Source organism: Antechinus flavipes, chromosome 5 (genome assembly GCF_016432865.1).
Source record: "Antechinus flavipes isolate AdamAnt ecotype Samford, QLD, Australia chromosome 5, AdamAnt_v2, whole genome shotgun sequence".
NCBI classification, from domain to species: domain Eukaryota; kingdom Metazoa; phylum Chordata; class Mammalia; order Dasyuromorphia; family Dasyuridae; genus Antechinus; species Antechinus flavipes.
In genome coordinates, this window is record NC_067402.1 from 80,909,658 (window position 1) to 81,027,615 (window position 117,958).

The following is a 117,958-nucleotide window of genomic DNA, read 5'->3' on the forward strand; positions in this document are numbered from 1 at the left end:
GCTGAGTGATTTGCTGAATGTCACAGAGCCAATATATATCAGAAGGTTTTGAATCTAGGACTTCTCTAAGAGTTACTTTAAGGCCAGTTTCCGCTCCACTATGCAAGCTGCCTTTCATTTGTCTTGCGAACAAATATGGATTTGGGAAAGGTTTTTGAGTAGAGAACTCACAACTGATATCATAAGATATATTAGTCTGCTTTTGAAAGGAAGTCAAGAGAAAATGTTGAAACTAAGTTTTAAGGAACAGAAGAGGGGAACTGAGGGAATTCATTGCTCAATTTTAGTCATTTAGGAGATCATGTTATCTGATATGGGTGTGGCTCAGGGTGGCTTAGTTGATACTGAAAAAAAGAAAAGGTTTAACTGTCACTAAAGGAATGAGATAAAGAGTTGATAACGGCAGGATTCATTGGAAAAGACCCTGATGGTGGGAAATGTTGAAGGCAAAAGAAGAAAGGAATGGTAAAAGATGAGATGGTGTCATAAAAGCAACAAACATGAGTTTGAGAGACTTTGGGAGATGATGGGGAAATAAAAGGACTTGGTATGCTATGGTCCATGGAGTTCATGAAGAATTGAATACAATTGAGCAACAACAACAAAAAAAAAAGACTTGGAAGTGGGGAAAGAGTAAAGGAGCAAGAAGAAGAAAGGAAGATGAGAGAGGGGATTGTTTTTATTTATTTATTTATTTTTAGTAAATCCTAGGAGAGTCAAGAGACTATGCTAACCACAACTGGAGGAGAGAAGTTAATTTCAGCAAGGATTACTTAGCACAGTGCCTTAAACATATTTGGGTTGAAAGAGAGATTTCTTACTTCTTAAGACCAAAAGGAAAAAAACAAAACAAAAACAAAACAAAACCCACACAGTCTAATCCAAGAGCGCTTTAGGAACTCTGCACCAGATGTGTCAAAAATGTGGCATGCTGCTTACAACATTACTGAATAGTACCAGAACCATGGTTAAAATGTTGTTCCTATCTGATTTTAAAGTGCTGATATATTTAAAAACAAAAATAAACCTATATGATTTTCTAAAGTAACATGTAAGCCAGGGAGAATCTTAGGTGGCTTTCTATATGAATTTGACATCATTTTAGTAATTCAGATAACAATCAGTCTAACACTTAGATTTGGGAAATTACTTGAGTTACTTAAGAGATTAAATGACTTGTCTATAGTCACCAACTAATAAGTTTCAGAGGCAGAATTAAACCCATCTTCCTAATTCACTGCCCCTCATTGCTTCCATATTTCTTTATGCTTTAGGAAAAAGGGTAAATACCCCTTTACTTTTGACAAGTATAGTGTAAGTATTAGCTTCAGTTTGAAAAAACTGCTGATCTTAAACAAAAGCTGGTGGTTTGTGAACATTAAGTATGCTTTCATGGGCAGAAGCCAAATGGGAAGGAGCTTAAAGTGTATTCCATCGAGTTTTTCAACTTTTTTCCCCCCAAGGAACTAGAGTCTATATAATTTCAAGCTGAGACAAATGAGGAGCTGTAAAAACAGGAAGATGAAAGCCAATTGTTTCTTTTTTCTATGTTTTGGTACAGTCAAAGACAATATACTCTATATGGAAAAGTCTTTGGACTCATATAAAAGGCCTGGGTTTTGGGCTCTATTATTTATTGACTTTATGATCTTAGGTCAGCTCTACAATAACCCAGAACCTGAGTCTCTTCAGTATTAAAAGAGACAAAAATATCTGCTCTAGATATTTTAAATGATCAAATAATAACAATAATATGTAGCATGTGTGTAACATTTTAAAGTTTGCAAAATGCTTTAGAATTATTAACTTATCTCACTCACAACTCTGGGAGGTAGATGCTATTATTATCTCCATTTACAAATGAGGAAATGGAGGCAGACAGAGTTTAAGTGAGTTGCCTAGGGTCACACTGTTCGTATCTGAGGCTACATTTTAATTTAGGTTTTCCAGATTCCAAGCCCCGCACATATTTTATCATTATATCAATTACCTGTTCCTACAACACATGCTTTCTATAAAGTACTATTTTTATATAGTCATAAAATCTATATGCATGAGTCATTCATATAATAAATACACATAGAAAGGCAGTAGTGGTTTTTATTATTGGCAATTTATTCAGGTGTAGATAAAAGAAATGCTAATAAATGACTAATTGTAGCCCTTTCTACATTGTAAAGAACTCTATCTTTTAGTTACAGGCTATAGCTACTATTTGTGGAATATTCAATTCAGTTGAAGAAATAAAAAATAAGTGTCTATTATATTTAAAACATTTTGTCAGATGCCAGGGATGAGGGGATGAGATTAGATGAGTGATTTATGTAGCAGTTGCCTATGGATATCATTCAGATTCCAGGATCTCTATCCAAAAAGCTGATGAGGTCCTGGGTATCCAGGTGGGTGTTAGCAGAGAAACTCTGAATCATCTCAGCCTTAAGTGGGCCTTTTATTCAAGTGGACTTTTGATTACAGATCCATTCCAATTAGAGGTCTGTGGAAAATCCAATTATGATGTCAAACCTTCAGGTTATATTTCCCCAATAAAAGGACTTATCTGTGCTTCACCAACTTGTTAACTCCTTTTTGGGGGCTAACCTGCCAGTCAATGGTGTACTCCTGCCTGACACCTTGTACTTGTTATAGCTATAGCCTTGATTTGGAGGATGTCTAAGCCTACAGATTTTGGGGGGACAACTTGCAACACCGGCCCATAAACCCTCAATACTTTTGGGGTCCAACACTCCCAAACCTCAATATCACCACGTTTTTTTTTTTAGATACTAGAGGATAAAAAGGGCAGTCTCTGCCCTCAGAGTTTAAATTCCACTGGGGAATATGTTACTTAGATATAAGGTAAAGAATGATGGAGGGAAAAACAAATATAGACAAAATATTTTAGGAATAATTGAGCAGGGGAATACACTTTCTGTGGTGAGGGTCAGAGAAGGCTATATGGAAAATGTGATTACTGAATTTCCTTGAAAGAAGATAAACTTCTGAAAAGTTGAGCTGAGGTAAGAAAGCAGTTTAGATAATGTTTTTAGCTTGAATAAGACAATAGTTTACTTAGGAAAAATGTTGAATAATCTAGTTAACTGAGGGTATAAAATTCATGATGGGGAGTTGTGTGATAAATATGGCTTTCTGCCTCTTCCATCACCCAGTTTTTTGCCCCCAAAAGGACTTTCCATCTCTTCTTCCTTTATAGAAAATTGATCTGATTTTGTTTTACAAAGATGTGAAAACTTTGATAGAATTTCTTCAATCTATATTAAATTGTCATATTGTTTTAGGCTGCTGCATAATAGTTACTACTCATGTCTGCCTTAATAATGAAATCCAATGTTAATAAAGTGTGGCAGAGTTTGCAAATGTCAACTTCTCCTCCCCTCTCCCTTGTCCCCCTCCCCCCCAGAGTTTGGTCTAAGAAAGACAAAACAGGTTGTATCTATGGTTTATTCCTCCTAAGTAGGTGGACATGTATAAATGGGAGCACAATTAGAACCACCCTCAAGGTAGGCATAGGCAGCAGGGGCTATAAAGACAAAGGAAAGGGGAATGGGTATAATTACATAATGGTATTATCAGGTTATCTCTGTGATGGTCTGTTTTTTAGAACTGGAGTTAACATGAATCAGTCTAGTTGGTTATCTAGTTGGCATAATAGGGAGAGTTCTGGGTTCACTATGCCAATACTACAAGGAACTTCTGATATGCCTAGTTTGAGGAATGCTCAGTTTTATTTCTTACTGGGCTGGTTCTAATTTCCATGCCATTCTGGCCTTTTGGATAGTAATGGAGCTTAAGGAAATCAAGGTGATTAAAATAAAAGTTATTAACCATTTCATTTTCACACAAGGCTTCTTAATGTTTTGTGAGGAAAGTAGACAGGACAAGGCTAGTGTTATGCCCATTTTAAATTAGCCATATGATAATCTGAAGGCATGCTGCAAGAAGTTATATCAGAGTGGTGAATTTTTTAGTGGCAAAAATTTCCCTCCCCCTTTCTCTTTATGATTTTATTGATATGCTTTATTTTTATATCATTTGCATTTTCCAGCGGAACCTATCCTTTCCACCTCCTAGACAGCCAACCCGAATGACAAAAAAATTAAAAGGGGGGAAAAGAGTTCAATAAAATTAACAATGGATCAGTCAAATGTAATATACAAAATAATTCCATAACCAGAGTGCCCCACAAAAGTGGGAGGAAGATATATTCTTGTGTCTCTTTTCCAAAACACATTAGGTCATTATAATTTAAAGGCAGTAAGTTTCATTTATTTTCTGCTACTGTCTTCACATATATTGTTGCAGCCATCACACACATACACACACACACACACACACACACACACACACACACACACAGAAAAAATATGAGAAAAAAGATTTCTCTCATAATAACAATCAATTATTGAATTTATACTAAGGTTTTTCCTGTTCTATATTCTCATTTAGAAATCATTCCCTTGAAGTTTATTCAGCCAGCACCTAAAGGGCATCGGCTGATGAGATTGGATTAACTTTCTCTCAATTTTGTTAAAATGCCCATCAAAGAGGGGAAGTCCTTTATCCTCAACTCAGGCTTGGGTGGTTGGGTGGGTGTTTTTCTTTTGTCTAGACCCTCAGAGGTGGGGGTGGTCTGGGAGTAAGAGTGATATAATCAAGAGCATGTCCTCTGGGTTTTCATTAAAACAGGTTAACCTCTTTTTATAAGATTCATTCATCTCATTAATTAACTAATCGGAATTATTTCCAGGTGACAAGAATACCTACTTTTCCAAAGGCATATAATGTCAGTAGGTTGATCAATGATTGTCTCTAACTTATCCTTTTATTATTTGCTAGCCCTAATTAGTAAAATGATTAATTACCCAGAAATTATCTCTCAATTGCTCTCTCTCCATGCACACACACACATATACACACACACACGTATGTATATTTTAACTTGGTCCTGTTTGCATTATTGTGAGTTCTCATGCTTTCCTGTATTCATCAGATTGCTTGTTCTTTATAACATAATAATATTCCATTAATACATTTATGAACCATGATTTGTTTAGCCAGTCCTTAAGTGATAGATATCTAATTGGTTTTCAGTTCATTACTACTACAAAATACCAGATTATAAATGTTTTATTTTTTTATCAACTACTTTTTTGGGGTTTATGCCTAGCATGGAGATTGTTGGGTCAAAGGGTATAGATGTTTAATTCATTTTCTTAGCTAGTTCCAAATTGCTTCCTGGAGTGGTTGGAATAATTCACAATTCCACCAATGTGATGTGCAACAATTCTTAAAAAGAATGTATAGGAGCAGCTAGATAGTACTATGAACAGTTCAGGACTCTGTACCACACATTGTCTTTGGCACTCTCACAACCTGTCTCTTCTTCTTACAATCAGATTATCTATTAAATGCCATTGTTTGCTGCGAGGATGCATCCATGAAGTTTTATTGAATTTTTATTGAATTTAGGTAAACAGAAGACAGTGTTAGTGATGAGGTGGTCATAAGTCTTCAATAGTAAGAGACCATTGCTGTTGCAGTTTCCAACTCCATTCTTCCCAAGGATTCCCTGCCATATCTGGTAGTCTGAGCCTATACTAGCATTAAAGTCACACAGAATTATAAGTTTGTCCTCTTCTGGCGTGTTGATCATAAAGGTTTTTGTTTGCAGATGATTGTGAACTTAATGCACTCTCCAGAGCTGAGATGCAACAAAGTATGGATCAATTCTGTGCTAATTTTGGCCTAACAATGATCACCAAGAGAACACATGTACTTCATCAGCCAGCACCACACCATCCATATGTGGAACCATTGGTTACAGCAAATGGAGAAGATTTGAATGCTGTGTATAAGTTCACTTACCTTGGGAGTATACTTTTCAGAGATGTACATACTGATAGTGAAGTTGACACACACAGAGCTAGAGCTAGCTCTGTGTTTGGGAAGCTCTGAAGGAAAGTGTGAGAGAGAAGAGATATTAGGCTATCAAACTATTTAAAGACAGCAACCTCCAGGCTAAATATGCTCTCTCCTTATTTCATAGCCTCAAAATCCATCAGAATCCTACCTGTCCTCCTCTGGACACTCCTCATTTTCTGGGGATATTATTTGAACTTTTGTTCTGGATTTAAGTTGTGTTGATTGATGTGAGTACAAACTCATCCAGGCTACTACGTTCAATCAAATGAGACCATGATTTCCCATCCCGTTTATTCTCTCTTTTGGCCAGAAACCCTGATTGTCTTCCCCTCCCAGACTGATTTTTAAAAAAATTTTTTGCAAAGGCAAACTAGGCGTGTCTTTTGCCTTATTTCTTACTTTAAATCGCTTTATGGGTATTGCTTCGGAAAATTGAAACTTGAAAAAGACTTTAGCTTTAAAGCCAAGAACTCCTACTGTATTTGGAGTCAAAATCAATCATCCTGATCTGTGTCTTGTCACTGGACTCAGATGACTCGGGAGGAGAAAGATTAGTGAGATACAGCCCTGCCTCACTTAAATCCAATTCCCTTTCCAGTCAAGGCATCACCATTGTGAAGTTACTGGTCCTCTTCCAGAACAAAGGACTAACAACAAACAACAACATTGATAAAAATCACCTATCTTTGCCATTGGTCCTGCCTATAACTTGACACCTTTAAGGTGTAAGGCACATATTGTTTTGGGCATATTAATCAAATAAATATTATTGTTTGGGAAAGATGTGCATCAATAGGTTTGTTTTATAAATGAATGCATCATTCCTGAGACTCTCCAAACTAAAACTCCTTGCTTGGCCACTCTCTTTTTTACATTTTGTCTTCCAAATATTAAAATGTAGATTCCTCTAAGGGTAAAGTCTACCTTTTGTACTTTTGTCCACAGAATTTAGTAGAGTCTTGTATGTAGTAAGTGCTTGATATATATATTTTAAAAATCATTCAAAAGTTCACAGAAATCAAAGAGATAGACATTCATCCAACTTTTCATTTCTGAGATAAGGAAACTGAAGTGTTCAGGAAGGAACAAGCTGTCCAAAGCCACACATCCAATTAGCAAATTAATAGAACCTGGATTTGAACCCAGATTCTAAATTCAGTATTCTTTCCATGGTAGTAAGTTATTTTTTTCCTTATGTGTGATTTAGCTGATAAAATATGAGGTCAGATGCTGATCAGTGATGTGGGACTCTTCATGAACTCATCTGGAGTTTTCTTGGCAAAGAATTCTGGAATAGTTTGCCATTTCCTTCTGCAGCTCACTGGACAGATAAGGAAATAAAAAGACAAACAGGGCTAAGTGACTTACCCGGAGTTACCCAACTCTGAATCTGAGAACAGATTTGAATTTAGACGTCTCTAATTTCTTTAACCATTACTACCTAGTTGTCTCAGGATTTGCAAAAGCATTTTATAAATATTTCATTTCATGCTCTCACAACCACCCTGTGGATTTAAACATCATCATTATCCTCATTTTACAGCTGAGAAAATTAAGTGATATATAAAGTGATTAACCCAGGTTCACACTGATAATAAATGTTCAAAGAAGACTAGATCCCCCTAACTCTAAGCCCAGGGTACTATTCACATGAAAAGGGAATTACCTAAAACCTATTTTTTGTTAAATTTTCATAGTGCTTCACCTAGTAATCAAGAATCTCATAAAATAGGAAGAATTCATTGATATGATATAGTTTGAAATGACACGAAGTAGTTAAGACACTCATGTCTTAAAAGTCGATAGAAAGAATTCTTTTCATATAGAAAGAATTGTTTAACATCAAACAGAAGGCTATCCAAACGTCTAGTTCAGTTTTAAGCTATTAAAGCTTAAAGACTCTTGAGGACACTGAATTGAAGTCTGAACATTTAACTGCTAATGCTTTTGGTTTTAACCTGGGTAAAACAGAAAATATTGATTGAATTTACTGTAAATCTTGAAAACTCCCGAGAGTCATTTCAGCAATGCATTAGAGTTCCAAACTCTTTCTGAAATCTCACACACACACAGTCCCGCAATAGAAACGACTCCAATAAGCGAGGAACCAGAAAGTTTAACTTCAAACCCACAGAAAAACTTGATTTAACTCCGCAACACTAGCATCTTTACGCTCTCATGTAACATTCGGACTTCTTTCTCAACTCTCAATGCATAGCATTTCCGGGGGCTTTAGGAGAGTAGGAAGAGGCCTTGGGAGAGGACGTGCGAGGGCAAAACGCCAGGAAACTTCCCCACTTCAAGTTCTCGGTCACAGGGAAGATTAGGAACACTAGCGTTGTTCCAGGGGTGTCCCTAGGGCTGAAACCTAGACTATCCGTCTCCCTTCATTTTTCCCTTTCCCTCTTCCAGCTCAGCACCTAAGAGTCCAGCGTCAAATCAATATCGTGCACGCCTCCAGGGCGGAGACAACCCACAGAGGGTGCAGATAGGCAACCCCGCGCGGCAGGGCGCAGCCGCAGCAGCTGCAGCCGCACTCCGCAGGTGGCCCACGCCCTCCCCCGGGGCAGCCCCTGGGGGAGGGGCCACCTCCCCCTGGAGCCACAGCCTACGCCCCGGCCTCCAGCTCTGGCCATCAGTCTCCGCCCGCCAGCCAGACCGCAGCGGCGTGCTGGCGTCACGCGCCGTCTGGAAGGCGGAAGCGCGAGCGCGGGTGCGGCTGCGGTGGCGGCGCGAGCTGCGGCAGGATCCGTTCCCTCCCAGTGAGAGGCGCTTGGGGCACGGAGCAGGATGCGCCCGGCCCCAGCCCCAGCCCCAGCGCCAGCGCCAGCGCCGGGCTTCTAGCGCAGCCCGCTCCGCCTCGCCTCGCCTATCCTAGCCGGGGGCGGGGTGCCGGAGTGGGAGAGGGGGGCGGTCGTGGTGTCGATTCTCCCGCCGCTGCTGTCGCCTCCTCTGCCGCTGTCCTCGGTGAATCTTGGCGGGGCAAGATGAGCGGCGCCGGGGACAGGATTCCGGGAGGAGATGCCGTCCCTCAGGCCGCTGGGGACCCCGGGGCCACCGCCGCCAAGGGTCCCGGCGCGGAGCCCCCGCCCGCGATGTTGAGCGTGGACGTGCCGGGACTGTGCGCGCAGTTCGCCCGCAGCTTCGTATTGCTCTTCCCGGTATATGTGCTGGGCTACCTGGGACTGAGCTTCCTGTGGATCCTGCTGGGGCTGTTACTGCTCTTCTGGTGCCGGAGGAACAAGGGCCACAAGACCTCCCGTTTCTACCGGGCACTGGCCTTCCTGGAGAACGAGGAGCAGGCGGTGCGGCTCAGCATCTGCACCTCGGACCTGCCCGCCTGGGTGAGCCTTGTCCGCCTCCCGCGCCCCCAGACCCGCTTATGTAAGGGCTGGCCCCCGCCCTCCCTCAGCCCTGGAGCCGCTGCCCACCTTAGCAGCTGACCCAGCGCTGTCATCGAGTCCCATCCCTTATCAGGCGTTATCCAGGGTCAATTTCTCTGGAAAAAAGCGCCCTGTATTCTGAATTTGGGCTCCCTTTTCTTGAAAGAAAGAGCGCGCATATAGACAGAAGTGTTGGAGACCCAGATTACAGCGTGCATTAGTGTAGCCTGCCCCATCCCGAAGTGCCCCGCCGGAAAATCTTTTACATGATCCATAGCTTATCGGGCTCTGGTAGAAATGACCGCTCTTTGCTGTTTTCCCGAAAAGATGAGGAGTTTGCTTGTCGCCTTCTGAGCCAGACAGGATGCCCCTTTCTGTTTCATGTGAACCTTTCACACACAAGGCCTGGGGAATGATCATAGAACTGGAATGACTTCAACCTTCCTCCTCTTCTCTTTCTCTTTCTGTCTCTCTCCTCTCTCCTCTCTCTCTCTGTCTCTGTGTCTCTATCTCTGTCTGTCTGTCTGTCTCTCTCTCTTCCCCTCTTCCTCCCCCTCCCTCCCTCTCCATCCTTCTCCCTTTCTCCCTTTCTCCCTCTCTCCCTTTCACCTTCCTACCCCCTCCCCCCGATAATGTATTTCTTTTTGATCAGATACTGCCCTGTGAATTTTTTCTCTATCCTGCCCTGAGACGAATCTGATTCCACTGAATTCTAAAGCTAGTGTTGCCTGCAAGATCTGAGGGCAGAGTGACTGAAGTTTATACTTCAGCCCTTCATGAGTAACATTGTGACGCTTTGGTTTGTAAAATCTGCAATAGAATTTCCAACTTAGTTTAAACTTGAACCTAATGGGAAGTTTTTCAAAACGTGTGGGTGAATGAGGTAAAATTAATGTTGACTGGATTAATTTTTATTTTCAGCGGTTCCTTTCTGTGTTTATCTGATAGTTTTCACTTGTGCCTCCATGTAGGTCTTTCTCAAATACATAAAAGCAATAAAATTTTAAACTATGAATACAGTACAATTTTATTATAACATAAATATGTAAATTTGGATTTAAGTGGAAGATAATTTTTTTACAAAATGCCTAAAATTCAGTGAATTTTAGAAAGATCATTTGCCATTTGAGAAAAAAAAGGGAGTAGGATCATAAGGAGCTTTGTGAAGTAGGACAAGAAAGGAAGCAGTAGCAGAAAAATTTTGGGAAGATATTTGTGTATTTATTAGAGTATTTAATATGTAAATATAAAAAGATAGAAGTATGGATAAAGTGTTTTAAAAACGTTTTGATGTTAAAAAAAAAAAGTTTGATGACTAGGATTTGAATTGTGGAAAAGTTGGTGCCACAGTCACTGAAGAAGGAATGATATTTTGGAGATTCAGGAAAACTAATTTGTTTATATATCTGAAACAGGTAAGATTAGGAAAAAATAGAGAACAGGAAATTGGAATTATTAAGTTGGGAAGCAGCAGGAACACATGTACACTCAAAGTACAAAAAAAAAAATGAATTGTAAAAACTGAATCACGCTCAGGTTATGCCAAGCGAAATGATCAGAAAGAAGGGAAACTATAAACTCTTGTCTTGTACTTGTATACAAGTAATGGTAAGATTGGCAATGACTTCACATAGAGATATTAATTTAATAGTTTTTGAGTAACTAGCCAGCAGTAAAGATTTGGTTGCTATCTTGACTTAATGAGAATGTTTATATATAATTGTTTGAGTGTATTGCTGAGTTGAATGGCTAAAATGAAGCAAAACCAGGGAATTATGAAGTAAAGAGATCTTAGAGATCATCTAATTCAACCAGATACACTCTTATCCTGTAGAACAATTTCATATTCTCTTCAGAAATGTTCAGTTTTACTTGAAGTACTGGATATTGAATGATCCTTAGCTTCAAGTGTGTTATGTCGCTTGGTTTTGCATTACAATATACAGGAGACATTCTTGGGTATGTATTGTAGCTGTGGAGTCATAATGGAAGATTTGAACAAAAGGTTATTTAAAAGTTAAAACAAAATTGGATTGTTTCTTGCATATCAACATTTACTTAATAAAGCATTCTTAATATGCCTTTGGATCAAGAGATTTTCATAGCTTATCACTGCTTATAATTATGGGTATAAGGCTGAGGCATGGAAAACATGAGCTGTATTTCCTGACCATGAACTTTGGATTTGTAGACAGTGCTGGGAAATTTATCCTGTCCAAGCTATAATATGGAAGCTAATATCAAGAAATGGAAATAGACCAATTGTATAAGATGAATTATTTTGTAAACATATAAACTAATCTTTAAATGCTTAAAAAATGATAGACTCTCACTTAATGTGACAATGTTTAAATTTTTTACATATTTTGGTTTTTTAATGAAATTTAAAAAATATTTTTAAACCTGTTTTTTTTGGGATAGAGTAGTGGTGTCAAACTCAAATAGAAGTAGGCTACTAAATTATACTTAATGCCTAGAGGGCCTCTTATTGACTTAGAAAACCACTTATTAACGTTATGCAAGTTCTCTTTGTATCTTTATTTTGTAAAATATTTCCCAATTAGCTTTTCATCTGGTTTGGGTTGCAGTCCTGATTGTTGCCTGGCACAGTATACTTGACACCTCTGGCAAAAAGAACTCTTAAGTAAGGAAATTTCCTCTATCAATGCAAATAGGCAGGGACTTGTTCAGCAACATAAGATTCTTTGCAAGTTACCTGAAGCATTGAGAAATGGTGACATAAACCAGATTCTCTGCCAAGATAGGTCATTTACAGGATTTGAACCTAACTGTCCCGACTTCCTCTGTCTTTAGTGATTGAGACTTGGTGTAGGGTGGATATGATTTTGATGTTTTTTGGAATTTAATGCCATTATAACCTTGGAAAATTAAGGTACTTTGTTCAGTGGGTTCGGGAAGATAGAATTTTAAATAAGACAGCATTCAGGGTCTTTAATGATATTTAGAATTTAGTAAAGAGGGTACTTTATACAGAAAAATGAAACTGAAGTTTTTTGGAGTAGTGGATTTTGTATTACTAACACCTTTATCTATAGTTAAGATTCAGTTTTGTGGTTTTCATAGCTGAGAGGAACAATCCAGCCTATTCACCTCATTTTAAAAGCTATATAAAGGCTGAATCTAGCTTCCACAGTTTTTTCAGTCAGCAGTTTCTTAAATCATTTTGAGGTGGTAAATGTAATTCTCTGATACTTTAGATATGTTTTTTTAAATAGCTACAGCTTAGCAAGTATATTATTATTTTATACCATCTTGTTTATTAAATCCTTTTAATTTTCTTTTACAAAGAATTTGTGTTTTTTTATTTTAAACCTGAATATTAAGATCTATAGTACTAGCTGTGACTGCATATGGAGTCTTTGAAACTAAATGAACAAAAGTAAGAAGCAGTTACACTTTGGCCACATGTAAAAGGAAGAGTAAACATTTTTTTTTCCCCAGTGTGTGACTCATTGAGTTATACTTGACTAATCAGTTTTGGGAAGACACTATTAAGCCCAAAACAAAACAAAAAGCCGCACAAAAACAAAACAAAACAAAAAACAACAAAAAACAGCTAAAGTTCTAGTACTGTCCAGCTGTAATTGTAACTAATAATCAAATTTCTAGGTTAATGACTTTTTTGAATCTAAATTAACTCTGTATTAAAATTTCATTAATAGTTGAACACTTAAAATCCAGTTTACTATGTGCTTTAGGTAAAATAGTAACTGAATACCCATCATTTCTTAAACAAGGAAACCTTTATTATATGATTATAAATATACTACTGCTTTAAGTTGAAGAGTAATTAAATCACAATGGTGTGGTGTCTAAATACAGTTAGGTTAGCATAATACTATGTTATTTAGATTTATCAGGTCTCATATGTGACAGATTCCCAAATACTGGTCTATTTCAGTAAACATCATCCTCACTTGACTGCTTGAAGTATGTAGGACAGGGAGAGGTGACTGGAAAACTATAATATTTTCCACATAATAGTTCTGCCTTCATAGACTCCCAGATTTAAATCTGGAAGGGACTTCAAAGGCCAACCAGTTCAGTCCCCTCAGAAATTGAGGCTGAGAGAGATTAAGTGTCCTTGACTTTCTCACAAATACTTATTCCCAAATACACAATACCTTTCACTGGATCAAAACTGAGTTAGTAGGTACGTGGGGAGAGGGGAATTTGCAGAAACTTGCACTAATATTTCAATATTTCATTACTTAAAGGGACTGTAATCTTGTTGGTATAGGTGCTCCTGCCACTAAAGTATGTTACAGTTCTTGTAGATGGTTAGTCTTTGAGAATTGCTATGTCCCCCCCCAAAAAAAAAATCACCAGAAAGCAAACAGTTCTTGATTGTTCACATTTAGTCTGGTGTGAGCTCTTAATTTTCAGATCATTGTTAATTTTTGTCTCTTGAAACACTGATGATAGTATAATCATTAAATTCTAAAATCAGGTTATTCAAATATGAGCAGTTATTTGGGTGCTTTTAGGGTTCTAGTTAAAAGTTTTTAATACTGTTACTTGTAAATTCAATTTAAGTTTGCAGACAATTGCTTTATTAAAGATATTTTTGACAGATGATTAAGATGGAAAACTAATTGGATATGGATTGATACCTAAAGTTTTAATAAAACATTCCAGATGTTTTGAGAAATAGAAACTATAGAGACTGGAGTTGTGATTTATATTGGACAGGGAACTCTGAAGTAAGGAAACTACCACTACGGCATTGGCAGGTAAACCCCTTTCTAGAGTTTAGTCTTAGAGAATTGCCTAGGACATTGTAAAAAGTTAATTTGCCCAGAATCACACAGTTGGCATATATTAGAGATTGGGCTATTAACACCAAGCATATTGTGGTAAAGAATATACTTTGCACATCTGAACATTCTCTGACCTAGTTACAAATGTACAGACTTTCAGCAGAACCAGTGACACAAATATTGCATATTAAATCTTACTACTCACAACAGTGCATGCTATCTGTTTTCTAAGTCTTAGGATTATAGGAACCTTGAAAGAGATTTGGATTGTGAATTTTTGTATTTGTGTTCTATAAGGAGATATCAGTAACCAGGTGTTGTAGAAAATCAGGTTCAGGTCTTAAAAGCTGTTTGGATCTTTGATTACATAAAATACAAAGTAAAATAAATCTTTATTGAGGTATTAAGTCTCTGAACTAACATATCTAAAAGCATTATAGTATTTTGAATAACTCTGTATTTGCTAAGAAAACAGTACCCACTTTTTGATCTCTGTCCAGGAAAGTACTAAAATGAAATTGCACAGTCGTTTTTGAAATTACTAAGAATTAGAATCCCGAGGTATAAACAAATATATTTCTTTTATTCTTTGGAACAACTTCTTGACCTCAATGGCCCATTAAGAGGTTCAAGGGAAACCTTATATGATTGGATCAATAACATTATTTTTATCCAAGAACAATGTTATTTTTAAACTGAAAATAAGTTTTGTAATGGGAGCTGTTTGAATATACATATATATACACACACACAATTATATAATTACATATAAAATATAGAGACAGCTTGTACAGTGAATAGAGTGCTGAACCTGTAGTCAGGAAGAATTATCTTTTTGAATTCAAATATGGCCTTGGACACTTAGTAGCTCTGTGATCCTGGACAAGTCACTTCATTCTATTGCCCTAAGAAGAAGATGGCAAAGGACTCCAGTATTTTTCCCAAGAAAACACCAAATGGGATCATGAAGAGTTGGACATGATTGAAATGACTCAACAGCAAAAATATAAAATATAAATAAAATAATGTGTAAGTTATACATATATGTAATTGCATTATTAGACATGCATAATGTGTATAAAATGCAACAGCTCCTTTTATAAAACTAATTTCCAGTTTAAAAAGAACCACTGTGTATAATACTTTACTAGAATGGTTTCCATTATAACATTGCATGTTTTAATTTATAAAATCACATTTATACTATAAATATCATGTTTTGTCTTTAATTTCCTTTCTCTTTTTCACTTTTTTTTTAATAATTGAAGTTGCATTTTTCCCTTTCTCAGATTTGTTGCTATTTTGTCAGATGTAAAAATAAAAATGTTTGTTGGAAATTGAAAGATTTGTGAGGATCTCTGGCTTTGCTGCTTTCCTCCCAGGGTGACCTTGGACATATCTCTTAAGCTGTCTTGGCTTCAGTTTCTTTAGCTGTAAAATGAAGGGTCCAGACCAGATGACCTTTCAGCTTTGAAATCCTCTGATCTTGGATGTGATAAAATGAGTTGAACATAGATAGATTTAAGAAGTCTTATGACAGCATCTCAAACCATAATTTTAGCTCTCTCATTTCCTGGGGTTCTCAAGTTATTATAAAACTCTTATCAAAACTTATTAGCTGTTTGGAACATTTAGCTAAGTGGTGGAACAATTGTAAAAGCTAGCTAAGAGTAGTGTTTATTTTTAAATCATTAAAATACACAATATGTGTAGCCAGATCCCCTCTTATGTAAATAACCTTTGGAAGAATGGCATTCCCCTGTGCTGAGTCAGTCATTCCAACTTTTTCCCTCACCTTGTCATGCAAGATAGGAAACTTTTGTGCATTTCAGTTAATTTAAAAGCAGAGTAGAGATTTCTTGTCCAAATCAATAAACATTTATTAAACACCTATGTGCCAGGTATTTTTACAGATATCAAAATTAATTTGAGAAATAAGACTAAATTATAATTTTACATTAACTGAAAATAACTGGTCATATGACTAACATCAATATCATTTGGCTGTCCTTTCTCACAGCAATATGGTTTCCATAAAACATTGCTTTCAACAGAGATTTAACTTGGCCACTGCTTTTAAAAATGAATAAACACACTTAAATATTCTAAGTCTTTAAAAATTTGGAATCAGCATATGTATCTTAAAAGATATCTTAGGTCATTTGGGCATGGTGGGCAGCACCTGCAATTGAAAACCTGTCTCAGATACATAGTAGTTTGTAATCATTAGCAAGTCACATAACTTGGGAGAGCCTCCATTTTCTCATTGTTAAAAAATGATAATTCATGAGTTTCCTACATTGCTGGGTCATTTTGAGGGAAAATTTAAAGTTCATGTCTAAATGAATGAGTCCTAGTAGAGATGGTGACTTACCTTAAAAATAGCTGAGCTCTCTTTTCTTCAAGATGTACTCCTTACATCTTACTTACTTCAAGATGTTCTTTATTCCCACAGTTCTCAGGTTGTCATGCATTTCAAACTGTTCTCAAAATCATAATTTTAAATTGTTTGAGTTAGATGAACAAATATTTGGAGAAACTTGGAGGTTACAAACATTTAACAAATTATTCTTGTTCTTAAATCATAGATTTATGTCCCTTAAAAGTTAGCCCCCTCACTTTTCAGATCAGGAAACAAAGATGTGAAAGGATATGAAATTAAAGAATAGTAAGTGGCAGAACTTGGAATTTTCTACAGACTTATCTCTGATCCAGAATTATCTCCAATTCCATAAGTAGTGCTTTTTCCATTATAACATGCTGTTTTATTAGATAAGTTAAAATAAGGAGACAGGCATGGGACTTAAAGAATTATTTGAGAATTAAATAATACTGTGCAGTGTTCAACAGAATATGATTGTCATAACTATACACACATGTACATATATGTGTGTGTGTTGTGTGTATATATATATATTTAAAATAATAGTATTATGTGCTAGAAAAAACTAGGACAGTAGAGAAACTTTGTTTTAGGTATGTCTTACAAAAAACTCCAAATTTTAAACTTTAATTCATATTCTGTTTACACCTCTCAATTATTTTCATTATTTACATCTCAGGCATATCTCCGGCTAGTCTAGTTCTGCAAGAGCAAGGACCTTACCTAAATTTTCTACCCCAACTGGTTTCTAGCTTAACAGCTCTCTGCAATACAGTAAGTAGGTGTTTAGTGGTTGATTGAATTGTATTATATGAGAGCCATTCATTGATTACTTTAATAAAAGTAATTAGAATAATATTAATTACTTTTGTTATATTATAGGGTAAAAATTTAATTAAAAAATCATGGCTCTCCTTTTTAGATAATGTTAAATGAGTAAAGGAAAAGATTGAAAATTAATATATCTTCACTTGTAGATTTAGTTTAACTTATCTGAAACTATGTCATATTGGGTATATATGCCTGTATTTCTATCTGAATATTTTGAAATATTGGAGTTCCTTAGATATGGGGAATAATATAGTGACACATTCAGTAGTTAAAATTGACCCAGCTTATGTTTCATGCTGTTACACTTAAGTACCTCTAACATATTTGCTGTCTCTTGGTTGGATCAGCTCTTGTTACAGAGCATGTGTCAAATTGCCTGAACTGCTTACTTCTAATAGTACTAATTAGTTTCAACTTTTCTTCACTAGTCCTCTTTGGACATAATGTAGAAATTACATTATTAATTATATAAAGAGCTCTTTTCTAAGCCTTTTCTCATTTTTCCTCACCACCAGAAAGAATCCCAAAATGTTCTGCCTTTTAAATTTCGTGGGTTGTAAGTTTGTTTTACAGAATCCTCTTTCTTCATATTAATTCAATGAAGTAAGAAGGGAAAGTATTATTCCCTTTTTACAGACAAAGCAATAAGTATTTATTGTGTCTGCTTTATGCCATGTATTGTGCCAAGCACTGGAAATTCAAACAAAAATGAAATAACTTTTTTCAAAGAGTTTACATTTAATTACATATTTGGAAACTGAGGCAGGAAGAGGACTAAGAGATTCGCCCAGAATTAATGTGTTAGATCTGGGAGTGGAACCCACGTTTCAGTCATCCATTTGGTGCTCTCTCTACTGTAGCATATTCTCTCCCCTTAGATCAAAGTTTCTTAAACTATGTATGTGGAAGTCATGAAGTTATGATTTATTATCAGTAAATGTTTGATTTGTATTCCTATTTTATATATCTGTATACTCTGTGGTTGGGTAAAAAAGTGGCAAATGGAAAAAGTTTAAGAAGCCCTGCCCTAGGTAACTAGAGATTACAATGAAGTGTGAAAAGTTGCCTTTGATTTATATAAAGTGTATTTTGAATCTTAAAAACAAAAGACTGCCTGAATATTAACTTAGGGAATCTATTTGGATTCTGTTTTGTTTCTTGTTTGGATAGCTTGGCTAAAATTCTGTCTTCTTTGAGATTAATTTTAACTTGTTTAAATGCCAGGTTGAAAAATATTTTGGGGATTCAAATTTTGTTGCAAAGGAAACCTTAAGGGAAAAGGGTGTGGTTAGCATCATGTGGTAAAGGTTATTTTTTTTCCTATCCTCTTTGTGTTAGACTTAATTTTTCAAGGAGGGAAAATCCAATAGCAGTATATTTTACTGTTAGCATTTCTTTTACCCCATCTTAGCCAGTCTAATATATGATGACTCTAAATAAGTGTATATGTGGGGATTCAGGCTAGCTCTAGAGATGTTTTTAACCTGTCTTTAACACCAAGACTAACTGATAGCCAGATACTGTGGGAGTTACAAAAGCTCTTGAAAAGTTGTCTTGAATATGCAATCAGTTAGAACACCTAGAAACTAGCTGCTTTAATGTGCAATTCATTCTCTTCCTCCTATGGAGTTTTCAGATCCCAATAATTAGCAATACGTTTGCCTTGCTCATATTATCTGTATCTATGTGTAAATGTCTTCACCTTATAAAATAACAAGTTTTTCCTCAGTGGGGCTTCTTTTACTTTTTATTCCTGTCATCTAGTGCAATGTCTTGCAAAGTAAATGTTTTGTTTAATGAATGCACAAATTCCAGAGAAATACTAGGAACTGTATAGCCAAATGCTAGGTTGTTTGATATTATCTGAAAAATAACATTAAGAGTTACTCATAATGTCATATGATATCAGGTATGCCTAAATCATTGTAACCTGGAATAGCTGAAAAGACATGGGTCTTAAACTGTCTTGAAAACTTAAGATTTGGCATGAAAGAAAGGAGGAGTCTATCAGAATATTTTAAATGGAAGAATAGCTTAAAGTTAAAATGTTCATAATCAGCTTTGAGGGTCCCCAGTTGTCTCTGTCGAATAGGTAAGCCTAGGTAATTGAGAAAAGTCTTTTGGGGATGGGTGGAGAAGAGTTTGTTTTGTGGTAGTGAAGATGATGGATTCATATTAGGGAATATGTAGGAGATATTTTATGGGGGAAGAGTCAGACAATAGAAAAGTTTAATTTTCAGTCTAAAGAAATTTGGGCTTGATCTATTAGATCAAGTTTTCTTTAATAGAGGAGTAACCGGGGGCAGCTAGATGGTACAGTGAATAGAGCACCAGCCCTGAAGTCATGAAGACCTGAGTTCAAATGTGGCCTCAGACACTTAACGGTTTCTAGCTGTGTGACCCTGGGCAAGTCACTTAACCTCAATGGCCTCAGCCAAAAAAAAGGGGGGGGGGAAGGGAGTAATTGAATGAAAATTTTGTTTTTAGAAAGATGCTGGGCAGCAGTTTTCAGAATGGATTTAGATAGCATAGAGACAAATGTTAAGAAAATCAGATGAAAGAGTTTTAACTTGCAGTAGTAAGGGCCTGCATAAGAATTACAGGAATGGGAAGGGAGAGAAATGAACCAATTTAACAGATTTTACAAAGGAGCCGCTAATAGTTTTTTTTGTTAGAAATTATATGTAGAAAGTATGGGAGCCAAGCTAGAGAAAAGACAATTTAAGTGGAGAAGAGTTCAGACTCAAAGAATAATTCATGGATTGGATAGCTAATAATTATCATAATCAGTCATAATAGTGATAATAATTACAAATAGAGATGATTCTTGTTTAGTGCTTTAAGTGTAAAACATTTTGTAGATATGTAATTTGATCCACTCAATAACTTCTGACTAGTCCATACTATAATATTTTACATATGAGACTTTGAGAAGTTTGCCTAAGGACATACAATTAGTGAGTTTTTATAGAGCTTTAAATATCAGGCACAGAGTTTGTATTCTAGAGGCTCTAGGGAGCCACTGAAGATTTTTGAATAGGGAGGGAGTAACTTTCACCTCTTCTTTGGAAGATTATCTTATCAGTTTTGTGGATGATTATCAGCACCAATTTTTCCTCTGCTTTCCTTTTGGTTTGTAGCCTTTTCAAGTTAAATTATTGGTGGTAGCTGATTTTTGACCACATTGTAAAAGAACATTAAGCTAAAAAACATGAGAATAAGCATATAGCCCTGTTTCACTCCACTGATGACTAGGAAAGCTTGAAAGCATTGTCCTCCATCCAGAACCTGTGCAAGGATGCCATTATGAAATTGCTCTGTAATACGGATGAAATTCTCAGGTCAACCACATTTTCCAGGGTTTTCTACAAGCCTTCTTGACCAATAATATTATAGGCTTTGGTCATGTCAACAAATGTTGTACATATTTCCATTCTACTGTTGACATTTCTCCTTGTTGGACAGCAAATGGTATGTTTACTGTTTTTGCCCTTTGTGAAACAACATTGGCTCTGGGATAGACCATTTTCCAGGTGAAGGATCATTTTATTAAAGAGGATTCTGGCAAGAATCTTATCAGCAATGATTAAAAAAGAGACTATCTGTGATTGTCTCAGGACAACCCATTTCCTTTTCTTTTGCTGAGATGTAAAGGCATCCTTGATCTCCTGAGAGAGAATCTCTTGCCATCTGGAAGATTTCAGTCAGCTTCTGGGCCATATAGATCTATGTTGGGATGGAATCAGGATCAGATATTTTGCCACACAAGAAGAATATGATAGCATTCAGTTCTTCAGTTAAAACCTTACTCCCTCATCACCTATTTTTGTGACACAGTGACACTGACTGACCTTCCTGCTTTTCCTCCCACACTATGTATACTCCATCTCTCAATTCTGAGCATTTTCATTGACTGTGCTACATGCCTAGATTACTTTTTTCCCTCATATCTGCCTTCTAACTTTCTTAGCTTCCTTTAAGACTTGGCTAAATTTTCACTTTCTGAATGAAGCTGTCTTCCTTAATCTCCTTGATTAAGTGCAGTCTCCCTGAGAGTACTGCCTAATTTATCCTGTATGTACCTTGTTTTACATAGTTGTTGCATGTTACAGTCTCTGCATGTTACAGTCTCTCCCATTAGACTACAAACTCCTTGAGAGCATAGATTATTTTTTTGCCTTTTTTTGGGGGGGGGTATCTTTAGTGTTTTAGTGCCTCACACATAGTAGGTTCTTAATAAATGCTAATTGACTGCTAGAGGTAGAAATCTGGGTGACTGGAAGAGTAATAGTATTCTTGGCAGAAATAGGGATTTTTGAATGAAGTGTCATTTAATGGGGAAGAATGAGTTCTACTTTAGATTACAAAAATTGTATTTGTAGTGGGTAGGAATATGTAAAATACTACCTCTCTTTTAAGAAAGATTGTGAAGTTTAAGCACTAACTCCAATTTGGCTGAAGGAAGTAGGGTCTACGCAGAGTAGAATAACAGGTAATTGTTTTAATTTTTAAACAGAACAAAAATCGTTTATCAAATGTAGGAAAGTTTGTGGAATTTCCTTTCAAAATAATAGTGTTTATGGTGAAGCCTTGAAGGAAGTAAAAGAGACGATAATGGCTAAAATGGAGGAAGAGCAGACAAGCAGCAGCTAGTCTGTTTATGGAGAGAGTGGCACCCAAGATATTTAAGTGGTAAAAGTCCTTGAACAAAGAACTAGAAGGAAGGAAGATGGGGATGAACATTTGGGGAAGGAAGAATGAACAGAAATGAGAGTTCCAGAGCATTGGTGTTAGGGATAGACTGGAAGGAGAATAGATAAGAAAAAAGGGAACCTTTGAAGGATCTGTATTACAAGCTGAAGCTGAGAGAAGCAAAATGCGAAATAAAAACAAGAGTCCCCTACACAGAATGATTGTAAACCAAATGTTGAGACCTGAATTAAAGGCTGGTAGACTAAAGATTTTCAACAGGCACTTAACTTCATACATTTAGTACTTTAAAATCTGAGTCTGGCAGCAGAAAGTGTCTTAGATAAGTTCCCTGAACAAAATGAAAGTAACTTGTGAGAGCTTCATCCTACACAGTTTGCACCTTAAAATTTTCATTATAATACATTTCTTACCTTCTTTTTAGGTGGTTCTGCCACTGGACCACATTTTATGCATCAAAGTATTGATGAATATCTTGAGTATGTCATTTTATGACAATTGTTCCTACTAACTAGTTATGCCCCCACTCGAAGGGGGAATTCTTGTAATGTGAAACAAAACAAAACTGACCAGACCAAGATGCAGACAATATCTTAAGATGTTGTTTAAGTACATTGTCAGCATGTTGTTGAACACTATAATGGATGTTGGGAATGTTTATTGGTGGAAACCAATGAGAAGTACATTTTTTGCAGTTGTTTGATATGTGAGTAACCAGGTCAAGTGCTTATAGTGCTGTTTCTTAGAAAGGATGCTTTTACTTGCTTTTGATGCTAACCACTTCCTGAAAGTTTCTTATTTTAATATTCTTCCTCAGAAGTGAAATTATGTACTATGAATCAGTCACCCTGAAGAAGTTTAAAGGTTCATTCTTTCTTTTCCCTTCATTTTTTTCCTTCCTCATACTTAGGTTATATAATATAATTTAACCTAAATTATACTACACAAATACAAAGGATTGGTCCCACACAACCTTTTTAGATTGAGAATAGTTGAAAATATTATTGTTTCTTGTAAAAAGAAGATATTGTTATCGACACAGGAAGGGAGGTGTCTTGACAGTTTTAGTTAACATGGTCTGGTCCTAGAATTAGTTATCCTAGAATTCCAGTAATTGTTTCACTAATGATGTAACTTTTTAACATGTCAGTTTAGTTTTACAGATAGTTTATTAACTTATGGTGAATAAAATCATCCTCTGAATAAGTAGTATGGAAAGAAATAAGCTCTTATTAAGCTTTTAGCATTTACTAGGCATTCTGCTTAATTATTTACAAATGTTGTCTCATTTGATATTATGCAAATAATAACAATAGTTACAACTACATTTATGTAGTTCTTATTATAGGCCAGTCACTATGTTGAGTGCTTTGCAATCATTATCTCACTTCATTGCATAAGAACCTGGGAGATAGGTAAAAAAATTATTATCCCTATTTTACAGATGAGGCAAACAGAGATTAAGTGACTTTCCTAGTTACATAGCTAGTGTTTGAGGCTGAATTTGAACTTGGGTATTACCGACTTCAGACTCACTGTTCTATCTTCTGGGCCACTTAGTAGCCTCTACTATTGGACTGAATTATTTTTAATTATGAATTCCTTACCTGGGATGTCAGGTTGAGAAAAAAATTTCAATATCATGTTAATTTTATTTTACAGAAAAAGAATTAAAGGTAGAAAAATGGATTTAAAAGTTAAATCCCTATACCAAAAGCATTTGGTGCTTAGCCTTATAAAAGGTATGTAGGTTATCATTCCTTTAGATCTTGACACTAAATGTAAGAGAAAAAATAGCAAGAGATTATTGACCAATTTTTCTCAGAAATTTTCCACTGTGTCTGAGAATGGGAAGTAGAATTCAGTCTTCCTTTCTCCTTTTTTCTTACTTGCTTTTTAGAGTACTATCAACAATTGATTTATTTGTACTAGCATGTGTTGCTTTATTACAATCATCAGAATTATTTCACTAAGCAGTATGCTGCTGGTATCTGGGTGATGTAGGTAACCTCATTTTCCCATTGGCTTCAGGATATGATTTGTAACACATTTTAATTTACTTAATAATGGAAATGAGATTTTTTCCCATCTTGATGAAGTATTGATGTTTTATTATAATGTACTTAAAAGATCAAATGTTCTAGTTTAACTAAATTTGGTATACTAATAAAGATGTTGAGGTATACTTTAAATTTGGTTTCCTTTTAAAACAAAAAGCTGACTGAATTTTCAGTTTATATTTTCTATTTGTAAATTCTCAATGAAATGCATCATAAGGAATGAATAACTTATTTCCCTTTCTAGCTGAAAACTAAAAGGACATATTACTTATCAATATTTTGTTAAATTCGAATTGTTTATTAAGTATCTATGATATACAAAACGGGCACCTTGGTGGCCTTCTGTTCCTAGGCATCATATATAGGTGTTTTACTTTCTTTGGACAATGATGGTCTTAGCTCAAGAAATTTTCACGCTTTAACCTCTCTTGCAGCAGGGACTAAAGGTGTGCAACACCATTCCTGCAAAATCTTTTCCTTAACCCACCTTCCTCTCTCCCCCCCCCCCCCCAATATGTCAAGATAAAAAGAATTCTGAATTTGAAATCAAAAGACTTATGTTCAAAGCCTGGAGTCAATATTTGTCACTTGTGCGGCTTTTAAAAATTACTTTTCCTCTTTGGGTCTCAATTTCCCTGTCTGTAAAATGAAATGGTTGGCTTAGATGATTTCTAAAGACTTTTCTAGTTTAAATTTATGATTCTATGATCCTGATCCATAATGGCATAAGCAGTGAAGAAAATATTTATATGGCATTTTTAAAGTTGCAAAATGTTTTACTTATATTATCTCATTTGATAATAAGAATTGATTGTATGTAGAGTATTACATTTTTAAAGTTTTTTTTAACCAAATTAACATTTTTTAGTTATTTTACCTGACTTAAGTATAGAACTCATACTTTCTTAAGTGTATCAGCCATATAGTAATTTAATATTTTATTGGAAAGAAATAAGGAATAATAATAAATCACTTAGCCTAAGATCTTAGACAAAGAATTAGTAAATAAAAGGCATTACTATCATTAAAATCACTAGAACAAAGCTTTTCTCTCTTGGATTTTTAAATTACATAAAACTATTCTTGCCAGCAACATGCTTTTTTTTCCTCAAAAACTTATTCCCAAACTTATTTGTATATACATTAAGCTTGTCAGAATGGTAGGAATGCTATACAGAAACTGAGTCCAAATTACCCTTTTGGTGTAGAATTCACATGGTTTTCTTTTTTATCTTTTTAGAAATTTTTTCTAGTTTTTTAAATGGAGAGGAGATGGTGTAGAAAGGTGAGAATACTTACTGTTCTTGGTCTTAAGCCTAAGATCTTTGGAGACATTAAGAAGAAATGAAAAGTTGTCTACAGAGGAGCTTTCTTTTTGCCTTGTCCCAGCCCTTCAAAAAAGCAGGGGAAAGAAGCTGCATGACCCTTGTTTCTAAAAGTCTTTCCATCAGGATTCTTGATCTGTACAGAATATGAGAGATTGAACTGTTGAAGAAAATTTCTGTATCGTGTCCCTCCCTTCTTTCCTCTCTTCCTCCCTCCCTCTCTCCCTTTTTCCCTTCCTTCCTTCCTTCCTTCCTTCTGCTCAGTAGCTTAAAAATGGTATTAATAAGGTCAAGATAAGCCATTTTCTTTTCTTTTTATGGCAGTGATTTATAAGATGAACCCTGTCTTTCTCCTGTGTAGCATTGAAGTGTCACACATGGCAACATAATTCTTTTACTATTCTTAGAAAAACAACTAAAAGCATGTATCTTCTCTGACAAATTAGCTATCATTTTACACTAGTAATAATACAGTAAAAGACTGAACTTGTCTCCAGTTTTTTATTCATAGTTGTGACCATTCTTATGTCTTATTACATTTATGCAGCAGCTTTTTAGATGGCCTCACTCTGACTTTTCCCTTTCATTATGTCTCATATAACAATTGCTAGGTAAATCTTCCTAAAATGGCCTTTTTGTCCTATTTTAACTTCTGCTTTAGGTCTGTCCTGGTGCATATTTGGCCTCTCATATCAAGTCCAAGTTCCTTGGCATAATCTTTTTCTACTGATCTTTTCTCCCTTGAACTAATCGTCTTCATCATCTAGGACATAGGTGCTTTTACTTTTCTATTTGAAGCTATATAACAGGGGGATTGGGGATGGTAAGCATGGAGTCACTGGAAGAAATTTATTTTCTCCTAGTGCCAAGGCAGTGAAGGAAACAGAAGGGATAGGGATGCATAGTGATTAAAAACTATTTTAAGACATAGATTTTAGGGCCTCATGAAGACATCTAAGTCAAATATATAAGAATATACGTCATTCCACAATTCATAAATGGTCAACATTTGTCAACAAACAATTTTTCAGATGAAGAAATTAAAGCCATCTATTGTCATATGAAAATGTTTTGATTCATTATCAGAGAAACACAAATTAAAACAACTCTGAGGCACCATTTCCCATCTAAGTTAATTGGCTAAGATGACAGGAAAAAATAATCATGAATGTTAAAGAGAATGTGTGAAAATTGGATCACTAATGCATTGTGAGAATCATGAATGGATCTATTCATTCTGTAAAGCAATTTAGAATTGTGCTCAAAGGGCTATAACACTGCATATATTTTGATCCAGTAGTGTCATTAAGGTCTGTATCCCAAAGAGATCATAAAAGAGGAGGAAGGACTCACAAGTATAAAATGTTTACGGCAGCCCTTTTTGTAATGGCAAGTAATTGGAAATGGAGTGGAAGCCCATCAATTGGGGAATGGCTGAGTAAGTTATGGTATGTGAATGCAATGGAATATTGTTCTATAAAAAATCCAAGCTTATTTGAGTAGAGCTGCAGGGACAGCTAGATTGTGCAGTGGATAGAGCCTAAGTCCTGAAGTCAGAAGGACCCGAGCTCAAATATGGCATCAACACTTAACAATTCTTAGCTATGTGATCCGAGCAGATCACTTAACTTCAATTGACCCGTCAAAAAAATTTAAAAAAAAAGAAAAAAAGAAAGAAAGAAAAACTAGAAAGACTTGAATGAACTCATGCTGAGTAAAATGAGCAGAACTAGGAAAACCTTGTACACAGTAACAGCAAGATTATGTGATGATCAACATGATAGACTTTAGCTCTCTTCAGAATACATTAATCTAAAATAATTCCAATGGAAATGGGATAGAAAATGCTATCTGCATAAAGAGAACTATGAAGACTCATTGAGGATAGAAACATATTATTTTCTTTTTGTTTGCTTTTCCTTTTTCGTGGTTTTTCCCTTTTGTTCTGATTTTTCTTTCACAACATAATTAATATGGAAATATGTTTAAAATAATTGTATATATGTAACCCATATAAGATTTCTTGCCATGGGAAAGGAGGAGGTCAGGACGGGAGGAAGAAAAATCTTTTGAACTCAATCTTACAAAAATGAAAGCTGAAAAAAATTGTAATTGGAAAAATAAAGTATTATTGGGGAAAAGGCTTTAGGCTTAGTGGAAATTAGACACAAATAAAAGACAATGGAATGCATTGCAATTAGAAATGTGAAGAAAACTTTAATTACTACTCTGTACTGTTGTGATACATGAATCCCAGAATTTGGAACCCTTCATAGAATGATCATTTTCATTGCTGGTGGCTTAACTTTTAAAGGTTATAAGAATGTGACTTTGCCCAGGAACCCTGGGCTTTAGTTAGGCAGGTCTCTACTGTTTCCAATATTCAATTATTCCTTGTTTGAATTGCCTCTCAATTGATATTGTGAACTGTCTGAGAACAAGGACTATATATAGCGCATTCATTTATTCAGCAGACTCTATGCTAATCTTGGTAATGATGTAGTTTAGGTATTTTTCTTTGAGCTTATAATTTAATGATATAATTATTTTGAGTCAGATGGGCACTTATATTTTCAAAAGGTACAATTTTGATTCAGTGATAAGTGAATGGATTTATATTAGCCTTCTAGGATCCCATAGTTACTTAGAAATGCTTTGTTTAAAACAGTAAAGTGTTGAAGCCAACTATTGTTTAAGGATTGGGAATGTTCATTCTTCTTGTCGGGAGAGCTGTGTAATTTCTCTCTTTTTCCCCCTAAGGCAATTGGGGTTAAGTGACTTGCCTGGGGTCACACAGCTAGAAAGTGTTAAGTGTCTGAGGTCAAATTTGAACTCAGGTGCTCCTAACTTCAGGGCTGATTCTTTATTCCACTGCACCACCTAGCTGCTCCAGTATAATTTCTTTAAATACAGAATTAGTTTTTTTTGGTTTGTTTTTTTGCTACTGAGAAATACAGGACTACTATTTGAGTAACAGCTCATTTTTCAATAAGATATGTTCACTGTGTTAATTGTCAGAATTATTCATATCTTATAAAACCAAACACAATCCATATTCTGTATGTATAAATTTGCTAAAACTTTTCCAAGTCTTTGACTTTCAAAATTTTATTTTTATATTGACATCACTTAAAGTATGATGCCTATGATCCTGACTAAGTAAGAAACTATATAAAAGAATTTTTGTTCTTTTTCTTGTACAGCATTTCCTAGGAGCAGTCTCTGAGGCTGCCATCCATTGCATCTACTTGAAACAGTCACTTGAAGAGTTGATTCTGGTTACTGCTTTGCCTTTCAATTTGCATTTCAATGATTTTTTGGTCCTATATTAAAGATTCTGGATAACAGACCAGAGAGGGCATGCAAATTTAGTAATGGGTTTGTAATGTGCCATTTGTCTGCTTGTGTTAGAAGAGTGCTATATATTAACTGGATATAAGTCCAAAAGTGAGAATATGAATTTATATTATCTTTATATAAATTGAATATTATTATAGTTAGTAAGTTGTGATCCTTTCATAACCAAAGGGTATAGTCATGCATTTTATACAGATTGGCTGGTTAATTTGTAGCAACGATAGACTAGTGTCTTTACAGAAGCTCTACTTAACTAAAAAATTAAGAAAACAAATTGAATCTAAAAATTTTACTTTTTCATTTTAATGTCTAAAGGATTTTGCAGGGTTTTGGTAATGTTTGTTATACAGAAAGACAGCCATTTCTTTATAAACACTGATAGCAAAGTTGTTTAGATTTCAAGATCTTTTTTTAAAATATATTTTTATTTTCAAAATACATGCAAAGATTGTTTTCAACATTCACCTTGCAAAACCTTGTGTTCTAAATTTTTCTCCTCCTCACCTCCCTCCCTTAGACAGCAAACAATCCAATATAGGTTGCACATGTGCAGTTCTTCCTAACATTTCCACATTTGTGATGCTGTACAAGAAAAATCAAGATCAAAAAGGAAAAAACAATGAGAAAGGGGGGGAAAAAAGCAAGCAAACAACAACAAAAAAGATGAAAATACTATGTTGTGATCCATATTCAGTCCCCACAGTCCTCTATCTGGGTGCAGATGGTTCTTTCCATCACAAATCTATTGGAATTGACCTGTGGTGTTACTCAAAGTTGAACGAACAGTGTATTAGTGAGTCTTGCTCAATAAGGTTCCTATTTAAAAGCATCTGTATTATTGGCTAGTTTCTATTACACTAATGATTTCTAACATTATCATTTGGCCCATTCATAAAAGTAAAAGGATTATTCTTAATTGTGCATAATATCACCAGATCTTTTGTCTAAAATTCTGAAGAGGTGATAGAAGTGATAGGATTTAATTGAGTGGTTTCCTCTTACCTGAGGGAAGCAGCATGATGCAGTAAAAAGTGTTTCCTTTGGAGTGGCTTGTGGCTTTACTCTTTTTTTTTTAATATTTTATTTTATTTTATTTTATAATAACTTTATATTGACAGAATCCATGCCAGGGTAATTTTTTTTTTTACAACATTATCCCTTGCACTTGCTTCTGTTCCGATTTTTCCCCTCCCACCCTCCACCCCCTCCCCTAGATGGCAAGCAGTCCTATATATGTTAGATATATATTGCAGTATATCCTAGATACAATATATGTTTGCAGAACCGAACAGTTCTCTTGTTGCACAGGGAGAATTGGATTCAGAAGGTAAAAATAACCCGGGAAGAAAAACAAAAATGCAAATAGTTCACATTCGTTTCCCAGTGTTCTTTCTTTGGGGTAGCTGCTTCTGTCCATCTTTGATCAATTAAAGCTCTCTTTATCGAAGAGATCCACTTCCATCAGAATACATCCTCAAACAGTATTGTTATTAAGGTATATAGTGATCTCCTGGTTCTGCTCATTTCACTTAGCATCAGTTCATGTAAGTCTCACCAGTCTTCTCTGTATTCATCCTGCTGGTCATTCCTTACAGAACAATAATATTCCATAACATTCATATACCACAATTTACCCAGCCATTCTCCAATTGATGGGCATCCATTCAATTTCCAGTTTCTAGCCACTACAAACAGGGCTGCCACAAACATTTTGGCACATACAGGTCCTTTTCCCTTCTTTAGTATTTCTTTGGGATATAAGCTCAGCAATAGCACTGTTGGATCAAAGGGTATGCACAGTTTGATAACTTTTTGGGTAGCTTTACTCTTGAGCACCTGTGTGACCTTGAGCAAGTTGCTTAATTTCTTGGAGCCTCAGATTACTAAATGTCAAAAAATACCGATGTGATACTAGATGATGGTTATAGCCTTTCCAGCTGTAAGTTTATGGGGGGGGGGGAAAACTTTTTTTATTCTTCTTCACCTCCCTTATGTTTCATGGCACTGTCTTGTTTGTAGTTGGTACTTAAAACAAGAATATTAGAATAAATATAAGTGAATGAATGAACCTAAAGATTATTCAATGGAGTTTTTGTTGTCTTTTGGTATTCTGCTCTAATATCAGGTATAATCTGTGAATTTTACTTTTTTTACTGATAGGAAATTTTCAACTTGTGTTAAAGATTACAATTTGAAGGGATGTCATGGTATTTTACTCTAGTTCAGAATGGAGCACTATTTTTTTAGGTTTGTTTTTTGAAAGAATTTGACGGTGAAGGACAAACCTGGAATCTGGTGTTATGTTAATAAAGAGATTGGCACATTTCTCCTATAGCTTAAGCATTAAGTCTTTCACTAGGGATAATTATTATTATTCTTTTTTAAAAATCATAGTACTCAAATATTGGGAGGCAAATAAGAATCTTTTAGGCAATATTTCCACAAGTAATCAGCCTCTCCTTAAAGAACTTCAAAAATGAGGAAGAACTCATGAGGTGCTCCCCAGGAAGCCTTTTGGAAAGCTCTAATTGGTGGAAAAATTGTGCTGAAATCTGTTTCTTTTTGATTTCCACTCATTGTTCCTGATTCTGCCTTCTGGGGCCAAATAAAATAAGTATAGTCCCTCTTGTACGTGATAGCCCTTCAAACAGATGGAGACAAAGATGTCATGTTCCTTATGCCTAAAGTGTTTTCCAAGTTAAACATTCCTAACTCTTTGAACTGATCTCTGTATGACATGGTTTCAGTTCCTCTGATCTTCCTCTCCTATGTGTCCACCATCTTGTTCATTGCCCATCCTAAAATTGGATACTTGGAACTAGACATGTTACTTGAGATGAGGGCAGTGTAACACCTTCTTTACTCTGTGTTCTTAATTATTTGGCTTTTAAGTTCTCACTGAGATACAACATAGTGTATTAGATAGTAGGGCTGGACTTGGTGTCATGAACATCTTGCTTCTATACAAAATGGGGACTAAATAAGCCATCTATCCTCTCAGTGCCCATGGCAACTCTCTAAGACAGTTAAGTCACAAAGTTGCTGAAATGCATTGGCATTAATAAGTTTTCATAAAGTTTCCCATACCAAAGAAATGATATTTCTTTTAAAAAATGTTTTTGGGGATACTGTGTCATGCATGTTAACTCCAATGTTAACATGTTGAATTTGCAGTTTACCAAATATTCTAGATCCTTTTCATATGAATTTTTGTTTCATTGTATGGATCCTGTCTTTTGTATAATTGACTTATGAACTCAAGGATAGGATCTTATATTTATCCCTACTATATTTCATCTGATTTAGTTTTGATTCATCATTCTAACCTGTCCAGACTTTTTAGGATCTGAGTTCTATTGTCCATGTGTTGTGCCCTCCTAAATTAATAATATTTGTAAAGATGATAAAAATGTAACTGGTTTTCTTCCAGAGCAGGACCAAGGGGGCAGACACTACTTTGGAGACTTTCCTCTTATGTCAAAATAATCACTACTCTTCGGTTTTGATCTTTAACCAGTTATGAATCTATGAATTTTTATTCTTGTATATACTTTTGTACATTTCTCCATTTTATTTAAAAGCCTGAAAAATTAAATTAAATGCCTTGCTGAAATCTAGATATACAGTTTACATAGCTTCTACTTTGCCTACTAATCTAATTTGGTGTCAGAAAAAGAAATGAAGCAAACTATGATTAGTTTTTGATCCATCACCAGTTTATCTTTTAAGTGCTTATAAAACACCTTTTTGATAACTTGTTGGAGAACTTTATAAATAAATCAATGTCAATTCTACTGATATGTATATACATCCTTCCTCTTTTTGAAAATCAGTACTTCATCTGCCAGTCTCTTGTTAAGTAGCTTCTCTCCTAATTCTCTCCTAACTCTCCTATAATTTTTTTTACTGACTCTTAATGGTGACTTAGGATACACATGCAAAAAAAGTTCTGTAATTATCTTAGAATATAGTTCTCTTGGACCTGATATTTTGAATTCATTGAAGGCAGCAGTTTCTTAATTTCACATTAAGTTTCAAACCTTGTTAGCCATTTCTGTTTTTTGATTCCCAGGCTAAAGATCTTCTTGGTAGAGGAAACTCCACAAAGTAGAAGGTGAGTAGTTTAACTCCCCTCCTGGTATTGGTAACATTGTCCTGTTCACCCCAAACTGGGCTTGTTCTTGCCTTGATTTAACTCTTCTAGTCAATATATGGGCTTGTCCTCCTCTATTTAATATATATACGTCCCCTTTATCTACCTCCCCTCCCCCCAAAATTTTATTTTTTATTGCCTTGAATAAAAATCATTATAAGCCTTTATTTGCTTTAAACTTTAGAAATGTGCCTTAGCTGTTGAATTTTTCCTTTGTTCTCTGTTCTCGTTTCCATCTCTGTACATGGCTCTTTAAAAACTTAGTCAATAAACTAGATTTCTTTAACGACAGAGATCTCTTTAGATTCATCTGCCCATTTTCTTCCCAAATAGTTTAGATTAGGATTAGCATCAATTAGAATTCATGGTGACATCTCACCTCTTGAACTGATTTCCCTGCATAAATATTCAAGTTAAGGTCTTAATCATCGTCATACAGATTGATTTTTTTGAAATTTGATTTTTCAAATTTTAAGGTATATAACAAATCATGCCTGTTATACCCTTCTCATCTTTTATGATCTGCAAGGTGCCGTGGTTTTAAGGATACCATATTTTTCTATGGACGTTGATCATTCTACTCTTTTTATATCTAGTTATTCCTATCAAATCTCGGATTGCTGTCAATAAAATCAGCCCCTCATTAGAGTCCTGCAAGGGATTGTTGATTATAATTTGGATCATTATCATCAAACTACTTCTCATGTTTTTTCTATCCCCACCTTTCTTTTGTCCTTTGCTTATTACCCACTTTGATTTGCCTTTTATACTTAGTACAGCATGTCTTCTTTAGGTAGTAGCTCTGTACTTGCCCTAGACCATACCTCTACTCTCTGCCCATTGCATTAGCTAACCAAATTCTTTCTTAACTAATTGGAATTTGAAAGTGATAGCAAGTGGGCTTTGGTAATTTCTGTAAGGAATGTTTCCAAGGACTTGTCTACTAATCTATTTTATTTAATCCTTTCAATCATCAAGTGTTTATTAAGCAGCTACCATGTTCCAGACACTGTGCTAGGTGATATGGATATGAAAATGTAAAAGGGAACTGTATCCTTTTTTTTTTAATGATGATGATTTATTTTTATTTTTAAATTTTTTTTCCATAGCAAAAAATTTTAATAGGCATATGTTAAAAATTAAGATAATACAAAATTGTTAATAGGCACACATTAAAATTAATATATAACATATAACACAAAGATTGTTAATAGGCACATATTAAAATTAATACATAATATATAACACAAAAGTGTTAATAGGCACATATTAAAATAAACATATAACACAAAGGTTGTTAATAGGCATATTAATAAGAGCATTTTGGGTGGCACAGTAGCTAGAAGGCTGGGCCTGGCATCAGGAAAACTTCTCTCTGGTTGTTGCTCAATTGTGACAGCCATGTCCAGCCCTTGTTGTCCCCATTTGGCCTTTTCTTGGCAGAGATCTTCCCTAGTGGATCCAGTGGATCCATTTTGTCAGATAGTCGGAGGTAAAATGACTTGTCCAGGGCTAGGCAGGATGTAAGGCTAGATTTGAATTCAGTTCTTCTTGACTCCAGGTCCTGTGCTCCATCTCTCTCTCTCTCTCTCTCTTTTTTGTGAGTGGGTTGGGAAGGAGACATTTATTTGGTCACTCCAGATACAGGATTTGGAGGCATAGGAGTCAAGGGCATGTTACAGTGTGCCTGACCATGGGAAGCACAATGGCAAGTGAAAAGAATATCGACTCTGAAGATAGAGGACTTGAATGAAACACTTGAGTCTTGCAGTGTATCCTTCAATTTCTCATCTTTGTTGAAGTATTTGTAGAAGGAGTTGGGTTGAACTGTATTCTCTTACTTTACTATGTTGTCTAGTTTCTCCTTTTTCTACTTCTCTTGATTCCTGTTGCTGGAGATCAAATTTTTTGTTTAAGTCTGGTTTTTTCCTTAGAAACAGATGGAATTCCTCTATTTCATTAAATGTCCATCTTCTTCCGTGGAAAAATATACTCAGCTTAGCTGGGTAGTTTATTCTTGGCTGCATTCCAAGTTCTTTTGCCTTTCGGAATATCTGATTCTAGGCCCTTCGATCCTTTAATGTTGAGGCAGCCAGGTCTTGGGTGACCCTTATTGTTGCATCTCGGTATTTGAACTGTTTTTTCCTGGCTGCTTGTAAAATTTTTTCTTTAGTCTGAAAATTCTGAAGTTTGGCCACAATATTCCTCGGAGTCTTTATTTTAGGGTCTTTTTCAGAAGGTGTTCAATGAATTCTTTCAATGCCTATTTCCCCTTCTGGTTCTATTACTTCTGGGCAGTTCTCTTTGATGATTTCCTGTAAAATAGTATCTAGGCTCTTTTTTTCATCATAATTTTCTGGGAGTCCGATGATCCTCAGGTTATCTCTCCTAGATCTATTTTCCAGGTCTGTTGTTTTTCCAAGTAAATATTTGACATTTTTTTCCAATCTTTTTTTTGGTTTTGCTGGACTAATTCTTGATGTCTCAATGAATCAGCCATTTCTATTTGTTCAGTTCTGATTTTTAGTGAGTTATTTTCTTCATTAGCTTTTTTTTTTTTACTTCTTTTTGTATATGTCCAATTGAGTTGTTTTGCTCTATGGAAGTTTTTTCCATTTCACTAATTTTTTTTTTTTTTTAGTGAGTTATTTTCTTTTTCCAATTTGCAAATTCTGTTTCCCTGCACTTCTTGGGAGTTTATTATCTTTTCCAATTCACATTTTAGGAAGTTGTTGCTCTCTTGCATAGCTTCTCTTTCCTTAAGGTTTTTAATAGTCTCTTCTAGGAGAGCCTTTTGTATTGGAGACCAACAATTGTCTGGAGAGTGTCTGCTATTAGTTTCTTCAGGGTTGAAAAGCTGTTCTTTTTCTGTATAGAAACTATCAATCGTTCTTTTGATTTTTTTACTCATTTTGTTAAAGCCTGTAAGGTCTGCCTTCAGGGCCAGGAGGTTACCAACTTCCTCTGCAGAAGAGTGAAAGGTGTATGGATGGGTAGCTGTCCTGCCAGCCGGCTACAAAAAGCAGCGAGGTACTGGAGTGCTCTGGGAAAGAGTTCCCCACCTGAAAGTAACTCAGGCCGGCAGGGCCGGGCTGGGAAAGTGCCCTGCTAAGAACCCTCGCAGTGTGAGATAATGACTGCCCTGGGGCTAGACACTTAGCAGTGAGAGTTTCACTTCCCAAGCCAAAGCCTGCCCTGGGGCTGTGGGTGTTAGCAGTTGAGCAGTGAGTGGATTTGCTAGGATCGGAAGTGTCTGCCCCTAAGCACAGTCAGCAGGGGAGGTTCTATTGCCCCAGGCTGAGCCCCCCACTTTGCCGATTAGAGGCTGCCCAGGCTGTGCCGCAGTGCTGGGCAGATTAGTAACTGCCCCCGCACAAGCCCGTGGCCACAGGGCTGTGGTAAAGTCTGCCTGAGTCACTTCCGGGTTTGAGGGGTTACAGCCAAATCTCATTAGGTTCTGGTGTTTTTTAGAGTACCCTCTGTTTTAGGCTTTAACTTCTCTGCCAGTTTACTGCTTTGTAGTCAAAGCAGAGCAGTTAGCCTATAGCAGAGTGGTCCCTATAACTTCTCTAGCCACAGAGATCACCCCCGCCCCTGGTCTGTTCAGGACGCTAGCCTCTTGCTGCCTGTGCTAGTCTGTTTCTGGCCCCTCAGGACAAACCTTTCCTGGCGAGCTTCCGGATCAGCTGGTAAGTTGTAGTGCTTCTTATCTTCATGAATTTAAGCAGTGAAGAGCTATTTTTGAGGCTGGATTAAATAGTTGGTTATGAGGGGGGTGAGAGGAGCTTAGAGAGTCGTGTGTGCCTGCTCCGCCATCTTGGCTCCGCCCCCCCAAGGGAACTGTATCCTTAAAAAAATTATATTCTATCCACATTTCTATATCCAAGTTTCTGTTTCCATTTGTTACAAAGTTATTCTTTTCTTTTTGGTAATCTCTAGCTTTGCAATACTTTTTGATACTGGTTATTTTCTTTGTTTTGTTTGTGTCTCCACCTTTTGTTCTTGAATTGGAGCTTGGTGTCAGAGACACCATCCCCCCAGTGGACTTTTGGGTATAGTAACTGGCCTTATTTGGTCCCTCCCAGAGTCCTCTGGGTTTTTGCTTCCCTGTCATCCCCAGTATTTGAAGTTCAGAGCCCTGAATATTCAGGTACCTTGAATAAGAGGAACCCTGAGTTTATGGATGCCTGTACTGGCTTAGGGTGAACACTGCTATTCCTTTCTGGTTACTACTTCTTGGGTTTCAAAGATTTTTCCTAGAAGATTCTGACTTTGCAGAGACTCTGTCTAACCACTTTGAGGTTTTTTTCAAATGGGACACCAATCTTTGGACTTTTTCTTTAAGGTTGTGTGTAGTTTTGGCTGTGTCTGGTTGAGTTTGGGAGGCTATAGACTTATGTGCTTGTGCTGGTACTGACTTTGCTTCTATCCTTTGCTTTTGCCCTTGGGCTTCTGACTGATTTGTGCAGTTTTGGAGTGGAAGAAGTCTCTTTATTGTAGTTTCTCAATGAATTTCTTGATTTTTCTGTCTGCCACAAATTTTAGTTTTTTGATGGAGTTAGGTATGTGGGAACTAGGTGATCTGTTTCCATTCAGATAATATCTTAGCTGGAAGTTAAATTTTTTAATTTCAGATTTGTTTGTTTAGGACTCCCTTGTCCTTTATAGGAAGTTCTGTGTTTTTTAGATGAAGGATGAAGCATCGATGATATTAAAACATAGTTATTTGTGTTTGGTTTACTACTGTCAGCTTTCCTTGGCAGTCTTTGGGCTATTAGAGGCGTTTTCATACTGAGAGTGGTAAATTGAAATCTTTAACATACTGGCAGTTAGTTGGAAATTTACTTAGTCTCTAAAAGAGGAACAATGATTAACTCTGAGTATTCAGATATAGTATGTATGTTTTTTATAAACCATCAATGTATAATTTTAACGAAAACATAAAATCCATTGTATTCGTTCACCATTCAGAATGAAGTCAGAAAAACTAAAATGTAGCTTCAGTTTAAATTACATTAGCAAACATTTATTAAGCATTGCTATGTGTGTTGTATTGTACTAAGCACAAGGGATACAAATAAAGGCAGACAGAATCCTTACTCTAGAAGCTTCTAAGGAGATAGCATGCAAATAACTATGTCCAAACAAGATACTTACATGATAAATTAGGAAACATTTTCCTCCTAGAAAATTCACTAGCTAGTGGGGGAACAATAAGGCTTCTTTTTTTTTTTTTAATTTCAGTAGTATTTTATTTTTCCAATTACATGTAAAGATAGTTTTCAAGATTTATTTTTGTAAGTTTTTGAGCTCCCATTTTTTTCCCCTACCTAAGACAAAAAGCATTCTGATGTAGTTTATATATGTACAATTATTTCAAATGTATTTCCATATTAGTCATGTTGGGAAAGAAAATCAAAACAAAAGGGAAAACCACAAGAAAATAAAAGCAAACCAAAAAGGGTAAAAATAGCATGTTTTGATCTGTAGTCTCCATAGTTCTCACCTTGGATGTGGATGGCACTTAAAAAAGGCTTCTTGCAGAAAGGAAGAATTAGTTGAAACTCAAAGGAGTTAAGTTATGAGAAGGGAAGAAAATTCTGGGCATGGGAAACAGTCAATGAAAATGCCCAGACATAGTGAAATGTACTGCGTGAGCCGGAGCAAAAGTGCCAGAGTCATTGGATTGAAGATCATGTGGAAGAAACACACCAATCTTAACAGTCAATCCTCAACATTCCTGCCTCTAAATTCTGTGACTTCAAATATCCCTGAGGTTTTATTAATAACCTCATTATCACTTTCATGTTGACAACTATGCAAATTCATGGCTATACACAATTGAGAAGAAAATGAACAGCATGGTATGTGCAAATTTATGTCCTCAAAAGAAAAGGAAAGTACAGACTGCTCTTGCCTTATGTAATTGTTTTATGCAGATTTGACTTGATGTAAAGAATTCTGAAAAAAATCCCCATTCTACCAAAAAGCCTATGTTAACTTTACTGTATAGTACTCTGCTCACTTGCTCTCTCCTCTTGACTTTGACTCAGTTCTGGTAGCATCTCATTCCCCACTAAAAAACAAAACATAAAAACCCTCCAAGGGAAAGCAGAAAAGAAATGCCCTTAGCTCCATTCCATTCTATTCACCTGCTCCTTTATCCACCCCTCCACCCCCCCCCCCCCATTTCTATCTGTGCTTGGTTGTGTTGCCTGTCTTCTCATGTGGCTGTTTGACCCCCACATACCTGGCCTAACCCCCTTTTATTTTTTGGTTTCAGCTGGACCCCCACATTTTTGATTCTGGCCCCTTTTCCTGATCTTGCTTCTCTGTCCTGAGCCCCATTTATCCTTGAACCATGTGCTGATTGTCTTTATCCTTTGCATTATCCCTTGCACTCACTTCTGTTCCGATTTTTCCCCTTCCTCCCTCCACCCCCTCCCCCAGATGGCAAGCAGTCCTTTACATGTTAAGTAGGTTACAGTATATCCTAGATACGATATATGTGTGTAGAGCCGAACAGTTCTCTTGTTGCACAGGGAGAATTGGATTCAGAAGGTATAAATAACCCGGGAAGAAAAACAAAAATGGAAGCAATTTATATTCATTTCCCAGTGTTCTTTCTTTGGGTGTAGCTGGTTCTGTCCATCCTTGATCAATTGAAACTGAATTAGCTCTCTTTATCGAAGAGATCCACTTCCATCAGACTACATCCTCAAACAATATCGTTGTTGAGGTATATAATGATCTCCTGGATCTGCTCATTTCACTTAGCATCAGTTCGTGTGAGTCTCGCCAGTCCTCTCTGTATTCATCCTGCTGGTCATTTTTTACAGAACAATAATATTCCATAACATTCATATACCACAATTTACTCAACCATTCTCCAGTTGATGGACATCCATTCATTTTCCAGCTTCTAGCCACTACAAACAGGGCTGCCACAAACATTTTGCCACAAACATTCTTGCACATACAGGTCTCTTTCCCTTCTTTAGTATCTCTTTGGGGTATAAGCCCAGTAGAAACACTGCTGGATCAAAAGGTATGCACAGTTTGATAACTTTTTGAGCATAGTTCCAAATTGCTCTCCAGAATGGCTGGATGTGTTCACAATTCCACCAACAATGTATCAGTGTCCCTCTTTTCCCACATCCCCTCCAACATATTCTGCATTATCTTTTCCTGTCATTCTAGCCAATCTGACAGGTGTGTAGTGGTATCTCAGAGTTGTCTTAATTTGTATTTCTCTGATTATAATGATTTGGAGCATATTTTCATATGGCTATAAATGGTTTTAATTTCTCCATTTTAGAATTGTCTGTTCATATCCTTTGATGACTCTCTTTTTTCAATTAACATGACCCCCTTCATCCTTCCTTTTCCCATGTCCCCTATTTACATAGATGTCTGCAGATTGATCAACTTACGTATCAGTATTTCCAAGAGAGTTTGAATGTGCTCCAGAAATTGCTCCAGAAATTAAATCTTGTTCTAGAAACAGGCTTTCAAGTGCCTGATGAAAGAACTGAAAAAAAGGGGAAAATGGCTAAGTTTGTGGATGGTCTTGCATGAACCTTTCTCCCTGCCCTACTGCAGGAAGAACAAGGAGAAGAGCCTGGCTAGGCTGGACAGAAGTTCCCAACTTGGACTGGTGGACAGGGACTCACCTCAGGAGGATTTTTCATCAGGGAGTGGAGCAGAAGTTTAGAGATGGCAGGTTGCCTCTTGCTTTGTTTTACCTGGGGTTTTTCAGACATTGCTGCCTCTGCCATTCCCAGTACTGTTCTCTTCTCTTGAATTTTACAGGTTATTTTATAGTTTATGAATTAGGAATAGTGTGTTATAAGATTAATGTTTTGTTATAAAGAAATTTTTGCAGAAAAGTGTTTTCAGGAATCATTAGTAAAAGATTACAATTTTTAGTGGTCATTGGAACTTAATTCCCTATTTCCCATAGATTCAATGTATCAACATTCAACATTCATATATATATATTTTTTACTTTCTCCTGTTTTCCAGGAACATTATCCCTACAAAAGTTGAGGATTATCTGTATGTAGTCATTCTTGAAATAATCAGAAATGTGTGCTGGTTGTTGCAAGTATATAAAAAATGACATTGACTAAATAAGATGGCTGCTTAGAAAATCTCTTTCAAGGAAAAAGATTCAGAAAGGAGTGAAGGGTTGAAAGAAAATAATAAAAGGAAAAATGAGATTGGGATAGGATCTTGCATTTTTGTATCACTCTACAAAGCCCAACATACTATCCTACACTTGGCAAAAAAAAGTTTGGTTACATTTAATTCACATTTCTGTCCATCTGATTAGCTGATATTTGAAATGTTATATTGTCATATGTTATTTATTTTTTAATTCAACTGTTTTTGATGATTTTGTTGTTAGACTCTATTCTCAACTCTTTCCAGTCCAAAGCGAGCCATCATAATTACACAGTTTCTACTTTAGCTGTGGCCTTTGTTGCTCTCTCCTATCCTTATAGTCTAACACAGGCCTTGTAGACTTTTTTCACTTGTGACCCCCTTTCGCCTGAGAAATTTTTGCTTGACTTCATCTCAAATCTGAGCTGAGGTGTTTCTAGCAGCGTTTATGCACACACAATGCAAAGTGTTCATGTTGTGTGTTCAGATCCAAGACTGCAGTGAAATTGTTTGATGCAACACGGGTAAGCACTAACAGAAATGCTTAGGATTCTTTGCACATTTGATTTTGAATTAATTTTTGGTCATGGTATTCAGAAACCTTTTACTGTTGCAAAATCTTTCATGACCTCCCACATTCAGTTATGTGAACCCTATATGGGGTCATGATCCACACAGATTAAGAAGCTTTGGGCTAGCATGTTAAAGGTGCTTTTTGTGTTTGAAATAAGCTGTATTCAAATAGAATGTAACCCTAGCAAGTGTTGTAAAATAGGATGGAATAAATTTGAATTCTGCAACTAGTTAGTGTAGTGTAGTGTATAACTAGTGTATTGTATAGTTTATATTCTCATTTTCCATGTAAAATAGAGCACTGTGGTCTCCTTATAAACTTGGAATTCGAGTTAAAGTATGTGAAACAATGCAGATCTTTTTTTGTTTATCCCTTAAGGCATGCTTTTCATTCTTTACCACTTCAAGTAGGTGTTATCATTATGAATACTGCTTTCACTTCAGAGGCAATCTTTGTGAATTGTGCTGTGCTTATAATCACCCTGTAGTCAGATTGAATGTTTGTTCTTTGTGTTTTTTAATAACTCTTCCCAAATGTAGTAGCCACCAGATCAATGATATTTATAGAAAAATCAGAACTATTTCTATTTTTATTTCAGATAGCATTTGAAAAGACTGCCAGCTCACTGTGGCAGTAGTAAAATACTCTGTAATAATATAGTTACTTTTCCTAGAATGTTAGAGGATTATTTAAAAAAAAAAAAAAAACCTAAACTTTTAAAAAGCGTTTTAGATATTAAGTTTTTTTGTACATTTACTACAGATTTTAACATGTATGATTTGTAAATGTCCTTATTTTTTTTGGGGGGGGGGCGTGGATATTACAGCCTTTGCGTTTTCATTTTTTCCTCTAAATTCCTCATTATAGAATCCAGGCATGTGGCCTATGAATATACATTTTTCTCAAACAGGTTTTTGATTTAAAGAAATGAATTTTAAAACTTGATGGCAGATTTCTTTCATTTAAATTTTGCATATGTTCTACTTTTTTTTGTATAGGGAGAACTTTATAATTCTTTGTTTCTGTCATTTATAATTGTCATTGTGTAGCTTACGAAACTGGAGTAGGAGTTCTATACACTTTACCTGGGTCTATGGATGCCCAGGAATTCCATTTAGAGATTTTAGGGGGTCTATGAACTGGGTCCATGAACTTATATAGAAAAGTCACACCTGCATTTTCATTAACATTTAATTGAAATTTAGCATCTCTTTCAATTATGAATTTCAAAAGATTATATATTTATAAAAATTAGCACTCTTTCCTTTTAAATGTTGAATTTTAAATTGTCTTCCTGCCACTTCTGCCCTGCCTCTTGACTAGACAAGCAAAATTATATCAATTATACATGTGAAATCATAAAAAACACATTTCTTTAATAGCCATATTACAAGAAAGCAAGGAAAACAAAGAAAGGAAGGAAATTATATTGCTCTCTTTTTGAAGGTATATAACATTTTTTCATCTGATTTCTTTGGAATTGGCTTGGATTACTATATTGACCACAGATACTGATCATAGTTGTTATTACAACATTATTGTTACAGTGCACAATGTATTTCTGGTTCTTCTCACTTCAGTTTGCCTCACTTCATATATATATCTTGCAAAAGACCACAGCTAAACAAAAAATGTGACATCCCATTTCCTAATTCATAAACGATCAGAGAATATGAATAGGGAATTTGGATAAAGGAATCAAAGCTATCTATATTAAAATGAAAAAATGTTCTACATCACTATTAGTGTTAGAGAAACAACTCTGAGATACCACTCTCAGACCCATTACACTGGTGCTATGACATAAAAGAAAAATGATAAATTTTGGAGGGGATGTGGGAAAATAAGGAAACTAGTTCATTATTGGTGGAGTTGTAAACTAATCAATCATTGTGGAGAGCAATTTGGAATTTTACTAGATTACTGTGTAAGTTTTCATTTTCAAGAGGTGATTAGTTTATTCTTTCAATTTCTATTTTACCCATTGAGTCTAAGATATCAGGCCAATGTTTCTTTGATAATTTCCTAAAATATGATGTGTAGGCTCTTTTTTTTAAAAAAGCATATCTTTCAGGTACTCCAAGAAGTCTTAAAAATTATCTCTCCTCAATTGGTTGTTTTTCTAATGAGATTTCACATTTGCTTCTCTCTCTCTCTCTTTCTCTTTCTTTCTCTCTCTCTCTCTCTCTCTCTCTCTCTCTCTCTCTCTCTCTCTTTTTGCTGAGGCAATTGGGGTTAACTGATTTGCCCAGGGTCACACAGCCAAGAAAAGTTAAGTGTATGAGATCAGAGTTGAACTTGGATCCTCCTGACTTCAGGGCTGGTGCTCTATCCACTGAACCACCTAGCTGCCCCTTCTTTTTTCATTCTTTTTGACTTTTCATTCTTATAATTTCTTGAAGTGTCATAGAATCATTAGCTTCCACTTCCGCAAATCTAATTTTTAAGGAATTATTTTCTTTACCGAGCTTTTTGTATTTCTTTTTCCACTTAGCTAATTCTGCCTTTTAACTTCTTTTCCTCAGTGATTTTTGTGCCTTTTTTTTTTTTTAACCATTAGACCAATTCTTTTTTTTTTTAATGTTATTTTCTTAACTATTTTTATGCCTTAAAACCCCACCCTAAGCTGTTGAGAATCAAATTAATTAATTAATTAGAAAGAATTTTTTTCATAACTTTTTGTTATCACTCTCATTTCTTTTTTCCAATTTTTCCTCTACTGCTCTTTCACTCTTTCACTCTTCCAGGAATTCTTGCGTGAGTCCAACTAGCATTTTTCTTTGAGGTTTTGTTTATGTTTGTTTTCACTTTATTGTTTTCTAAGTTTATGTCTTTCTCTTCCTTACTCTCATTGTAGCGCTTTATGGTAAAGTTCTTTTTTTATCTGTTGTTGATTTTCCTATACTTCTTGACTTTGAACTTTATGTTAAAATTGGACTCTGTTCACCCTCAGAGAATTGGTAGGAGATTCAGCCTATTTTCTTCTGTAATTTTCAGTTAGTTCTGGAGTCTGCAAGTTTTCAATTCTTCCAAGATAGTGTGATTCCTGCTGTCCTGCTCTATCCTCCAGTCTTCATCTAAGAAGGACTTCTTCCCTGCAGCTACAAGTATAGAGCTTCTCTTTGTCTTGGAACGATGGCCAGGTCCCCAGTTCCCCTGTACTGCTAGTGTTGTTCTTGGTCCTAGAACTAAGATCAAAGCCTTACTGCTTTGTGACTAGCTACCAGCATTCCTTTTTTGCTGTGGAACTGCAACCCAGAATTGTTTATGGACAATAGAATTGCCAGTTAGTATTAGCTGTACACAGTGCTAGCAAAGATTCTCCTGTACTTTTATTGTCTCTGGCTTCAGACTCTCAAAATTGTTGCTGCTTTTTTACCTTCTAGGCCTCCTCCTGGTCTTCTCTGGACTCTGGACCTGTACCTATTGCCATGTTATAGACCTTTACTGAGGACCTTCTAAGTTGTCTTAAACTGGGGGGAAGAAATCTCCCTCTGAACTTCTGTTGCCCCTGCCACTCCAAAATTAGATTGAAGTATTATTTTAAAGTTATTTGGAGAAGAATGTTGGAAGAATTCTTATGGATCTTGACTTATTCTCTATCCTCTTTGCTCCCCTATGAATATTTTCATCTAAAAAATTCTTAACTTAGCTGAATGATAATTTCATCCTTCAAAAAGAGGAGGATTATCTTCAGAATCTGATTCACCAATAAGGAAGAAGTGGTAACTGCTCTACAAATGTTGGAAATCTTGAATCATAAAGGATAAATGTTACTACAGGTCAGAAAGACTGTATAGGTCCCTCTGGGAAGGGAGTGGGAGAATTATTTTTTGACTATGCATTTTAAAAATTCTTGAATAAATAAAACCTTTTCTTTGTTTAATGCTTGTTTAGCTTGAGTGCTCATAGGAGAGGTAAGGCCCCTTTTGTATAACTCAAATGAGTCAGATACTCAAATTTCCAGGGATGGAATTTAATCCAAAGAAACATTGTGGTGCGAATCTCAAAAAAGAAACTGTGTCCTTGTGTCAGGAAGTCCAGAATTACAAATCCATGCTTCCTGTTCCTCATCAATGTCAGATTATTCTGTTAGTTCCATCTACTCATACTCCTAACATTCTATATACATTTCTAATTGGGCTTTGATTACTCCATTTTCTTTTCTTGGAATACTTTTTTTTTTCCTCCCTGCCTATACAAATATTTCTCGTCTATTTTTCAGTTTCAAGTCTGCTTTCTCTATATCTTTTTTTTTTTATTAAACAATAATGATCTCTCTCTCTCTCTCGATATCACAGTACTTAATTGGATAGTGTATATGTATGATTCTTTTGTGCCTAACTAGGTTTTACATTCTTTCAGGGTTAGGACTTTTTAAATGTGTTTTTATACCTTCCAGAGTGTAAAATATAGTAGATGTTTCATTTACTAGATGAATGAGAGAAGTAGTGTGTATATGTGACTAAAAGAAGCAACATTTAGACTTAGACATATGTTTAGTTATTTCTAAATAAATAAAAATTGTTTACCAAACTTTTAAAAGCATTTTTTTCCTTTAAAAATAATTTGTTGAAATTAGTCATTATGTGGTATACATATGTCAAGTATACATGAAAAGTAGAGGTAAATAAAGATTATTCATGAATGTCTTGGTCCAAATTCTAAGTATTATGAATAATAATAAAGGATGTTCATGAGTGTCTGCCCTAATCCAAAGTGCTTTAGATAAGAATTTTTACTTTAAAAGCTCAACTTATTTTTCTAAACTATAAATCAAAATAATTTTAATATTTTCTTTTAATTCAAAGAATTTCTTTAATACTCATTTTTAAAATACATACTTTTTATCACTACTTTTTTGAATATTTACTCCAAATATGAAATATTTTCATTGTAAATACAAAAACACCCAGATACTATAGTACGAACTTGTGGAACGTAACAATTATTAACTCATTGTGAGAAATGGCAAGATGGCCATTATGTTTGACAGGAGTATGCAGGACTTGCATGACTTAGAGGACATAGAGGAAGCCAGAAATTTTGATGTTTTAAATTTCACGTAGAGGAGTTTATATTTAATTTTGTGTTTTTGTTTGGACTCATAGGGGATTTGGTTGTAATAACAGTGATCCAAATATAGAAATTTGTATATGTGTGTGCACATATAAACAGGTCTACACACGCATATACGTGCATACATATGTGTTGATATGCCATGCACACATGAATGACATTAATACAAATAAGTGATGGGGCAGTCCTATGTTGTGCAAGTGAGCAAGCTTTGTCCCTCCCATTTACTTACTCCTACTCTCCTACTGTTGGATAGATTACTTTTCCCCAGCCTACTCCTTCAGTCTTTTTCCTCTGGAAGAGTAGTTGTCCTTTCTACATACAGAGAAATGTCCAAAGCTTTATCTTCCAAAGCCAGCCATCTTGTCACAGCTTCCCTCAGTCAAACTGTTACCTCATTGGTATAGAAAGGTCTGTGTCCCAGTACTACAAAGTTGTAAAAGTGAATCAGCAATTCTTTTTCTATACCTCAAGGCCCCCAAACAGAAGAAAATTGCCCTAACAAATCCATCCTAAAATACCTTTTGCATTATTCACCTGTAGTTTTATTCCTGAAATCTGACACTGATGATCTCATGGCTAATGCTGAGTTCTGTAGCTTTCCAGTCCTGTGACGCTACCTCTAATTTTTCCTCATGCTCACTGTGCAATGAAAAAGAGAAAATGATGATTGAAAGTCTGCTCTATTTGACCATGAGAGGGTAACATCAGGGGGACATATAGAGAGATTGCACTAGAAGAAAGGGTCACCGATTCTGCAGCTAGAGTAAAAAAGGGAGATGTAATGTTCTTAGTTCGTTTTCTAGGGGTCTTTGGGTCAGCCTTCTTTTCAGCAGATTAATCACCACAAGAATAACCAGGTGTTAAAGTCCAAAAGTCTTTATTGTCTCCTTAGCCTGGTGCTCAGCTAACATTCTCATGGTCTTCAGATGTGATTTGGTTTCAGTAGAGAAAATGCAGGAGGCCTGCCACCACAGGGTGTGAGATGGGATGAATGAATCTGAGTCCAAGGGCTTGTGCTTCAGGCTCCAGTCTGCTTGACTTCCCTAGCTCTGAATGAATCTGGCTGAGGCTTCTAGTTTATATGCTCTACACTGAGTATAAACCAATCATTATATCACTAGGAAACCATTATTTGTTGTAAGATTAAATCAATCATACTGAACCATGCTAAACTAGACAACCATTGTTTTTATCAATTCCATTGACTTAGCACCTTGTAAGAATCCTTATTTCAAGCTCAGAGTTCTGGCCCATAACAGGGAGAGCAAAAGATAATGTGAAGGTATTCAGGAGAAGTGGGAGAGAGCAAATATTCATTCCCTCCTCCCCCCTACCCCTTTCAACAAAGCATATGACAAGGTCTTCAAGAAGTGTTGGAAGGAAAGGATCATATGGTAACTTTGAGGGAAAGATCTGTAGTGAGTGGAATAGAAAGTCAGTTAGGGCAGGATAAAAGGATTGTGACTTTTCTTCATGTCACTTTACATAGGCAGCTAAGTTGTACAGTAGATTGAATTATGGACCTGTAATCAGGAAGTAGCAAGACATGGGTTCAAATCAGCCTCAGATAGTTACTAGATGTGTGACCTTGTACAAGTCATCTTTGCCTCAATTTCCTCTTCTGTAAAATGGGATAACAATAACACTTACCTTGCAGCCTTGTTGTGAGGGTCCTATGAGATAATGTCTATAAAGTGCTTAGCACAGTGGACAAGAAATGCTTGTTCCTTTCCCTTTCCCTAAATGGTAAACTTAATAGCCTCTAGGATCAAATACAAATGTCTCTGTTTAACTTTTAAAGCCCTTCATGATCTGGCTCCAATCTATCTATCTAGCCTCAGTAGATGTTATTTTTTCCTATGCGGCCTTCCCCCTCTGCAATAAAACCAAACTGGTTTTCTCCCTGGTTTTTGATGCTTCATCTCTTATCAGTACACCTTTGCACCAGAATTGCCCCATGCTTGAAATATATTTCTTCTTTGCCTTTGACTTAAAAAATCTACTCTTCTACACACATTTCTACTTGAAGGTTTTCCTGACTCTTGCAACTGCTAATGCCCTCACTCCTTTCCAAATCAGTTTATATTTACTTTGTATTTATTTGTATTTGCATGTATTATTGTATCTTCCATTAGAAAGTAACTTCCTTTAGAATGGGGATCATTATCACCAGCACTCAACACAGTCTGGAACAAAGCTTCTTAAACTGTGGGTCATGATCCTATTTATCTGAATGTGGGAGTTAAGAAAATTTTGGCAATAGTAAAAGATTTCTGAATATGCAGTGGAAAATCAAATGTGTAATGAATCCAAGGTGTTTCTGGCAGTGCTTGCCTATGCTGCATCACTTGACTTCATTGCAGCCTTGATTCTGAACACCCAGCATGTGCACGTTGTACTATACTTGAACAAATACTGCTAGAAACAATTCCTCTCATATTCAAGATGGGGTTGTATGAAAATTTCTCAGGCAAAAATGGGTTGCAAATGGAAAAAGTTTAAGAAGTCTTGGTCTGGGGCATAATAGATGACTGATAAGTGCTTATTGATTGATTAATTACTATGGTGAGGGTCTAGTTCATAACAAATCATATAAATTTGCCTGTACCTAGTGGGCTCTTTTGTGTGATTTCCTCCAACTCTGGTCACCAGCATGTTAGTAGGAGAAGGGTTGACGAACTAGGTGAACACATAAGAGAGACAACAGAGGGAAAATGAAGACTAGCTGAGGCATAAAGAGAAGTGATTATGCTCACTTGTAGGTACTTCAGATTTTTTTAAAAAGTACTAAATAGATAAGAATTTTCTTTTTTTCACAGTTGTGACAAATAGCTTTCCTTTTTAACTTTAGGTGTTTTTTTTTTTTTAATCTTTATTTTTCAAAACATGTGCATGGATCCTTTTTCAACATTGACCCTTGCAAAAACCTTGTGCTCCAAATTTTCCTTCCCCCCATCCCTGCCCCTAGATGGCAAGCAATCTGATATTTGTTAAACGTGTAAAAAATATATGTTAAATCCAATATATGTTTACATATTTATACAGTTATCTTACTGCACAAGAAAAATCAGATCAAAAGGGAAAAAATGAAAAAGAAAACAAAATGCAAACCAACAACAACAAAAAGAGTGAAAATGCTGTGTTGTTATCCAGACTGGTTTTGGATGGCTCTCTTCATCACAAGATAATTGGAACTGGTCTCAATCATCTTTAGCGTTGAAAAGAGCCACTTCCATCAGAACTGATCATTGTATAATGTCATTATTGCTGTGTATAATGATCTCCTGGTTCTGCTCATTTCACTTAGTTCAAGTCTCTCCAGGCCTCTCTGAAATTATCTTGCTGATCGTTTCTTATAGAGCAATAATATTCCATAGCATTCATATACCATAACTTATTCAGTCATTCTCCAACTGATGGGCATCAACTCAGTTTCTAGTTGCTTGCCATTACAAAAAGGGCTGCCACAAACATTTTTGCACATGTGAGTCCTTTTCCCTCCTTTATTAACTTTAGGTGTTTTAACATTCATTGCTGTAGGTAGAATTTATTGTATGACACTATATAAAGTTGATCTAATATTATTTTTTCCCTGTGCTACACAGTTTTCCAATAGCTTTTCACTGAATAATGATTATTTTCCCATTTTTAAAAAACTCTTCTCAGTATTTCTTTCTAGAGTCTCAGGACTGAAGACTAGATAAGAGCACTATTTTATGTGTTCTTGGAAAAAAGTTCCAGGACAATTCCTGTGCATTGTAGGAAACTCCATCTATGGGTCTTTCTCTACCACCAATTCCTAACTCTGTGTGTGTGTGTGTGTGTGTGTGTGTGTGTGTGTGTGTGTTTTGATTACTACATAATCAGATCTGGAATAAGAAATTATGAAGAATGTGTTTACCTATCTCCTTTTTGTATGTATGTAGCATGACAGTGTAAGATATATTTCATTTGGTTGATAAAGGACAATTCACTACAGAATTATGAATGAAGGCTCTCATAAGTTAGAGGAGGTTTAAAATAAGAGGAAGTTTGGTCAATTTCTCCTGACCATTTCATTTCCTATTTGCTAATAAAGAGCAGAAGTAAGATTTGAATTTGTTTTCTTACTCTGTCTGCTGCTCTTTAAAAATATACATATAATATGTGTGTGTATGTATGTTTGTGAAGTCATGCAAAACCTATTTCTACATTACCCACATTCTCCCTACTCTCCTCCCCCCAAAAAAAACAACAACAACAACAACAACAACAACAAGAAAAATTAAGGAAAAAATATGCTTCAGTTTGCACTGAGTCTATCAGTTATGTAACTGGATGTGGAGAGACTTTTAACATCCAAAGAGTCCTTTGGAATTTTATGGATTACTGTATTGATCAGATTTACTAAGTCTTTCATTATTGATTATCTTTGAAGTAATAAAATTTTTACTGTGTAAATTGTGTTCTTCACTTTTCCATTAGTTCATACAAATCTCCCTGGGTTTTCTTGAACTCATCGTTCTCTTCATTTCTTACAGTGAAGTATTCTATTACATTCATATACCATAGCTTTTTTTTTTTTTTTTTTTAGCTATTCCTTAATTGATTGGCAACCTGTCCTTTCTAATACTTTTTATCTCTATAAAAAGAATATTTTTTGTATTTTTGGATCTTTTTCCTTTTTCTTTGATCTCCACTTAGCTCCACCAACAGTGCATCAGAGTTCCTATTTTCTCACATCTTTTCCAGCATTGCCATTTTCTTTTTCTGTCATCTTAGTCAATCTGATAACTGTTGATAATTGGTACTTCATTTCTTTTACTTTTACATTTACTTTGCATTTCTCTAATCAATAGTGATTTTTGTATGACTATTGATAACTTTGATTTCTCCCTTTGAAAACTGCCTGTTCATATCCGTCAATTGGGGAATGACTTTTATTTTTGTAAATTTGGCTCAATGAGTTTGGATGATTTGCTTAATTTGACTGGCTACATTTAGAGAGGCTTATAGCTAGAAAGTTGGTGGTGAAGTTTTTTTAAATTAAATTAAAGTTTTTTAATTAAAGTTTTTTATTTTTCAAAATATATGCATGGACAATTCTTCCAACATTAGCCCTTGCAAAATCTTGTGTTCCAGTTTTCCCCCTTCCCACCATACCCTCCCCTAGATGGCAAATAGTCCAATATATGTTAAACATGGTAGAAATAAATCCAAAATATTTATACATATTTATACAATTATTGTGCTGCACAAGGAAACTAAAATCAAGCCAGTTAAAAAAAAAAAGCAAAATAAAATGCAAGCAAACAACAAAAAGAATGAAAATGCTATGTTGTGAACCACACTTGGTTCCCACAGTCTTCTCTCTGTCTGTAGATGGCTCTCTTCATCATTGAACAGTTGAAACTGGTTTGAATCATCTTATTGTTGAAGAGAGCCATGTCCATCAGAATTGATCAGGTGATAAAGTTTTTTGAATCTATCTTCATGAAGCTGTTCACTAAGATGGGTAGAACATTTTGGATCTTTGGTAATTTAGGGTGAATACCTCCTACAGTGCAGTCATAGATCCTTTCAGGTATCAAATAAGGACATCTTAAAGCTGGTTTTATCTTTTTTTCTTATTAAAATTGCTTATGTCCTTTGATTCCTTTACTCTTTTAAAAAATTAAAGCTATTGGATGCAAGGTGATATATTACCATAGATGCAAAGATTAAAAAAAAAACTGCAAAGTCCTTGTGCTATAGAAACTTTGGTAACCATCTTTCTTTTGCTGATACTCGAGTGCCTTCTCATCAGCAGCTTAATTTCATACCTACCTTCAAAACTGTAAATTGTAGTAGTCCCAAGGGTTATCTTCTTGTAATTGTATTTTTTCCACTCCAAGTCAAACAAGCCCTGAAAGGTATAGGTGCCCCATAAGGTGCCAAGTGTAATAATAGATTTGTTGTTTCAATAATAATGTAGTTCTCAAGACTATATTCATATGGTATACCCCATCTAATGTTTTATACAAAAATTTTAGCTATCATTTAATAAGTACTTCAAATAGATTTAAATTTAGATGATCTTTCTATGATAATAGTAATAAGAACTATTTATTTATAGCTCTTATATATCTTTAAGATTTGGAAATCACATTGCATTTGCTCTCATTCTCATAACAAATCTGGGAGAGAATAAGTAATATCTCATTTGACAGAAGGGGAAACTGAGGCAAAAAAGTGATTTGCCCATGATTATGACTTCTAAGTATTTGAGTCTGTTTGAACTTAGGTCTTTTGGACTGACCATAGCTCCAGTGTTTTATATGCTGTGTCTCCTACTGCCTATATAAAAAGGTTAACATGAATAAGTTGAATTAGGACAATGAAATGTATTTTATGTTTAGCAAAAAAATTATTGATCACTGAGTACATATACAATGTTTTATGTGCTCTTAGAAGGATAAACACAGATAAAGTCTTTGGGTATGATTTTGTAATCTTCTTGATTACATAAAACAATATTAATCATCCTGCCAGAAAGTATAAAGTAGAAACTTAGAGCAGAAATACAGAGAGGATTTTAAAAAATTTTTAATAGCTTTTTATTTTAAAAATACATGCAGAGATGGTTTTCAACATTCACCTTTGCTAAATCTTGTGTTTCAAAATTTTCTCTATCTTTTCTCCACCCTTTTTCCCTAGACAGCAAGTAATCCAATGTAGGTTAAACATGTGCAGTTCTTCAAAACATATTTCCATATTTATCATATTGTACAAGAAAAATCAGATCAAAAAGGGAAAAATGAGAAAGGGCTAAAAAGCAAGCAAACAACAATGAAAAAGGTGAAAATAGTATATAGTGATTCACATTCAGTCCTTACTTTTCCCTCTCTGGATGCAGATGACTCTCTCTATCACAAATCTATTGAAATTGACCTGAATCACCTTATTGTTGAGAAGAGTTGATCATGTTGTTGCTGTTTACAAGGTTCTCTTGATTCTACTGAGGGGAATTTTTAAGGAATGGTCAGATTTGGGGAGCTGGTTTCTTAATAGATGAGTTGAATATCTAACATATATAGGACTGCTTGCCATCTAGGGGAGGGGGTGAAAGGAGGGAGGGGAAAAATCGGAACAGAAGTTAGTGCAAGGGATAAAAAATTACCCTGGCATGGATTCTGTCAATATAAAGTTATTATAAAATAAAATAAAATATTAAAAAAAGAGAGAGAGATGAGTTGAGCTGAATTTTGAATATTAGACATGGACATGTGTAGTCTGAATGACCACTTGCTGAACATACTGTTGTGTTTAGGTTGGATTAGGTGGTTCTGAAGTCCTTTCTAGCTCTTAGATTCTTTAATATGTAAGGAAACCTGTATGAATATTAATTTTGTATAAAGAGATAAGCAGATGAATTTGCCTACATAAGATTTTAAAAAGTAGAGAAATTTTTTAAAAAAATGTAGTTGATGGGACACTGATACATTGTTGGTGGAATTCTGAATGCATCCAACCATTCTGGATAGCAATTTGGAACTATGCCCAAAGAGCCATCAAACTGCCATACCCTTTGATCCAGCAGTGTATCCCAAAGAGATCTTAAAGAAGGAAAAGGGACCCGTATGTACAAAAATGTTATGGCCGCCCTTTTTGTAGTGGCAAGAAACTGGAAATTGAATGGATGTCCATCAGTTGGAGAATATCTGGATAAATTGTAGTATGTGGATTTTTATTATGGAATATTATTGTTCTGTAAGAAATGACCCACAGAATAATTTCAGAAAGGCCTGGAGAGACTTACATGGATTGATGCTGAGTGAACTGAGCAGGACCAGGAGATCATTATATACTTCAACAATAATACTGTATGATGATCAATTCTGATGGATGTGGCTTTCTTCAACAATGAGATGAACTAAATCAGTTCCAGTTGTTCAATAGTGAAGAGAACCACCTACACCCAGGGAAAGAACTATGGGAAATGAGTGTGAATCACAACATAGCATTTCTACTCCTTCTGTTTTTGTCTGCTTGCCTTTTTGTTTTCCTTCTCAGGTTATTTTTGAACTATCCAATTTTTCTTGTGCAGCAGTATAACTGTATAAATATGTATACATATATTGCATTTAATGTATACTTAAACATATTTAACATGTATTAGTCTACCTGCCATGTAGGGGAGGAGGTGGGGGAAAAGAAGGGGAAAGTTGGAACAGAAGATTTTGCAAGAGTCAATGCTGAAAAATTACCCATGCATATGTCTTGTAAATAAAAAGTTATAATAAAAAAAAGAGAAAAAATGTAGTTGATTAGATAGATTAGTGATAAGGAAGGCTAGTAGTTTCAAATGAATACTAAGTTGAAAAGTTGGGATTTGATACCACATACATTAAGGAACTCCTAATGTTTCTTGAGCAGGAAATGGTATTTCAAGGAAGATGAAGTTGGAGCAGAACAGATATATCTCCCATCTATGCTTAAAATAGCTTGATATTTTACGGGAGGAAAACTGAATTTTAATTGCTCAATGATTGCTCAAAAGCATTATTGTTTTATTAACAAGTTATGTTTATTTTTATAAGAAAAATAAAGTAGATTTACAACAGATATAATTTTGCTGCTATAGGACGTATAGAAATAATAGGTTTTCTAAAGCAATATTATATTATCAAGTATTTATAGATATGCCAAACCTGAGTCTTTTTTTCCCCTATTAATGCTCAAATTAATCTGTTGTATCTATATATTTTTTGTCTTAGGTCCATTTTCCTGACACTGAAAGAGCAGAATGGCTAAATAAGGTAAGACTCAAGTCTTCTTGTCTTCCATAAGAATTAGAAAATGAGATGAGATGCTACTCTTTCCTGTTTGGAATTTTAGTTTATGGTATTTAAAATTGTGTAGTAGAATCAGTATTTTGTTTTTTTCTTTGTTGTAGATAGAACTCAATTGTGTTGGGTTACTTGTTATATTGTGAGAGGTGTCCTTTAATTGTGAGTGTAAAAAAGCCTAAAGGAATGTTACCAGCATATTTTCTGTGATCTCCTGCTTATTTTATTAAGGTTTTTATTTTAACATTAATTATACTAATTGAAACAATAATTTTCATGTATGTGTTTATGTATATATGTGTGTAATGTTTGTGTGTGCCCACATACACACATGATAAAACAGAAAAAAATGATAGTACACAAAATTTTGGATTTTTGTTACATGTCAATTTCTTCTCTTTTTAAATACAGAGTAAAATTCATCATCACTTTTAGAGATATTAAAAATATCTATTGTTTTCTTCTGTGGGTTTTAAAAAATGTTTGAATGACCCTCTTTCTTTTTTTGGTGCGGTTAATCCTATCTTTATTCCCACATTTCTATTGTACTTTATTCCGTGAAAAAAACAAAAAACAAAAATAAGAGTTTTGCCCAGTAACTCTTTCTACCTTCGAGTCTGTAATCTCTCTGGAAGACAGTATAGGTCACATGCAGTGTCAATATCGATTATCTGTAATTGTGGTAGGTCATTGAATTGATCATATTTCTTTGATGTTTCAAAATTACTATTTTTACCTTGTTATTGTTTAAATTGTTCTCCTAGTTCTTCACAGTGTATAAGTTCATATAATTGTCAGATTTCTTCGAGACTTTTATCTTTTATTTTTTACTATAGAATAGTATATACCATTACACTCATATACTATAACTTGTTTAGCCATTCTCTTGTACACCTGTAGTTTTCAGTTCTTTATTAATACCAAAAGTGTATTATGTATATTTTTGTGGGTCTGTTTTCTTTTTATTTGATTTCTTTGTTATAACCCTCGTATGTGGTATTGCTGGATCAAAGAATACACACATTTCAGTAAATCTTAGTGCATTGTTCCAAATTGTTTTTTAGAATGGCTGAGCTAGTTCAGAGCAAATATTCTGCATTTTGACCATATAGTACTGATTTTTCACAGTAATGGCCATTCTAAAGCATAGTAATCCCTGAAACTTTTTTCTTTTTGGTTTATATGAAGCAATAGTCAAAAAAGGTAAAACAAAAGCATGTCTCAGGTACTATGCCTATAATTTATATCTCCTAAACCTTCTACATCTCTAGTAGTTTAGAGTGAAAATAAATTTTAAATGATTACCTTAAGGCATATTAAATGTTCCTTAGTCATAAAAAATAGTTATGTTTGCTTTATAAGGAAGGAAAGTAGATTAAAATGAAAAAAATTAGCAAAAAAGACTAATCTTTAGTTAAATTTAATTCAAATATTAAATATTCTATGAATGTGAGAGAACCTGAAAACTCAGTTATCTAGAATACTTTCTGCTTAGAACATTCTGGTTTATCATAGTTGTAATGAATAGTAATTAGAATCCTTTCATTTTCTACCTCCTCACACTCCCTTCTTCTCAATCATCTGAAGTACAGTAAGCTCCCAGGATATAAAATGTAAAGCAGCATCTAAAAAATAAATCTGGTTGAAGGTACAGTGTTCTCCACTTAAACAGATTGTGTTTTTGTAACCTTTTTTTTTTTATAAACAGCTTCTTTCTTTTTTTTTCTAGACTGTAAAGCATATGTGGCCTTTTATTTGCCAGTTTATAGAGAAATTGTTTCGAGAAACAATAGAACCAGCTGTGCGGGGAGCAAATGCTCACCTTAGTACCTTCAGTTTCACAAAGATTGATATGGGTCATCAGGTCAGTGTCTTTTGAATTATTCTTTTCTATCTGATAGGCACATAGAAGAAGACTCATGTGACATAGTAAAATTGCTATTGAACTACTGAACAGAGGGGAACTTAATTATATAGAACCCTTTTAAGGTTTGAAAAATTGCTTTCCATGCATGCTTTGTTTTCTTCATCACAACTATTCTCTGAATTAAGTACTATAAATATTATTATTCCCATTTTGCATATGAGAAAATTGATATTTGTTTATTCTGTGCTTTACTCTTCTACTTTATCATTTTGTCTTTCCATTTTTACTATATATCCATTAGAATGAGCTCCTGACAAAACTGTTCACAGTTTTGTGAAGTACAGTAAGCTTGTCTTTAATTGAAAGATGAAAATTTCAGGGCAGCTAGGTAATGCAGTGAATAGAGCACCAGCCCTGAGTCAAGACCTGAATTCAAATCTGGTCTCAGACACTTCTTAGCTGTGTGATCCTGTGCAAGTCACTTAACCTCAATTGCCTCAGCAAAGTTTTAAAAAAAAAAAAAGATGAAAATTTTCTTTTTAATCATTCCTCCGTCATGTCATAGTTATTTCCCCTTTACTTGCTTGCTTTCCTCTTTCCTTGATTTTACTCTCTTGCTCCCCAGGACTTAACATTTTAGCATTCTACATTGCTTTTTTTTCTTCCAGTTATGTCTTTGTTAAAAAAATTCTCAACCTTCCATACCTTATCTTTTTCATATTACTTGCCACTCTTTTCTTACTTTTGCTATGACTCTTAAAAAAAAAATACCTGTTGGATAAATTGGAATATGTCCAATTAGAAATACTGGAATCCTGATATAAAAGGAATTAAATTGTTGAAAATCAGCTTTATGCAGTATTTATTGGGGAGGGTATTTATATTTTAACAAAAAATTTATTAAAAACCTATCCCAAGGGATGGCTGTTTCTGATGGTAGTATTTCAAGCAATAACAGTAAGTAGGATGAAGAAACTATTACACAGTATATTCTTAAAACCAATATATTATAAAAAACAACCACTTATTCCAGCTGTATATCATGGCGACACAGAGAGCTATTTTAAAAATATTCCTTCTAAGCAGTATTTTGATCCAGCTTTACATAATTTTCAATTAGATGATCTTTTGTATATTAAATTTTAGCATTTCTAGCTTGTATGTTTGCATGTAAATACTATATTATACATAGTTATAATTTTCATCATTTTAATAGTAATCAATTGATATTTTTTACAAAATGAAAATTACAAAGTATACATTAGAATTTTATTTTTGATCGTTCCATAGAATGAGGTTTATAGGTTCATTGAGCTATGAGGAAACTTTAAAGGCATATACATATACATATATATATTTATATATCATTTTGTATATGAGAAAATTCTGTTCCCAATAAATTGAAGACAAAGATCAGGCAGCCAGGATTTTCCAGAGGATCTTATCCTGACTTCAAGGTCTGTTGTGTTCTCTTTTCATTCTGTCACAGAGGCTTTAAAATTTGTTAAAAAAAAAAAAATTACACACAGTTGTGTGTGGTTAGTATGTTGTTTGGCTACAAATAATCTTTTTTAAAAAACATCTTAAAAATAAAAGCTGTAGGAAATAGTTGGAAAGAAAATATAATCATGATAGCAGCAGCTAACATTTATATAGCACTTTGTATATGCCAGCATTTTTTACTACTATTAATATCATTTGATTTTCACAACCATCCTGAGAGGCAACTGCTAATTTATTATCCCCATTTTACTGATGAGGAAACTGAGGCAGACAGTGAGCAAGTAATTTGTCTAGGGTCACACAGCTAGTAAGTATTTAAATTTGTATTTGGTCTTCCTAACTGCAATCCAAGCACTCTGACCACTGTGTCACTTTGCTGCCCCTTGATAACTGCTATTTTCCAACTAGTTTGCTACTTTCCTTTAGAACCTAAATCTGATTCCAATGTGGAAGTGACTCTATATTCTTGACACCATGCTATTAGTCCACAAGTTCTTACAGAGACTTGGAAGTATAAGCTCATGGATGGTGTGCGAGTTTGTGTCTGTAATCTGTGACCCATCCTAGCAGAATTCACAGAGGCACTTTGCCCATAGGTTGGCCATTAGCTGATTCGTTTTGTTTTGCCTGCTAAGGTATGACAGGATTGAAATCAGCATCTCTGGCAGAGAGAGTAGCCATATTGATGAATTCATATTTCCTCAAAATTTTGAAATGTTGTCAAGGCATGGAAGAACAGGGATACATTTGAATGGGAGAAAAGAAATCTTAAGATACTGTCAGTGTGCCTTCTGCTTCTCATTTTAAGTAATGGACACATACTAAATTTGATGATCTTAAAACATTGATTACAGAGTAATTTTCTGTAGATCCAGACCAAAAGGAATTGAAGTTAGATGACCCCTTCTGTTCACAAAATGCTAATAATCATTTAAACATGAAGTTCTCTTTTGTCATGGTAGTGTTCCTTTATGAAAGGAAAATTACAGAATTGCATATTGCATGGAATCCTTCTCCTTCTGCTATCTTATTTTTTTTTTTTAAATCTAGCTTAAATGAGAACATCTGTGAAAGATAGTGGGTACAGAGAGGAAAAGCTAAAAATATAATAAAGTACAATGGGTTGATCTCTGAGAAATTCTGAAATCTTACTTGTTTCAGCCCCTGAGGATTAATGGTGTTAAAGTATACACAGAAAACGTGGATAAACGACAGATTATTTTGGACCTTCAGATCAGGTAATTATTGTTCTGTCTTGTCACTAACTTAGGAGTTAGCCTGACCAGAAAAGGGAAGATGCACAGACCCAGATTCTTACCCAATGGCCAATATAATGCTACCACTCGAACTTTACTTCCCTGGTTTTGTGACCTTGTGGGTTTAGGTTTTTTTTCCTGTAGGTACAGATCAGAATCCAGCCATGCTTCATCACTTCGTACAATTCTTGCCTATGGTCTCATATCAGTTTTCCCAGAAGGATCAAATCAATATAGTATAGTCTTTCCTCCCGACCTTTAAAAAAAGTATACCATGTAGACTGTCTGTTAGCTTAATGTATGACTGGCTGACATCATACTTTTCCTGAATGGTATTATTTATACAACGTTTTACAACTATGTTATCATCTGAAATATGCTGCAGTCTACTTATACACACCATGTATCTCTCTGTTCCCTTTTGGGTATCTAAAACTTTGATTTTCCAAGTCTGTAGTATTCCAAGATATTCAGTTATGCGGAATCTTTGAAAGAGTATTTGGGTTATAAAGATAGGGTTTTGTGCCACAGAGCCACTTGGGATCATTAACAGTGTTACGTAGTCAGTCAGATGTGATCTAGCTTATTCTCTTTCTTCTATTCAGATATTGGTCTAATTTACTGTTCAACTCTTGTTACCCTATTTTAAACTTTCTGGATGATATCTATTCATAAAATGATTGCAGCTATATTTTATTTTAACTATTTTATCTGTGACCTGATTTCTTTGGCCTGGTATAGTTTCATTTGAGCCCTAGACTTAAGAATATATAATAATCTAGTTACAGTAGGTTATTGTTAATTGCTCTTATTTAAAATTATCTATTTTCCTCTCGTAGTTTTGTGGGAAATTGTGAGATTGATTTGGAGATCAAAAGATACTTCTGTAGAGCTGGAGTGAAAAGTATACAGGTAAAGTTCTTGTTTAAAAATCTAAATGTTCAATTTGTAGTCAATATATAGTACATCAAAAATAGAACATAGTTTTTTACACACGACATAATTTCTTTGATAGGTTTTTTTTGTTTACAAGTTGCAGATGGTAACACAACCTAGTATGTATCATGTTGGAAAAATCTGAAATCATTAGTGTTATTCATTTAGACTGAGTTTTTAAATTATAATACTTTTTTTGTCTTATATATTTTGTGCTTTATTTAGGCTTCTGTATAAAGATGTATAATAACTTTTTTCTTTGTTTTAGATTCATGGTACAATGAGAGTTATCTTAGAGCCATTGATTGGGGACATGCCTTTAGTTGGAGCTCTGTCCATTTTCTTCCTCAGAAAACCTGTAAGTTCACATTACTATTTTTTAATTTCATAACTGATAAAGTACAGAGGAACAGATGTAGAGAAAAAGTATTCTGTATTTACCCTTCTTTTTTTATGCCCAAAAATGGATACTAGGATCACTTCTACTTCTTTTTCTAAAGAATCTCTTCTGGGGGCAGCTAGGTGTCACAGTGGATAGAGTCAAGAGGACCTGAGTTCAAATCTGGTCTCAGGCACTAACACTTCCTAGCTCTGTGACCCTGGGCAAGTCACTTAACCCCAGTTGCCTCAGTCAAAAAAAAAAAAAAAAAGAATCTTCTTCTTTTTTTTTTTTTTTAAATAACTTTTTATTGATAGAACACATGCCAGGGTAATTTTTTACAGCATTATCCCTTGCATTCACTTCTGTTCCGATTTTTCCCCTCCCTCCCTCCACCCCCGTCCCCAGATGGCAAGTAGTCCTTTACATGTTGAATAGGTTACAGTATATCCTAGGTAGAATATATGTGTGCAGAACCGAACAGTTTTCTTGTTGCACAGGGAGAATTGAATTCAGAAGGTAGAAATAACCCGGGAAGAAAAACAAAAATGCAAAGCAGTTTATATTGATTTCCCAATGTTCTTTCTTTGGGTGTAGTTGCTTCTGTCCATCTTTGATCAATTAAAGCTCTCTTTATCGAAGAAATCCATTTCCATCAGAATACATCCTCAAACAGTATTGTTATTAAGGTATATAGTGATCTCCTGGTTCTGCTCATTTCACTTAGCATCAGTTCATGTAAGTCTCACCAGTCTTCTCTGTATTCATCCTGCTGGTCATTCCTTACAGAACAATAATATTCCATAACATTCATATACCACAATTTACTCAACTATTCTCCAATTGATGGGCATCCTTTCATTTTCCAGCTTCTAGCCACTACAAACAGGGTTGCCACAAACATTTTGGCACATACAGGTCCCTTTCCCTTCTTTAGTATCTCTTTGGGATATAAACCCAGTAGAGACACTGCTGGATCAAAGCATACGCACAGTTTGATAACTTTTTGAGCATAGTTCCAAATTGCTCTCCAGAATGGCTGGATGTGTTCACAATTCCACCAACAATGTATCAGTGTCCCTGTTTTCCCACATCCCCTTCAACATTCCACATTATCTTTTCCTGTCATTCTAGCCAATCTGACAGGTGTGTAGTGGTATCTCAGAGTTGTCTTAATTTGCATTTCTTTGATTAATAATGATTTGGAGCATATTTTCATATGTCTATAAATAGTTTCAATTTCTTCTTCTGAGAATTGTCTGTTCATATCCTTTGACCATTTATTAATTGGAGAATGGTTTGATTTCTTATAGATTAGAGTCAATTCTCTATATATTTTGGAAATGAGGCCTAAAAAAGAATCTTCTAAAGAAATCATTTTTAAACTCTTGTAAAGTTTGTTAAGATAAAGTTGTTTAAATAGGGTCAACATTTCCTACATATTAATAATAAATAAACATATGTGCGTGTGTGTATATACATAAGTATATATACAGATATATAAATGAAAAATGATTTTGCTTAGAGAATCAGTTTTTGCATGTTAGATGTAATTTGCATATATTTATTGTACTCATCTGAATATTCAATCTGGCTCATATAAAAGCTGAACAGCCTGTAATTTTACTTTTATTGCTGCAGATAAAGCTTAAAACCTAGCTGGTTTCTCAGGCTATTGTAATAGTTTCCTCACAGGGCTCTATCCAGGATGAATGGTTCTCTGTCCTCTAGCTGCTGGCATGGCAAGATGGCAAGATAAGAAAGGATCACATAGAGATGGACTTAGAGCTACAAGAGGACTCGCTACCTACTTTATTCAACTGCCTCATTTCACAGATGAGAACTGAAACCCAGACAAATGAAGGGACTTGCTCCAGGCCACCTATTGTAGAACAAGAAATAAGAGTTGCATTTTGAAGCCAGTTTTTCAAGTTCCAAATCTTTCTATGCCAGGTTGCCTTTCCATTGACAGGAATCAGCTACCTACATCCCTTAAAAGATATTGTCAAGTTCATCAGTTTCTTTTTGACCACATATCAGTGAGACAATTAAGCAGTCTTGTGGCTGTGTAGGAAAGGACCTCCGCAAGTTTTAATGTTACTAAGATATTATACTTCCTTTTGTTTAGCGTTCCATTATTGACAGAGACATGATGCTGGGCCAGTACCTGCAACTGCAGACGTAGCTTCATGGCATACAATTTGTCAGAATGGAACAGTGGTCCTGAGTGGGGAAGGAAGCCTACAGAGAACTATTAAGTTTCCAAGCTTTGAACTGATCCAGAGTTGCTGTAGGGTGGAGTGAGGGAAGACAGGAGGGAGAACAAGAGAGGGTGATTCATCTTTTGGGCTCTTCAGCTAGGAAAAATTTAACTTACCATAGTTTTTGGCAATTACAAATTTCCACACTTTTCCTGGTTTCTTTGTTTTTTTAGCTTGTAATGATGTCATAATTTTTGTGTGGAAAAAACTAACAGACTTAAAAAATGAGGTCTGAGTTAATCAAGTCTGTGACCTTAAATAAATATTTTAATAAATATATTACAATAGAGCTGATTTCCTTGGTAAATCTATGTATTTTATGCATTTAAAAACATTTCAATAGAGGGTTCAAATTTCATCAGACTGCCAAAGTAGTGCATTTACACACACAAAAAAGTAAAAAGTTCCAGGTTAGATAACCCACAACACAACAATGTGACTGTAACACCATATACTGAATTATTTTAATGGATAAATAAGGCCACTTTTGGCTTTTAGCTCAATTGTTACATAATCATATTATGTAATTTATCTGTTTTAATATTTAACAGAAGAAGTGATCTCACTTTTGTAGTGCTGTCTCTATAGTCAAACCATTACATTAATGCTTCACACAGTCATTTATGGTACTCCTTTACAATATACGATTGTATTGATAATTTAATCATTCTGTTTTGAGGGCCAGTTTTGATTCTATTAGAAGCAAGAAATATTTAAAAGCTAGTACATTGCTTTTATCATCTTACACACAGTAATTTTTCTTTTAAAGAAGTCCATAATTAGTTTCAAAACTATGCTTCATGAGTACAAACCGTTATGCATATTCTAAATAGTTCTTAGGTAAATGAAAGTTAAATAAGTTATCCAGTATTTAAGTTTATGCTTTACTTTTTTGGCCTGAAATTTAATAAACTTAACTGATAAGCAAAATTTAGTGCTTTGCTCTCTACTTTTTACTCAAAAAATCATATTATTCTTATTTAAATTTGGCATATAAATTTTTTTTCAAAAAAGTTTATTTATATATTATTATGATCTTGCAAAAAAAAAAAAAACAAAAACTAAAATGGTTATTTTAAAAAAGCTGGAGCCAAAGATTTAGAAATCATTAAATTAGACAGCTAAGCCATATATGGGCAATAAAGTTATCCAGCAGATGCTACAGACTGAAGGGAATTTTTGTCAGTTACTTTAAGCTGGAAAATATGAGAATGCTTCTGGTTGCCAAGTAATTCTTCCTCTTTAATAAAAAATACAAACTTTAAAGCTTTTTTGGCTATCTTTGTTCAGAAAGTTGGTGCTAATATTAGTGTTTAATCTCTGTAAACTTTGAGCTTTTCAACATTTTCCCCCAAAGCTTTTTTTCTTTTCATTACCTCTTCCTTTCTTTGCCTAGTTAAAAGTTAAAAGAGGAATGGAAAGAAGATCAAACTCTTCAGATACATAAGCATAGTAAAGCAAAAAAAAATTTTTTTTTTCTTTTTGCATTGGCTCTGTCTAAAACTGTCTTAAGTCCATAACCTCTCTGTCAGGAGACTTGGTAGGATGTTCCTCTGGAATTGTGGTAGCTCACCATACTGATCAGAGTTCTTATGTCTTTCAAGGTTATTTGCCTTTATGGTGTGATAGTTTTAGTATAAGTTGTTCTCGGTCGTAGTTCAATCTGCGTCATGATTTCTAACAAAACAGTACTTATTCCATTATGTTAATATATCATCATTTGGTCAGCCATTTCCCAACTTATTGGCATCCTTGTTCTTTGTACCAAAAGAGCATCTGTTAATATTTTCATACATATAAGTCTTTTTCTTTAATTCTTTCAAGGTATAGGTATAGTAATGGTATATGTCAAAGGATATACTCAAATACAGTGTTCTGTAAACTTTTGATTTTGGAAAGGAAAAGAAAATCCTTTGCCAGTTTACTGATTTTCTGAATGTCTCATTAATAAGATTAGAGGATAATTTATTACATTATTATTTATTGTATTGGTTGTTTTTTTTTTTTTTTTTGCTGAGGCAATTGGGGTTAAGTGAGTTGCTCAGGGTCACATAGCTAGAAAGTTTTAAATGCCTGAGGTGAGATTTGAACTCAGGGCTAATGGTCTATCCACTGTGCCATCTAGCTATCCCGTATTATCTCTTGTTAAAGACCTAGAAATAGAGCTGATTCTGGCGTGAATGAGAGACTAATCCTCTTTAGTAGAATATTAGCTCTTTTGGCAGTGTTGTCATTGGACCTAAGGAATAGCTAACCATTTAAATGCTTTATAGCCCCATTATAGTCTAACTGAATCATATTCCTGGGGTACATGACTCTTTTCTATGTTCCAAAGACTTCCACATGCAAGTAGAGACAGCGAAGGGTGCATCTAGACAGTCCTTTTCAGAAGTATACCAAGAATTTTCTGTGACTTGGGGACAGTTGCAAATATGAGGATAATAATACTGGATTCCACTCATATGGCTGCTAAATCTCAGAGATATCCTCATGGGATTTACTTAATCTATCTTTTTCTCAACTATTGATAATATGGAGCTCCAACACGGTCTCCATTCTCCCATCTTAGTTTATGATTCACATATAGAGCTATGATTTTTTGAAGAACAAGCCTTGGAGAAAGAAGAAAGTATTATCTAAATGAAAGATTGGCAATCTTTGGAGAAGCAAAGAAAAAGTTTTCTGTGGGTTTTAAAGTATGCCTCAAAACTACAAGAACTATTATGTCATGGGACATTTGGCCATAATTTTATTCAATTAGTAAACATTTATTAAGTGTCTTTTATGTCCCAGGAACTGTGCTAAATAAACACTGGGAATAGAAAAAAAGATACTTGATAGTCTCCGTCCACAAGTAGGTCACAATTTACTGGAAGAGACAACATGAAAACGAATATATACTAATAAACTATACACACGATATAGAGGAAATAAACAACATAGATAAGGCACTGGAATTACGAAGATTTGGGAAAAGTTTCTGTAGAAGGTGACATTCAAGCCCATTTGACTTGAGGAATTTGAAGGAAGCTAACAAAGTCAGGATAGACTCCAATTATTTCTCTGGGTGTGGATAGCATTTTTCATCGTGAATCTTTTCTTTGGAATTGTCTGGTATCATTGCTAAATCATTCCCAGTTGTTCTGTAAAATTTTAAGGAGACACTGATGGATGATGAAGATGAGCAGTGTTTTCTCATAAAATGAATAGAAGCAATGAAGACAAAACTAGTCTACAGAAAGCTTGACTTATAGATAAGCATGATCATCCCAAGGGCATTTGTAAAACAGTCACCAGAAAAATAACTGCAGTTTGTGTTCCATTATCTTTTGCAGAAGATGAGGAAACATCTTCAAATTTCTATTCCAGCAAGGTATTGTCCTTGTATATGAAATAGCATGAGAATGAGGGCAGAGATGTTATGTAGCCACTCACACCACCCAAACGACTACCTCCCCTCAGACTCCACTAGAAAGAAATGCACCTAACAACTGTAGGAATAGGAGAGACCAATACCACTTCTAGCCAGACCTTTAAGGCCTTTTGTAAAGATGGAAACTACCTGTTCAGTTGCTGCACCTAAGTTTTCCTCAGCAGCCACAACTGATGTAGCCCCAGGAGACAATTCTCACCACCAAAAGTGTTGACACTTAAAAAAAGTTTAATGGGTGTGATTTTTCACAATGAAAATGACATTTTGTTGTTATTGTTGTTGAATTTTTTTAAGTCTTCATGACCCCTTTTTGGATTTTCTTGGTAAAGATATTGGAGTAGTTTGCCACTTCATTTTCCAAATCAGGAAATTGAGGCAAACAGGATTAAGTGACTTGCCCAAGGTCACACAGCTAGTAAATGTCAAAGGTCTAATTTGAATACAGGAAGAACAACTTTAGGCTTAGTACCGTCCACTGCATCATCTAGCTGCCCCTAAAAAATGCCATTAAGGAAAATGAATTACTCTTTGCTTTATTGTGGCATACTTATGACCATTGTACCTTTCCATGGGTCTGGAAATTAAATTATTCTCTATGCATTGTCTTCCTTTATCAGGATTTGAGATCTTAGAGCTAGTGTTATTTCTTCTCATCTTTCTAATTATAAGATTCCAGAACCAAGCTATTAAAATTTAGCATTCTTTCTATTTTATCATGCTTTCTCATTTTAGATATTTTACGTTATTAATCCTATATATGTATGTGTTATATAGTATGTCTTTATTGCTATTTGGAAAACTTTATAGTTTCGAGATGACTGAATTCAATGTCTTTAATTATGGGAATCACAGTGTGACACATTTTAAAGTGCATGGTAATTAAGAAAGTACCTTTAAGGAATTGTCAGTCATCAAAGAACTTCATTTAGATTTTTGGAAGCATGTAATTAATCAGATAAACATTATAGTAGAGTAGAAAAGAAAAAATCTCAGTGGAATGCTCCATAGTCTAGATTCCAGCTTGTTTCATTACAGCTCTGGAAATGTTTGCAATGACAAACCCAACATTTTGCCTCATAAGATGTGGCTTTTCCAAGCGAAGCGTAACAGTTTTTGTGGAATGAGTTCATGGCTTTCAGAAATGCAAGTCTCACTGGCTCTACAGCTTCCTGAAATAGAAGTCTTACTCATGCAGTTGCATTGGCTTCAGTTGCTCTGGGGCTTGTTCTTTGTCGTGGGAATAGGCATCCTAATTTTAGTTGCCTTTCCTGAGCTTTTCCCTAAAACAGATTTTATCATGTCCCTCCACTATTCTTACCTTGATTGATGCCTTTTGTATAACCTGTTCTCTCAGCTGAGTGTATCTTCCCTTTAAATGTCAAAATGCCGTCTGTCCCCTGGCTCACATTTCACTCTGCCTTTTCAGCCTACTACTACTCCAGCCCATACTGATCTCCCCTTTCTTTGACTGTAGTCTGACCCACTCCACACAGCACTTGATTATATTCTTTATTTTTAACTCTTGTACATATGTACGACCTCAAGTGCAATAATATATAATTCTTACAGTAATGCTTTCTGTTTCTTTCCAAATATCCCCGGAGCCATGCTGAAAATGTCTTATTAAATAGATGCTGCCAAAAGTATTTGGGTAGATAGGTATATCTCTGGAATTGTTTTTATCACAAATATTATTACATGGGCTTTTTGAAAAGTCCATCCACTTTTGTAATTCTTTATGTGATATCAACCTTTTAGCTTCATCTTCCTGTGCCTATTTCATTTGAAATCTGAACTGGATATATCTTTAGAAATAAAGGTGCATATTTTATCATGCCTGGAGCCATAAGTTATGAATAACTGCTATTTCATGGGGACAATAACGATGATTTCTCTAAATCATTTATTGGATTATAAATATATTTATCATCTTTTTTGGACTTCTTTTGTCAGCTGGAACACAGTACAACCCCTTGCACTCATTTGCAAGGTGGCATAGTGAAATAATGGAACCAAAATCCTGCAATTCAAATCCTGTGCTTATGCTGTAACCCATGAGCAAGTCATTTCACCTCTGTTAGCATCACTTTTCTTGGAAATCACAGGATCATATTCTTGGAGTTGGAAAGAGCCTTGGTGATCTTCTAGGCCAGTTCTCTCATTTTACAGGTCAGAAAATGGGTTGCCCAGAGGTTACAACATGCCTAAGGTAACCCAATGTTGTAGTAAAGCCAGGATTTGAAACTTGGTTTTCTGATTTCCACAGTTTCCCTGTATTATATCACCCCTCACTATCTAAAAAATTGAAATAATACTTTCATCACTGATGTTACACTGTTCTGGAAACATGAGTTGTCAACAGAGGTGAATACAAAAGTATTCTTAAAAGTATTAATTACTAACACTTAAAGAAAACTCTTAAACTGTCTTAAGTTTTTTCTTTATATTTTTTAGGGTTGAGTAATATTAATATTCTAAAAAAGAGGGAATAAAGTTTAATGTAGAGAATCTTGTGTTTAGGAATAGGAGACTAGGACTTAAATATGGCTTGTAACATTTACTTCTAGATGTAACCGTTAGGTTAATTTATATAATTTTAAAAATGTTTTCTTGTTGTTAAATAATATATGTAATACTTAATGCTAATAAGGTTATGGCATTATTATTGAGGAGCATGCTTCACAAACATTAACTGCAACTTCTGTCTGTAATTTTGTCATTTGAATAAACCTTCAATTGATGTAAATCTCTACTCTTTTAAACTGCCTTTGATTATTGTTGAGACTGAACAATTCATTACCTCACAGCTCTCCTAGTGATGAACCCCTTTGAACCAACTTAGGCTAGTACTCAGACTAGAAGCATATATTTTCAAGATATTCTTAAAATATTTACCAGTTTGATGTAGATAATACATGTTAAATATGTTAAAATATATGTTAAATCCAATATATGTATATATACTTATACAGTTATCTTGCTGCACAAGAAAAATCGGATCTAGAAAGAAAAAAAACCTGAGAAGAAAAACAAAATGTAAACAAACATCAACAAAAAGCATGAAAATACTGTTTTGTCATCCACATTCAGTTCCCACAGTCCTCTTTCTGTGTGTGGATGGTTGTCTTGGAATTGGTTTAAATTATCTCATTGTTGAAGAGAGCCATGTCCATCAGAATTGATCATCATATAGTCTTGTTGGCATGTAATGATCTCCTGGTTCTGCTCATTTCATTTAGCATCAGTTCATGTAAGTCTCTCCAGGCCTCTCCGAAATCATCCTTCTGGTCGTTTCTTTCCTTTTTTTCTTTTTTCTTTTTTTTTGCTGAGGCAATTGGTCTTAAGTGACTTGCTCTCAGGGTCACACAGCTAGAAAGTGTTAATGTGTCTGAGATAAGATTTAAACTCAGATCCTCCTGATTTCAGGGCTGGTGCTCTATTCACTGCGCTGCCTAGCTGCCCCCATATTGGTCCTTTCTTACAGAACAATAATATCATTACATTCGTATCACGCAATTTGTTCAGCCATTCTCCAATTGATGGGCATCCATTCAGTTTTCAGTTTCTAGCCAATACAAAAAGGGCTGCCACAAACATTTTTGCACATGTGGGTCTCTTTCCTTTAAGATCTCTTTGGGATGTAAGCCCAGTAGAAATGCTGCTGGGTCAAAAGATATGCACAGTCTGATAACTTTTTGAGCATAGTTCCAAATTGTTTTCCAGAATAGTTGGATCCATTTACAGTTCCACCAACAAGGTTTCAGTGTCCCAGTTTTCCCGCATCCCCTCCAACATTTCTCATTATCTTTTCCTGTCATCTTAAGCCAATTTCACAGGTGTGTAGTAATATCTCACTGTTGTCTAAATTTGCATTTCTCTGATCAATAGTGATTTAGAGCACCTTTTCATATGACTAGAAATAGTTTCAATTTCTTCATCTGAAAATTGTCTGTTCATATCATTTGACCATTTTATCAATTGGAGAATGGCTTGAATTCTTATAAATTTGAGCAAATTCTCTATATATTTTAGAAACAAAGCCTTTATCAGTACTTTTGAATGAAAAAATGTTTTCCCAGTTTATTGTTTCTCTTCTAATCTTGTCTGCATTAGTTTTGTTTGTACAAAAACTTTTTAACTTAATATAATCAAAATGATCTATTTTGTGATCAATAATGATCTCTAGTTCTCTGGTCACAAATTCCTTCATCCTTCACAGATCTGAGAGGTAAACTGTCCTCTGCTATTCTAATTTGTTTATATCATTCTTTATGTCTAGATCTTGAACCCATTTTGTCCTTATCTTGGTATACAGTGTTAGATATGGGTCAATGCCTAGTTTCTTCCAACTAATTGGAACGTTTCCCAGCAGTTTTTGTCAAATAGTGAGTTCTTATCCCAAAAGCTGGGGTCTTTGGGTTTGTCAAATACTAGATTGCTATAGTCCTGTGAAGCTAACCTATTCTACTAATCAACTTCTCTGTTTCTTAGCCAGTATCAAATAGTTTTGATGACCACTGCTTTATAATATAATTTTAGATCTGGTACAGCTAAGCCACCTTCATTTGCTTTTTTTTTTTCATAATTCCTTTGAAATTTTGACCTTTTGTTCTTCCAGATGAATTTTGTTATTTTTTTCTAGGTCAGTAAAATAGTTTTTTTGGAGTTTGTTTGGTATAGCACTAAATACATAGATTAGTTTAGGTATTGGTGTCATCTTTATTACAGTCGCTCGATCTATCCAAGAGCACTTGATATTTTTCCAATTGTTTAGATCAGACTTTGTTTGTGTGAAAAGTGTTTTGCAATTTTGTTTATATCGTTCCTGACTTTACCTTGGCAGTTAGAACCCAAATATTTTATATTATCGACAGTGATTTTAAATGGAATTTCTCTTTGTATCTCTTGCTTTTGGATCTTGTTAGTGATGCATAAAAATGCTAATAATTTATGTGGATTTATTTTGTATCCTGTAACTTTGTGGATTATTATTATTATTTTTTTATTATAACTTTTTATTGACAGAATCCATGCCTGGGTAATTTTTTTTTTATAACATTATCCCTTGCACTCACTTCTGTTCCCACTTTTCCCTTCCTTCCCTTCATCCCCTCCCCCAGATGTCAAGCAGTCCTATACATGTTGAATATGTCACCATATATCCTAGATACAATATATGTGTGCAGAAGCGAAGTTCTCTTGTTGCACAGGAGGAATTGGATTCAGAAGGTAAAAAATAATGTGGGAAGAAAAACAAAAATGCAAGCAGTTCACATTCATTTCCCAGTGTTCTTTCTTTGGATGGAATGTCCATCCTTGATCAATTGAAACCGAGTGAGATCTCTTTGTCAAAAAAATCCATTTCCATCAGAATATATCCTCATACAATATTGTTGTTGAGGTATATAATGATCTCCTGGTTCTGCTCATTTCTCTTAGCATCAGTTCATGTAAATCTCTCCAAGCCTTTCTGTATTCATCCTGCTGGTCATTTCTTACAGAAAAATAATATTCTATAACATTCATATACCACAATTTTACCTAACCATTCTCCAATTGATAGACATCCAGTCATTTTCCAGTTTCTAGCCACTACAAACAGGGCTACCACAAACATTTTGGCACATAGAGGTCCCTTTCCCTTCTGTAGTATCTCTTTGGGGTATAAGCCCAATAGAAACACTGCTGGATCTGGTCATCCTTTGGTATGCACAGTTTGATAACTTTTTGAGCATAGTTCCAAATTGCTCTCCAGAATGGTTGGATATATTCACAGTTCCACCAACAATGTATTAGTGTCCCTGTTTTTTAATTGATTCTCTAGGATTTTCTAAGTATATCATATCATCTGCAAAGAGTGATAATTTGGTTTCCTCATTACCTATTCTAATTCCTTTAATCTCTTTTTTCTTTTCTTATTGCCAAAGCTAGCATTTCTAATACAATATTGAATAGTAATGGTGATAGTGGGCAACTTTGTTTCACTCCTGATCTTATTGGGAATGGATCTAGTTTATCACTATTATATGCTTGCTGATGGTTTTAAATAGATGCTACTGACTATTTTAAGGAAAAGTCCATTTATTCCTATACTCATTAGTGTTTTTAATAGGAATAGATGTTGGATTTTATCAAATGCTTTTTCTGCATCTATTGAAATGAACATGTTTTTGGTTAATTTGGTTATTGATATAGTCAATTATGCTATTAGTTTTCCTGATATTGAACCCCAGCCCTGCATTCCTGCTATAACTCCTGCTTAGTTATGATGTATTATCCTGGGGATGGTTTTCTGTAATCTCTTTAATGATATTTTATTTAAGATTTTTGCATCAATATTCATTAGGGAGCTTGGTCTATAATTTTCTTTCTCTGTTTTTGTCCTACCTGGTTTAAGTATCAGTACCATGTCTGTGTCATGAAAGGAATTTGGTAGGAGTCCTTCATTCCCTATTTTTTCAAATAGTTTATAGAATATTGGAGTTAATTGTTCTTTAAATGTTTAGTAGAATTCACATGTAAATCCATCTGGTCCTGGGGATTTTTTCTTAAGGAGTTGATTAATAGCTTGTTCTATTTCTTTTCCTAAAATGGGACTATTTAAGTAATATATTTCTTTTTCTGTTAATCTGGGGAATCTGTATTTTTGTAAGTATTCTTCTGTTTCACTTAGGTTATCAAATTTTTTGGCATAAAGTTGGGCAAAGTAACTCCTAATTATTGCTCTAATTTCCTCTTCATTAGTGGAAAGTTCTCCCTTTTCATTTTTGAAACTAACAATTTGATTTTCCTCTTTCCTTTTTCTAATCAAATTAACTAAAGGTTTATTTTGTTGTTTTTTTTATAAAACCAACACTAGTTTTATTTATTAATTCAATAGCTATTTTTTAACTTTCATTTTTATTAATTTCTCCTTTTATTTTTAGAATTTCAAGTTTGGTATTTGAGGGTTTTAATTTGTTCTTTTATAGCTTTTTTAGCTGCAAGACCAATTCATTGATCTTTTCTTTCTCTGTTTTATGCAAGTAAGTCTCTAAAGATATAAAATTTCCCCTTATTACCGCTTTAGCTGCATCCCACAAATTTTGGTACGTTGTCTCATTGTCATTCTCTTGGATGAAATTATTAATTGTATCTATGATTTGCTATTTCACCCATTCATTCTTTAGGATGAGATTATTTAGTTTTCAATTACTTTTTGGTCTATATTCTCCTGGCCTTATATTGCATGTGATTTTTTTATTGCATCATGCTCTGAAAAAATACATTTACTATTTTTGTCTTTTTGCATTTGATTTTGAGGTTTTATGCTCTAACACATGGTCAATTTTTGTATAAGTTTTCATGAACTACTGAGAAAAAGGTAAATTCCTTTCTGTCTCCATTTAATTTTCTCCAAAGATCTATCATATCTAACTTTTCTAACATTTTATTTACTTCCTTAATGTCTTATTTATTTTCTGGTTTGATGTACGTAGTTCTGAGAGAGTAAGATTTAGAGGCTTAATCTGCTGTTGGTTTCAGAGAAAGTTAGAGGAAATTACAGAGTCATGTCTGCCCTCCGCTATTTTGGCTCTGCCCCTGTAAGTCCAAATATTCTAATAGAGGGAGACAATAGATATGGAAGAAGTGTGTCCTGTTCTGGTTTGGAAGTATTTCACATTGTGAATAAAATTAAGAGAATTAGGCTGAAATACCCTTTCCAGGAACAGTGATAGAACTGTTTAATTATGAATCTAAAAGTGGGAGGAGGAAGAATTGCCCAGGGCACAGAATGAAGCCTGATTGGAGGCACACCTCAATGTCGGGTTATGTGAGCTCTTTAGGAATCAGGACAGCAGGATTCTACAGTGAGAGGTCCTGAGTTGAGAGTGAAGTCTTCTGAGACATGGTATGTAGTCAGCGTGGCCTGTGAGAAGATAGAAGTAAACTTAATCTGTTTTCAGTATCTTTAGCTGTCTTTGAACAATAACAGTTACACTGGTCTGTATGGTCATTTTTAGGTTAGCAAATCAAATTTGAATTCTTTTAGAATATTTCTCTTTTACAGATGAATGTCAAGGACTTTTCTCATTGAAGTATAGAGCTTAAGTTTGTACAACCAGGAGTATTATGTCAATGTATTAGAAAGTGATTTAAGAAACTGCTTTCTGGAATCTATTTAGGAAGAAGAAAAGGCATCAAGAACTATGTAGTATAATACTGAATCAGATCTATTAAACTTCCATTAAATGAATAATTTTAAGTGTAAAAACAATGATTTTATCTTGAACATATTAGAATAAACATTTTATTACTGAATTATACTAGCAATTTAATAAACTTCATTGTGCTTTTGAGTCAGAATAGTTGGCTTAGTTTTTGTTTCTCCTTAGGTTTCCTAGATTTCTATGCTTACCTCCATCTCTTTCATATGTAGGCCCGCTAAATCTTGGAGATTCAGACAACTTGCTCGTTATAGTGTTTCAGGACAGAGTCCTGGGCACCTCGGAGCTCCTGGGCCTTGGCTTTTCTGGTCTGAGTTCCTTGGCACAATTTTAGTTTGACACTGTCCATTCTCATTCTCCAGGATTTCTAAAGTATCCGACTACTTTGGAGCTATATTAGGAGGCTCTAACCTCTTGCTGTCTTCTAACATGGATCCTTATAGACAGTATCTGTGCCTTGCCCATTTCTGGGACTTCTAGGGAAGATGTTCTGTGCTATACCAGCTTTGCTGACAAAATCAAATTTGATCTGCTGACCTAAAAATGACCATACAAACCAGTGTAACTGTTATTGTTCAAAGACAACCCTTTGCCTGTTGTCTTTCAGCTTCTGATTGACCTCTTGTGAATTTTCTTTTTTGGTTTGTTATTGGATTTCTTGTTATTCAATCTAGTATAAATTTCATGGTTTTGATGTTATAGATTTGTAGTAGCTGGCAATCTGTAAAAACCCTCCCCCCCCCCCTTTTTTTTTTTTCAGGCAGCTGTCTTACTCAATTCCTACTGAAAATTTTACTCAAGTCCTACAAAATATTTGATCAGCAGCCTTTTGAGATAGATATTGCAAATGTTATCCTTATTTTATTATTAGAGGGGAGTAGTGGTTGTTAAGTAATTTTCTGGTTGTGTCTGACTCTCTTTAACAAACTCATTTGGAGCTTTCTTGGCCATGGTTTATTTCCTTCTCAGGATTTTACAGATAAGGGACTGAGTCTAACAGGAGTAAGTGACTTTCTCAGGATGACATAGCTAGTATGTGTTTGAGGCCAGATTCAAACTGCCAAGAAGGTGCCAAGAAGTTCAATTATAAATTGCCATCACAGAAAGAACTATAAATAATTTTTTTATATCCTTGTTTGGACTTTGTTTTGCTTAGAATTAATTTTTCCTTAATGTAATCTTCTAATTCCTCCTCCTTTCTCACCTTTTCCTTCTATTTTCCTGTTGAATGAAGTACATTTCTCTTCTAAGCTATGTGTGTGTATTCTTCCTCCTTTCAAGAGAGATTCAAATATTCAATGACTTCCTCTACTATTTCTTCCTTAGGCTTAGAATATACGCAAAATTAACCTTTTTAAATCCCATATGGTTGTTCATTCTTCTTTACCTTTATTCTTACTTACATTCTTATTCATTCTATTTCTTTTTACTACTCTGATTGCACTTCAAAGTTTCTATGCTATTCTGATCTTTTAATCAGGAATGTGCAGAAGTCCTCTATTTCATCAAAGGTTTGTTTTTTCCCTCCCTGTAGGATTGTACTTAGTTTTGCTGAGTAAGTTGTTCTTGGTCATATGTCTGAGTCAAAATCTGAGTGGCAGAATTTCAGGCTTTGCTTTGGGATTTCTGATTATTCTGTGTAAGACTTGGTTAGAGGCTGAAAATAAGTCCCTGTTCTGCTCTTGGGAGTGAAAGCCACACACATTTACTACTTGCTTTTGAACTTGAACTTTTCTTGATTAACAACCTAGTTCTATGACCACACTCTTATCTTACAGCTTAGTCTATCCTCCATCTGTGACTTGAACGTGTACAGAGCTACCAAATACCTATTCTTGCACCATATGCAAATTTAAAGTCCTTGTATTAGATCTGGGCCTTTCTCTTTCCCTGGGGTACAGGTTCTTTGCATTAGAGGGTTCCATGCTTGTCTCATGGGCAGACTCCATCCCCAGTGTCTGAAAACCTCTCTATCTCCTTCTGCTTACCTGGCCTGGAAAAATGACTCACTTCGATTCTTTTTTTTTTTTTTTTTTTTAATTTCTTGATAAGTGTTCAGTCTGATGAATTTTCTAGATCTTTTTGGAAGAAATTTTCTATTTTGAGGAGTGGAGATTGTTGTACTTCTTTCTGCTACTCTACTATCTTGACTCTTAAGCAGTTTCAATAGAAGTTGCAGGTGAACCTGGAAAGGGGGAAACCTGGTTCGCACGGAATTGATGAAACATAGGTAATTAGAGTAGATTACTGTCTTCAAGAATTTGCCAGTCAAGTCAAAAAAAGCACAAAAGATATCAGGAAACCTAGAGTCTCATCCCAGTCCTGTCAGGCCCATTGTCATTAACCTCTCTGTATTGCAGTTTTCTTGTCTGTCTAATTGAGAGCATTATACTAGTTGATCGCTATGATAATTTCCAACTGTAGAATTCTTTGATCTTTTTATTGTGCAAGTTCAAAATTCAGCAAGTTTGAGGGAAGTTGTTCATTTCAAGGATGAGAGAAAAAATATTTTAAAGGATGAGTGGATATATGAGAATGAGGAAATAATTATTGATATGTGTTGAGATCAAGGACACAGGTAAGTCTTGCAGAGGAAAGGACATAATTCCTGAAACAGGATAAAGGAAGGGCTGAATGAACGTAGACATTTGTGTTAGATGGTATGTGGGAGTTGATGGAAAGGGAGAGCTTGAGGGAGCTCAGCCTTCTCAGGAAAGTAGGAAAGAAGGAGTACTGAGTGAGACTATGAAAAGCACACATGTAGGTTGAGTATTTGGGGAGTTGAAAAGCTTTGAAAGGACTATTGTTGGAGTATCATGGGGGGCCCTTTAAGCAGCCGTAAAAATTTTCCTTTTCGTAGACCTATGAAAGATTCCACTGACATCAGTTAATAGAGAAAACTAAGATATTAGTTAATTGACATAATTTCAGAAGTGATGAGAGTTGGGTCTTTCCCTTCAACTCTCTGGATGTGAGATCTGTCACAATATCCAGGAACATAGAGTTTAGAAGCATTCAATTAAGTCTTTATTTCAGTTTGGCAAAAAAAAAAAAAAAAAAAAAAGTTTTTCCCTGTAATATTGAATGTATTACTAGATTTTTTTTGACATTTTTCTAAGTTTTTATGATGAAAACTTGTCTTTATGTGTATTTTTCCTTCCCCCAAGCACTTTTATTTTGGTATTACATATATTAGTTTTGCAGAAGAGATAGCAGGGTATAAGCTTCAAGGCAAAGCTCTGTGACCTTTAATATTTCACTTTACCTTTAACCCTAGACTCCTCATCTATAAAATGAAGCGGATGTTCTAGGTGATTTCTCAGATCCCTTCAATGTTTATCATTTTATAATTCTAAGAAGTTTTGTCTACAAAATGCCAGTTAATTGAATCTTTCCTCTCTTAAGAAATATCTTTCCTGCTTTTTAGATAATATGTATTACAAGTATATTACACACATTGAAAGGTAAAGTTCAACTCATATACTTCTGATTTATACTGAAAACATATTTGGTGAAAGCATGAATTTGGAATTATGTTTATGTGGGGGGGGTTGTGAGATATATAAATACACAATTAAACGTTGATTCTGCTATTGTGAATTTTGTAATGGTTTATTTTCTATTAAATTTTAAAATGAGAAGCATGTAAAGTAAGAAGAATACATATTTAATTCTTATTAATAATTTTTTTTCTTTACAATTTTTTCTTTATTCTTTTCTTTACAGCTTCTAGAAATTAATTGGACGGGATTAACTAATCTTCTGGATATTCCTGGGCTAAAGTAAGCATTAAATAATATGGCTTAATAATTTTTTAATAATTTAATAAATTTTATTTTTAGTGATTCAGCATCTCTGTTCTGCTAATAATGTTGAAAAAGTGATCCTTTTCTTTCTTATAATCTTCTGCAAAAGGAGGTTGCATCATAACAGATATGTAAGCACATAAGCTACTTAAGAAGAGGTATATATTGGGGGGAAAGGCCCCTGGAATTATCACTAGCCCTAGGTTAGAGTGCAGGTATTGTTGCATACTACATGTGTGACTTTGGGCAAGTCAGCTCACCATTTGGGGCTTTAGTTTTTTCATCTGTAAAATAGGTGGAGCTAAAGTCGCTCATAGTAGGTCATCTCTACTTAGCTCCAGGTTTATTAGAGCTGTAATGGTTTAAGAAATTTTCTAAGCCCTACAACTTGACCCCACCCCTTTGATAATAAATTTATTTTGAGGTTTTTACATCACTAGATCCTTTCATGAAGAGATGAAGTGTGATAAAGTGGATGGGTTTTAGTAATCCAAGATCCCTAGCTACATTCTTTGCTATTTTTGTTATCTTCAACAGATCACTAAATTTTTTAATATGAATTTTCTAATATGCAAAAGAGGGATAATTATACCTAAATTATTTAGGGATTATTGGTGAGAAAAGTGTTTTATAAATTATAAAATGCTAAGTATCAGATATCACTGTAGTCATACTCATCATCACCTTTTATCTGGCAATTTAAGAAAACTTTTCAACTATAAACACAAGTGTTTGTGTATATATGCATACCTATGTATTTACATGCATATATTTTTATTTATTTAGATTTTAATTTAACAAAACAGAAACCTAACATTTGAACATGTCATCAAAAAATGATTCATTGGTTTCAATTTGTTTTTCAAGTTATTCTACCTTCCAGTCCTTTGCCACATATTTAAAATCATTTCACCCCAGAATGATTGCTTAAAGGCATTGGGCACAAATTACATTATACTCTTAGGAATTTCAGAGGAGGGTAGTGTGAAGTAAGGAACTTGAGAGGTCATGTCATCTATGTGGAGTCTCTTCACTAACCTGAAGCAATAAAATGTTGATAGAAAGTACAGGTGCTTTCATGCAGTAAGCATTTATAAACTTTCCAGAAAGCAACACCCCTTCCTGGTGAGAAAAATGTAACCAGTCTAGTTCTCTTATTGTTCATCAGCTCCAACCTTTGAATGGTGATTATTTATGGCAGACCTATAGGTCACTAACCTGAAAAGGAAGTTATGCATTTATTAACAACAGTTGTGAACTCTTTGTGGTGCTTATATCTGAAAGTTAACATTCATTATTCAGCTACGTATATTTCTGTATTGTACAGTCAAGTAATTTTTTTTTTTTATCCATTGCTTGCATATTTGGTTTTTAGGTCTTTGAATTTCACCTTTGAAAGGCTCTCAGGTATAATGCAAAAATATTACTGTTATATAAGTTAGGAATCTTGAAGTTATATCAGTGCTAATTTATTTTATGTATAACTTTGATTTTTCTGATATTAAATAGACTTTCAATGTGCTTTCCATCAAATCTGTATTTTAGGGGAAAATGTTACTTCTCTTTTCTAAATAAATTGATACTTCCCCTACTAAACAGAGTGAATAAATGTTTCCAAAGATATCTCTGTAAGTAGCATTCTGCTGTGACATTGTAAAGGGATAAGAATATCAGAATCAAAAGTGATTATAGAATCTCTTTAATGATCCTGCATTCCTTCTGTTCAGTGCGAATACATGTTGGTGTGGTCAGTGCTCGAAGACCTGCCTGCAAGGTCTTTACCATTTCCTGAGACAATCCATTCCCCACTTTTGGATTGCTCTGGTTGTTGATTTTTTTTCTTTGCATTAAATCAAAAATTGTTTCTTTAAAATTTCCATATTATTCCTAGCTCTTTCTTCTAAGACCAAGCAAAGTTAAAATTTCTTTTACATGATAGCTCTGAAGATACTTGAACACAAATAACATTTGCCATGAATCTTCTATTTCAAGCTAACGATCCTCTGTTCGTCTACCAATCCTCATTTGTCATGATCTTAAGGCCCTTAACATTTTCCTTATCCTCCTTGGATGCTCTCAAAGTTATCTTTGTCCTTTTTGCTCAGACTTTGGGTCATGAATGCCCAAGTTAACATTAGTGTCTCAGAGGAATTATTTGAACCAGTGTATGGAATCTAGAGTCAGTGGTCTTTCTATTGACAATACTTTTTTCACTTAAGCAGTTTCTGAAAATTAGCTGGTCTTCCTTGTTAAGGCAACCTCCATCTACATGTGTCTTTGACCTTGTTCTCCTCCATCCTTTTTAGCAAATTGCCTCATCAGTTATCTCCAATTTTCTCCTTTTCTACTGATTCTTTCCCTCTTGTCTTGAAGCATGCTCAGAACTTTCCCTTATTCTTAAAAAAATCATTAAACTTTTAATTATTCCATAAATTATCTTTATTTTATTTATCTCCACATCCTTTCCCAAACAAAGCGCTGGAAAAAAGCTGTCATTGTCAAAGTAGATTTCTTTTCATTCTTTCTTCCTATCTCTCTTTCAGCCTCATCAATCAAGTGAAACTGCTTCCTGTAGCATTATCTATTGTCTTTTAAATGTCAGATCTGATTTTTTCCCCTCCATTTCTCATTCTGCTACATTGATGCTATTAACTACCTGGGTTTTATATCTTCTGTTTTTTTGTTTGTTTGTTTTGTTTTGTTTGTAGGCTATTAGGAAGTATTTTCTCCTGGTTTTGTCTTTTTCTAACTAGCTCTTCTCTCTACCTTTGCTGGTTCATCATTCAGTACTAACTGTGAGCATACCTTTTAAGGCTCTCCTGGGCTCCTTCAAGATCTTCTCTCAGTCACTTTGTCAGCTTCCATGGTTTTGAAAATATCTGTATGTAGGTGATTCAGTGATTCATATATCTGACTCTATCCTGAGACGCTATCCTGAGCCCTAATTCTATATTGCTACTTATTGACCATTTATATTTAATGAATTTTTTTTCATATAACAAGTATTATTTCACCCACTAGGAAAAAAAGAAAGACATCTAATTGGCTGTTCCATAGGCAATGTAAAATCATAATGTCCAAAATAAAGCTCAATGCCTTTCCTCCCAAGCCTTTCCTTTACTGAATTTTCTTACCATTCCTCCATCCTCCAAGTTTCATAACTTTGACCTCATGCTTGATCCTTCGCTCTTTCTTATACTCTAATCTGCCCCTTTCCCACAAATTGTGATCCAACTACACTGTCCTATTTGTCCTTCTTCATACATCATACTCCATCTCCCATTCTTTGCAGTAGTGCTGCCTTTCCATTATTTCTAAAAGGTTCTCCCTCTTTACTTGCTTTTTAAATTTTCTTCTGAACTTAATAAAATCCTACCTTTTCAGGATATCTTTTGAACCAGTAACAGGACAGTAGAGTTTGATTGTGGCTTAATAGCAGTCTTATTATTGTGATACCACTAGTAACCAAAGTACTTATGTCAGTAGACAGGGTTTTTTTGTTTCCTTTTTTAGGAAAATTATTGCATTTCATGTGCCAAAGTAGATAGAAGAAAGAACATCTGCTTTGTCAGTGTGTAATGTAAAAATCATGGTAGCAAATAAGGCGGTGAAAGGAAAGGGTGACAGTCAGTGTGAGTGTTGGATTAATTATCAGTAAGAGGAGAAATGTGGGAGATGCACTATTATGTGAGTATTTAATAACATGTATACAGCTCTATAGTTGGAAGTACTAAAGTATATTAATTGTATATTAAGTAGCTTTGTCCTAAGAGTACTATCAAGGAGTGCCTTTCCTCTTTTAAAACAGAAAATGTAGAAATGAAGGGTGTGCTTTTATACATCAAAAAATATCTTATAGTGATAATGGCATTTTTCAGTTAACAGGTGCATTCACATACTGGATTCCATACTAGAATCAAAAGTTGATTTTTTAGAAGGATTCATGTGTGAAACATTAATTTATCTTATTCAGAATGAGAGATAGAAATTTAATGAAATATGTCTTCATTTTGAATGTTAAATATTTAATAAAAAAAAAACAGTAAGTCATCTTGCTCTTGGGATATTATACAATTTAATCAACTTCTTTTTGTTTTCAGGCCATGATATAAATTATAGCAGCTTTAGCAGTGAGAATGTTTAAGTTTTTTCTATTCTGAATACTATCTTTTTTTTTTTTATAAATAAAGCTTTTTTATTTTCAAAATGTAGGCATAGATAGTTTTCAATATTTACCCTTGCAAAACCTTGTGTTCCAAATTGTTTTCTCCCCCCTTCCCCTAGAAAGATGTAATCCGATATATGTGTTAAATATGTATATGAATATTTATTTTTAAAAAACAAACAAAAAGAAATAACTAGACTATTACCTGAGTGAACATGGAAAAAAAATTTAACTGTTACTGTTTGAGTTAGTTATTACCTATCAAAGACTATTTTGATACATGAAAATTGTTTTTGTTTTGCCTAACAGTGGCTTATCAGATACTATTATTCTGGATATAATATCCAATTATTTGGTGCTTCCTAATCGAATCACAGTTCCTCTTGTCAGTGAAGTACAGATTGCTCAGCTGCGATTCCCTATACCAAAGGTAAGCATATTCAGTTCTCATTTCAAAACAACAAAAAAAAAAGGCATTTCTTTCTTTTTTTTTTTTTAATAACTTTTTATTGATAGAACGCATGCCAAGGTAATTTTTTACAGCATTATCCCTTGCATTCACTTCTGTTCCAATTTTTCCCCTCCCTCACTCCACCCCTTCCCCCAGATGGCAAGCAGTCCTTTACATGTTGAATGGGTTGCAGTATATCCTAGATACAATATATGTGTGCAGAACCAAACAGTTTTCTTGTTGCACAGGGAGAATTGAATTCAGAAGGTATAAATAACCAGGGAAGAAAAACAAAAATGCAAGCAGTTTATATTCGTTTCCCAGTGTTCTTTCTCTGGGTGTAGCTGCTTCTGTCCATCTTTGATCAATTAAGGCTCTCTTTATCGAAGAGATCCACTTCCATCAGAATACATCCTCAAACAGTATCATTGTTGAGGTATATAATGATCTCCTGGTTCTGCTCATTTCACTCAGCATCAGTTCATGTAAGTCTCGCCAGTCCTCTCTGTATTCATCCTGCTGGTCATTCCTTACTGAACAATAATATTCCATAACATTCATATACCACAATTTACTCAACTATTCTCCAGTTGATGGACATCCTTTCATTTTCCAGCTTCTAGCCACTACTAACAGGGATGCCACAAACATTTTGGCACATACAGGTCCCTTTCCTTTCTTTAGTATCTCTTTGGGGTATAAGCCCAGTAGAAACACTGCTGGATCAAAGGGTACGCACAGTTTGATAACTTTTTGAGCATAGTTCCAAATTGCTCTCCAGAATGGCTGGATGTGTTCACAATTCCAACAACAATGTATCAGTGTCCCTGTTTTCCCACAACCCCTCCAACATTCCCCATTATCTTTCCCTGTCATTCTAGCCAATCTGCCAGGTGTGTAGTGGTATCTCAGCGTTGTCTTAATTTGCATTTCTCTGATTAATAATGATTTGGAGCATATTTTCGTATGTCTATAAATAGTTTCAATTTCTTCATCTGAGAATTGTCTGTTCATATCCTTTGACCATTTATCAATTGGAGAATGGTTTGATTTCTTATAGATTAGAGTCAATTCTCTACATATTTTGGAAATGAGGCCTTTATCAGAACCTTTGATTGTAAAAATGTTTTTCCAGTTTATTGTTTCCCTTCTAATTTTGTTTGCATTTGTTTGGCATTTCTTTTTTTAAAAAGTAAACTAATTAGAACATCTTATTTGTTTCTGATATTAACATTATATTTTGTTGCAATAAGCTTCCTTCCTGTTGTGGAATTACAAAATTAATCCAGTTACTTGGAGAGGAAGTTTTGAGTCAAAAGTGTAATATAAAAGTATTAGGACAATTCATAAATGTTATTTGAGCTTCAATAATTCTTAAAGTCAAAAGGCTTATTACCAGATATTTAATCCAATAAATTTTACATTGAAATATGGTAAATTGGGTGGTGGTATCTGTTGAAAGTGACATTACTTATATCTAGGGGTTTTGTTTTTACTTTTTCTTTTCAAAAAACATGATGAGAAACAATGCCACTAGTAGTTTATTCAAGATGGAAAGCTTTTCCCTATATTTTGATTTTAAGTTATCATCCAAACATTAGAACCTGGTTCTTATTTGAGCCAGAAAAAAAGATCAGCTAATATGTATTAAAAGAAGTATCCTAAATTTTTTTTTACTGTAATTCTCTGAGCAAAACTTAGTACCATTAATAAGATAATTGTTTTTTGGGATTTGACGAGGTGCTGTCATTTCTGGAAGGAAAGACATATAATCAAAACATTTATAGTAATTTTTTTGTGTGATGGTAAAGAATTGGAAATGAAGTAGGATGTCCATTGATTTGAGAGTGGCTAAACAAATTGTGGTATGTGAATATAATAGAATACTGTAAGAAATGAATGGGATGAATGAAAGAAGCAGAGAAAGACTTATAAGAACTATAGAATGAAGTAAGCAGAACCTAGAAAACAATACTCACAATAACTACAACAATGTAAGTAGAAAGAACAATCACATACACAAAAATTATATGTAACAAAATTTTAAAGAACAAGCATGCTTCAAAAGAAATAATAAAACTTCCAATCCATTACTTTGAACAGCACATGTGTCTTGTACATACTTTCAAATTATTTAGATGTATTGATCAGCTAATCTCATTTCCCCCATTTTTAATTTAAAAAAATAATAAAGGCACCATTAAAAATATCATTTTAAAAGAAAAGAATTAATGATATTCTCCCAGAGCTACCAAAACTATTCTGCAAAGTTGATAAATATACCTTTGTATGTTTTATTAATTCCCCATAAATTCTTTTTGGTTTCAAAGAAATTATCCCTGTGATAAAAGGCTAATGTATAATTGACTGAAAAAGACTATGTAAACACAATTTTATTTGAATAGACTTGAAATTTTTTCACAGACTCCTTAAGTTTACTCTCTTTGAGGAAAGTATATAAAGTATATTTGTATATTTATACTATTTATTAAACATTAATGACATGAAATGACTCAGTTATACTCTAAATAATTTATATATACATAAGATTTTTCTAGTTTGAAAAGGAAAGAATTCAGCTCAAAATATATCAGAAAATTTAGATTATATAAGAACTTTATCATAAAAATATTTAAATTCTAAAAAGTGATCTTATGGAGAAGGGTAGAAGAGTCTAATTCCAGCCCCTGAAGTTTTTATAAGTTTTTGCAAATTTTATATCCTTTTCTCATCAATACAAGATGGCTCATTTAGATTCTACTTCCTTATAATGGAAAGATGCCTCTCTATTTCCTTAATATGGTTGTTATAACACTAACCTTTCTAGCAGAATTGAAACACATTTGTTACCTCTCTGGATTTTGGAGTGATATATGATATAAAATATCATACACATGATCCATTGTATTTACTAAAATCAAAAGAAATTCAATCCCTTTTGGGGATAGTAGAAATAATTGGTGCTTCAGTAGTTCCTTCAGATGCCCTTTGTATAAATTATGTACACCTATGTAAATGTTCTGAATTTGATCTAGTGATTACAATAAGGAGTTAATAGATGCTATAATGGTTAGAAGTTTTGAATGTGGATAAGATATTTTATATCAGCAGTCAGACCAAGTGAGTTCATGTTAAGAATCAGACAACAAGCCCATATTATGGGGCATAATGTATACTAAATTTTCTTTCAATGCTTGAGAATTCAAAGAAAATGCAGAAAACAATAGGTAATTTTATTTTATGAAATAGAATTAGTGTAGTAGGACATTGCAGATAGCAAGATAATGTTTTAACTTCAAATTGTCATCATTGAAAAGCCAAAAATTCACTTACATTTAGAAATTGTTCCTTGGTACCATTTAAAATATGCCAACTTTAAAACCAGTCACATGTCTATATTGTCTTTTGCCAAATTGTCTTATTTTTATATACCTGAAATTTAGAAGCATAAAATTTGAGCATCTCTATTTTCCTCTGGATAAAACATGAATAATCTAATTAAAAGAGTACCATATTCTTTTAGAAAAGCCTCTTAAAGCCACAAACTCTTGTATAGAAATAAGTAAAGAATTCTATAAAGAGCCAACCAAACTACTTTTATTTTTTTGTCTTCATTCTCAGGGTGTTTTAAGAATACATTTCATTGAAGCTCAGGATCTGCAAGGTAAAGACACTTACCTTAAGGGCCTTGTCAAGGGGAAATCAGATCCCTATGGAGTTATTCGGGTTGGCAACCAAATCTTTCAAAGCAAGGTCATCAAAGAAAATCTCAGCCCAAAGTGGAATGAAGTTTATGAGGTAATTGTGCATACTGTATTTAATCTGACAATATTGATTCTAATACTTCCAGGCCATCAAAGTAATTTGTTTAGTAAGAGAAATACCTTTTAGGCAGGAGCACACTCACACAGATTCACAAGAGTTAATTGTTAAATTTTCAGTGTAAGTATTTATACCTTGGAAATCAATAAATTCTATATACCTTGGCCTAACATAATTGTCTTCTTGATGTCTAGCCTTGAGAAAGTAATGGAGAAAATGTTGGTGGAATTAATATCTATCTTGCATCCTCTGTGTGTTTGTACAGGAAAAGAACAACGTATAAAATATGTTTTGGAATGTCATTTTGTATTTTGACACAATTTATTTGAAATACATTTTGGTTTAATGCAAAAATACTGGACTAAGAGTGAAAAGTTGTAGGCTTGCTTTTCCCATGCCATTATCTTGGACAAGTTAAGATTTTTGGTACTAAGTTTCCTCTTCTCTAAAACATTGCTTACTTTCACATTTCATAAGGTAATCTTTTTGAGGGCTAGGAGAATGGATGTGTAAAATTTTGAAAGTTTTAAAGTCTTTTAGATATGTAATACTTATTAGTAGAAAATAACTATTGTTGTTTTATTTTTCAGGCTTTGGTTTATGAACATCCTGGGCAGGAATTAGAAATTGAACTCTTTGATGAAGACCCAGACAAGGATGATTTCCTTGGAAGGTGAATTCCTTGTGTATATAACTTTGGGATGTAATCTCTTTGTATTGTAATAAAATACTATAAATTCTTTTACTATTTACTGATAGCTATTAAGAATAGACATAATGTTTGGTTGATTTAGTTACTCTTAAAACATATTATTGAATAATGGAAATGTTGTGTAATGATTAGAGAACCAACCTTAAAGAGTTCAAGCCCTGTCTATTAACATGTGTCCTATTTGTGTGACTCCAAGGGTATCAATCACTTCACTTCTTATTCTTCTAGAGACCCTTTACTTTTGTAACTTGAAGAAAAAATAAAGCCCTGCATTGATAGAGGGAACATCCTAATCCAGGAGTTCCATATATCATTGAAATCATAGGTTAAGGCCTTGTCCCTATTATTGTCATTATAAATACTATAAATAATAAGTTCACTATATGAAATTTATAGAACAAAATTGAAGTGTAATTTTGATAGAGTATTCCAGAATATGAAATAATTTCACAAGCAAATAAACTACATCAAAACGGTCTTACAGAAAAGAATCTTGCTGCACTTCAAATTGTTAGGTGATTTGATGCCAGTAATTCATAATATTAGATAATAAGTGATTGATTAAGACAGTTCAACTGAAAAGTTTTAAAAATAGAATATTCTGTTAGAATAATATTAATATAACCTTAAGAAGTGGGTATTCTTCAATAATAATACTCTAACTGTACAGTCGAATTTAATGTGTACATATTAATAAAAAGAAAAAAAAGGTAAATTGTGCTTGTTGAAGTTTTCTAGGAAGAATTTTGAAATGTGCACAATGCCTGAATATCTTTCATTTTCTGAATTTTCCTTCCTTCTGTGCCTTATCTTCTTGCTTTTCTAAATGTCCTTTTTCTATATTTTAAAAATCTGACTTTATTTTTTACCTTTGTTGTGCTCTTAACATCATGGAATTGTCTCTTCTGACAGTTTTTTAGAGGCCCCTTTCTATTGATTCATTTAAATTGAAAATTGTCTAATAGTTTTGGAATCTAGTAGAAGGATATTTTTATACAGTTCAGTTCTATTTCTATTCAATCTCCTAATACTCAATTATATGCTTCTCCTAATTCCTTTTTCATACCCAAGGGCTTTCTATGTTCTTGTTTCTATTTTAAAGAAATTTCAGCATTTTAAAATTTTCAGGTAGACTGCTCTTTTTTAATTTTAGGAATGAGGTGATTCTTCTAAATGTGAGGAAATGTAAGAGAAAAAATTTGTGATTTCTATCAGCAGTGTGAGCTTTTTAATTTTGAGCTGCTGTAACAACTTAAAAATAATAGCAAGAGCAGCAACACTTAAGAGAAATTCAAATTTCTTGCAGTAGCTTAGTTTTTTCCCCCTTTCCTTCTCTCATAAGATCCCATCCCTGTTCCTAGCCTTTTTTGCTCCACAGCAACTGTGTTTGGATCAGTCTATCATGCTGAACATAAATACTCATAATTGAGATGGACATTCATTTCTTTAACATAATATTTAATGAATAGCTGTCTTTAATTTGTTCGCATTTCTGTAATACATTTAGATAAGTCTGTGCTGAAGAGTGCTCAATTTGAGGTCAAAGCCACTTTCTAAGATCACCTATGGCCAGTCACTTAATGTCTGTCTGTAGGCCTTAGTTTCTTTATCTGTAAAACAAAAGTTGGACTAAATATCCCGTGAGATGACTTCAAACATTTAATTTGTGATCCTATTAACTTAAGATTTCTTCATGTGTTTTTTAAAGTATGTTTAATTCATAGTGCTCTGAAGCTATGATATTATTGTTTCTTTAGTCTTATGATTGATCTGATCGAAGTTGAGAAGGAGCGCCTCTTAGATGAAGTAAGTTGCCTTTTGTTGGTTAAATTGTTTGAATGCCTTTCTGAGAGTTTTGTCTTGAAACTCTTAATTTTGTCATGTAACCTTTACAAAGAAACACTTTTAAGTACTTATACTGATATTAGCAAATATATTTCAACATATAACTAAATTTACTACAGCAAAGTTAAAAATACAAATCAATAACATTTTTGAATGCTTTATGCTAGGCACTATAGGGGATTAAAAGAAGTATAAGAAGGTTTGGGAGATAAGATGTAAGTACCCTTAAAGTTAAGTAATAGAGATTTAATTAATAGCTCAATTCAATTATAGATATCCTAAGGCCATGTGAAAGGTAGATAGTAAGATAGTAGTTTATAGAAGAGAAAGAAACCATGCTCTGAGAAGAGTTTAATGGAAAAGGTGGGATTTGAAATGGTATTGAAGGAGGTAAAAGATTTGGCTAAGGTGGGGAGGGGGGAGAAGAGAATACAATATTCCACACCTCTGTAATAATAGTATACATTTTTATCTTTCACATTATAATTGATAAGATAGGAATGAATACACTTACTGTGTTGTAGTTAGTGCAACAAATTGTAAACCTGGTTAAAAAATACAGCTTTTATATCTTTCTTTGCTTGGAATTCTGGTTTTTCAAGGCCATTATTATAACTAAGACAACATAAACATTTAACATAAGTATATACACTTGAAATCTTCAGATTGTGTCATATAAAAAAATTGATGCCTCAATATAATGAAGCTTAAAATGTTTAGAGATATTATTTTATTTTAAGCTTTTTGATTCATTTCAGCAAACTTTTGTACAATCAATTTAGAAAATTTTCGACTATTTAATTTCATTTCAGTGGTTCACTCTGGATGAAGTCCCTAAAGGAAAATTGCATTTGAAACTGGAATGGCTCACATTGATGCCAAATGTTCTGAATCTTGATAAGGTACTGTTTCTAAATTGAATCTTCCAGGTTTTATTTCAGTCCATTCCTTTCAAATTTCTTAAGTTAAAAAAAATAGCATTATTTTTTAGTTTTCATATGAAACCTTATCCTATTCTATTCCGTGTTTGAAATTCTATGTTTAAAAACATTCAAATTACTTTAAAATAAAATTTACAAGATTAAAGGGGTGGTGGGTGAGTACAATTAGCAATATTAATTGTAAAAAAATTTTCGAAGTAAGTTTCTCTGATAAGTCTTCATTTCTCAAATCTGAGTTAATGCCCAAAGGGCTGCAGATTCATGCATATCCTTTGATTTAACAACACCACTGCTATACCGAAAGAGAATCTGGGGGGAAAAAAACCAGGAAAAAGAAAAAGGAAAATGACCTACATGTACAAAAATATTCATAGCAACTCTCTTCTCAGGACCAAAAAAAAAATAGAAATGGAGGGGAGGCCTATCATTTGGGTAATGACTCAATAAACTGTGGTATGTATTTGTGATGGAATGTCATTGTTCTCTGAAAAATAATGAGTAGGGTGCTCTCAGGAAGAAAAAAAAACCTGAAAAGTCCTTCATGAACAAAGTGAAAATTCTGTATACAAAGTAATAATTTTTTGGGATGACCAGCTGTAAATGACTTTGTTGCTCTCAGTAGTACAGTCATCCACAACTTTCCATTTTCTAGGATCACCTAGGGTCCTCTTAGATGTATGTGGTTTAAACAAACATAAACTTTAATTGATTGATATCATCTTTGTGAGAGCAAACATTTACTGGAAGATATTGAAGTTCCAGATATCAAATGACTCATTTATTTGACAGATATCTAGTGAATAAAAGCTAATTGCCATCTGATTTCATGACACTCATATTTGCTTCTGTACTATCTTATTTGTCATTGAGTTCAAGGAATTACATTAGTTTTAACTGCTCTAACTGGTTAGTCTAATAAAAATATATATAAGCTTTTGAACAGATTGTCAAAACATTAGTTCTAACAAGTCATTTCTTTTTAGGTGCTAACAGGCATTAAAGCTGACAAAAACCAAGCCAATGATGGCCTTTCTTCTGCATTGCTTATCTTATATTTGGATTCAGCAAGAAATCTTCCAGTAAGTTATGTACTGATGATTCTCCCCTTGAATCATCCTTTTGGATGCTTCTATTTCCTTTTAGCACATTTTGCTTGAGAATGTGTTCCACTGCTTCTATGAATCACATTGTGCCACATGTTCTAACCTTGCTCGTGTTTTCATGTGCACACTGTTAAGTTACTTTGTGTGTCAGAAAAAAGGCAATGGGTTTTAATTTGATTTAGAAAGGTACATTTTGATTTTGATAGTTCTTTATTGATCTTCTTTATAGTATTAGTGTGTGATTTGATTTCTTGAATATGAGTAAACTTGTATGCCTAGAAAAACAAATACTGGATTTTCACTCATACAAGTGGGGAGTATGGCATTAATTTAGATCATGTAATGATCAGTCTTGTCTCAAGAAGACTGATAATGAAACATCTTTCCCTCTTATCATTAAAAAGGCAGTAGACTGGTAATGTTCCTTAGTTGGCTTATGTTTTCAGTTAGGGGCAGTGGATCAGTTAGTTTTGTTAAATTGTACTTTTGTATTTTAAAGGAGGATTCTATTGGAAGAGAAGAAGAGTTGGGGAGTGATAGTGGGGGGAAAGCATCAGTAAAACATGAAAAAACAATGAAAACTAAACATAAAGAAAAATTGATGATAGGTAAACAAAGAGCTAGCAATGATATTAATGATTAAAAGTTAAGTCTCAAATCCAAGCCATATACTTGTTGCATTCTAGCTTAAGTTGGATCTAATTAGGTAAAATATTTACTTTTTGTAGTTTCTAGAGTATAGAGTAGGCTGGGTGATGATGGCACTTGTGGGTTGAAAGAATGCTTCTAATTTTATATACTGTTAGAAATTTCTGATAGTATTTAAAACCTAAGTAAAATAGTCATTTTTAACTATAATTTTCTAAACTTAAAAAAATTTTTTCTGTAATTTCTATTAAAATGTTTTATGTGTAAACATTGTCATGGATATTAAGTTTTAAAGCAAAATTGTCATTTTCAAAATTTAAAACATGGAAAAGAAACCATGTTACATTAGATACAAAATGTATTCTCCTAAAATACATAATGAAAAATAACACATGCAATGCAACTTAGTGATTTTTTAGTTTACAGATGTAGCAATTAGATCTTCTTAGATGTACCATATTAATTGGAATAAATTTACTCCATTAAATGACTGTTTATACTTTGTTTCAACATACAGTTTCATCAGATCTGATCAAAAAAGAAACCTTATTTTATACATTTTTATACATAGCAGAGTTTATCATGTATTTTTATGCCTTTTAGCAAAATCTTATAATTGTCTATTAAGCTTCTAGTTTGCTTTTGAGGACAATTTTTTATAAATATTGGTGAATATTCAGCTAGAGAATTTTCCTTTTTTTTTTTAAACGAAAACGTGTGTGTGTGTGTGTGTGTGTGTGTGTGTGTGTGTGTGTAAATGTAGTTATATGCATACTTATATAAAGTTAAAATGGAGTCATACCACAACTTGTTACTCATACAAGTGCCTCAACTAGTTATCTTCTCTTGGGCTAGAGTTCTGATTCAGAGGGGAAAAAAAACCATAAGTGTGACATCTTCAATTTTGCTTTACTTTACCCCAAGAAGGCCTCCAATACTCCTTCACTCTAGTTGCTATCATAGTTTGATTCATAATGGTATTTTTTAAGTTTCCTTTTCTCTTTTTCATCTTCCCTTGAGCTTTTTAATATTTTATTAATGTATTTTTTGTGTATTTGCATATTTTGTATATTTTATCTTATATCAAAAGGAAGAAAATGTACTCTATATATCTATGCCTTCTAGAATGTTGGCTTCAATATTTTTTGGAGTCAACATGTGTAAATTATGTGATTTATTAAAATTGGGCTTTGTGAATTGTTTTCTGATAATAGAATCTTGCCATAGAGTTATCATTTCACTATAATTCTATTTCCATTTAAAACTCCAATTTGGCCATATTGGATGTTTAGAATGTACTCTGTATTTAAAAATAGTAATAATAATAATAGTAAGTTGAATGGGCCAAGTAGCTTCAATGTTAATGTAATTTATACAGTGTCAGATTGAAATTTGGAGAATGTTCACAAAGGACACTTTGTGCATGAAATATCATGGCTGACAGAGGCAAAGAATTTTTGGAAAATATTTACCTGCTAAATTATTGGCGTTTTAATAAGCTTGCTCACTAGGTCTTTCTGCCAGCTGTTGGGAATTCTTTGACTCTTTTTCTATACATTTTTATAATAGAAGGGCTTCTTGTGCATTCATTTTACCACAATCCATCACTCTTTGCTTTCTCCTTCCATTTTTCACCTTCTTAAGAGTATCTACGAGGGAAACTTTGGGTGTGGCTACTTAAAAGAGAGGAGAGCATCGGGACTAGTCTTTTGTGAAAATACTACCTCAGTCTATAGAGCCCTATTTGTGAGTTCTCTGGTGTTATACTTTTTCCTTTTTAATTGGAGACTGCTGGAGTGTGGACTGGTGCTTCTAAAGCAATCAACTTTGGCGGAATGACCAAGCATGCTTATTTGATTTCCTTGCATGGTTTCTCCTATTATGCATTTTGTTGTGCTACTTAAATTTTTTTTTTAATCTAACATTGGTAAGTATGTTACATCTTGTGATGAGAAGCACAAGCTGAGTGAATTCTTAAGAAGTCATAGATGTGGATTCCTAGCCTGATTTTTTTTGGGGGGGTATATAACAAAAGAAATCTTTGGAGGAATTTAAGTTTTATTAATTAAATTCTCCTTGTGATTACTTTTCAATTAAGATGTAAGGATGATTTTGAGTTTACAGCTGTCCTTTCCCTTTAGTCCAGTGCCCTGCACCAACAAAATAATTAATTTCAAATATCAAGCTAAGCTATGACTCTATATCCTTTTGCTCTATATTCTTCTAATGTAGTCAACTCTCAATTATTATTGACAACAGTGAAGGGGGGAATCACATATACTTTGCACAAAATAGTAATTGTAAGAGAATAATAGAAAACCAAAGATCACATCTCTCCCTGCCCCCCATTCTTAGTTTCTAACAAAGAAAACATACTGTTATTTACATCTCATCTCCTTTTTTCTCAAGTTCATATTCTGATGGAGTTGAAGAGATGTGTGGAGTTTTGATATTTCCCAAAATGGGTAGTTGAGAGTTCACTAACTTCTGATTCTGATGTAAATACTAGGTTCTTTGCCTCTTTCCCATAATCTTATCCTTTGATGATCTGATTCATTCAATTGATTTTTTTTTTCCATTGATGCTATATGTTTCCTTTCATTTTCTGGGAAAGCCACAGACAACTTACTCAATTCTCTCTCCCTCTCCCTCTCCTCCCTTCTCCCTCCCCTTTCTCTCTCCCCATTCTCTACTCCCCCCTCCAAAAAAAAATTCTAACTGTAAGACTCTTTGAGTATTTAATGAATGAATCTTGAAATTCATTTGACCCTTGAACTGCATGTTCATGGTAATTCAGGTGAATGGGAAACCTTACACTATGTGAAAGCATTTTCATATGCATTGTTTTATTTGAATCTTATAACAACTATGTTAGGAAAAACAAGTAGACAAGGAAATTGAGGGCTGATTGTAGTTAAGTGACATTTTCTCAAACTAGTCAGTGAAGAGCCATGATTTAAAGCCATGTCAACTAAAAACAATAATAACAAACCTTAAAATATAGGATACTGCAAAAATCAAATATGTTGAAAAGATGGATATATCATGTTGGATATATCCCAGTGTTTTTCTTAGATTATTCTCAATTATTTTCTCCTGTGAGAATAATTTAAAGAAATAATTTCTTACCATTTATATGATTTTTTGCTTTCTTTGCAAGTTTGTTAAAGTCAGTTTCATGTCACAATTTCTACTGAAGAATTACAGTAGTGTCTTATTGGAAAGGAAGTTTGCCCTAAATGGAATTGTTAACAATTATTAGCAATGAAAGTTCACGATTGTATCAGAGCCTCAAGAAGTTTTTGATTCTTAAATGTATCAGTGGATTTATAACTATTGCACTTTGAATATGCTTTAGATCATTGTACAAACTTTTCCATTTCCAAGATCTCTATTACTACTAGCTTCCTTCTGCAAAATGCATTCTGTGATATAAGAATTTCTTATGTGGGAATCACTTACCTTTATACTCATTGCTCTTAGAAGTTCATTTTGAATTCCTTTTTGACCAGTCCACTAAGATTTAATATTAATTTAATATGAAAGTTTTGCAGCAGCAGATGCTGCCAACTAGCACATGTCAGTGATCCTTGTAATTTTTCACACTTATACATCACAGTATATAAAATGAAATAGTTTTCTGCTATATGAATTCTTTAAATTCATAATTCTGTATATCTGACATATTTAAGATGAATGATCTGTGTAGATTAGTCAGAAGTTTCATTTATTACTAACGCATATTGCACTTTTACTTTTGTAAGCTAAGCTGAGTCCTTAATATCTTTGCATCTGATTATATTGATCACTATTTTCCATAGAGGCTAGCTTGGGAGAAATGTTTCTAAATTTTGCAAGCTGAAAAACATAATAGGGCTTTTCAGTTGTTAATGTCTCAATAATTGGAGTTAGTCAAAGAAAGACCAAATTATCTAAGTTCTTTCAGATTGCCATAGTTGTTGAAGATTGATTGCTTAGTTACCTTCAATTAGTATAAATGGATTTACTAGAATGAAAATTATGGTTTGATAGTTTGGAATTAATTGCAAACAAAATGATAAGTTTGCACATAATAAAAAGAAATGAGCAGTTTAAATCATTTTAAAAATGTGAAAATAATGGGTGACAAAACCCACCTTTAAAGAGGAGGAAGCATTTTGATCATGATCATTTAAGTTCTAGATAGTCGGAAATGAAACTCAAAATTAGAATTTGCAAGCTATAAGGTGTCTTCTGGTCCAGTCTCCTCATTTTTGTTAGGTAAAAAAACTAAAGCTTTTCAAATTCTGGATATCATGTATTTATTCAAAGTCACATAGTTACTTGGGATAGAATTAAATTTGAGAGACCCTCTGGGACAGCTCTCTCCAGGCCAATCCTTTTTTCCTTAAATGAAATTGGATTGCCTTCTTGATTATAGTTTTTGAAATGTCTCAAATAGGATTAATTTGGGAGGTGATTCTAGGCCTTTAAAAAAGCAAGATACCATTTAATCATTTCATATTTTTTCTTAGTTTTGAGGAAACTTGTTCTTTTTTTCCCTTCAGAGCAGTTGGGATTCATAGTTTAGTTAACTTTTTACTTTACCATAGTTGGTGCAAACAAGGGCTAGGACTAGGACAAAAAATAGCTTATGAAACCTGGCCTAAAACCTTATTGATAGGTTGGCAGTAGTGTTGTTGCTCTTTAATACAAAACAAAAAGTAGAGTACAAAAAAAAGACATATGAGAGGACAGTTATCATTTCAGAATATTTGCTGATTAAATATTGTTCTTGTGCTTCAAAAAATGTGAACAAATGGCTTTTTTATTGTTTGCTTTTTTAATTTAGTTTTTTTCAGTGGTGGACTTCTCATTTTTATTTTTAAATTTTGGGTTCCCATTTTTGTGTCATTAACCTAACATGAGCTCCTCATTGCATGTTGTATTAACCCTTGGTATATTCATTTTCTTCTGACTTGAAAGAGTAATCCATTAGAATATAACCATGATGGCTTGAAGAAGGCTGCAGTTCAGAAAGCTTTAAAGGTAAACTAATACAGTTTTCCATTTAGGTTACAAAGTTAACTCAAACATGTTGAAAAAGATGAACCTTTTAGTTTCCATTCAAACTATTTAATCTCTTATTTTATAGTTGACATAATTAAACATACCATACTTTTTACTTTCAAGGGTTAGTGATCAAGAGCATTTAAATCAACTTGATAGAAAAATATAAACATTTGTACAGAATTGCAGATTCTACTAGTTAATTAGAAGTTACCTAGTTTTAGCAACTATCTGACCAATGATCCTCCATCTTCAAAGTAATGTTATCTCTTACAAGAATCCATCTAGCCTCCACATCAAAGGCCCTTGTGAAGAAGTAGTACTATCTCCTAACAACCCAGGCCACTTTGGCATAATTTTAATGGTAGAGAATTTTGTCTGCCTTTTTGCAACTTTTATCTGTCATTCCTAGTTTTTTCTCTAACACTAAGCAGACTAAGGTCAACCTCTGTTTATATGAGAACTCTTTAAATATATTTTCATATCTTTTATCCCATAGGGAGTATCAGATGTAAGTCAACTGGTTCATGTTCCTGTTTTAATTGTTTTAAATTTGTCAAAATGACTAAATATTCTATTTAAACCTTACCAAATTTAGAATATCATTTAGTAATTTTATCAACCAACTTTATATGAACACTGAAAGATCATTTTTTCCAACATGTTTAGTTAACAAGCTAATAAGATCCATCTTTGAATCTATAGTTGTGTCTTTTGATAATGTTTCATGGTAGCTTTTCTTGGGAAGCTTTAAATATTCATTCAATGAGGTATATTGAAAACTGAGCTCCACTCTTGAAAAGGCAAAATTTTGAAATTCTGTTTGATAGGAGTGTCTCTGCTCTTGATGTTGTTGATCAACTTTATTGTTTTCCACTGGTTAAAAACAAAACAAAACTATTTTTGTTGTCAATTTTTGGAAGATGCTAAATGTTTATATGTAGATACTGAAAAAAAGCAGTCTATTCCCATTCTGTATTCTTCCCTTTCTCTTCCCCTCAAGAAAATTCTGCCACCAAAGCTATGCATTCAATAAGTATTTATTTATATATCTACAAAAATCAATTTAAATTTGAGTATTGTGGATAATCAGAAATCTGCTTCATATAGTACATAAAAAGCAATTGCTTAATTGTTGATTTGCTAGTGAACTGAAAGAAGTAATAACTGGAGCCAAATTGGATTAAAAATTAATGACATTGAATATCAGACTTCTGCGTTCTATTGGATAATAGTGAACTCATTCTTGCATTGTCAGGTTAGTTTTAACTGGTAAGCTGCCTATATTTTTAGAAGTGCATTACTTCTATAGATTATGGTGTATTTAATAAGCAGTTATACTCAAATACATCAATGTAGATTAAACTGAAATTTCCCCCTAAACCAAGTACTTTTGATGACCTTTGTGTCATATTTAATGCAATTAGCTAGATTTTCTGAGGTTAGTTCTAGAATAGTGCAACTAGAAAGAACTTTTTGTGACCTTATGTGTTATAATTAATTTTTACTAACAGTTGTTTAATTCATGTTTAACTATGTTAGTCTCTTGTGGGGCTGAGTTCTAAATAAACCTCATTTTTGTGCATTTTTGTATTTTGTATTTTCTTGTCAGCTGCTTTTGTTAAAGTTTAATTTTTCACTCTGTTTTCTTATTTCTGAAGTTACTGTTGGTTAGTATTTAAGTTTTTTTAAGATGAAAAGTGATTTGAAAATGCCATTTATTCTTCCTGTTAGACTACTAAACAGCTGATAAGCATGATTCAGTATTTAGATAATTTGGTAAAATGTAGGAATGTGTCTGTGATACCTTGAAATTTTTCTTCTATTTATACCAAAGGAACATTTTGATTACTTTAGTATATTTATACTTATATATTTAGTATTATTATACTAATTTAAATATTTCATTTGGTTCTCTAGGTTGTGCTTATTTCATATTTTGTTTTCCATTTTCATCCATTCTTCTTTATTCATTTTGTCTCCTTAACGCCATGCTAGCTTTAAAAACAATAATGTATCTTAAAGAATGAGCAAGATTATATTTTAAATTGCTTTTTAAAAGGAAAAAACCAGTCTAAACTGTAAATGAACAACCATTTTGTTCTTCATTTACATCACAGATATTATGGCTTTGAACTTTGTTTAGGAATTGTCCTCTGGCTGATTTGTTCTTGTGTGATGTCCATAATGTAAACATTAGGAAGTAATAGAAATGCACAAGGACCAATGAGAAAAAAAAAGAATTTGTAAGTGAAAGGTTAGCATTTTTAACAAGAATAAAAAATGACAACCATGGCTAACCTATTTTAAAATTAATTTTTTTATCATTATTGTTATTGTTGTTATTAGTCCGGGAAGAAAATAAACAGCAATCCTAATCCTCTAGTTCAAATATCAGTTGGACACAAGGCCCAGGAGAGCAAGGTAAGATATTTTCATTTAGCATATTTTCATTCAACCGTTAGGGAAGCCTTTATTTCATGCCCATTATATGATAAGCACTGGCAATATTAAAAACAAATATAATATGGTTTTGTCTCTCAAAATGATGAAATCCTGATAGAAAGGATACACCCTGGACATAGATAAGTAGAAGGTAGGTAGGACTGCTCTGGTTATTTATTCAGTGTACAGAGTTTCTCACTGGGAAGAGCTCTTTCTACCAAGGAAAATCTGGATTTTTCTGTAGCTAAAAGTCAATGAATTGACATGGACTGATTTCAGAAAAACCTGGAAAGACTTATCTAAAATGAGGCTGAGTGAAGTGAGCAGAGCGAGATCATTGAATACACTAACAACAAGATTATGTGATTATCAACTATGAGAGACAGCTCTTCTCAGTAATCTAGTGATTCAAGACAGTTCCAATAGATTTGGCATGGAAAATACCATTTGCATCCAGAGAGAGAGCTATGGAGACTAAATGCAGATTGAAGCATAGTATTTTCTCCTGACTTTTCCCTTTAATTCTGATTTTTTTTCACAATGACTTATATGGAAATATGGTTAAAATGATTGCACATGTATCAGATTGCTTGCTGTCTTGGGGAGGAGGGTAAGGAAAGTAGGGAGAAAAATATTAGAATCCAAAGTCTTAAAAAAACGAATATTGAAAACTATCTTTAAATGTGGTTGGAAAAATAAGATACTATTGAAATATTTTTTTTTAAAGTTATCTTGGGGCACCAGGTAAAGAAATCTCCTCAAGATCTCATAGCTAGTATGTATTTAAAGTGGAATTTTAATCTAGATCTTCCTAATACTGAAGCTGGATTTTATCCACTATGCTGTTGTGTTTCCTTGTACCTAAAAATTAATTAATACAAAAATTTATTCATACAACATAAATATAAAGTAATAAGGTGAGGTTAGCAACTGAGGGAATCATGAAAAGCCTCTGATAGAAGGTAGTTCTAGTTCTGACTTTGGAAGGGCACTAGGATCCCACAAAGTTCAACTGAAGAAAGTACATTTCAGATATGGGGGCCAGCCTGTGAAAAAGCTGTAGTTTAAGGTAACAGGTAAGCTGCTTAGACAATGAGATATCTTAGGCGAGTAGAAATGTAGCTGTAGAATCTGCCCTGGAAGATAGACTAAAGTTAGATTACAAAGGGTTTTTTAAAATGCCAGGATGAAGAGTTTGTATTTCATCTGAGTAGTATGTGAGAGTTTTCTATGCTAATGTAGTTAGCTTTAGAGTTAAATTGTCATATTGTAAGAGGGTAGTTTTAAAGTTGACAAGATAGTATGTTATGTTGTGTCTATTTAATACAGTATTAAACATGGTACTCCCCTTATACATCTTCCCCCCCAGTAATCACAGATTAATATATAATCTCGTAGGTGTACAGTGGCATTGAGCTGAAAAAAAAAATGGAATCAATTCAGCATTAAAAAACACATATATATTTATGTTGTTTTTTTTTAAGAAAAAAATTCTGATATTTATCATTTATGATTAAAGGGCATATTATGGTTATTTTAGTGTTACCTGTTTCTGACCAATAAAGTCATAGTAACAATTTTTAAATCATGTTGACTGATCTTTTTTAATGCATAGAATTTATCAGTTAAGTAATTCATGTTGATATCCTGTGTGTTGTATTAATGCTGTGCAATCAGTGAAAAGACACTATTTTGTTTGACATCAATTATCTATACTTAATCTCTTAAAGAAGTTAAGAAACTCTGAAAAAGATACTGGCATTTGCACTTAAATGATTTCCATGATGTCCTGAAATAATTCTGAAAGTTTAAAAATGTATCATTTAATTTTGTTTATCAAGTTCAGTAACTGAAAAATCATTTTTAATATTCTATAATTGATCTATGGCTACTCCTTTCAGATTCGATATAAAACCAATGAACCTGTGTGGGAAGAAAACTTCACCTTCTTCATTCACAATCCCAAACGTCAAGACCTTGAAGTTGAGGTATTTCCCATTCAATTTACATGGTGATTTGTGATGATGGCACCACAAATTATTGTTGAATATGGTGATACATTTGTAATTCCTCCTGCTGGAGACTCGAAGACTGTTGGATCACTTGAGTTCAGGAGTTCTGATTTGTCGTGTACTAAGTTGATAGGTTGTCCATATTAAATGATTCATAAATGATAAATGACTTATCAATGTGATAAGTCTCTGAGAATGAAGGACCACCATATTGCCTAGAAACTGGTGAACCAGGTCATGTCAGAAGTGGAAGAGGTCAGAACTCCTGTGTTGTGATATGTAAATAAAATTAGACCTAGGAGAGACCTGTGCCGTTGCAGTGAAGATCACTTGGGTAGAAGAGACAGGGACTTGTTTTATCTGTACAAATTGTAATGATCTAGATATAAACTTCATGAATTATAAAAAAGAAAAGTTTTCCCACTACAAATGTATATTTATTGTATTATTTATCCATTTTGCTCACATGTTAATTCTAATGTTTGGGTACTGCATGTTTTCAAAGGGTTTAAAAGAATTCCTTTTTTGACCTCTAATAAAGATTTGGATAGTCTATCAACTCTCAGCAGGGGAGTCTCTTATAGCCATAAAAGTACTTAAATGACATACTAGTTTTCTGAAAAACAGATGTTTATTTAATGTCTTAATAAAGACCTTCAATATTATTCTGATCAGTTATGGAAGGCTACAACTAAATAAAATGAATTTTATCATTTTCTTCATTTACCTATAGTTTTCCTTCCCTTTCCCCTTCCCCTTCCCTCATTACCCAGTAGGTCTGGAATATGTATTTGCTTTTTTATTTTATTTCCTGTAGGTCAAGGATGAACAGCATCAGTGTTCTTTGGGGAACCTGAAAATTCCTCTCAGCCAGCTACTGGCAAGTGATGACTTGACTATGAATCAACGGTTCCAGCTCAGTAATTCCGGGCCAAACAGCACTATAAAAATGAAGATTGCCCTTAGGGTATTTATATCTTTGAAATCAATGTTGTATGGAATAGGAACTTTAAAGAATTGCTGTAAGGATATTTTTGGGGGTTTCCATCTAAATATACTAGACCAATTAATATTTCCAAAACTTGTGTAGGTTGTTTGAACAACTTAAATAAATATGTTGTCATAGTTTGTATTTACACATTAGGTGGAAACTGAAAATCAAATCAATGTTTATTAAATATTTCCTATGTTTTAGGAACTGCCCTAGATGTTAGCATTACAGACAAAATTGAAATAATTCCTCTTCTCAAGAAGCTTATGCTCTATCAAAAGAGATGATGGTGTGTGTGTGTGTGTGTGTGTGTGTAGTGTTATATACACAATTTATAACAAAAAAATTAAGATAATTAAATATAAGGCATAAGACAGGGCATTAACAGTTGGAGGAACTGGAAAAAGGTATCTTGTAAAAGGTTATCCTTGAGCTGTAGGTTGAAGAAAGTTAGATACTCTTTGAGGCAGAAGTGAGAGAAGACAGATTCCAGAGAAGAGATTACAGTCATAGGGGATGGCAGTGAGAAGAGATATGGAATGCATTGTGTGAGGAAAAAGTAGTCTGCTTTGGCTGAACAAACGATTGGAGGCAGGTTGTAAAAAGCTTTAAAAACCAAACTAGACTTTGTATATTTTTTTTCCTAGAGCCAATAAACTGAAATTTATTGAGCAAGAGAGTGACATGTTCACACTTTTGCTATAGAAAAACACTTTGGTAACTGTGTCGTAGAGTATGGATTGGAGTTGTAAGAAGTTTATAGTAAGAAGACCATTGAGTTCTTCAAGTGAGAAATGCTGAAAAGCTTGAAATAAGGTAATAGCTGTATGAGTAGAGAGAAAGGTAGAAATGGCAAGGTTTAGCAACTGATGTGTTGTGAGGAATCTAGGATGACATCAAGATAGAGGTTGAGATTCAAAAATGATGAATTCACAAGTAACCAGGAAGAGATATGAAATAATAATGAACTCTATTTTGAACATGTTGATGTGTTGAGATGTATTTTACCTGCATATACATATATATATGCATTTTTTGTGTGAATATAGATTTTTCATATGTATAAAAGTTACTAACAGTTTTCATTCAAATAGAGGATATTAGGTTAATTTTCAAATAAAAAGGATCTTTGATGGCACAGTACCTGAAAATTCATTGAATCAGAGCCATAAAGTCAAGATTTATTCTGGAGGATAATATTGGAGAGATTTTCTGAAAGAAATTTATTAACTTGATGCAAACACTAGGAGACTGGTTATATGTTATGTGTTGGATAGAAAGTCATGTAAATGTTGCATTTTTAGGTAGCAGGAGCAAATCTACTACTTACCTAGAAAAGAATTTCAGATGGAGGTAGTGTTGAATGATTAATTGTTAAAAAGAAAAAAGAAAAAAAAAGCACATTGAGCACAAATTGTCATCCAGAAACATGTGAAAGTGATGAAATCAAAGAAAGGAAATTGCTCCAGAGAAAAAAGAAAAGATGTCATGGAGAAAGGAGAATCTTTGGGGACAACTTGAAAAAAAAAAAACTTTGAAAAAGAGAATGAGAAACTAGGTTCTGATTCCAAAAAAGAATATATTTTTTAAATTTGTATTTTAAAGGGAGGGAATAGAAATAATGAAGATAATTTTATAATCCAAGTTAATGATGCATCAGCAGATTTTGAAAGTAAATAGTATATTGAAAAAAGTTTGCAAGGGTTCCAGATGAGAGAAAATAAAAGATATAGAATTGAGCCATGACTCTGGCAATGGAGATCATAGAGTAGTAGATTCAGGATAAATTACTAAAGAGGGAAAAAGAGAAATATTTGGTAGTAGATTGCATTTGTACATCAAAAATCACAAAGTACTCACATTGGGATTGCATCAACCCCTTGACAGTTTTAGTTATCTATAACAGTACTTCATCCTTTTCTTCCTTTAATACAAAGACTTAATGTAGAGGTCAGTGAAGAGGGAGCATTTTAATTAAACTATGAAAGACTAAGAATGACAAAGTTATTAGAACAAATGTATGTAGAGAAAAGAGAAAAGTGCTTTAAAGTATAACAAAATTTAGTAAAATTCCAATGGTAGAGGCAGCTAAATAGTTCAGTGGATAAATTACTGAACTTGGAATCAATTCAGATGTGGCCCCAGGCACTTAATAGATTTGTGACTTTGGAAAAGTCACTTAAGCGGAGAATATTCCTGCTGCAAAAGGAGTAAAAATACAAACTAGTAATTTCTTTTAAAAGGTCTTCTATGAAACTTTAAAAGTTTGTAAATAGTTACAAATATGGCTCTTTTCTCTTTATTTTTGTCTTTCTTTGAGGTCACCACAATCCTATAAGTTTAAGCCTTCATAGCTGCCTACTATTTTTCATTCTCCTTCCTTCATTCTCCATATCCAGTGAGTTTACGTATCACTGATTATTTCCTTATAATCTCTCTCAGCTCTGTCCCCATCTCTTCACATACACAGTATGTCACCACCCTTGTTGATGCCTTTATCACTTCTTGTTTAGACAACTGCAATAACTTAAAATTAGCCGTCTTCCTTCTTCCCCTTCTCTAGTCAGTTCTCTGTACACCACCCCAAATAATCTTCCTAGAGAACATTTCTGATCCTGCTACTCTCCCCATTCAAGAATCTTCATTGTCTATCAATACTCCAGGGTGACAAATTTTCTATTTGCCATTTAAATTCCTTCAGAAACATTGGTTTCTGTATCTTTCCAGATTTATTTCATATTATTCTTCCTCATGCATTGCTCTCCCGCTCTTTTGTTCCCTGAGCCCATCTTAATATCTCCCACCTCTGAGCTTTTGTATATTATACTATACCAGGAATGCAACACATTTTTTTCTTAGCAGCCTTTATTCTCTCAAGATTTAGGTGCCACTTCCCACCTGTAGCCTTTCTTGATCCACCTAATTGATAGTGATTTCCCCTTCCTGAAATAATTCTGATTAATTTTTATATACTTTGTTTCAACTTATTTCTGTACATGTTGCATCTTGTATATACAGTATAAATCCCGTGAGGGTAATGACTTGTATTTTTGTCTTTGTATCCCCAGTACTAAGCACAGTGCCTGTTATATAATAGGCCTTACAGAAAAGTTTGAGTTGAATTACTGGAATTTTTCCACCTTGGAATTTTGCTTTCTACTTAATTAGGTGCTATATCTTGAAAAACAAGAAAGGTCTCCAGATCATCAACATTCAGCCCAAGTGAAGAGACCCTCTGTTTCCAAAGAAGGGAGGAAAACATCTGTCAAATCTCATGTCACTGCACCTACAGCTTCTGATTCCAGCAAAATGGTCTCAGCTTCACCAGTACCTGACAATACAAGAAAGACTGATGTGGATGAAAAAAGTCAACCTCCCAATGCTAGTCCTCAGTGGCCATCTGATCTCAGCCAAAGTTCCTCCAGCCTCCACACCTCCAATGTTACCTCTTCCCCGAGTCACCTTTCCATCAAAGAGCCCACCCCCAGCATAGCATCGGACATCTCACTGCCCATTGCCACACAGGAACTACGGCAAAGACTTCGACAGCTTGAAAAGTAGAGTCTCCATTCTGATTTTTTTTTGTCATTGGAAAGAAGGCTTTTCCCATTAGTTTATTTAGTGTTGTTTATATTTCCAAGATAATTCATTACTATAAAGTTATAAATTGTCTAGGCAAAATCTTATAGAAGAAGAAATACTAATATTGGAAGGTAATAGAAGGAAATATGGAAAATTTTTTTCTAATGATATAAAACAGGGGCATAAGGATGTAATGAAAACATTGAGAACTCATTTGAATTTTGTAAATAAGCATTATAAAGTTGATTAAAGAAATGAAGTTTTTAAAACTATCATGCAACTTTTGAAGTTTATGACAAAATAGATATAGCCACTTCTCACTTCGATCATCTCTGGGAGGGAAATGTCAATTGAAGCTGATTTTAAGAGAACAAGTTAAAACATTAGATGACATGAACTGAACTATAGTTTTTGAGTAACGCTGAAATTAAAGTTAACTTTTCCTAAGAATCAAGTAATTAATATATTAAAATAATAGAATAGATTTCAGGAATAGGAAAGAAGAAATGGGAGTAAGGGTTAGCAAAGGTGCTAATAAAAGTATCATGATAGCTAATCAGAGATTACTATGAAATCTGAAAAGCTGGAATACAAATTTGTATTTTACAGGTATGAAAAAATTTGTTGTTGAGGTCCTTTTTCTTCCTTAAATGTCTAACTCTTTTTTTTTCCCCCAGTTAATAATGTTTACATCGTTTTAAAAGCTATGATAAAGTGAATGTTGTTAATTTTCATTACATAAGCAGGAAAAATCAGCAGTTATCATAAGTTTAAGGTATCATAAGCTTCTCAGTGGAAGGAATTAAAATTGACCTTTGAAAATTCTCTTCACAACATTATAAATAAACCCATTTAACATCAGAATTACAAGAAAAAAGGGAGAATCAGGGAATACTTTCCTATTATCTTAGTGTGGTTATTGAAAAGAGTAATGGCTCTGGAAACTCTTTTTAGGTACCTGTTTCTTCTCAGGCAATTGTGATCTTAACCTGACAAGTCCTTTGTTTGGGATTTATACTGAGTTGATTTAATTATGTTTCTCAAAGCTGATTATGGGGTTTGTCTTAATCATTGTCATTTCTCTTCCTTGCTGCCTCCTCTATGACAATTTCTCCTCCTAATTGACCTCATTTCAGAATGTCCAATTGGTAACCAATTTATGTCTTGTTGCTTAATGCTATATAAGCAGCAAGATTGTTTTATTTTGAAGTTTACTTCCAAGTGGGGGGAAAAAAAAATCTGACATTTTGAGCAGTAGAGAGGTGTGAATATACAATTAATATTTACATTATTCCCCAAAACTTGCCTAAAACTTTCTTGGTACAAATTTCCCTATTGTGTTTATAGTTTCTTAATAATTCTTATGACATTATATTTCTTAATTGCAACAGGATATTTTTTTACTGAATGAAAATAATTAGTTAATATATCTTTATTATTTTAGATTTTATGTGAAATGTTGATTAGGAATGATTAATTTCTCTCTTTTTTTTTTTTAATAGTGGAACAACATTGGGGCAATCTCCCCTAGGACAGATTCAGTTGACAATACGTCATAGTTCACAAAGAAACAAACTTATTGTGGTTGTGCATTCCTGTAGGTGAGCATTATTTATTCTAGGCCATGTTTATAAGGTTTTTTTAAATAACATATCATTTAAGGCAGTTTAAATACTAGACAATTTATTATTATATTTGAAAAGATTCATCTAAATTTAATTTTCTTATGTCAGAATCATTCAAAGTAGTACATAAGAAATTTTCTTAGTAGAACAATATAACATCACTATTAATATTAATTTTCCATATTCTACATAAGATATATAAAATTCACTTCAAAAAGCATATGTAAACATAGTTGTTCCCACTAAAGATATTTAATGAGATAAATATTTAATAAGTATAGAGATAAACAAAATATTTAATCTATTAAATATGAGATAAAATAGTTGAGCAAATATTCTGATTTTTTTTTGCTGTTGGAAAGAAGGCTTCTCCCACTAGTTTATTTAGTGTTATTTATATTTCCAAGATAATTCATTACTATAAAATTATAAATTGTCTAGGCAAAATCTTATAGAAGAAGAAATACTAATATTGGAAGGTAATAGAAGGAAATGTGGAAGACTTTTTTCTAATGATATAAAAGAGGGGCATAGGGACATAATGAAAACATTATGAACTCATTTTAATTTTGTAAATAAGCATTATAAAGTCGGTTAAAGAAATGACAATATTGGCTCTGTAATATAAACATGATAAACTCGAGGAATTAATAAAGTTCAGACTTAAAATAATCAAGACTTAACAAAGATTTTTGCTAAATGAATCAGTTTGAACCAACAAATTATCTATTAGTATACATAGCTATTTTGTGCTTGACAATGTGCTACTTATTTTTTTATAGGATCTAGATAAATTATTTTTGAGGCATTTATGATCTTAAATTCTAAAATATTTTTGTTTTATGTTACAGAAATCTCATTGCCTTTTCTGAGGATGGCTCTGATCCATATGTCCGAATGTATTTACTTCCAGACAAGAGAAGATCAGGAAGAAGAAAAACACATGTATCAAAGAAAACATTAAATCCAGTCTTCGATCAAAGGTATATTCTTATTGTCTTACAACTATTAATAAGTGAATTTGCTTTCTCACAATATTCCTATAAGTTTGTAGAAGTTGTATCCCTGTTTTTATAGCTGGAGACACTGATGATTTCCTCAGAGGATTTATACAAGGTCACACAGTAAGTATTGGAGCAAGGTTATAAACTCATGCCTAATATTTTCCCAGACCATTCTTAGTGTTTTCCTGTTATATTGTTATCACCTTTGTACAGGAGGACTGAAAACTCTTATTTTGATGCATAGTCTGCATTACCAGACTAAAAAACTAAAGACTTGCTTCTTGTTCAGCCATATCACTAGCTAGTGGTGTGACTGTGGTTTAATTTCTCTGAGGCACCATTTTTCTCATTTGTATGAAGAGAAATTAGTTATATGGCATTTAAAATAATATATAGTTACATCCTATAGTTTACATCCTTTCCTGCCCTTCTCTCTCCCCCTTTCCCTTTCTTCTCATATAAAACTAGATTCTGATCTATAGTTAAGAGATTTTTTTTTATATTTATTTACACATTTTCCTTTTATAGATATTTTACTTTATTGTTGGACTTTGATTGTCATAATTTTATTGGACATTTTTTTTATTTATGTTTTTAAAACACATACTAACAGCACAATAGGCAATTATTTGGAGGGGAAATGGTCTGAATGATTACTTTAAGCCATAAATAGTGTCACAACAGAAAGTCTGTTATTAAAAATCCAATTAATTGTGATTTTTTATTACTAATAGATATAATTACTCTTATAAACATAGTAATCCAGGAGAAAAAATTGAATAATTCTTATACACTTTCTCACAGATACATATATATTTGGCATCTCATTCTAAACTCCTCTGTTAAATGAAAAAATAGGTATTGAGGATAGACATATGGAGAAAGGGTAGCAATTAAAATGTAGTTAATTGTAGTTTGATTTTACTTCAAAAATTAAATGATGTCAACTTTTGTTAATTTCCATTTATAACAGCCATCTGATTTATATTCCTTTTATAAATAGGCTTTTTAAAACCAAAGTTAAAAGAAACAGTGGCTTTGTTTATTCTCATCCTCATAGTGTATTTTGGAGACAATGCCTCTTTTGTGAAGTCTTTTTCATTTCTATAGCATAAAATTACTTTTGGGTATCACAAGACTAAAACTTTAAAAAAAAATTTTAAATAAGTTAGAAATATTAAAAGTAGCCTAGAATTTAGGGTTAACGTTGCCTATTACTTCTTCCAAAATGATAGTCCTTTGCCTTTAACATTTAAAATTGTGAGTTGTCATTATATTACTCATGAAGCTACCCATAAACAGAATTTTTGACTTAGTTACAATACCTTAGCAACCCCTCATTTGTGTCTGCCAATTGAAACTAGGCTTCTAAATTTCTATTTATAGACCATGAAATAAAAATGCCTAACAGTTAAGTTTTATGGTTTAAAAAAAAAAAAAAAAAAAGCTAAAATTTGGGAAACCATTTTAAATTGAAACATCAAGATTTAAGGGATTGATTTCCTCCCCCCCCTTCCCCCATGGTAAAATTAAGGGGATGCAAATAACATCTTCATCCTTGTTAGCTTTGATTTCAGTGTTTCCTTACCAGAAGTGCAAAGGAGAACGTTGGATGTAGCTGTCAAGAACAGTGGTGGTTTCTTGTCCAAAGACAAAGGGCTTCTGGGCAAAGTAAGTTTTTTTGCAAAAAATCAACATTTTCAACTGTCTCTTCTCTCTGAAAACTAAACTCATCAAGAAGATCATTTAAAAGTTATTTTAATATCAGTTCAAAGATGGTCTGTGACATAACAAAGAAGTCCTGATATTCAGTTCTTTTTGAGAAAGAAAGGACTGGATTGTACAGCTCTATTCTGCAACCACTGGAGTACATGTTGCATACTGAGGATATTCAGCAATGCATTTTTAATACTCCTTTTCCATATTCCTGCTACTGGCTGGGTTGTCTCACTGATATTATAAACTTTAGGAAATAGCAGAAGGGATGAGTTTTATTTTTGTATAGTATTTGGAGATAAAGGATGAATTTAGGAGAGGTTGAAATGGATAGAAAAGTGAAGTTTTACATTATACATCTCGTTGATGGTAATCGGTTGTTTATTTGTAAAGATAAAAAGTTTTAAATTGCACTAAAACTTTTAGGACACCATGTATAAGCTTATAGACAATGTGCCAGGAATGGCAGCAGTCATTTCTGGATTATCTGCAACAATCATAAAAATCTTAAGCATTAACTAGCTTAAAATGGCACTAAGACTTTTGGGACATCTTGCATAGGAACTTGAATTCAAGAATGTTGGTTGTGGAAAGAAATTAATAGAATATGATTTCTAGGGGGGAAAACAGGTGAAGCAAAAATGAATATTAACAGAAAGAAGAAAACTCTAGGATTTATAGATTGAGGGAAAGGTGTGTAAGAAATGCAGAAATGAAAACTGAATAGGGAATGTTTCTTTGCTACCCTCTCCAATAATGATGAATGACTTGGCCTTTATCATTTTTCTTTCAGTTGTTAGTATCTTTGGCCTCTGAGGATCTTGCCAAAGGCTGGACCCAGTGGTAAGTAGGACTTGGTGTTAATACATATTTGTTGATTTGTTACAGTTAACAAAATTAACTCTAAATATATTTCAATAAATCTTTATGCATTTTCTCAGGTATGATTTGACAGAAGATGGTACAAGACCCCAGGCTATAAACTAGATCCTCTTTCGACATGAAGAATTTCTCCTTGAGTATTGTACTTAGCCAATCTTTATACACTTTGAATGCATCATTTTCACAGATGTTTCAATATTATTTTTATAGTTTTATGTATTTAGTTATTACACACCCCAAAGGTTTTATAAATTTTAACACATTGACATTTTTTGCAGATTTAGCCAGTTTTATTGTTAAATTTCATGTTTTAATTTAGTCTAATATTTTGCCTATTATTACAACGTGCAATAGAGTGTTAGAATGACGTGTTAAATGGAAACATTTGTCATTTGTGTCTTTTAGAAAATGAATATATATGCGTTATTACTGCCTTGTTTTGTATATCACCAAGGCATACTATGCCATGTAAATAGACTATTTTTTTATAATCTCTTCATGCTGGTTTGAAGTCAGATGAAAATGGATGAAGGGAATATATATATATATTTTCTTCAAGTTCATATTAAATTCTATGACAAATAATCCTTTTATTTGGCCTTTGCAGCAAAATGGTCTCAGTGACTTAGTTTTTTAAAAGAAAAAAAAACTGAAATTAGTGTGTTTTTTGCCTGTTGTGGCTACTAAAGTATACAAAATATTAACATTAAGTTCTATTATTGAGAAGTCATGACTCTTATAAACAAAGTGTTTTTAGTACTATGAAATATAAGTGTTATATTTGAAAAGACGACTGTCATCCTCCCTAAATCATCAAATCTCGGCTTTCTTACATAGAAATGAAGACATTTGCAGTATAATGTTTTGAATTTATTTTTAGTTGCCTGTTTATTGTAACTTATTCATGTAATCTAAAAAAATATATATATATATTTATATACATACATTTATATATGTATACACATTATCTTTCTTAAAAGATAACAAGTAAAGCAATTTTCCATGTTAGAAATTAGAATTCAAAAGTAAATGCTCATAAATCATTAATTTTCATTGTTCTAACAGTTTATTTAAAAAAAAATTATAAACCTAGCAATGAAAAGCTGAGAATGTATATTGTGAAATGTTGAATTCAAAGGTGATTTTTTTTTTCTTGACCCTTACTTCAGTGAAGTGAAAAACTTGCTTTTAATGACAGTTTGTCCTGAGTTTATACCATATGTCAGACATAATAACCATTAAATTGAGACATCATTGCATTCTGCTGCTATGTAGAGGTTACCAGCATGACCAAAGGGGATTTAACATAGCTGTAGAGTTGTGACTAATAGCAGCTATTGACTATAACACAGTTTCGTTAGTTTGGGTCAGGAACATTGTTATACACAAAATTTAGAAGCCTCTTTTAAAGACTTTGAAAGCATATTTCACACACAGGGACCTGCTTATAAGTGGAGGAATATGCTCTGCACTTCATATACAAAAGTATTTACCTAGTTTAAAAGTAAAATATTTTTAGTCAAGTGACACAAATGATTTCATTACTTGTCAGACTATGTTAAGATTATGTAATAAATACTTTTAAAAACAGCTTTATAATGAACTCAAGTTTCATCAAACTCAACAACTTATGACAGCTCACATGACCAAACATACCAAAGTGCCTGTTGTGGATATTAGATTCCAGAACCTTCTAATTTAATGTCACTTTTAGTTAATTAAAAAATACTTTGATTCCTGAGGTCTACTTATAGTGGAAGTCAATTATCTTCACTAATTATTTTCACTCTGATAAAAATGATAGTGCCACAGTGAAGTGAAATAATCATGTTACCTTTAAATGACATTTCACTGGAAGACCTCATCATTAACAGGCTCCGATGTGGATATGTATTGTGTTGGTGACCATTTCAGAAGAGTGTGTTTATATATTCCGTATATATACATATATGTGTGTATATATATGTGTGTGTATATATATAATATATATCTCGCAGTCCTAAAGCATGAGAAAGAGCTATATATTAATCTGTTAAAATCTAGTTTGTCTATCCATGATTTACTGAATACCATCTTTTTACAGTGAGTTAGATTGCTGGGCCTCCAGCACGGCTTGAAAGAAGGAAGGAAAATGCAACACTTTTAACGTTATAGTCATCTGTATTAAAGTTCTGGAACAAAGGAATTTTAAATAGAGTTATTTGCTTCTTTACCTAAAAAAATGCATATCTATCTATATATGTGTATGTATAATTATGTTTTTCCTTTTTGGGACTAAGTGCTTTGTTAGTTTATTTAGGACAATGCAAATGCAACTAGAAGGGGAGAAAAACATCAAGTGAGAGAGAAACAAAAGACAATAGTAAAGCAGTCTGGCAATGCTAAATTTAGTAGCCTAGTCCCAGAGCCTGATTATGTGAGGCACAATTCCTGTTGCTGTTAGTCAAGTACTAATTTAGTGAAGTTGCTATCACCAAGGAGTTTGACTCCTAATTGCTGTGAGAATTGACCCTGTATTTGTATAGTACGAGAATTCCAGTACCTGTCCTTAGTCTTTCTTTAAAAGAAAAAGATGACAGCTTAAGGTGGATGTTGTAGCATCATAAAAACAGTGATAAGATTGGGAACAAAAGGGAAGTGATCTACTATGAAATACTGAAAGATTAACTTATGGGGCTGATCATGAAGACTAGATTGTTAGAAACACATTTTCAATAGTGGGAAAAAATTCAATTTTTATTGATTTTTGATTTTTAATACATGTGTAAAGTGAATAATGAGGATTTAACAGTTATTATTTTGAGCCAAAAAGGAAAAAAAAAATCTACTTAAATGAATTTCAAACAGCAATTCTGGATAGTTTGTACATGTGGATTGTATATCCTGTGCCTTAACGTATAAAGTGCAAAGTATTGTTGTCTTCAATGTTTCAAAAAATTAAAGGTAATTTTTTTTTTGCTGTACATATCACCATTTATATTTTATGCTATGAAAATTTCTACAAAAATTCTCTTGCTTTGGTGAGAAGGGCTTTAAAATTAAATTTTTAAAAAATATCAGTGAAAGTGTACTTCAAATGTGATGCAATGTAACACTTGTAATTTGGATTAAATAAAGTTGTTCTTTTTGGTATAATTCCTTCTATTTCAGAGTTGCAAGAATCTGTAAAATTGGAAATCAGTGAAGAGGGACTTTTTTATTATAGGTTATCCTTTTTTGCTTAATTTTCATGACAGTGCATGTATTTATTCAATAAACAATTCATATGGTGGATGGTTAATGACTTTTATTTTCTCTAATCTTTGTCCTAAAATAAAACTTTAAAATTAATCTAGATGACCCAAAGGATGGTTAGTTTATCACATTGAGAATTTTCTGTAAATTGTCTTTTCACAACGGCATGAAAGAAATAATTTCAACTCTTCCGCTTTATTTTTTTCTTGATTTAATTCCTTTTTACCTAGAGTTAAACCAAATATTGGGAACAGAGAAGAATTCTCTTAAATATGACCTCAGCCTTTTCAGTGAATATACAGTAATTGGCTTCCACTCAATCTGAAGACAAAAGTTCAAATAAATGATGATAATCAAAGATTGGAGGAAACAAAATGGAAAATTGGACATTTAGTTTTTTTAATGAGAACAGTGGCTGAAGAGTTAAGCAATTCAATTTATTTAAGTTGTTTGGAAACCATTACATAGTGCAATCCACTGGAAAGACTTAAGATCCAGTTTAGACAACCATCTTTTTGAATCTTGCTTAGAAGCTGAGAAAACAAATAGATGGTTAAATCCTTTACTTTGGTGTGACCAGATAAGTGAACCTAACTCTGTGCATTGTTATTAGCTCAAAAAGCACAATGAATTTATCTTTTCTCATTTAACAAGTCACTTTTTCAGTTAACTCCTGGACTATCTACATATTTGTTACTGAAGACCAAAGAATATATAAATGTGTGTGTATATATACATATATAGCATACTAGAAATACCATTATAATTATACCCAAAATGTCTGTCTTTGCCTCTTCTTTTCTTCAAAATAGGAGGAGTTAGTTAAATCAGGGTGGTTATCAAAAAGGAATATAATTTGGTTATTTTTAGCCATTCCAGTTATTGCTAAATAACAGGTTTGATCTTTATGAATTGGAGTTCTAATTTCTTCTACTTTCAGGACTGATTCATTAAATTAGAATTAACTATAAAATTTTTTCATAAATGGTTAGCCTGCTGCCTCTAAGAAGAAAACTTTTTTAAAAAAATAATATTTTGATTTTTCTAAATACATGCAAAGATAGTTTCCAATATTCACCTTTGCAAAACCTTGTATTTCAAATTTTTCTCCCTCTCCCCCACTCTCCACTCCCCGCTTTCCCCTCAGCACCCTTCTCTCCTCCCCATCCCACCCCAAGATAGTAAGCAATCAGTTATAGGTTAAACATGTGCAATACTTCTAAACATATTTCCATATTCATCACACTGCACAAGAAAAATCAGAAGGGGAAAAAAAACAAGCAAACAAAAAGGTGAAAATAACTGTGCTTTCAGTTCAGTCTCCATAGTTTTCTCTCTTGAGTGTGAATGGCACTTTCCATCCCAAGTCTGTTGGAATTGCCTTGCATTACCTTGTACTGTTGGAAAGAGCCAAGTCCATCACAGTTGATAATCACATAATCTTGTTATCAAATACAATGTTCTCTTAATATTGCTCACTTCATTTAGCATCAGTTCATGAAAATCTTTCCAGGCTTTTCTGAAATCAATTTACTCCATTATTTTTTATAGAACAATATTCCATTTCACACATATGCCATAACTTATTCAGCTCTTCCCCAACTAACGGACATCCACCTAATTTCCAATTCATTGCCACTATAAAAGCTGCTATAAATGTTTTTGCACATGGATGTCCTTTTCCCTCTTTTATGATATCTTTGAGATATAGATCCAGTAGAGACTCTACTGGATCAAAGGGTATGCAGTTTTATAGCCCTTTGGACCTAATTCCAAATTGTACTCCTGAATGGTTGGATCATCTTACAACTCTACCAACGATGCATTGGTGTCCCAGTTTTCCCACATCTGCAATGTTTATCATTATCTTAAAGCTATTTTCAAGTACTTTTTAAGTACCTGGAAAATCTGATATAATTCTCTGCTATAGTTATAATAGATTTATAGATTCTATATTCTAGGTTACTGTAAACAAATAAAGGTTATAATCTATTTCATTTAAGTTGAGAATCATCAAGTCATCTATTTATGGATTATCCACAACATTTTTATTTCTACATTTCTTGCCTTTCAATCAACATTTTTCATAAGGAAAATTGTTAGTGTTAGCAAAATGATTAGAATACCAAATCTATAAGAAGGAGAATCATTTTCAAAAGAAGTTGTGTTCAGAAGAGACTTGGGTACAGATTTCACCTTTGATAATGTAGATACATCATCATAGATAAGTTACAACATCTCTGAACTAAGTATTTTAGTTTTCTTCATCTTTTTTGGTGAGGAATGTTGTTCTGCCATTTTTTTCAATTGTGTCCAGCTCTTCATGATTCCACTTGGGATCTCTCTTAGGAGAGATACTGGAGAGGTTTGTCATTTCCTTCTTTAGCTCATTTGATAATAGATGAGGAAACTGAGGCAGAAAGTTAATGAATTGTCCAGGGTTATTTCAGTTATTTCAAAGCCAGATTTGAACTGATGAAGATCTTCCTAATTCCAGGCCTAATGTTCCATCCACTGTAGCATTTATCCAC

General features: G+C 33.8%; 1 protein-coding gene across 4 annotated transcripts; it reads left to right on the forward strand.

Moving 5' to 3' along the window:
- Positions 1 to 8,031: 8,031 nt before the first annotated feature.
- ESYT2 (extended synaptotagmin 2) lies at positions 8,032 to 115,464 on the forward strand. 4 transcript variants are annotated; one of them, XM_051962819.1, is made up of 24 exons: positions 8,032 to 9,284; positions 55,481 to 55,522; positions 57,282 to 57,416; positions 60,084 to 60,160; positions 61,018 to 61,090; positions 61,383 to 61,472; positions 79,121 to 79,176; positions 83,675 to 83,795; positions 87,438 to 87,614; positions 88,229 to 88,311; positions 90,108 to 90,156; positions 91,008 to 91,097; positions 92,120 to 92,215; positions 94,532 to 94,633; positions 97,853 to 97,915; positions 100,286 to 100,360; positions 102,283 to 102,369; positions 103,211 to 103,360; positions 106,553 to 106,941; positions 108,469 to 108,567; positions 109,443 to 109,574; positions 111,161 to 111,266; positions 112,105 to 112,154; positions 112,253 to 115,464. In XM_051962819.1, exons 1-24 carry the CDS (start codon positions 8,928 to 8,930, stop codon positions 112,296 to 112,298), a joined length of 2,745 nt encoding a protein of 914 aa, XP_051818779.1. In that variant the 5' UTR covers positions 8,032 to 8,927; the 3' UTR covers positions 112,299 to 115,464. The 4 variants fall into 4 exon arrangements, with proteins under 4 accessions (XP_051818779.1, XP_051818780.1, XP_051818781.1 ...); XM_051962820.1 differs by lacking the exon at positions 97,853 to 97,915 and having other exon boundaries at positions 8,035 to 9,284; XM_051962821.1 differs by lacking the exon at positions 94,532 to 94,633 and having other exon boundaries at positions 8,372 to 9,284.
- Positions 115,465 to 117,958: the final 2,494 nt, after the last annotated feature.

Coding starts and splice junctions, on each gene's coding strand:
- ESYT2 (XM_051962819.1), top strand. CDS start 8,928: ATGAGCGGCGCCGGGGACAGGATTCCGGGAGGAGATGCCGTCCCTCAG. Junction 102,370..103,210: donor GTCAAGACCTTGAAGTTGAG/GTATTTCCCATT, acceptor TATTTCCTGTAG/GTCAAGGATGAACAGCATCA. Junction 106,942..108,468: donor AGACTTCGACAGCTTGAAAA/GTAGAGTCTCCA, acceptor TTTTTTTAATAG/TGGAACAACATTGGGGCAAT.